This window comes from Podarcis muralis, chromosome 1, assembly GCF_964188315.1.
Source record: "Podarcis muralis chromosome 1, rPodMur119.hap1.1, whole genome shotgun sequence".
In the NCBI taxonomy this organism is placed as follows: Eukaryota; Metazoa; Chordata; class Lepidosauria; order Squamata; family Lacertidae; genus Podarcis; species Podarcis muralis.
In genome coordinates this window covers 93,576,114-93,706,327 of record NC_135655.1, presented here as the reverse complement: position 1 = coordinate 93,706,327, position 130,214 = coordinate 93,576,114, and the positions used below count along the sequence as shown (strand labels likewise).

The following is a 130,214-nucleotide window of genomic DNA, read 5'->3' as shown; positions in this document are numbered from 1 at the left end:
AAGGTAAACAGTTTTACAAGATGTGCCACAAATAGTTCATGCATAGTCTTGGTTAATTATTAGGAAAATCAATAAATAACTCCCCATCTTACAAGCCAAACAGTGCCACCTTATCTATCCATCACATATGATTTATCCAGCTTCATAATTGCTTGGATAATTAGTACAGGATTTAGGTTCATTTGGTATGCCAAACCCTTTGGGAATGGTTGAATAATTACCATTTGTGGAGACGATCAAGTTATGAGTTATTCTTTCCCATACAGAAAGGTGGCTTGGGAACTTAGCAGCATGCCTTTCTTCATTCACTGTCCTAAAAACAAATAGGGGTTTATCCATCATTCCATGTCAAATGCCCTTCAGATGAAATGCATTTTAAGATATATTTTTTTTAAAAAAAATCATGCCATGCTGGCAAATACATTTTTAGATGGGGTACAGAACTAAACAGAGAGAAATGCAGGACTGTGTGTGGCCCATGCCCCTCACATAGTGGTAAGGGGTGGGTGGGTGGGAGGAAGTGAGCACTCTTTATACAGACCATATTTAAATATTGCTTTTCTGTGTTTTCTGAAGATAATGGTCTGTTTTCAAATCCAAACGATCGTCATGCCTCTATGGCGGAGTTTTCGATGCCCACAGCTTGAGAATGAGACTTCCCTTACTGTTGTAATGACAGGTGTAAGATTAACTTTGTTAGGTGTTGAACCACTCATGCAAACTAAATTAAATTAATGGAACAAATTTCTATCATAATTAAGATAAAAATTCATGTCAGCTGTAACCTTGCTGTACACTAATTATGTACAAATGATTTATCATCTGTTTCGCCCAGAATATTAATCCTCACCTCATTGATAACTCCAGCCAGTGTTAAGAGATGAGAGTTGATTAACAATGACAGATTGGGCAACCACACTGCAGAGTGCCTGTACAACCAGGGAAGCCAATAAGATTTAAATGGCACTTCTTATTTAGAAATCCATTCCCATGGAAACAGATGCATACTTAATGAGGGGAATGGAGATGATTTCAATAATGATGGATATTGGAACAGTGGGCAGAGCCAATCAATAACAATTAAGCACTTAGTCTACTAAAGCTATGGTTCTATAAAGCAGGTTATATACACATTAGTTGGACCCCGATTCAAGACATGTTTTATAGAACGTCTTTATGCTTTGCTGTTAATATTATTTGCTATCATAATTGTGGAAGGCACTGCTTGGGTTTCATATGCTACCTAGCCTATTTTCTGTTTCAAAAAGAAAAATGAATATATTAGAATTCTTGGAATGGCCCAGATGTGACATCAAAAATGAATTGCAATGTCAAAGACCTACAAATCTGATTTGCTGTTAGTATTACCATAAATGTACATTTGTCAGTTTGTTGCTTGTTATTGTTGACTACTTACATACATAGCTTCCAAAAATTGGATTCCTTGTCCATATAGAAGTCACACCTCACTAAATTCTGTGCAGGTTTTCTTTTCTTTCTTTCTTTTTAAAAAAATACTTTTATTGAAAGTTTTCAACATAAGATACAATTCTGTGTAGGTTTTCTAACGTATTCCTGTTTGTAACTCTTTGAGAAGCCAATAAAGTGAGCTTTGACTATAATCAGTTTATTTGGATATGCACTACTCAAGTGGGGGGATTCACCAAAACAAGGGTCTTTCTTCACAATGGAAGAACAGAAGTGTCAACTGAATGTTTGATGTAAAATTCTAGATTGCAGAGAAATGATCCTTAGAATAACCAGAAAAACCCATAGTACTCTGGAAGCGGGCAAGCTCATGCTGAAAAAAAGAGCTTGATGTCTTTGAGACACTCAAATAAGAAGATTGTTCTACCTCTCAGGAGCCTTTCAGTACCTACTGTGGATTGATAATAAAGGGACGGAATACAGTATTTTTCATCAGTAATGTCACTATGCTATAAACCCATTATTTTCATTTAGGAACCATTCTCTTAGAGTTCCAGATCACCATTCTAGAACTTTGGTTTTGGATGTTAAAAGGTTGGGCTTCTAACGACAGAAGGTTCCTGTCAAATGTTGAAACAATAGACAATGTTTCAAGGCCCACACCACACCAGACTAGGCTGGGTTTTATTTAGACTAACAAAACAAACCTTGAAACTCAATGGCCAGCCTAGACACTGAGGTTGCAACCCTGACTCCAGTTTTGTAGTCCTTAGCCTTTGACTTCTGAAGGACAATTCAGGCAGGGTTTGGTTATGTGATAGAGATTTCATTCATCGGCCATTGCCTGTCAGTTTTCAGAGTCATCTGCAATCGTTGCCCACCAGCACTGCCTGCTTCCAGGTATGACAGCCAATGTGTATATGTAGCATTTTCATTGACACACCTACCATGTGCTCCCCATGGTAGCTGACTCTGAGCAGCAAGTCATTTGTTTAAGTCTTTGATTGGAAGTTGGCAGTGTTACTGAGAAAGTCTCCTGATACCCGTCGTGCTCCTCTGTTCACATCTTGGTCCCACAAGATGCAATGATGGGCACCAATTTGAATGGCTCGGAAAGAGGATTGAACAAATCCATGAAGGATAGTCCTATCAATGGCCACTAGCCATGGCTGGCTATGTTCTACCTCCACTGCCCTACCTCCACTGGTTCCTGGGAATCACAAGTGGGGAGAATGATGTTTGTGCTCAGGGCTTTCCATAGGTATCTGGTTGGCCACTGTCAGAACAGGATGCTAGACTACATGGGCCTCTGGCCTCATCCAGCAGGGTTTGTCCTGTGTTCTTATACAGTACATGCAGAGGTGTCACCATGAGAAACAACTATAGCAGAGTCTGCATGCTGGCTGTTACCTGTGTACCATACTTTAGCAAGATCTCAGAGAAACAGGGCTCGTGTTGTGAACTCCTGGCAATACACATTATTCAAGCATTTTTCTAATGTTGCCAAGACACCCAGATGCATAGAGGTCTACTCATGCACCCAGCAACAGTCTTATGCACAATTTTGCTGTGCATTAGACTTCAGTTTATTAAATTCCAGCTTCAGCTGAGAGAGAGCAGGTTCTTCGCACTTCTTAGAAAAAGGCACTTCTTTCTCTGCCCTTCTAGCAATTTCAGGGCTAATTGCCTTTGAATGTGTAAATGCAGATAATTAGAAGAATCATATGTAGAAAGGATTAGACAGAGTGTATGCAGAACAAGTCAAGTATTTGATTCTCCAATTTAATTTTGGATCTAATATCAACTTTAAATAACAGAAAGAGCCATAAGATTTATCATCCTCTCCTCTCTAGGGGAAACACATCTGCTTCGAACCTAATCAGCCACGTTCTATCTCCAGTGCTCTGCACACAAATGCTAATGAGGGAACGTTTATGTGGCAGAACAAAAATGGATCATAAACACTGCAAGTCAGATGTGGCAACTAAAAATTGCCCTGCACATTTTCATGAAGATTCAGTGCCTGCCTTATGCAATCTCTGTTACTCCTCCTCCCCGCTTCTCATGAATAAAAATTAGGAAAGGGAGACACATAAAAAAGAAGTGCATTAAAAAACTAAAACCACATTTTCATGTGCATTGCACACCTATACCCTCACAGTCTTGCTCTTGTGTACACACACACACATCTGTATGCAGACAATCCTTGTGGATTAATGTTCTTTGCAAGCTGTGTGGTGTGGCGACTCATTGTTCTGGAAAGTACCATGAACACGTGACGCTGCCTTTTACGGAGTCAGACCATTGGCCTGTCCAGACTAGGACCACCACCCTTGATGGGCAGCAGGCCTCCCAGGTTTCTGGCAGAGGACTTTTCCACTCCTGCTACCTAAGATCCATTTTAAATCAGAGTAGCCAGTGATTGAACGCAAAACATGCACTCTGCCACTGAGATTTTCAGATGGTTGTATGGTTGGTGTGCCAGGCAGACTTGGGTAATATGATGCCCCGAGGACAAAATTTGGTGCCTCCCCTAAATAATTCCTATTTTGACAAAAATCATTTTATCACAATTGCCTTTTCAATGGATCTTCTCAGTAGGTACCCATGTAAATATAGGTTTTAAATTTAAACTTTTTAATTGCTACTTTTTTGCACCCCCTCAGCTTGGCACCCTGTAAGGAGGACCTGTCCTCACTGCCTTAAATCCGCCACTGAGTGTGTATATGCTCATACATCTCCAGGGACCACAGAGCATCCTTAGCCCTGGGTGTGTGACACAGAGAATGGAATATAGCATCATGGTTAAATACAGATGACGATTGACATTTGTAACAATGGGTGCTAATCTGAACTTTTTACATGGTTTATTTCTATGGATCATGCCATCTGCAGATAGCATAAGTTTAATATAAAATATGCTCCTCATGAGCTACCTGTGACCTTGGTACAAGCTCCTATCTTATACACTACCTGGGGAAAAACCCCATAGTTCCAAAAAAGATCAGAGCACTCTGTGTTTGCCAGAAAGACCTGGTCTTTCAAAACTGGTGTTATATGGTCTCGGCAGCCGCTCCCAGTCACCAGTCTAGCTGCTGTATTCTGGATTAGTTGTAGTTTCCGGGTCACCTTCAAAGGTAGCCCCACATAGAGCACATTGCAGTAGTCCAAGCAAGAGATAACTAGAGCATGCACCACTCTGGTGAGACAGTCCGCAGGCAGGTAGGGTCTCAGTCTGCGTACCAGATGGAGCTGATAAACAGCTGCCCTGGACACAGAATTGACCTGTGCCTCCATGGAGAGCTGTGAGTCCATTGGCCACCCTAGCAGCCCCCACCAGGCTAATGTCCACCTCCATCCCATCTACAGCTGGGTAGCAACTTGTTACTGCCAATATCTAAGTTTGGATCAGTTTAGGCTAAGAAAAGGGCTGCACTTCTGCCTGTGTCCCTGTTATCCTCCCACAAAGCTTCTCTGCCAGAGATAATTACATGAGTCAGGCAATGCAAACAAACAGCATTATTTTGGGATGCAATAAGCGACACAGAAGCCATTCTGCACCTTCCGGTAAATAAACATTTTTTATGCAGACATCTTTTAAAAGAGGCAATAGGCCCACAGCACCGCTCAGCTTTAATGAGCATACGAAGGCAGGGTCATAGGTATATTTCCTTCTCTTTCTCTTTCTTTTCCTTCCCCTCCCCCTTCCGACCGCCCTGCTAGCCTAATGAGGAAAGTGACAGACACTGAAACACTTCACACTTGAGTAATTTCCCAGGCATCAACAACTGCAATGTTCATAGAAGGTGCCGAGTGGGGAGAGGTGGTGGGGGGTGGGAGAGAGAAAGCTATACAATAAATGTGGACTGAATGCATTGGCCAGAATAAGTTATCACTAGGATAGAGATCTTGGGGCAAGCTCCCCTAGGAAATTTAAACCAAAAGAGTCAATTTAAGGCATCCCTAGCAGTGCATTCAATTAAAATTAAATTTGAAAAAAAGATTGCGGGAGGTGGGGAGAGGAGAGAGATCAGCTGCTGTTCCACTAGACCACCTGCCCAAAGGAAGAAGGGAAGGGAAGAAAGGGGCGGCAAGGGAGAGATAGACAGGCAGTGACCCTGCCCCATTGGTGTCTGCAAGCTGCTTGCAAATCGCTGAATAATATCTACTTTTCTCAACTGTCCATGCAACAAAGAAAGAAAGAAAGAAAGAAAGAAAGAAAGAAAGAAAGAAAGAAAGAAGTCTTTCCTTACATGTTTAAGACGCTGGCACTCACTTGCAGATGACACCCTCCCTTTGCCCCCTTTTAAAATAGTTCTGTTTTTAAGGCAAGGTTTTATAAACCGATGTACATCAGAAAGGCAACATATGCAGCAAAAAATAAAGTGTACACAGCAATTTAAAAAGCAGACCTTAAAAAAGGATAAAATTGCAAAAGTCCACAGAGCGTAGTATAAAAGGGCTGAGTCACCCTTTGCAAGAGGAAGCTGCCTTAAGAAGATACGCTTTCAAAAGCTGCCTAAAAGCAAAAGTGCTAGCTAGGTGCTTAAACAAAACAAAAACCCAGTGGGGTAGGCAAGAAAAAAAGGCTAATAGAGCCAGTGCGTTTTGGCCTTACTGGTACAAAGAGAAATTCAGAGAACAATGGTTCAAAATGCAGATGTGCAGCCTCCTTAATCTCTTGCACTGCAGACATGGTAGCACACCTGAATTTTGAGTCTGGGTCTGAAGTTCCCTTGCAGTGTGAACTGCATAGAGGGTGAAAGCCTTGTGTGTTGCTATTGGCAAACCTGGAGAGGAATTGGGTTGGGGAGGAGGATAGATGGACTGCAGGAAGATGGAGGAGGGATAGAGAAAAATGAAGTTTAACAATCCTGGGGTGCAGAGCAGGGGGAGTGGGTAATGTAAAGTACAGACACATGTGGACTGTGAAAAAAGGGGCAACAAAGGTGAGGAGTAGAGGTGATGTCAGAGGATTGTGAAGATTGTATAAAAATGATTTTTCCCCCTCCGTGCTCTTCCTCAATATGCTGCTTTCAATCTAGATTGATTATAGAACATGGGTAGGCAAACTAAGGCCTGGGGGCCAAATGTGGCCCAATTGTCTTCTCAATCCGGCCCGCAAACGGTCTGGGAATCAGCGTGTTTTTACATGAGTAGAATGTGCCCTTTTATTTAAAATGCATCTCTGGGTTATTTGTGGGGCATAGGAATTCATTCATCCCCCCCCAAAAAAATATAGTCCGGCCCCCCACAAAGTCTGAGGGACAGTGGATCGGCCCACTGCTGAAAAAATTTGCTAACCCCGGGTCTAGATCCTGCTGTCCCCAAGAGTGGCTGTTGTTCTTTGATCCATGCTGGAATACCCTCCCGTCAGTTAGATTATCTACGTCTTTTCCTCCCTGCAGATGCCTGAGGTGGTCGAACAAGGAAGTGGTTTTGCGATCTTGGTTTATGCTCCCCAATGCATTCACTCCCCATTGCCAGGAGCTCCTTCATCTATTTCCAAATGGACACACTGTGAGGTAATGCAGAATCAATATGCATTGAGTGTACATAAGAAGAGCCTGCAGGATCAGGCCAATGGACCACCTAGTCCAGCATCCTGTTCTCACAGTGGCCAACCAAATGCCTGCAGGGAATATATCTAACACGACCAGGGTCCCCCCCCCCCAGCTGGAACTCACCGGAACTCAGTTCCAGCACCTCTCAGGTGGGCTCCACTGCCATTACAGTGGTACCTAGGGTTACATACACTTCAGGTTACATACGCTTCAGGTTACAGACTCTGCTAACCCAGAAATAGTGCTTCAGGTTAAGAACTTTGCTTCAGAATGAGAACAGAAATCCTGTTCCAGTAGCGCGGCGGCAGCAGGAGGCACCATTAGCTAAAGTGGTGCTTCAGGTTAAGAACAGCTTCGGATTAAGAACAGACCTCTGGAATGAATTAAGTACTTAATCCGAGGTACCACTGTATAAGAGAAGTAGGGAGGAGTTCATTGTGAATCCCAGCACCTCTTTTTCTAGAAAAATAGAACTGAACAAGAAGCCATTTTCAGGGGCAAAAAATACGCAATAGATCTAGGCTGTGAGTGGACTACTTAGAAAAATCACGCGCTTCAGTCTCCATTGATTCTAGAATAAAATGTGTGTACACAGTCCGAATGCATTCCTCTATAGATTACTTAGCAAACATATGAAACCAGCCCCAAGCTGGCACCATTCAGGGTGGACCTGGGTGAAAAACCCATTTAAAATCTCAACGTGATCCCACTCTGCCCCCAACACCCTACCGCGTGAAGTTATCTTGTGCATATCAATAACATTCTTGGGACTGGAAATATATGCGAAAGGTATCACCCAAAGACATATAGAGAAATAACCTCCCCTGTTCGAGCGAAGTCTAATTATTCCTAGCATTTAAAAAATAACAATGAATGAGCAAAATAAAATAAAAAATGTGCCATGTATCTTATGTGAGCATTGTAATTAACATGGAGTCTTTTAAAATTCCTATCTGATGCCCATGCTAGTTACAGCACATCTTTAATATATGCAAGAGCTACATCTTTTCGAGGTTTCTTTTACTTTATTCAAATTACTAATCATTTAGATCCTATCTGAAAGCCTTTCCTCCCTCGCTCCCCATGCATGCTTAACCTAATTAACTATAAATGAGAAAAAATGCTATTCGCATAAAAAGAAAATGTTAACCTATAAATTATCCAGCTCTCCCTACTGTAGCTGGAAACGCCTCCCTTAGAAAAGCTGGAATTTTGGTGCAGTATTCTTGGCATGCAGCGTGGCGAGCATCTCTCAGAACCCTGCCCCTGGCCATTTTATGCAATGAAAGGCAACATTTTGCTTTTATCGAATTCTCTCGGATGTTTCCAGAATCATATCAGGCTCTACAGCCATATTAGCAGTCAGCTCAAAAACACCAGTCAGTTAGGTCATTATGGCTCAGGGCTATCCTTGAGCCACATTTTAGTTTCGGAAACCAATCTCAGCACCAAGGCTTAATTCAACTAACAACAAGGTATTTTTTTGAGCATGTGCAGAGACACATATTTGAAAGTGGGCACAGCTCAGGGGTAGTGCACATGCTATGCACCCAGAACACCTCAGGTTCAACCTCTGGCATAAAGTTGCAAGTCATGGAGAAAACTGCTGTTTGAGACTTCGGCTGCATTCATATCATACAGTGGACGCAGTGGTTGCGAATGTGATCCGTGCGGGAAGCACATTCGCAACCCGCAGCGCCGTGTCTGCGCATGCATGGGTCGCAATTCAGCGCTTCTGTGCTTCTGCACATGCACAAAGCGTGATTTAGTGCTTCTGTGCATGCGCAAGCTCTGAAACCCGGAAGTAACCCATTACGGTACTTCCGGGTTCGGCGCGGTGCACAACCCGAAATTGCGCAAGCTGAAGCGTCTGTAACCCGAGACATGACTGTACATTGAAAGCAGATTTACGTATAAGCTAAACCAGCTATAGCTTCTTGGGGGCCCCCCAAAAAATTAAAGGAAAAACAACAACCTGGATGTACATATGCAAAATATAAGATAAATAACAAATAAAACCTACATACAGCAACAGTGTTTTGTGTTGTTTAGGCTCCTATGATGTAGCTTAATAATTATTTCACTATTAATATACTTCTTCTTAATTGTATTTCAGTTCAACAATTACTTTGATAAAATACATATTTTGTTGTGTGTAAATGGCTTTAGATAGCTATTAGGTCCATAAATTACCATATAGCATATATTCAACACAAAAAACAGCGACAATTTGTTGTTGACAAACTGGACAGCTGGGCATATAAAGGGCCCCATTACCTTCAGTAGCTTAGGGCTTCATCAAACCTAAATCCGGCCCTGATTGAAAGCATCGCTGCCAAAGAGTCCTGAGAACTGTCGTTTGCTAAGACTCCTGGGAACTGTAGCTTCTTGGGAGGGGACGAATGTATTATAAATGTATGGTGTGCTCACCACTGTTAGTAGACAACATTGCACTGCAAGCGCCAGTGGCCTGACTTTGCATAAGACTGCCTTTTATGCCTGATCATCTACCTGCTTGCTGATAAGTGATTCAAATCCAACCCATGGATAGAATAAAGGGGGGGGGGGAGAGAATCACTTCCAAGCTGGTCAAAACATGCACATACTCACCTACTAAATCATTAATTGCAAGTTTCACAATGAGAATTTTCAAATCAGCTCTGACTGCATCCTTGTAGACAATTTAGGGGCAGTAGTATGATTCAGGCGGTGTGCACGAAATGATTTGCCTGGGAATCATTCGTTCTAGTGTGCGGTTTGGTCAAGAGAACTCTTAATTGAAATATACTCAAAATATCACCTTTATTGATATATTGCAACATCTATATTAGTCGGTTAACAAGCTATTTAATTGGCTGAAAGCTAAAGTGTTAATCAGCTGACAACCTTAATTACCGGCGGTGCTGGGTGGTGAATGGGAGCCAGGAATCAGAAGCCAAGAATCACAAACCAGGAGTCAAGAGCTGGGGCTTAGGCACAATAATACTATTATTATCCAAACAAAGGCAGTGTACACAAACACATTTACTCTGCACCCAGCGCGCTACCACTGCCGGTTGGGGTTTGTGCATGCGATGGTAGTCACAATTCATATCTATCCTGCTATCTGTTCTTTAGTTTCTTAGGAAATGCTGTGTTTTATTTGTTATTTATTTATTGCATTTTTATCCTCCCTTCCCCAATAAGGAGCTCAAGGTGGCGAACATGGTTCTGCCCTTCCTCAGTTCATCCCCACAGCAACTCTGTGAGGTAGGTTAGGCTGAGTGGGGATTTGAACCCTGATGCCCCAGGTCCAGCACTCTAAGCACTGCACTGCACTGACTCTCACTGGCTCTGGATGCATTTCCTCCTAACCTGCTTTGATCTGAATTAAGAAAAATGATGTAATTGCATTTGAAGCTGGCAATCCACCTGTAGCTGAAGCCATGATATGAACGGGCAAACAAGCTGGTGTTCTTTCTATTTCTTCCAGATCAGGGGAGGCTATTGGGAAGTCCACTTTAGAACACACTGAACACGCTACAGCCCAGATAACAAATAATAATAATAATAATAATAATAATAATAATAATAATAATAATAATAATTTATTATTTGTACCTGCCCACTCTGGGCGGCTTCCAACAAAGATTAAAAATACATTAAAATGTCACACATTAAAAACTTCCCTGAACAGGGCTGCCTTCAGATGTCTTCTAAAAGTCTGGTAGTTGTTGTTCTCTTTGACATCTGGTGGGAGGGCGTTCCACAGGGAGGGTGCCACTACCGAGAAGGCCCTCTGCCTGGTTCCCTGTAACTTGGCTTCTCGCAGCAAGGGAACCGCCAGAAGGCCCTCGGCGCTGGACCTCTGGGCAGAACGATGAGGGTGGAGACGCTCCTTCAGGTTGTTTAGGGCTTTAAAGGTCAGCACCAACACTTTGAATTGTGCTCGGAAACGTACTCAAGACCTCTAGCCCCAATGGCTTTTAACATAGGGTAACAGAGTATTTGGTTTTTTGAATTTTGGGGTTCCTGGTTCTCGCTCTGATACCTCTTAACAACGACCAAATCCTCAAATCCTAGGTCTCATAGAATCACAGGTGTATAGAGTTGGAATGGGCCCTGAGGGGCATCTATTCCCAACCATTGCAATATAGGAATCACAACTAAAGCACCCCTGGTCATTTTGTTTTGTTTCCCAACTCTGCCTCTTAAACCATAGCTATAATGAGTGATGCCACTGCCTCCGAGGAATGATAAATTAGGGATGTCTCCAGACAACCTGCCTATTGACCATTCATACTGATCTTCTTTTATTTTTTATTTGGCATGGAAATTAGACAATGTTGGCTATGTGGAGAGCATTCATTCCAATCGGTTTGCAATTTTGCAAAAGCACTGAAAAAGCACAATAGTTTCAACATAAGAACATAGGAGGAGCTCTGCTGGACCTGACCCAAGGCCCATCTAGTCTACCATCCTGTGCTCAGAGTGGCCAATCTGATGCCCAGGGAAGGCCTACATGCAGGACATGAGCGCAAAAGCACCCTGTCCAGTTGTGTTCCTTCCATTCTTCCTCTCATGATCTCCAGGCATATTGCCTCTGATACTGAACGCAGTTCACAGACGTCCTGACACGTAGCCATTGACAGCCTTCTCCTCAATGAATTTATCTCTTTTAAAGTCATCCATGCTGGTGACCACCAGCCATCACTACTCCTGTGGCAGAGTATCCCAAATTTTCACTGTGCACTGAAAGAAGTACTTCCTTTTTTAGCTGAAGATGATAGCACATTATCCAGGCTGTTCTCAAATTATTAATTTCTTTACCCCACCCCTGCCTCTTGTTGAATAGGTTGTGCAGGGTTTTGAAGTGCTATTAATAAAGGTAAAGGTACCCCTGCCCGTACGGGCCAGTCTTGACAGACTCTGGGGTTGTGCGCCCATCTCACTCAAGAGGCCGGGGGCCAGCGCTGTCCGGAGACACTTCCGGGTCATGTGGCCAGCGTGACAAAGCTGCATCTGGCGAGCCAGCACAGCACACGGAAACGCCGTTTACCTTCCCGCCAGTAAGCGGTCCCTATTTATCTACTTGCACCCGGGGGTGCTTTCGAACTGCTAGGTTGGCAGGCGCTGGGACCGAGCAGCAGGAGCGCACCCCGCCGCGGGGATTCGAACCGCCGACCTTTCGATCGGCAAGCCCTAGGCGCTGAGGCTTTTACCCACAGCGCCACCCGCGTCCCATTTGAAGTGCTATTAGAAACTTGCAAAACCTGTTCACCAGAGAGGACAGTGGAATAAACGTTGCCACCTTAAGAGTCTATTCCACTTCAGCTTTCTGGTGGTGGTGGTGGGGATACTTACTGTCTTGTCTTCAGCCTGAAATATAACTTATTTTTTGCCTTTTCACAACAGCGGGATACTCTTCCCATACACACTTATCAAAGGGCAAGCCTATGTATCTTGAAGGAATCCCAGCCTTTTGATGATTGGGGTTAAGATGGTTTAGGATAATTTAAATTCTGTAAAAAATATATTTAGAGTTTTAATTTGTCAGCTTTACTGTACTGAGTGTCGGTTGTAGTGCTGTGTTACCTGCCCTGAGCCAGCAGGATAGAAATCCAATTTGCTAAATAAGTAATCTTTTTGTAAGGCTGGTCATTTGCAGTACTTATGACTCTTCATAGTGTTCCTTTTCCTGGAAAGCTGATAGGTCTTATTCACAGACGACACACTCCAGCAGTTTGATAAATACATAACTACTTGAAAAGGAGTTTCTTGGGACACTGTGTGTTATTCATCAGGTCTTATATGGACACACACACACACACACACACACACACACACACACACACAAGGCCCAGATCAGTTCTCAAAGTTGGTTTTTTTTTCATTATTTTCATTATTTGACATTTTGCGCTGACTTCTTTGATCTTCCCCTTTGCCAAGGCACACAAAGAAAAACAGCATCCAAGGACAAGCCAAACTGCACATATGGCGCAGTGAAAAATATGCTTATATATTTTTAGCGTATTATCTCGTAGCCGCTATCTGACAATTGAGGGTGAGGGAATATTGTAAAGTCATATTCTATAGCAGGCATAATGCTTATCAGTTTATTTTCCTTTGACCTTCTGCCTTAGAAAATTAATTCACTTGAGCTCTCCTCACAACTCAGAACATTAGGAGGGGGAAAAAATAATGTTAGCGCTAGTGAATATAATCTCTGCAGGAAAGCTGTGCAATTATTCAATGGCCTAATCTTATCTCTTGTTTCATTTTTTTTTTATGGCAAGTCTCCATTTAAACACATTAGATATACTGGGCTATTGCCCTGCACCTTCAAAGCACAGTAAATAAATGCAGCTAAGTGCCACCAAGAGTGAAAGAGCTTATAATGAGAAGTGTGAATAGACGGGGGTGCCATTCATCATTCTGTTCAGTCCAATATTGGGGCTCTTTTTATCAGCAGTATCCGTAGTAGTGTCATCACCTCTGGTATAAATCTTCTGTCAGTGTCTGTCGTCTCGGCACCCTATTAAACCCATGCTCTCATATAATCACCAAATGACCTTTGGATGTCTTTCATTAACCCCTGACCTAAACCTTGCCAGTGTCTTGTTGGTAGGTAAATCTATGACATGACATTTGCCTATAACCCTACATTTATCTCCATTTATTAATTTGTGCTTTTTCAGTGACTGCTCCCAAGCCGAAACCTGGTAAGGGTTTTAGATAACAGTGGCTTTCGTGGCGTTGAATTGAATAGGCTCTTTAAGCTTATTAAACGTGTACATTTCATTCTTAACGGAATATTCTCGATGACGGTGCTAGTATCCCCTTGCCCCAATAAATCAAGAAGTCTTTTTCTTGGTGGCGAAAGATGCCCAATTACTTCTATTTGTCAAAGTGGAGATTTTCTTTACAAAACAAAAGGCGTCATCTGCTGGAAGTTCTCCCGAGCAACTTGAATTTCAGTGAATGGGAATTGTGCAAGAGCACCACCCAGGGTGTTCAGCTTGGTTCAGCTACAGTTGTGCAGCTGTGACACAGCTCAACCTGGAATGGCAGACTCAAGAAGCACCCATTTGTTTCTTTGCTCCATTTGCTGGTATTTATTTAGTTTTAAGTTTTGATTACAGAAGGGAGGCAGCCTGATCTCATGCAGTGTTAACCTACATTGGTTAACAAGTTGTTGTTGTTGTTAGCTACTTACTCTTCACCAGAAAGTTGCAGGGCAGGCTATAGCAATATAAAATGCAGTATTGAGAAGAGTTTAAAACAAATCGCAGTCACATGTCTCCTAAAAATATCTCTCTCAACTATGAAAGGCCAGGCTAAAGAGGTGCATCTTGAGCACAGAGGGAAGGCTGTAAATGAAGGAATAATAATAATAATAATAATAATAATAATAATAATAATAATAATTTATATGCTGCCCATCTGATTGGGTTGCCCCAAGCACTCTCAATGGCCCCTAACAAAATATTAAAAACACAAGAAACACCACTGTGGGCAGTGAATTCCACAATTTAGGGCTACCAGAAAGAATGTCCTCTCCTAGGTCACCCTGTCCCCAAACCTGAGGGCCCCATTAACACATTTCTTTGTGATTAGGGAGGTGTAGGTCAAGTCAGGTGCATGCTTATTCACAGGGCCAACCCACCTGTGAGGCAAGCTGCCTCAGATGGCAGGAACCACAGGCAGTAGATCCCAATGTAGATCTTTATTCCCCACTAGATCCCAATGTAGATCATTACTCACCCTTTTTTCCCTGATGGGGAGGGGTGCCAAAAATATATTTGGCTGGCTGTGTTTATTCATCAGCTAAACCTGTGTGAATAACCTGCCTATGCTTCCTGATATCTATCTATCTATCTATCTATCTATCTATCATCTATCTATCTATCTATCTATCATCTATCTATCTATATCTATCTATCATCTATCTATCTATCTATCATCTATCTATCTATCTATCTATCTATCTATATCTATCTATCTATCTATCTATCTATCATCTATCTATCTATCATCTATCTATCTATCATCTATCTATCTATCTATCTATCTATCTATCTATCTATCTATCTATCATCTATCATCATCTATCAAAAGGCAGGATATAAGTAGCAAGACAAACTAACAATAAAAATTAATGGGTGTGGATTTGAGAGGATTCCAAATATGAAATTAAACACAGGTTGCATGATCAGAAAAGGGTGAGCTGTGCAAGACTAATGCCTGGCCTACAGATAAACAATGAACTCTAGTCTTTCCAACTGACTATCTGGTAATCTTTCATAAATGATAAAATAAGTCAATGCAACTCAAATTGTGTATTCTGCCTCTATAGCTGGCGATGTGAGCTGATGATTTGATGCTACAGCTGTTTCTTTATCTTTACTCTCTAACATGTCAGCCTCGTTGAAAAACCAATTTTATATGACTTATCTCTTGTAGGCTGCACTCTTGCCGAGTTGCTGGAACTGTTAGCCGTGTGCTGTCTCCCTTTATGCACAACCATGTTCCTACACACTGGACATTACCAGCTTTGATTACAACCCTTTTGCATACGCATTGGAACAGCTATTCTGGTTCTTATAGTTTCCTTTAAGATTTGGCAGCAATTAAAAGGCTGAATGTTTACAAGAGCTGCTTTTAAACAAGCAACACTTGCATTCCTGCCCCCGCCCCCAATGTTGCATGCCAAATTCTGAATATCCAGCAGGAAGGACATATTCAAACTGTGCTATTCAAAGGAACAAGGATAGATATTTTAATAACTGCGTGGCTTTAGAGCATACAGTATATTTAATTATAGGCTAAAAGTAAAAATGTTCAGACTGATACCGCCTTTCGAGGGAGGTTAGACTGACACCTTCATTGGCGATTTCCCCCCAGTGGGGTGGGGTGGAGGTTAACAGTGCAGTTCTATTATACATGTCTATTCAGAAGTGCCAATAAGTTCCATCAGTCCCAGGTAAACATATATTGGATTGTAGCTTATCAGTGCAATCCTCAGTATGTGCATGTGTGAAGTGGCAGGTAGTCACTTCTAAAGCCACATCAGGTCATGGTGGGGAGGCAATGGAAGTGTGTGTGCACTGGGGGGCGGGTGGGGAACTTGCTCCCTTCCCTTTGTACAGCTATCAGTATTTTCTAATGCCCCCCCCCCCCCCGGTTCTAGTAAGGGAAGAAATAGTTGTGCCACTTCTGGACTGTTGTACAGGGGGGAGCCCATTTGCAATAAATGAAAGGGCCTCCACCCCACCCTGGAATGTCCGACATCAGTGGTATCATGAGGCCCATAGAGATATCTGTAGGCATCTGTAGGCATTCTCCTCTGCTGCCAGAGGTGCCTCTGCTCAGTCTTAACCTCCTGCAGCCAGCAGATTGGTGGGGTTAGGACTGTTGTAACCTGCCATTTTTATTCTGCCAAGTGTTTGCTGTATTTTAATTCTTACCTGCATGTGAAGTCATTTTATTGGTTTGCTTTGACGTTTTATGGGTTTTAATTGCAACACTATTCTAATATTGTAAACTGCCTGGGGATCCTTTTTAAGTCTGACTGACACCATACAAATGCTTTTTAGAATTATGATGCAATACCCAATGAAGTATGATGAAGACAAATAGTAGATTTCACATTTTGATTATTCCACAATGCAAATCTAGAGCTAGGTTTCTCCTACTTAAATCTGAGTGCTCTTGTGTCTCATACTGCAGTCTAGTCAACTACATACCTTCATCTTGGGTAGCTAAGAGTCTTGGGCCATTGGGCCAACCCTGTCAGCTGTCTATGCCACTGATTTTCAACCTTAGGTCCTCCTCAGATATTGTTGAACTACAACTCCCATTGTCCCTGGAGTCCCAACAACCTGTGGGAACTCCAAGGCTGAAGAACACTGCTTCACAGATTTTAATTTGAACATGTGGAGGTTGGGAGTGAGGATAGCGCACCCCCTCCCAATTTTGAAACATTGTCTTAGGAGGGCTGAACTGCAGCTAATTTCAATGGCAAATAAGCTGTGAGAGTTTGTACAAATGAAGCTGGCCCTCTCCGAAAGGGACCGACAGGCTGTTGAGGAGGAGTATGCAGGAGGCCCCCAAATGCAATCAAGATACTCTCACACTAATGCCCTTAGAAGCAGAACTCTTGAGGCACTGAAGGCCTCCCACTGTCTTTTAGGCACCACTCTGCTACCAAGGATAATCCCACAGAAAGGTAGAAATCTTGCTACAGCAATCTCATGTAGAGCTGAAGGCAGAACCACTCTTGATGTCCCTGCAAATATATAGTGTGGCACTCATCTTGACTAAAGTTAACCTAACTTTTTGTTATCTTGTTTACCTTACCCAGAAACAAATTTCCCAGGAACAAATCCACTATTGCCTTCATTTTATTTCTTCTGTGGCCTGTGTAAAAAGACTAACTTGTTCTTCTTCTGTGTCAATGTGCTATGCTGTTTCAGTGGAAATGTCACCGTTCCCCCCCAGATCAACACATTGCTATTTTCTGTGCCCACACTCAAACTCAGCTCCCTTGCCCCAAACACTATATTCTGTTATTTCACACAGACTACTTCAAAGGGCCTCAAGTGCACCCCCTTTACCAAAGTCTGTTGCGTAACCAGGAAAACTTTGTTCTTGCAAGCCTTTGGAGGAAATTAGTAAATGTGGTTTAACGTTTTGGGGGTTTTCTGCACTGCTGCATTTTACTAATGATCAGGCTGAAGTAGTCTTACGGTTCTTTTCTGTTAAATAAGATCTGTTTTATGTTGGAAATTGTCGTAAGTTCACTATGTATGGTGGAAGGGCAGTCTAAAAATCTGGCAGTAAATATAAATTTATTATTTTGTCATTGACAGAAAAGTGACCTGCTCAAAATTCAGGTAGCTATGGCTAGGGCACCTTTGCAAGTGTGTCTTGCTTCATGATGACCTGCCCCTGTGTGCCAGAGAGCCCAAACCCCCTAGTTTACTGAAGAATTGAGGGCCATAAAGCCATTGGGGAAGCAGCTAGCACTGAAGTGTTAAAATACTTGCATCGTGCCACAGTGGGCATGTCACTGCAGCAATCTACAGGCCTATGAGGGTGGTTACCATTGCCACCCTACTGTTTTGATGCCTGACTGCTGCTGCAGGCTCTATTGCTATCTCCTGGGTTGACTGTGTTCCTTGAACCTGCTACCTAAACTTGGCTCAGTTTGATCTCCTGACCCTTAGACCTGTTGCATCTCAGCCAATGGCCTGCCCCTCTGATGAATGACACCCAACTGTGCCAAATCTACTCCAGCCACACACTCACAAAAGCTGTTCACACTTGTAAGGCTGTCATCTATTTTACTTGAATAGATGCAACACAGGCAAAATTCACCAAGAGTGTTTTCCAGCAATCCATCACAATCTAGAATAAGTTGCACCTGTTGGTTTCTGCATGTTATGCAGCAAAGAGTTTCATGCAGGGGGAAATATGGCAGCCCTATTTGTCCTGGTGTCTGTGGCAGAATTCACATGTACTTGCTGTGGCAAGAGTCACTTCTTCTTGGTGCAATCCATACAGTGTCCCATCCTTGATACACACTTCCTTCATACACAATTTTGCGGAACTGTGTAAGATCACACCTGGGAAGCGCCGTGAACGGGCTCCGAGACAACTGTTCCACTATAACTCCACTCAGTTAAGCAATCAAATACTGTAGTAGCAGTACCTGGAAAAGGCACACATCTCCTGAATTAAGATTCTGAGGTGTACTTATTACATGTGTGAGAGTCTCTAGCCTCAGGCAGGAGTGATGTGCAAGAAAGCTTATCTTCACCAGAAAAGGTCACTCTACCTTAGGAAAGGAATTCTCTTATCCTGCAATAAATCTACAGACAGGTCAAATGAAATACAGTAGTAGCAAGAACCATAAATAACCAATCTTCACTACTGTAGGCATCTACTGGTAATTGTTTTTGCATGGCAGATTTCTTTAAATGGATTTAATTTGTCAATCAATTAAACCTACAGCCCTAGTTTTTCTTTTAAAAGGGGGAATACAGAACAGTTGTCCTTGGGGTGGGATAATACTGTAAAGAAACTGTAAAATTTCTTTCCATGTGTAAAGAGCTGCACAAGTAATGGAGAACAATTATCCAATTGGTAGTTGCTCTTTATTATTCTGATGAATTTAAAAATACAGCACAATGCAGTTTTGTGGGACATTATACAACTTAACTTTGATTTCTATTTTTATTTTATTGTAAACATTTTAGGGTTGCTATTTTATTTCATTTTTTCAGGCAGGACCCTTAGGAGTTTTAACAACAGCTGGCCAAGCAGCAATTCTGCTTGTGAAGATGCTGATGTGATGAAGGAAAAGCTACCATACTTCTCTCAAGGGGTCTGCCAAGCGGCGGGGGGGGGGGGGGAGAGCTGGCTACAGCACTGCTGTTAGCTTTGGGTGCAATAATCATTCAGTTTTAAATATAAATAACATTGCTAACTTTTACTTTTAGCAAACAATTAATGGTCCAACGATCGACCACTATGGGCAAAGGAGCGAATTCTGTTGCATCCAAATCCAGGTAAATATATACACAGAATAGCAAACATTTAAGTTTGAAAAGAGACGACCAGTTATAAATCTAACCCACTATTTCCCTGCGCAGCAATTTAAATTCGCAGTGTAGGCATGGCTCAGAAAATGCGACAGGACCCAAACGCAGACATAACTCCTCTTTCCTACTTGGTTTGAAGCATATCTGTCTAATAATAATAATAATAATAATAATAATAATAATAATAATAATGATGATGATGATGATGATGATGATGGAAGAGTTGACTGGAACTTCTCTCTCCACACTCAAGCAAGCAAACCAACTCGCAACCCAAATTTATTAGGAAGCGCACAAAGCTCAATCCTCGCATATTGTGAGGTGCCCCCCCCCCCACTTCTCGTCGTCGGTCTGGGAGGCAGCCGGCAGCACCCACCACCCCGCTGCCCGGTCTCCCGGTCCCGGCGGCCTCTCGGGCCCCGGACTTCCCTGCAGCCTCCGCGGCTCAGCGGAAGCGGCTTTGCCCCGAGTCAGGTGTCGTCGTCGTCGTCGGCAAGGCGAGCCCGCTGCCGGGTTAGAGAAGACGCGGGAGGCGGAGACTAGCAGGCAGGCAGGGGAGGGAGAAGATGGCGGAGGCAGAGTGAGTAGAGAGCTCGGCGTGCCTGCGGCGGGGCGGGCGGAGAGGGAGCGGGACTCGGCCGCGGCGGGGCTGCAGCCGGCGAGCGGGGAGGGCGCTTCGGAGGGGATGCAGCAGCAGAGGGGGCGGGGGGGGGGCTACCATATATCTATATGTCTATGTGTATCTATACCTAACAGGCAGCTGTAGAGCCTTCCCCGCGCCCCTCCTGGTTTATGGTGACGGAGCTGAGTGGCTCCTGACGCCTGCCAGTCAGAGGGAGACAGACAGACGGACGGACGGTCAGCCTTAGGGGTGATTCTCATGCCACCCCCCGTCTAGACAGCGCTACTTTCGCGAAAGGGTGCTTGCTGCTCTTTGCCTTCCTGTCAAGCCGGAGAGAACGACACATGTTTTCGTAGAGAGAGTTGTAGGGTTGGGAGGGGGGACCCCCAAGGGTCATCTAGTCCAACCCCCTGCAAGCAGCTGAATCGCCAGGTCGAGAGTCAAGACAAGGCGCAGGGAACCTGTCCTCTTTCCAGACAGACACACACACACACACACACACACTCAACACCTCTTCCTCTAACCAGCCAAACCTGAACTTGGGACAGCCCAAATTGGCTGGTTCAAAGACCATCCGGTTCAGGAAGTAGCTTGTCTACATCGACGCCAGGAATGAAGGTTTCTTCTTGCCTGCTGTTTGTATTTATATCCCACCGTTGCGCATAAAAGGAAGCACAAGGCGAAATTATGTCGTTTTGCCAATCTTCCCCTGCCTGCCCAAATTTCATCCCGTCCCCACCCAGTGAAGCCCATGCCTGAGAGGAGGTTTGAACCTGGTCCTAGCTCAGTGCTCCCAGCTAACCGCAACACAATGTCCACCAGACTGCATCCTGCAGTAGATGTCATCCCTTTAGGACAAGGCACTTCATCAGGTCACTGACTACGTCACAGAAGGCATAAAGGAGTGGATGTAGTGTGGGTTTTAGTATTCAGGCGCTTTCTTTGTTTTCTGGTTTTTGAAAAGGTATCTTCACCCCCTGCCCAAACACACACACTTATTTTGGTGTCATTTCTTCAAGGATTTTGAAAATGTATAATTATATACAAGGTTTATATCAAGCTCTTATCAATTCCATCTAAGAATAAAGTCAGGTGGGGGAGAGTTTGTTCGTTTTTTTTATTAACTCAAGGGATTTAAAAGCAATGTCAATTTGCATCACCAGCGGCAGTAGAAATATCTTCAAGTCCTTTCTGCATGTATGTAGATTGTTCCTGTCTCTGGGTTGGCCTGCAGTGTTAGGCAATTTCTATTTGTCCATCACTATGGCTCTTGCGTTCCAACCATGCCTTACTAGGTGACTATAGATGGAACCGGACGCGGGTGGCGCTGTGGGTAAAAGCCTCAGCGCCTAGGGCTTGCCGATCGAAAGGTCAGCGGTTCGAATCCCCGCAGCGGGGTGCGCTCCCGTTGTTCGGTCCCAGCGCCTGCCAACCTAGCAGTTCGAAAGCACTCCCGGGTGCAAGTAGATAAATAGGGACTGCTTACTAGCGGGAAGGTAAACAGCGTTTCCGTGTGCGGCTCTGGCTCGCCAGAGCAGCGATGTCACGCTGGCCACGTGACCCGGAAGTGTCTCCGGACAGCGCTGGCCCCCGGCCTCTTGAGTGAGGTGGGCGCACAACCCTAGAGTCTGTCAAGACTGGCCCGTACGGGCAGGGGTACCTTTACCTTATAGATGGAACCACGTGAGGTAAGCTACCACATGGCTATGTGTCCTCTCTGGAACTCACCGAACTGAGTTGTACCATCACCAACTTTCTTGAGAGGTTGTAGAAGCATGGTAACGGCAATTTCATTGAAGTGGTTACCTACAGATAGCTGTCCATACAGGTCGATCGGTACATTTTTTTTGAATCTGCTATTGTGTGGTCAATGGCTGTATAAATGGGATCCACTAAATCTGCTTGCAGTGCCCCTGTAATGTACACTGAGAACAAGATTGTCACTAGGCTCCTTCCCAAAGGCCATAGCAAACCTCACCAGGAAGAGAAAACACCTTTCATGGTGCTTCCTGGCATGGCAACCACAAATAATGGTTGAAATAACAAGCCAAACAAAAATAAGCGGACTCATATTTGTGAGTCTAGTTATTGTGGTACTGTACAAAGGAGGTGTGTGTGTTGTTCATACAGAATGCAATTTAAAATCATTTCATTTAAAATCAGTAGGAAATCTGCTATATAGGTATCTTGTTGTTTAGGATATTTGCTCCCCATCGTTTCAGAAAAGGTTTGAATAATTTGTAAACATGTACTATAGTATTCTGCATTCCAGACTGAGTATTTCTTTTGAAAATGCCTTCGTTTTTCAAGGCCACTGATGGTGCAATACCTTCACAAGGGAGCTTTGCAAGAGTTGCTTCAATACCTTACCTTGCTTTATGTGCCACTCAACCATAAATTTGTGTGATACTGGTGCATTGCTCAAGAAGAGTTAATATAGTTAAGTATTGTAATAGTTAATAGTTGAGTTGCCTTTAGTCTCATTTTTGAGAAATTGATTTATAAATTAAAGGTATCTCGGGGTGCAGCTACAATTCAGTTTCTGTGAATTCCAGTGTGAACTGGCCTGATCTGTATTTCCTTGCAGATTGTGGACTAATTATCCTTCGGAGTTTGTATTTCTCCAGATTTTGTGATGTAGTTCTTGGCTCAACAACAACAAACCAAATGATTTATTTTAGGATAAAACATGTTTAGAAATGCACACAGTGAGATAAAATATGTTAAATTAATACAAATACGTCTGGCAGATTGTTTAAAAGCAAGTAGCATTTTAAAGCAGGAATGAGTTTGTGAATGAACATGTGCAAAATTAACCCAGGCAGGAAATAGACGAATTTGTCCTTCCCTGGTCCATAGAACCTTCCATATGCATGCGGAGAGGATCTCTGCAAGTGCATCCAAGCCCTCTTTTCCCTCCTTGCTCTGCACCTTTTACTAGTTGCACTTTCATGGTGCCATATGTGCTGCTGCTTAGCCAGCCATTCTCTGTGATGAGAGCTCTTCCTCTGCATCACATTCCGTTATCTCATGGCCTGCTTTTATATAGGGCCCTGGCATGTAGGCTACTCACACAAAATAGAAGAATACTTCTTGCTGGCATTCTGGAGAGGACCAGATCAGAAGATAACTCTTATGTGAGGGTGATTAAACCTAGCACAGTGTCAAGAAGCCAAGTTGAGAGTTGGTATGGAGGTGGGCATCACAGAAAACAGGACCCCACATGCAGCCACAAAAGGTCTTGTCTGGGCAATAGTCTCCACACAGAAATTGCTTGAACTGTTGTAAATACTTTATTGTGTCCCCTATCCCCTGTCAAATGTAAGACCGTTCCATTTTATATGTAAAAGAACTGAAAAATGACTGACGGCCTTGTCATGTCTGCTTTAGGGGATTTGCAAAAGATTGTTGGTGGGGAATGAACACTTGGCTTAGCTTTCAGTTGAGGAGGAGCAGGCAAAATACATTTTTATTTATACAGGCCTCTGGCCTGCAAGCTGCCTTGCAAACATATTTGAATTGGTTTTAACTGATTTGGTGTTTATTTATTTATTTATTTTTTTACTGATGTTGTAGCTGCCCTTGGATCTTTTAAAAAAACTTTGTATTTTATATCTGTTTTGTGGTATTTTTCTACCTATATTGGGGACAGTGCCATCAGACCAAGGCATTGCCCACTGATTTATGTCATTGACACATGGTCTCAGAACTAGTTAAAGGTAGGTAGCTGTGCTGGTCTGCCGTAGTCGAAACAAAATAAAAAAAATCCTTCCAGTAGCACCTTAGAGACCAACTATGTTTGTTATTGGTATGAGCTTTCGTGTGCATGCACACTTCTTTAGATACAAGAAGTGTACATGCACATGAAAGCTCATACCAATAACAAACGTAGTTGGTCTCTAAGGTGCTACTGGAAAGATTTTTTTTATTCGGTCTCAGAACTGTGCTTGATGTCTTGACTACAAACCCAGAACAAGGTTCTGGACACAGGTTTCAAACATTAGAGGACCTTCCAAAACCCAATAGTAGAGTCTGAAAACTCTATTTCCTGCTTTGTAGCAAAACACTGTAATGTCCCTGCAGTTGCCTATATCAGTAGGCAACTTGACTGTTGAACTGTGAAGAGAACTGCAAATGATAGGGAACTACTGTAGGAAGTCTGCACAGAGATGGCAATTAACCAAAAGTGAGACCTGATGGTCACCAGAGCAAAGAATGTTATGACAAGGTCATTCTGGACCAAAGGAAAGCTTAGGCTGCATAAATTGCAGAGTTGGGAGTGGGGAAATCAGCCTTCAAAACAAAACAAAAACAACCACCCATATGATCACATAACTACGGCATACTTCTATGCCTTCTACATCAAGTACTGTACTCAAGAAAATTCCACACTCCTCACCAGCTCTCCCTACACACCCTCTGGATCAGACTGGCAGAATTCCTTTTTCAGACACCTCTTTTTCCAACCTGTCAATCAAATATCTTGTTCTACATGGATCCGGTCTCACATTCGTGTATAACAAGTATTTTGACTGACAGCTTAGTCACCTGGAACGTTAAAGGGAGGGGAAAACCCTCCCCCAGAAGCGTTGTTTTGCACATTCTGAAGCTGCCAATCGTTTGCATCTTTTGATAGCGCTTATTCATAAGCAAGTGGAGGAGATGTAGCAGCAAGAGACTGCGTGTTTCTTCTACGCCACCTCTTATTCAGCAGATTCTCTGAGCACACAGAACTGCCTGCAGGTGTGGAGTACTGCTGCAGGCCTGCACTTCTGCACCCAACAAATTGCCAACTGAGCATAGTAAAAAATAAAAAATAAGGAAGTTGCAATCACTTTTCACCCCACTTCCACAAAGGTAGTCTAGCAAGGTTCTGTACAGCTTATATGGAATGCTTTGGGATCCCTTTGCACCAGATACGCAGGTGGGAAGCAATAGGTGGTGGTGGATCTTTGCCCACATCTAGTGTGCAGGTTCTGAAAGAATGCATCAATTGTCAACACAGCACCCATGCTTTCAGCGGTCCAGCTTTTGGTAGTAATACTTTGGATTTTGAAGAGTTTGTGGTGAGTTGGATGAAAAGCCTTGAGGGAAGGCAGATGGCTAAGACATTGGGAGCAAAATGTAGAAAAGGGCACAAGAAGAAATGCTTTTTGAAGGCTTAGGTTGTGAGTTCAGAGTAAGAGTTGATTGTGTGGCTCGGCTGAAGCTTCTGTGGGTGACTTCTGCTTTTCCGAGCAAAGCAAACCATTGAATGGAGTTAAGCTTGGAAACTCTGCAAAAACTTGAGAGGTTTGCCTGTACATGCAGCACACCGCACCATGGAGCTAAAGACACCACCTACACAGCAAATTCTGTTTTCTGAATGATGCTATCTAAACAAGGATAACTTAAACATTGAGTCATCCCCTACGTAACCAACTGATCACTGTGTCCTTCCATGGAGGGCATCCTGCAGGTACCACCCTATTAAAGAGGTTCATTTCAGAATCGGGCCAGAATGTTCCCCTTTGGAACATATCTATGTCTGCTACATATCAGAGAGGCAACTCCCCTATTGTCATTCAGTGAGTGCTAAAGACATTCCTGTTTCAGCAAGCCTTCAAAATAGAGATCTTTACCTCTGTATCAGATTTAAAACTTTCACGTGCTGCTGTTGTTTTAAAATATATGTGTTCATTTGTTTTTTATCTATGTAGCTATTTTATATAAGTTTTTATTATACTGTGAATCACTTTGGGATGCCTCGTGGGAAGCGACTCATAGATGAAATAAGCAATAATAACATAATAATTCTGAGCACCAAAGGGTTGGGTTGACTGTTTCGTTCCCTGTCCTTCTTGTCAGCACCTAGCTGGCTCCTGTCGGAAATAGGATGTTAGAATTGATATCTCTTTAGTCTGATCTGGGAAGACAGCTCTCCTATTCCTATGAAGTGCTTCAGGTATACATGCACACTCGCTGAAAGGCTCCCTTTTTCTCTTCTACCACACAGAGCACCAGCTTTGGAGTTACGCAAGTTTGCCCAAAGGGACGCGGGTGGCGCTGTGGGTAAAAGCCTCAGCGCCTAGGGCTTGCCGATCGAAAGGTCGGCGGTTCGAATCCCCGCGGCGGGGTGCGCTCCCGCTGCTCGGTCCCAGCGCCTGCCAACCTAGCAGTTCGAAAGCACCCCCGGGTGCAAGTAGATAAATAGGGACCGCTTACTAGCGGGAAGGTAAACGGCGTTTCCGTGTGGGGCTCTGGCTTGCCAGAGCAGCGATGTCACGCTGGCCACGTGACCCGGAAGTGTCTCCGGACAGCGCTGGCCCCCGGCCTCTTGAGTGAGATGGGCGCACAACCCTAGAGTCTGGCAAGACTGGCCCGTACGGGCAGGGGGTACCTTTAAGTTTGCCCAGCCAGGTTTCTGATTTCAAAGCGTGCCTTAGTCATTTTATCTGCATGTTCTGTTCTTCTGGTGTGGGGCTAAATGTGTGAAGAGCTGTTGCACAAGCACCCCTTGAGCTCACCTGACCCTGTGTGTCTTAATAAAACCTGTTTCAGAAATTGAGAACACCTTTAAAGGTCCCTTTACTGAATGATGTTTTTGTGGGGAGAGGAGAGGCACACAGCAACACCAGAAATGGCTCAGTTGGTAGAGCCTGAGATTCCTAATCTCAGGGTAAGGGGCTTGAGCCCCACATGGGGCAAAAAATTCCTTCATTGCAGGGGTTGGACTAGATGGCCCTCGAGGTCCCCTTCTAACTCTACAATTCTATGAAAAGCACCTCTTCTAGAAATCATAGAACCATGGAATTTCAGAGTTGGAATGGTCCCTGACGATCACCTAGTCCAACCCCAGCAATGCAGGAATATGCAGCTGTCCCATACGGGGATCGAACCTGCAACCATGTAATTACAGTGGTACCTCGGGTTACATACGCTTCAGGTTACATACGCTTCAGGTTACAGATTCCGCTAACCCAGAAATAGTGCTTCAGGTTAAGAACTTTGCTTCAGGATGAGAACTGAAATCGTGCTCCGGCGGCACGGCAGCAGCGGGAGGCCCCATTAACTAAAGTGGTGCTTCAGGTTAAGAACAGTTTCAGGTTAAGAACGGACCTCCGGAACAAATTAAGTACTTAACCTGAGGTACCACTGTATCAGCACCATGCTTTAACCAGCTGAGCTATTCAGGTCTGAATCTTGTAGTAAAGTACACCAGGCCCTGCCTACCAATACTTTCTTCCTATCTCCGGTACTACCTAATAATTCTTGGGTGTGTTTCCAATCTTTTGTTTGCATATTGATCTAACCAAGTCAGTTACTGAAGTTGTCATCATTTGATCATCAGGCACACAAGGATAATTCCATTGACTGCTAAGGAGCCATACTGCTGCGTCTTCTTTCCCCATCAAAGCGACACCCTGGCCATTATACTATCTGTGCAGCTACTCTGATTCTGTTCCTGATAAGTTCAACTTAAAGCTAGGTTGTGGAGTTTATTATGCAATCGCTAATAACTTACTATCACAGCAATTTGTGGAAGCACCTCTTTGGGAGGTTGCCACATCGACTTGGTATGTTTATGTTTGTGGTAACATGATGTGTGCCAGGCTTTGGCTAAAAGGAAAACAAAAAGGAAAACAAAAGAAAAGAAAACAGGCTATGCTACTTTGGTGATTCACCATTACCATAAACCATTCCATGTTTAGTTCTCAGCTTTTGGGGAGACGGGCCTTGAATCTTTCAGCAATAGAGACCAAAAGTCCTTGTATCAGTTTTGTCAAGATTAAATAATTCCTGAAGCAGTGATGATGAACCAGAAAGTTTAGTAAAAATCATTTTATTTCCATTTTGTTTTCTGCAACTTTCTATTCAGATGGTGGTTATGGGTGTTACTCAACTAAGTCTTACATAGAGTAGACCCATTGAAATAAATGAGCATGGGTAAGTTAGGTCCATGGGTGTCAATAGGTCTACTCTGAATAAAACCTGGATGCATACCATCCCAGCTTTTATTCACAAATGAGGAGTAGAATTTTATTGTACTAAAATAAATGAAAGCTGGGAATTCTTGCCAACTACGCTGAATATCTGGGTGTTAATTTTTTCATATAGAAAAGCATCTCTTTATGTGTGTTTTAAGGTGATGCTACATTTATCTTTATATCAGCAACTTTTTTTTTTAGCAGAACCTATATTTTCAGTTGAGCAGTGGGCACCTGTTGACCTATTCCCATGTGAGTGGCCACATTGCCAAAGTGCTCTTTTAACCCAGTCCTCCCCACTGTGAATAGTGACAAAAAAGCCTTTCTTGCTCACACACATTAGTGTGCATTCATTACAGAACCTGATGCCTCTGTATTTTAGTGGGCAGCTGAGACTGTGCTTGTTTTCTGCTCAGAAGCATCTTTGGAATGGGTTGAATCCACCGGCCACTTATTCCCTGTACAGTAGCTCTCCAAAGGCGTACAAGGATTGAAAGCTGCAGAATTTGGCTAGTAGAAGTCCTCGTGAGTTAATGCCATGCTTCCGCAGCCTTCTTCAAAGATTATTTATGAGTGCGTTCCATAATTATATTGTTTGTTTGTTTTGTTTTGCACAGGATTTGGAGTACACCCTGAATTAAGAAAAATAGTATTGCTTCAAGCTTCTTGGTCATCCTCCCTTCTCTCCCAACATATGCGTTGCATTTTGCTGTAAGTACAGGCGGCCATGGCAGATGACGATGATACGCAGCCATCCATCCCAAAGAAGTGCGGTCCGTACATTTCCTCGGTGACCAGCCACAGCCTGAACTTGATGATCCGCGGGATAGTCCTGTTTTTAATTGGTGTCTTTCTTGCCCTAGTATTAAACTTACTACAAATTCAGAGAAACGTCACCTTGTTCCCACCAGATGTGATCACCAGCGTCTTCTCTTCGGCTTGGTGGGTACCACTTTGCTGTGGAACAGCATCAGGTATGTCGGACCAAATGCGGCGGGAGAGAAACCTTATTAGGGGAAACATCATGGGCTTGATTCAGTCCGCAGAAGCACCATTTGGCATTTCCTCCTCCTTTCCTCCAAGACACCTGTGGACGTGAACCAGGCAAGGGTTGTTAAGAGGAACATAAGGTCTAGGTGCACCTTTTGTATCTATGGACTTCCCTGTCTCCTCTGCTCAGCCATGGAGAATGAGGTGGACAGAGAGTCACGGGTGTGGGAGGTGCATCATGTAGCCCTGACTTTCTACATAGGAACCTAATGTGCTGAGAACTCATGCATGCACATTGGAGGATATGCAGATGCTGGATTCATGCAACCGTGCTACCCAGTTACAGCTCCCCCTCTTGCTGCTAGTAGGGTTTAGCTTGCTGGGATGTCTTAGATTCTGGCAGAGGAAAGAGTGCCAGGCATTCTCCATTCGTCATTGCTTCTCATGGGCCAATCTGGGCATGGCATCCCAGTGCCAGATTTACATGTAAGATAAACAAGCTATAGCTTAGGACCCCACTCTGAGCCCCCCAAAGAAATTTAAAGGGGGGAAACTGGATGTACGTTTCCAAAATATAAGATTAAAAACAAATAAAATAAAACCTACATACAGCAACAGTGTTTTGTGTTGTGTAGGCTCCTATGATGTAAGTAATGGGGCCCCGCCTGCTAGCCTGCTCCCTCAAATATCACTGGTTTGCTCATTTCTGTACATATAGGGTGCCTACATTCTGCATGGACTGGTTGCATGGCAACATGCGCAAATGGCTTTAGATACCATTAGGTCCATTAATTACCATATAGCATATATTCAACACAAAAAACAGCGACAATTTGTTGTTGACAAAGGGCAGCTGGACATATAAAGGGTCCTGTTACCTTCAGTAGCTGAAGGCCTCATCAAACCTAAATCCGGCCCTGCATGACTGGCCCTAGGCAGAGAGGGATGCCTAGCTAATCTGGACCAGGGCTGGTGGGAGAGGACGCCAACACTTTACTTCCGCTACAGTCCCAGTCCGGATTGCACCTCCCCTCCCCTGGCTGCAGTTTAGAAAAGAAAAAGCAGTCATAGGCAGACAGTTTGCATTCAGTGATCCAACTTCATTTTTTTATATAAAAAAAATCTGATTTCCATTTCCATTTGGTGGTCCAAATTTATTTATTTTGAAAATCTGATTTATAGTATAAATGTTCTTAAATTTTGCAAGGCAGTAATCGTCTTAAGTAAGTAGCATGGTCTGCTGAATTCTTTTGTAAGCCAGAAGCAAACCAGTGATATTTGAGGGAGCAGGCTAGCAGGCGGGGCCCATTACTTACATCATAAGAGCCTACACAACACAAAACACTGTTGCTGGTGGGGCCTGATGAGAGTTACAGCCCAAAACATCTGGAGAACCCCAGGTTGGGTAAGGCTGCTGTAGTACAATGGCATCTAGATTTCTGTGGCAGGGTAGGGTACATATCTTTCCAGTCTCGCTACCACTGATTCAGCCAATACTTTAATGAATTCAGTTGCTGCATAAGATCTTTTTATCAGCGGAAACCTCTTGGCAGTGGAGTCAGGGGGCAGCACTAGGGGAAGGTTCTATTGTATAATATGCCAATATTTTCCTGAGGTGCTGCTTGTCAGATTCTGATACAGGTCAATAAACCGATCTATTGTCTAGGAAACAGGTTTTTGTTGTTGCTGCTGAAGATAATCTTCAAGGCTACGTATCTTGCATTATCTAATTACTTTCCTTTTGTACCTTTTCATGGAATTAATACACCACAGATTTCACAGAGGATTCAGATTTGAAAGGAATTGTCTGTGTAAATTGTCTGAATGTGTTGGTTTTCTTTTCTCGGGGGTGTGTGTGTGTCTGTGCGCGCTTGGAATATTTTGGTCACAGTTAGAGACTCGTTTTATCTCTAAACTGCCTGCCTGTCATCTTTCCTTTTTATTTATTTATTTATTGCCCATCTGAAATCCTTGAGTATTTTACTGTACCATTTGCTTCATTTTTATTTTACACCTAGATTGGCAATTCTAGACACAAGCATTTGTTTGGCTTGATTGCCTTTTGCCATCCTTCTCCACCCTGGTCCCTCTGGAGGTTTAGAGTACAGCTCCCAGCAACCCGTACTGTTGTTGTTGTTGTTGTTGTTGTTGTTTGCTTTCATTAGCCACTTTTCCCACAAAGGTGACTCGAAGCAACTTGCAAAAATGGTATAAACTTTAAAACCGGATACAGTGGTACCTCGGGTCACAAACACTTCAGGTTACAAACGCTTTGGGTTACAAACTCCACTAACCCAGAAGTAGTTACCTCAGGTTACGAACTTTGCCCCAGGATAAGAACGGAAATCGCGCGCCGGCAGCAGTGGGAGGCCCCATTAGCGAAAGCGCACCTCAGGTTAAGAATGGTTTCAGGTTAAGAACGGACTTCCGGAATGAATTAAGTTCGTAACCCAAGGTACCACTGTATTAGAAAACCCAAACAGAATGAGAACCTAAAAACACATCCATATATAGGTATCAAACACCCCACCCCACTAAAAGAGGACACAGATAGCTGATACTCTCCAAATTAAGGGGCTAAAGCCTGGGTTCAAAGAGATGTTTTTGTCTGGTGCCTGAAAATACATAGCGGTGGTGCCAGGCATGCCTTCTGGGGGAGAGTGTTTCACAAGTAGGATGCCTTCAGTCAAAAGGCTTGCTTTCATGTTTCCACCCTCTGCACCTCTCTCAGTGGGTGCCTATGGAGAAGGGCCTAAGGTGATGAATACAGTCTGACTTGGTTCATGTGGGGACAGGTGGTCCTTGAGAGTGAGCTGCATGAGGCTTCATAGGTCAAAACCAGTACATGGGTTTCCCACATTTCCTGGGGCTAATGGAAGTTCTAGTCCAAAGCATCTGGAGGGCATTCAACAAGGCTGAAGGCAAGGGCAGTGGCAGATATTTTTTTGCTAGCGTGTTTTCATCTGCGGGAAGTTATAAAAAAATACGTCGTTTCGTAAAATTAGCTAGTAATGTAATGAATGGTTACCAGTATGATATCAGCCAATTTAGGGAGTGCCAGCGAATGGCAAATTTGGCAGAAGTCATAATTGTTCCTTTCGCCTTTTGTTGTTGTCATTTACAGCTGTGATTGGGTTATTGTACCCCTGCATGGATCGACACCTGGGAGAGCCACACAAATTTAAGAGGGAATGGTCCAGTGTGATGCGGTGTGTAGCAGTCTTTGTTGGTATAAATCATGCCAGCGCTGTATCCTTCTCTATGGTAATGAAGTTGGCAGCCGCATCCAAACTTTTTTCTAGGAGGTCAAGAGCTAAACAACAGCTGCCCCGCTCACTTCACCGGGATTGCACGCCTGGTGCACTCCCCGACGTGGCAGCGAATTTATTAGTTGCCCTTCCATTGTTAACTCAGGGTGATTTACAACAGTTTCAAGCTACATGTTTAAAATAACTTAATAAACACAATAAAAAATCCAGTGTGGCTGAAGAAAGCTTGGCCATAAAACAGCAGCGAGAAGCAATAAAGTATTAAGAAATAACATTCTGGTGACACAAGAGTTCACACTAATGACAGGGTGCATGTAAACTTTTAGCAAGGTGGCTATCCCAAGGAAGGCACTTTTGCAAGCCAACACGCACTCATGAGTAATTGCATACCTACTAAACAAGCATTTGAAACATCATGCCTTTGGCCTAGTCCTAAGAGTGCTGCGAATGGTCAGCTAGGGATTCTCCAGTTAGATATGATTTTCGGAAAGCTGTTCGGTGTTAGGAAAATCAGAGTTGTGTGATGCTTACCGGCAATCCCTTTGAGGCAAAACCCCAAAACAATTAGTCTGTGTTCCGCTGATCTTCCGAAACTGTTCCTTAACGACGCTCGCAGAAAGTGGATTTTGCCAACAACATCCAGTTGTCCCTCACTCTTGCTGCACTTTCAATTGGGCTGTGGTGGACGTTTGATCGATCTCGAAGTGGCTTCGGCCTGGGAATAGGAATTGCATTTCTTGCCACATTGGTGACTCAGCTTCTCGTCTACAATGGAGTTTATCAGTAAGTGTTTTCTCTTCAGTATGGCGATTGTAATGCTAGGATATTAGAAGAGGTATCAGGGGTTGGTGCCGATGAAATACTAAAAACTCTTCCGACTCCTTGCCCAGCGTGCATCAATCCCATCAGAATGGATGGTGTGCAAGATTGCACCAGAGGTGCGGGGATTTGCATGGGCCTGTCCTTTCGGCTTTGGGACTGTGTGCTTCTACACCTGCCTGCTCTGTTTAAAAAGAAGAAATAGAAGGGGAGAGGTGTTCAAGCAGCATGACCACAAGCAGGACCCCACACTTGGGTTCCCAACCTTGCAGCAGATGTCTGCCCTCTTCCCAGCTTACAAGGTCAAGGGAAAGGCTTAGGGGTGTTTTGGCAGCTGCATTGCCAATGACCTATGAGCAGCTTAGCCAAAGCACCTAGGGCCAAAACAACAACCCTATTGCTACCTTTCCAATCTCAAACTTGGAACTAGGGAAGGAAGCCTGGCGTTACATGGAGGTGCAGCATGGGGTCAGGGGCCTGGCTGCAAGATTTTGCTTGACTTCCAGTGCCCAATTCTGACTTTCTGGGCTGGACTTAAGGTGCCGTGCTGAGTCCAATGGAAGATCTGCCATCAGCTCTGCTGGGCAAGGGCTGGTGTCCCAGCCACTGCAGCACAGTGCTGCTTATGAGTCTTTTTGCAAAGCTTCAATGCACAGTGAGCAGGCTGTGCCTCGTTTTTCAGAAACGGGACTGTGTCGGATGCATTAGTACAAGCTGTTACTTGTACCAGTGCAGTCTTGAGCCCAGGCGACAGCGTCAGAGTGTCGGAGGTTTCCTGTTTCTTTGTGCATTCTTTCATGCCTAACCATGACTCTTTATCTCTCCCTAGATACACATCTCCGGACTTCCTTTATGTGCGTTCCTGGTTACCCTGTATATTTTTTGCTGGTGGAATAACTATGGGGAACATTGGCAGGCAGCTGGCAATGGTAAGTTAGTCTGTCAGTGCTGGGATTATTTGCAGCATACTTGTGAATAATTTTGTCTACCTTTAGATGTGTGAGCCATCCTTTGCAGGCCACATCCAGATAACTGTGCTGCTGTTCAGGAAGCTCAACAAACAGCAGTACTTGTGCTTTCCAACCCTGCCATGTTCTCCACTTAACTACACTCACTATTCAGTTCACAGTGCCTTGTAGGAAAAACCCCAGGATGTAACTGATGTTGTCTGTGCATGAGCAGAACTCCCACTTGCATAATGGGACTTCATCTTCTCAGCTACCCCTGTAAACTTACTCCACAACATGCCCTCTAAACCTGCTCTGGATGGCTGGGAGACCTAGAGAAGTTTGGTAGGGGGTGGGAAAGCTGCAGAGCACATGACAGCATCATGAAGTCCTGCTGTGTGAGTGGAAGTCCGTTCAACACAACGTTGGATTCAACCTGCAGATTGTAGGAATAAGGTGGAAAGCTGGGCTCCCAGAAAAATTACCATGCTGAGCTCCACTCATTTGCATCTCTTGTTCTCAATTTTTACAGTGTATCCTTTATTGTGTGTGTGTGTGTGTGTGTCATTCTTGGAGACACTTACCACTTAATTTATGTGTTTTTATTTTGTAGTATGAATGCAAGGTTATTGCAGAAAAGTCTCATCAGGACTGAAAAAGAGCAAAGCATACCTTTCTCAAGGAGGATGAATGACAGACCTGGAAGAACTGGCACCAAGGAGTACTTTATAGTGTTTTCAAAACAGTCGTCGCCCTCTCTTGTGTCTTCTTCTGCTCTCACTCGCTGTCCCCCTTGGCCTGTTCCACCTGCAAAAGACACTTTTTACTGCAATCTGTGATTGCTACATCTGTAATTCACTTGAAAAATCCCAGCATCTTGGTATCTGATCAGTGTGAAATTCTGCTGGAATGCAACATGCTGGACAAGTTGTTGGTTTTTAGATAGGAGCCTTTACTTTATAAAGTAAGCTAGTCTTGCCATATACCATCCTCTTATTTGCATTATGTTCCTGTGCCAAACCAAACTCTCTCTCTCTCTCTCTCTCTCTCTCTCTCTGTTGCATTCCTTTTTTTACCTTTCCCTGGACAACTTGGGGGATTAAATGTTATTAGAGTGTTTCTATTTTATTATTCATGCCAGAGTGATGTAAAGGTGGCCTGAAAAGGCACTGAGGACAGTAAATCACAAATATAATTCAAGGCTGTGACTTCACTTGTCCCTACCCCACCCCACCCACAAAATCAACAGGTTAGTTGTGTGTCAGGTACAGTTATACACAACCAACTTGTTCCGTGTCATGGGTTGATTGTATATTGGATGTAAAACCAACCCGGACCATTCTGTATACGTACAGGTGTGGCTTCTGCCGCAGTCATGACGTCTGTGCCTGCCATGTTCCTTTGTAAATAGGTGCATTCTGTTGTAGGACTCTTCATGCAACACCAGCAGTAACACTGCTGCGAGTGCAGACATGGCTCAGATGGAGTGATGCTACTGAGACCACCTGAAAATAAGTCATCTGTGGATGATAGATCTGCTGTGGAAATAGGAAAACCCGAACTTCTTTAAATTCAGTGAGATCAGCCTCTGTTTACTTGTTGGAAGTTTCACTCTTGCACTATATGCATAAGCGTGGATTCTCACATGCATTCTGATGATAGAAGACGCAATCTGCTGTGAACTTCTCCTATGCGTGCCCCATTGAAAAGAATGGATGAGTGGATAGTTGTCGTATGCTACAGCAAATGTGAAAGGATCCCAGTAGTTCAGGGATTGGGAGCCCCTTACCCTTCAGGTGTTGTTGGACTCCGGCTTCCATCAGCCCTAGCTAGCGTAGACAGTGGTCAGGGATGATGGAATTATTACCCTGCATTAGATTGTGCTTGGTTAAACAGACTTGAAGAAGGCCAGAGTATGATGCGACCTTGACACACTCTTCTTAGAGGTGTCCATTGAGGTTGGGGGTGTGGCAGAAGGGAGAAATGCCTTACTTGTAATGAAGCCCTAAAGTTGTTGATTCTTAGTAAAAAGAATAAGTTGAATCTGTTCTAAACTTGACCAGTTTCATTCCTTCTATTGTCGTTCATTTAGCTTTAGAGACCTGCTTATATTCTTTTAAAGAACATTTTCTTTTTAAAAGAAATATTCTGTAAAAGGTTTTTTTTTTTAGAAAATGTGTTACAGTGACTCGAAAGGGCTTGGTCCAAAGAACCGATGTGTTTAGACAAAATGTTTTATTTTTCTTTAATAATGTATATTGTTGTGTTCATTAAAAAAAAAAAATGTGGAACAGACAAACCAAGCAGCGTTTTTAAGGCTTGCATGCTAATATATGAAGAATATGCAATGAAAGCTTGGGACAAAAAGATGTCGGAAGGAAAATGTGCAATCAATAAGACTTAAAGAAAAGAAAAAGCAAATAATATGCAAAATAGCAGTAGCTGAGACTTCCCACTTGGTGTTGTAGCTTCCCACTGCAGCACTGAAATGTTTCCAGTGTTGTCCTATGGACTTAACGTTACGGAGAAAGCACTTACGCCTTAGTGTATCTCCTTATATGCCCTTCCCCACACTGAAATGCAAACACTTTGTGTATATTTATATGATTTAATTTTGAAGCATTTTCTTGAATGGTAGAAATGTCACTTGGGATTGTGGAGATACTTTAAAATTAAGTCAACAGAGAGCTTAGTATTCCAGCATAGCTTGCAAGTGCATCTGTGGTCCTGCTGATTAATATTTATGGGTCAACCCAACTGTTTAAAGTGTTCGTTAAAGTTGTGGCATGAGTATATTTTGAAGGCTTAAATCTGGCAATTTGGCCCTTGGAAAACAATAGAGTGACTAAATTAGGCAACAGATGTGTGGAGCTTTTTATGTGAACTGTACAATAGATCTCTTACTTAGAAGTTTCTAGTCATTTGCTTGTATTCTCCAGGGCCTTCCCATAGACAGGTGAGCTTGGAGCATATCAGCAGAGAGCTAGTAGTTATCAAGGAGATCACCTTCTGTTACACATGTATAGTCTAGGGCAACTCTTGTTGGGAGTAGATGGTCTTGGGAGTATAGCAGGTCTCTCATTTCCCACAGTTGTTGCTTTTAAATCTAGTTGACACGAAATGTGAAAAGAATTATGAAGGCACGAAGAGCAATTGTGTGGTACCTCAGTTCACAATATGGCATGCAATAGCTAAAAAAGATGGCTGTTCATGGCTATGTTAATTGAATGTTATGAATACCACTGTATTCTGTAACAGACTCTGCAAACTTTGGAGGACTTAACAGATTTGCCACTTACAAATCTTGCTTGCTTTTGTGTCATGTATTCTTTGCACCCAGCTGTAACGAGGGGATAAAAAACAGTTTTCATCCACCTTGCTGAAGTTCACATGTGGTGTTAAATCTTACATACATCTTCATATATTTATCTCATCCTTTGTATATTAACATGAACATGGAGAATAAAACCTTTTGTATATCGTAACTACTCACCAGGCATCCTTGTATACCAGGCCTTGCACTGTTTGTCAGTCAGTGATAGATAACACATGGTCAGTTTGAAAATGCCACTTGGAATAAGTTCAGTGACTCTTCCATGTCTTTAAGCCAATGATGCAAAGTCACCCCAAAGTCATTCTTGTGGACTACTGCTTTTCTGTTGATGAGTTGCTTTTCATTTAACAAAACATGCGTTGATTTTTATGTACCTACTAGCCAGTACTAGAATTTTGGGAGGAGAGGTTTGTAATGGGAATGCCTTAATTACAGTGGTGGGAAGAAGCAGCTACTGTATAATGTGTAATTATAATATTAGACTGTCTTCAAAATGTTCTGTAGAGGATGACTAAGATATATTTTAGATACAACTTTATAAGCACTATAAACTCTTCACTAGTTGTGAATTGTAAAGGTTGATGATGTTTACTTCAAATTGCTGTTAAAAGCAAAACATGTATTAAATATAATTACAGCCTCGTTGAACCGGTTTCTTTTTCATTTTTTAAGAAGCAATAATTGATAATTATCCTGTTTCAAAGATCAAATTAGAATGCTGGCTGTTGGAGCGCCTTAATGGTTATGGCACACCTGTGGAAATGCTACAAGGAAACAAGCCCGTTAATACACATAAATCAGAAATTGCCATGAGTCAAGATGATTGCAGCACGATTGGCCCCTTTAAGATCCAAACCCTTCCAACTATGGTGAGGGCAGTGGAGGTGAGTGAAGAAACAAAACTAACTAAAAAAAAAGGTACATTGGAAAGGGAAGAATGAAGAGTATCGGGACAATTTCATCTAATAAAATTACTTTCCTCTTCCAAATCCTGACAAACAGAGTCGTAATTAGTTTGTTATGAGATAATTTAATTTCCAGTTATTTTGTTTATTGTAGCGTTGAAGGGCTTCAAATAAGTTATATATGGAATAGCAACACAGTCCTTTCAGATGGGTCAGTGTCGCCACTCCCATGTTGCAGTTCAAATGTGAGGGTGGAGCCTGAGGAGGCAGGCTGGCTCATGAAGTCATGGCTGAGGCAACCTTGAATCGACAGCAATTCTAGTTTGGTGTACCTGTATACAACTCCCATCTTCCCTGACCATTAGCTGTGCTGGTTGAGGCTGATGGGAGCTGGAGTTCCAGCAACATCTGTAGGGCTACAAGTTAGCAGCCCCTGAACTAGAGGCTTATGGGGCCACAGGTCCCACTTTCAGCCATTATGCTATACCAGTGTTGTCTTTCTTCAGCAACTATCCATGAAGTTCTTCGTGTAGTTTAAAACAGCTTTATTGGAAATATGCTGAGACATCACATTTAGTATGGCAACCACTGCAATTGTTTTCGTTTTTTAAAGGTTCTGAGCAATTACTGTGCTAGCAAAGTAGCTAGATAAAAGGATTTGGGTCAGGTTGAATTGTACAAACTTAACATTTTTGTCCTCTTAAACCTGGAGGAAGTCTGTTCTCTCTGTGGTTTGTACTCAACATTTTTTTATGTAGTGGTACCAAGTTGTTAGCAACATATGTGACTGCAGATCCGTCTAGTAAGTATGGGACTGCAGAGCGTGGCATCTGTTGTCCTATGACATTTCCCTATGGGTGGATGCTTGCACAATTTCTCACTAGAAGTGAACTCTCCCTGAGCACTGGCTTTTTTCAAAGCAGGCAAGTTGGATGTGATTTCAGTCAACAGGCAAAGATTTTTGACTCTTCTCACAAGCCCTGCTTCAATCTAGCATTTTCACATAAGGTGGTTTGGATGAAGACTGTAGCTTATATATAGTTTTTTAAAGCTCACATCTCTACCACTGCCTCTCCTACGTGAAAAACCTTGGGCGACATGTGCTACACTAAAAGAATATTCCTAACCTTACCTGTGAAAATGTCCTTAGCCTTTTGACTCCCTTGAAGTACCATAGCTAGAAAGGGGACTATGGTAGAATGGTGTCATGGGAATAGGTCCATTTAAGAATCCAAAAGAATTAAATAGATAGTGAATGGCATATTGCCATCTTTAAAATGTATTCTTCTCGGCAGTATATCCTGGTGACAGGGATACCTAATGCTGCCATAAAGTCAGTGTATTCTCAGGGGTAGTAGCTGTTCATGGTAAAAAGTTTTCCTCATGAAACTTCTGCAGAGTCTGAGACAGTGTGCAATAAATTATGGCGAAGGAAGACAAAACCCTCTTGGGATACAAGGAACGGGCAAGTATCATTGGGCAAAGAAATATTTCTTTTGTGTTACTTAGAGGCACATTCTGTGGTGTTTCTCACGCTGCTATAGGGGGGGGGGGGAAATCCTAAGGACAGTTTCCTTTAAGGCTATACTTCTACAAATGTCTGAAACGGAAGAGAAGATGAACAGAGCAAGTACATCAATAAGCACAAAGTGAGTTGGCCGGTCAGCTAATTGACTCTGGTGCCTTTTTACCCAAAGGCACAGAGAGGAAGAAATTAAAACATTCCAACGCAGCATAAAATAAGAAAGATGCTAATTACAGGTCATAGCTTGTTGTTCACATTCTGGAACTATAAAGGTGTGTAGACCAAATTGCACAAGTTGGGCAATTCCATAATTCATCTTAATTTTTTTATCCTCATTAAAAGTCAGAGGCTGAGGTTAGAGGCAGACCCTTTCCTGCTTTAGCATTGCTCATTTCTTTTTCTCCTTGATTGGAAAAGCAGGTTGATTGAGATGGGGTGCTGTGTAGATAAATTATGTGTGAAAGAATTAAGCATCCCTCTCTCTTGCTGATCCTCTCCCCCAGTGTGCCAAAATCTACCCCCCAATTTCTGAAAAGTTTTATTCCTCTGGGGAGGGGGGGAAATGCCCATTTTTTCTGCCTCAAATACCTGGGCATTTCAGAAATTCTTTAGAATTTAAGTCAATGTGAGATATTGAGTTTACCATACCTTATAGTTATGAGTGTGTGTTTCTTTCTTATAAGTGTTCCTCCAGCATCCTGCCATTTCCTTGGCTGCCAACGCTTCCTGGTCTGAAAAAGAGTCATGGGAGGTGTTGCCTTATAACAGGGGTCAGCAAACTTTTTCAGCAGAGGGCCGGTCCACTGTCCTTCAGAGTTTGTAGGGGGCCGGACTATATATTTTTTGGGGGGGGGGGTGAACGAATTCCTATGCCCCACAAATAACCCAGAGAACCAATTTAAATAAAAGGGCACATTCTACTTATGTAAAAACATGCTGATTCCCAGACCGTTCACAGGACAGATTGAGAAGGCGATTGGGCCGGATCCGGCCCTCGTGCCTCAGTTTGCCTACCCATGCCTTAAAGCACAGACACTTGAGAAAGCTGACCACTGGCGGAATGATCTGTAGAATAAGGTTAAAGGAAACTCACAAACATCTCTTGGCCAACTGAAAAGCAAGGCAAGTACAAAAGTAAGTAAGTAAGTAAGTTTGGCTTTTACTCTTTTAGTTTTATCTCAGTTTTAATGTATGTTTGTAAATCACATTGAACTACTATTTGCAGGAAAGCGACTGATACATTCAGAAAATAATAAACAACCTCCCAAAGTTCTACTACATCCAAGTGAAGGGAAATCATGCAGGTTTGGTTCCCTATTTGACAAACTTTAAAGAAGAGTTTTCAAAGCCATTTTTGTCACAATGCCAAGCCCAGTAACTCTTGCTATTTCAGCTACAGTGGTACCTCGGGTTACAGACACTTCAGGTTACAGATGCTTCAGGTTATAGACGCTTCAGGTTACAGACTCCGCTAACCCAGAAATAGTACCTCAGGTTAAGAACTTTGCTTCAGGATGAGAACAGAAATCATGTGGCAGCGGCACGGCGGCAGCAGAAGGCCCCATTAGCTAAAGTGGTACCTCAGGTTAAGAACAGTTACAGGTTAAGAACGGACCTCCAGAATGAATTAAGGTCTTAACCCGAGGTACCACTGTACTATTAAATAGTGGCTTCTGCCATGTAGGTAATGCTCATTTGAAAACAAGCTTGTATGTACCTTTTCAACTCATACATTCAGGGGAAAAATCCCAGGATTTACAAGATTTTCCCCTTTGTTCATCCAGTACAATTAAAGAAGGTGTTTATTATTATTATTATTCATTATATTAGTCATTATATTATTATATTATATTATATTATATTATATTATATTATATTATATTATATTATTATATTATATTATATTATATTATTATATTATAAATTTCTAAATTCTATTTGGGAAAATAAGCAGTTTTACTTCAGCACTTTGGCCTGGTGCAGTTTGTGCTGGAACAGAAGTTGCCGCAGGTAGGTTGGAAAGTTGCAAAGCTATAAGTAGTCTGATACCGGAGAACCAGCCATTGGAAACGCTTCACCTGTTTGATTTCTGCAGGCACAGTTGCTGATCAAGTTGCAGGTTAGGAACCGAGTCAGTTAAGAAGTTGGCAACAATAAAAAAAGAAAAGAAATTAAAGGCATGTAAGACAAAGGATCTCTGAGATGGTAGATTTCTGCAGCTTCTTTCTGGGGTTAGCAAGGGCCCCATAGCAACCTTTTGCAAAATGTAATGTAGTTAGACAGGGACATGCACAAATTGCAGTAGATAATTGACAGCTGAATTATCAGGGAAATGGCTGCCATTTTTTAAGACGCTGGGGGTTAAGGGCTGCTTTGAACCTTAATAAGCCTTGATTGATTTTGTAAATAAGAATCGCAGTTACTCTGTTTACAGCGAAGGAGCCGTTTTATTGCCGCAGTATCAAAGATTACCCTGCTCTGAGCAGCGATATTGAGAGCGAAGCGCCATCTGTCCTGGAGAATTTCTTCCCTTTATGAACAGGACTTTCTCATGGAAATTAATTGAATAGCAGGAACTGTGCTTATTGTATTTCGCCGCTTTCTTCTGCAAAAAAGGATCTGTTATCTTACAACATGGCCCCTGTCATATCATACCCAAATTCACTCACCATCAATTCTGGTTCCGGTTCACACACACACACAGACTTACCGCCTTATATGAATTTTGTACAGAACGAGAAATGTGGAAAGCAAAACATCCACAATTTACTCATATGTGGAATTATTGCAAAGAAACCATCTGCTGCCTTCTTCATTTGTTTTCTGGAGAAGGGGAAGTCAATGAGCCAGATCCACCTACTTCCATTCAGAGCTTCGGGAGGGGGTGGAGGAGGGGGGCGTTACAATGGACCATCTCTCTCTCTCTCTCTCTCTCTCTCTCTCTCTCTCTCTCTCTCACACACACACACACACACACACACACACACACACACACTGGGTGTGGCCACAAAGGAGCTTCCTACAATACAGGGCCAGCTGAAATTGTGCGCAATGTGGTGCTGTGGTGCCGTGCTTTCCTCTGCCTGTGCAGATGGTATGAGTTGTACCTAAGGCAGGTACAGCCTTAGGTCCCGAGGTCCAGCCATTTTGCTGGAGGTTTCTCATCCCTCTCCTGGGGCAAACATGCAGAGACCAGGCAGGGCTACATATCATAGGTAAGGGTTAGGCTTAGGACAAAATAAGCAGGGTTGTCCAGGGATGTAAAGCAGAGGCACAATTGCACCATGAGACTAGATAAGCAAGAGATGGAAAGAAGATAAAAGTCTCTACCAGAGAAGAATGGCAGATTGAACTGTTGTACCATGCCGAAATGGCACAATTGACCAGGAAGCTCAGAAACCAAGAAGACCGAAACTTCAACAAGGAATGGGGATTTTTAAAAATAATTTATCTTGAGGACCACTGTAAGCAGATGAAAACATTAGCAGGATTGCAATAACACTTGTAATGTAACGAGTACTATGGAGATAATGGAGTTGTTTTTTTAAAAAAATGGATTACTGAAAAAGATGCAGTAGAAAAGGTTTAACAACAGAACCCATGGAGGGGAAGGTGGGAAGTGCAGAGATTCAGAGGAATCTTTTAATTACGGATGTGTGTTGTAGTATGATTATAATTGTATATTTGTAAAACCACATAAAAAACATTTCCACGACACACACACACACACACACACGGGGGGCGGGGAGAGAGAGAGAGAGAGAGAGAATAGATAAACAGGGAAGCCGTTGCTACGATTGCTAAGGTTTGGGTTTTTGGATTTTTCTTTCTTTCAACAACTGGCTAAATTGGTAGATATAAATGTTAATCCTTATACAAGATATACCTTCAAGTGGGGTTGGGATGCTACATGTTCAGGAACCCCATTCCTGCATATATAAAACCTAACGAGAGAAATGCAACCCAGTGGGAGTTATGCTTTTCCAAATGTTGCGTCAGCGCAAACATTTCTGCTTGTCCTATGGAACAATCTCCCCTCTTGCCTCCCCCGCCCTTGTGCACTGGTCTGGGGACTCTTATGAAACCCCTACCCACCCCATCCCAGATCACAGCCAAATTCCATCAGCATGGGGCAAGCACGAAGGTGCGGGGAGAGCCCCATTGTGGTAGTAGAAGTCTACCATGTGGATTCCACTGGGGGAACCCCTTGGTCGTATTTGGCCCAGATGGGGTTTTGCTCCTCCCATAAGTCATAACCATTTCCCCTGCCCTCCTGGACTGTCTTAATTAATTAATTAATTCAGATGGAAATTCCCAGGTGTAAAAAAAAGGCAATTTATGTATGCTACTACTGTGGCCTGTGTTTTGTTAGCCCAAAAATGGAAAACGAGTGAGGTCCCCATTAAAGAAGAATGGCAACTTAATCTGATGGACTACGCACAGCTTTCAGACTTAACTTATGAAATAAGAGAACAAGAATATTATATGTTTAAAGAAGGTTGGAAAATGTGTAATGAATATACGGGTGAAAATTGTGTACATTTGAAAACGTTGGCAGCATTAAGATAAATTCAACAGTGTGAATAAGTTTTAATGGATGTAAAAATAGAATACTAAATTGCTTAGTTGATGTAAAACATGCAGGGATCAATGGAATGCAAATTGAACCATGAAGGAGGAGAAGGAAAGTCAGTATTTTAAGGTTGTTCAAATGAATATTCTAAAATGTAAAATATGAAAACTTAATTAAAAATATACAAAAAAAAACCCAGCAAGAAAAAGACCCCCAAAATCAATCAATCAAATTAATATACACCCTTCACTTGAGGCTCATGGGGCAGTTTATGCGTTTAAAGCACTCTTATCCAACTCTCAACAGTCTCATGCCTTCCTCTAAAATCCTGGGAACTGTAGTTTGTTCAGAGTGCTAGGAATCATAGCTCTGTGAGGAGTAAGCTACAGTTCCCTGAATTCTCTGAGGGGGAAGGTATGGTTGTTAAAGTGGCATTAAATGCCCTTTAAGTGTAGGAGGTGGTGGATGTGACCTGGCTGTCGTCATTTCCATGCAAGGGCAAAGGCAGTTGGTACCCAGTCTCACGCTGGACCCTTCTGTGTGTAGGCATTTCTTGACGAAGCTACTGGCTGGAATCGCTTTCCAGTGGCCCCTGAGTTTGCTATCTGAGAAATGCTGTTTCCCCGAGAGATTAACAAATGCACTTTTTACAAGCGGAAGTACAATAAAAAAAGAGTTAGCGGGGAAGGATACAATTTGATGCCCTGCATTAGGGAACCAACAAAAGCTGGTAGGAGATCTTTCAAAACTGAGCACATTAGTTGAAGGCCTATTCAAATAAATATCAAAACCCAAGCGAATGCCACATCTGGTTCCTTTCAGCTCCCCACACTCTCGTTCTTTCCAGCTGTTAACACCTGCTGTTCTGTCAGATATAATAATGAAACTTCAGGTGCTTTATAATAACATGAAAGCATTATTAATTTTTCATATGCAAAGGCCTTTAGGGGAACATATTTCAGGGGGAAAGATATCTGGGAGTGTTTGCTAGTGATCTTTTTAGAACAGCATGTACTTCATCTTTTCTTTTCCTCCTGACCAAATTTTAGAGCGGTGATTGGAGCTGTTGCAATCCTTCTAGGGCCTAGGCGATATCCAAATATTTGAGGCATCTGGGAAGCACATGCTACTGCTTGTCGGTGTAGCTTTTTATTTTATTTTACTGCTGACATGTAGCCAGAAGCAGTTTTTAACATGGTGCTGGGCTGATACTGTTGCATTGCGCCTGCAAGGTATTCACACCAGAACCGAAATATGGCACACTGATAGCTCCTTTAAGCAGCTAAAATCAGCTGTGCTCTAGGGAAGACTCAGTGCAGCATTTGCAGAACTGTCAGGGTGCGTGAGGATCCTTTAAGCCCTGCTAAAGCATAAGGTCCCAATGCCATCTTGCTGCCATCCATAAACATTAGAGAACTACAGTGCCTGTGAAATCTAGTTGAATAAATGTTTCAAACAGGGTTTTTTTACAAACTTCTGAGTTCACTGACCCCTGGATGAGCTTGCAAAGCTGTTGTTGACACCAACCCAAATTCTTAGGAATGTAAATGAAAGAAAGTCAATAAATACCACTATATAATCATGTTTTAATCCCCAATCAGCATTAATAGGAATCGTAAAACATATAAAAAATAAGGAAGCAAAAATAGTGAAAATGATAACAAAACCATACAGAGGTTTCTTATTGGGAAGGGGGGGGGGTGCACTCTGTACATGCCCATGACCTTTACTTCTGGTGCTCATAGTTCCTAATTAAATTGTTTGCTCTTGTAAACTTCCTTCCCCATCAAGCTCTTTTGGACTCCCTTTGGAACTCCAGGTCTTTATTCACCACCCACTTCATCGTCCCATCAACCACAGAGGATCGATATGGACCACTTTGGGAAACTCAGGTTGAGAGTGTGGATATTGTAGGCTTTCTGGCCATCAACCAACATAGACAATGGTCAGGGATGGTGGACGTTACAGGACTTCCGGGTTGGCGCCATCGCCGAATGGCGGACTCCCTCCGAGCTCCGGAGGGAGCCTGCTCGGCAGGGGCTGGGTCCTACCGCATCGGCGACGCGGGGACCCTTAAAAACCACGGACACGGAGGCCGTGGACATGGAGACTCGGCTGGCACCGTCAGCGCCCTCCCGACTCGTGAAGGAGCCTTTTTAAAGGCTACGGATCGGGTGCCGGGGAGAAGCGTGGTGCTTTGAGTCTTCTGCTATCCCTGCCGAGCGAAGCCGCATGCCATTCGACGGAGAGCGCTGGCTTCTTCCAATTGAAATTCGGACATTTAACAACAACCCGTGAGTAATTGGGTAACCGGGTACAAAAGGAGAAAAAAAAGGAATTTTTTTTTCGGATTCGGCACGAGCGGGGGGGATCTAAAAAGGAAGTCAGTCCCCTCCCGGATTGTAAACATGCTAAAACAAGGACTGAGAAACCAAGATCAATTCAGAAGATTATTGCTGACAAAAATATCAAATTCCACGATGGGATCACTATAAGAATTGTGCTGGAGGAGAAAAGTTGAGGGTGAGAGGGAAAAGGCAACCCCCCCCTGGGAACCGGGGCGATTCGGAGAACCTGGCGGAGAGAGATTGAGAGTTTGACAGCTGTCAAAGTAGCTGTCAAATCTTGAGAATACATAGAGGACTTTGTTACAAGTATCTTGCTGGGTAATTTTGATACAATTGGATATAAACATGGATACAAAATGTCGGGTGGAAAAAGAAACAACAATTTGACTTTTGGATCAGAGGACACAAAGTTATTGCAACCCCCCTAGAGGGGCTTTGGGACATTACAGGCGGCGTATGTGGAAAACTACCCTGGGATGTGTATTGGTCTTAGCTCCTGGGAAAGTAGCAAAACTGAAATATTGTTTTGTCTACAGAGGTGACAACACAATAGAACTTTTCTATTGAAGCAAGCTAGGAACTGGACGTAAGTCTGTGCTCCTGAATAACAAACCTCTGTAGAGATACTAGATTTCAGAATAAGAATGGCTTTGCAGCTGAACAAGACAGAAACCTGAGGAAGCAAGAAACAAAAGAGTATAGGACCAACTACGCCATGGAAAGAACAATGGGAGGAGCAACAATGACCAAGGGAAATTAAAGGCCTCGATTAGACTGGACTTTTGAATTTAACATTATCAAAACAAGCAAATTTAAAGAAAACCGGCAAGATGGATTGAGAAAAATTTGGCTGTGGACTTGAGACCTCCAGGCCGATAACATACAGAATGATGGACATGGGGAATCCAAACCGGGGAAGGGAGGGGGAACTTTAGAATCCAAAGGCTATGTAACCAACTTTTGGAAACTTCTTCTATATTCTATCTTTTATCTTTTTATATAACTTTTTCATTTTGATTTAACACGTTTTAAAGAGGGAATTCGTGGAAGGAAACGGGGCAGATTTTGGGGAAAAAATTTGTTTCATTTTGTTAAAAATGAGGACTGATGTCAAGATTGTAATTTAAATTGGCTAATATATTAGGTTTAAATTGGGAAGGAGAACTTGTGGAACCAACGTAGGGAAAGGGGAATACAGTCGGGAGGGGAAGGAGGGGGTCCCAGAAAGAAGGCTATGAAAATAAGGGTTTAAAAATTGGGGTTCTTTGTCTTTTTTTTCTTTTTCTTTCTGTCTTTTTCTTTATCTTTTCTATCTTTTCTATTCTGTTATTATTGGAAATTTTAATAAATATGATTAAAAAAAAAAAAAAAGGGATGGTGGACGTTACAGTTCAGCAACATCTGGAGAGCCACAAGGTCCCCACTCCAGATACACATATACCTGGCAAAACCCAAAATGGTTCCCTGTGAGTTGTGAGGCTCAGAAAGGAGAGCAAACGTAGGAAGGTGGCCTTATGCAAAAGCCCTATGCTTAAGTGCACCACCTTAAAAACAAAGGTTCTTTTGAGACCATTGAGAGAGAAGTCTTCTCCTTCATAGAGCTACCTGGAGACTGATCTTAACCAAGACTGTAGACTGTGAGGCAGACATCCTACTGGGTGTTGTAATATCCTGCAAGTCTGAGGGAAAGCGCAGTCCCCTTCCACTTGAGCATATTTGTATAATGTTGTGAAATGCCTGCTCATGCTTGGAAATAACTTGTGAAGTCTTCCTTAGCTTTGGTTGCCTATGGGAGCTTTTTATTAACGATAATATTTCAAAAGCAAGCTAGAAGAGAAGTGGGTTTCCCAGCAATGGAAATCCTTTGCAGGGAGGTTTCTGGAAATCCTTTGCAGGGAGGTTTCTGCAAAGAGAAGGGGAAGCTGAACCTTCTCGAATTTTCACCATCACCCCAACTACCGAAAGCAGAAGAGCTCATTCTTCTGCCTTTCTGAAACTTGGCTTTCTTCATTGAGCAAGGAGCACAAAGATCACCCCCATATTTACTTTATATGCTTCATACTTTGCTATGAAAGCTGCTGAATGATGGAAACATAACAAATTATTTTACGGTGACCCTAAATCTCTGTGCCTTTCTCCCAGATGGGTGGAGGCTCAGCTGAGGCTAGGCAAAGAAGCCACCTTACATGCTCTGAAAGGCAACTGAATTGATCGAATAATATGTCAGCTTTGGTTGTCACACAAGGGCCTGCTGATTTTGTGTTCCCAAGGGAGTCACAGTTAGCAATGGTACAAGACAGAGCATTTTCAGTGGTGGCATCCCAGTGGTAGAACGCTCTCCCGAGGAAAGTTTGACTTGCCCCACCTCTGATGGTTCTTAGACAGGCAGCTGCGATATGTTTATCTGGTCAAGATTTTAAGTATTTATAAATGGTTTGTTCATTCTTCTCTTTTGGTGCTGCTTTTATAGTAATGTTTTACAATATCAATTTATGGTTTATTAAACCACCTTGGTTGAATAAGTGAACTGGGAACTGGGAACTGTCGTTTGTTAAGGACGCTGGGACTAGTAGATCTGTGAGGGATAAACTGCAGTTTCCAGAATTCTTTGGGAGAAATAATGTGCATTAAGTGTCCTTTAAATGTATGGTATGTACACAGCCATTAGCATATCCCTTCTCTTCCCTTCCACCCTGCCTTTCCATACATATCATTCCATACTTTACAGCTGTGTCTACATTCCTGATGCAAAAGCAAAACACAAACAAAAAAGAGTATTTAGGTAGGTAGAAAGAAAGAAAGAAAGGAAGGAAGACTCTGAGTGCCTGCAGTTGCATATCATAACACAATCATAAATCAGTTTACCATCATGACTAGAGGAATAAAATGGGTTTTACTTCGGCTGCCCTAGACACCTCCAGGCGGTGTGCACATTCTTGCTTGCTCTGCATCCCATTTGCTTTGCATCCAGTTCATGCCCACTGCTGGTTTGGGAAGTGGTATACACACAGCATTATTTGTCCAGTTGTTTCTTAGGGAATACTGCATTCTGATGTATTCCGCCCACCCCCAACCAGCTTTGATCTTCTTGGAGAAAAAGCACAAGTTAGCAGTGTTTTAAGTTTGCAATGTGTAAATAGGCATATTTGAAAATCAAGGTCATTTTGTTGGCAAAAAGGATAGTAAATTTTTAAGTAAAAATAACAAAGTGAAGTGAGCATGTACATACTTTGCGGCCCTCCCCAACTGTAAAATTAAAAAGAAGAAGAAAGAAAAGTGGGGGGGGGGAATGCTGGTGACTGGCATCAGTTGCCCTGGCACACTTGTGAAGTCTTCCTTAGCTTTGGTTGCCTAAAGGAGCCTTTTATTAACAATCACCTGCCATTCTCTGTGTGGTCATTTAAGGTGTGGGCTAGACTTCAGCCTGGAGGTCCAGCCCTAGCTAAACTACTGATTCTGAAGGTTATGAAGACAACTTAGATGTTCCCCAGTACCTCAGTGTTTTGACTGAGTCCAACTATTTCTTCAATCAGCAAAATGCAATCTAAAAGAAAAATAGAACATTTCTTGTAGTCTGATTCTTAATTTCTGTCTCATAATACCAGATGGGTGAAGATTCACTCTGGCTATTCGGGGGGGGGGGACCCATTTAGCATATGGTGTTCTTTCAGGTACCCGGTTCCAATGTTTTGAAAGCATCTTAGCATTGCAAATAGGTTCTAGAACCGATGCTTTGCAAATCTTTCCTTAAACTGAGCCCGGAGGAGCTCCGAAAGTGGAGGGGAAATCGCTAATTGAATCTGAGATTGCATTTGCCTTCGACTAATAGCTGAGGAATTTGGAATGAATTCTTCCCCGAGAAAAGTGAGATAAATGATGTGGACGTGTCTATCCGGTGAAATATTTGATCACTTACCTTCTTAGTCATCATTGATCTTTAATCACTTATTATGTAACGTTTCACCCCCGATACAGATTGCAAAGGGAGGTTGGAGGGTGGGGAGAGGAAAAAATAACAAGCATGCAGCCTATGGAAGCGAGAAAGTAATTTGTCTGCAACAGGAAGGTTGCTCTTTTCTGCACACTCCGTTTACAGCATCATCTATCATCTGTGAAAATCGCCAGGAGGCTGCGGGAACAAAGATCAGCTCAAGTCGCAGGAGAAAAACTGTCTTATTAAAGTCTCATATAGTGATAGTAGCCAAATCCTCAGAACTGCCCAGGGCAAAGAAAACAGCAGATGCAACGCCACAGCAATAGGGTTGCTGAGGAGGCTTGCAAGACTTCCAGAAACTCTTGGCTGACACTGTGTTCAGATCCACTATTTCCCCTGCTGCTTCTGCTTTTGGAATACCCCAGGCACTACATTCCATCTGTGTTGTCTCTTGCAGCCTCCCATGGGATAAATGTGGCATCTTGAGATAACTGTTTTCATCTAAAATAGTGCTGGGGTTTTTTCCTGACTATACCCACAAGCCTTTGTGCTGTTCCCCATTGCAAATGCTATTAGCACCTCTAGACTGTGGTACTTCTCTTTTCCGAGTTTTCAGCTCATCAAGTTGATTGGTCTTCAATAACAACTTGGCAGGTCAGTCCTCTGCACGTCTACTCAGAAGTATGCTCCACTGAGTTCAATGGGTCTTACTCCCAAGTATTGTAGTTCAAGAGACCAATCATGGCCCCAGAATGGCCTGAAGGCATATGATGTAGCTTAGTCTTCCCCAGGCAGGGATACTTCATATTTCAGAGTATAGTACATCTCCTATCAGCCCTGCCCATTGACTGTGGGAATTGGAGTCCAGGTGAAACCTGCTATGTCTGAATGGCTCTGGGTCTGAAAGGAAGGTCGACTGGAGCCCCCGGTACACTGCCTTGAGTTCTACAATTGAACAAAGATTGAAGAAAGGTGGGATATATAATAAATTTACATTTTATTAAATTTCAAGGATTTCACAGATTTCAAGGATACTTATTTCAGGTGTCCGTTCTTAGGAAGAAGAAGAGTTTAGATTTGATATCCCGCTTTATCACTACCCTAAGGAGTCTCAAAGCGGCTAACAATCTTCTTTCCCTTCCTCCACCACAACAAACACTCTTTGAGGTGAGTGAGGCTGAGAGACTTCAAAGAAGTGTGACTGGTCCAAGGTCACCCAGCAGCTGCATGTGGAGGAGCGGGGACGCGAACCCGGCTCCCCAGATTACGAGTCTACCACTCTTAACCACTACACCACAGGACTCCAGCCATTGTGCATAAATAATATCTAATCCCAATCCTTTTAAAGGTGATCATTAGCTCTGTTTTTCCAGGTGAGGAATGGTGACTGGGAAACACTGTGTTCCCATGAAGTCACATAAGAAGAGCCCTACTGGCTCAGACCAGTGGCCAGCGGTGTATCATGTGGGGCACAGAGGTGGTTGTGCAAAATTGTTAGGGGGTACAAAATTCCGACATCTGGTGCTGCTTTAATACAGCTGTGTGCTTCTCTCGCTGTTGAAAACAGCTTTTCCATGAGAACCAGGAAGTGACCTCTCCAGACAACGGAATGACTCTTCTTTGCTTATCTCTGTGGTTGTGATCTCCTGGGTAATGCAGATGCCGTAAGGCTGTTGAATGCACATGTGTACTCTGTATGTTTCTCTGTATGTTACTCTGCATGGCCCCGGGCATTGGCAACCCATGCTTACACGCCAGTGGCCCATCTAGTCCAGCATCCTGTTCTCACAGTGCCAACCAAATTTATGCGGGAAACTTGCAAGCTGGACCTGAGCACAAGGGCACTCTCCCCTCTGGTGGTTTCCAGCAACTGGCATTCAGAAGCATTACAGCCATCATAGTTACCAGCTGCAGCAGCTGCAGCAATACAGAAATGTCCACACCCTCCTGGATAGCATCATCACTCAGTCGATCAGGGAGCTTAGCTGGGCCAGCTGGGTGCATTGGCTTAACTAAGAGACTGGTTTGACCAGTCCAGCAGTTCCTTCTTGTAGACAGAAAACCACAGGCATGTTTGGGACCCACAGGCACCCTCCAAACCAACACCCTTTCCTAGAACAATAGCTACTAGAGAGCATACTGTCTCCAACATCCAAATAGCAGTCAGTGGGAAGCAACAGCAGAGGAGGGCAACTGCTGAATTCCCCAGTGGTATCAGGTTGGCCACTGTGGAAAACAGAATGCTGGACTAGATAGGCCTTTGGTCATATCCTGCAAGGCTCTTCTTAGGTTCTAAGTGTGTCTTCACCCTCAAAGGTAAAGAAGCCATTCAGGAGGTGGCAACTGTAAGAAACGGAAGAAGCAGGGTCCTTTTTTATTTTGCTCTTTGGTTGTCTTTAACAGCACTCTAAAATGCAGAAATTCAGCTGGTGATTCAGAAAGAGAAGCTGCAATCTCCTCAGTGCCATCTGACAGCACCCTGCACACAGCATTAAGCGCCAAGCATAGGAAAGGCACACTGGAGAACAATGGAAGGTTATATTGCAGGCAGTTTGTGCTTCTCTAATCTGTATTTAAACAGGGTGGGCTGGCAGAGACAAAGTGGAGAAACAGGATAGTTTGAGGTGACTGAGCCTTTTTTCTAGCTACTGTTGAGCAATTGAACAAACGTTCGAAAAGTTATGAAATCCTCTTACCAGACTTCCATTTGGCAGAGACTGTTTGAGGCCTAGTGGTTCTGGCATGCTGAATGAGGATGTGTAAAGTCTCTTTCAACTGTATCTGTGCTTTTACGGCAAGTTCTTAAAGGCAGGTCCTTTTCTGTGAAGCACTGAGGTCTCCCTCAGTTTCAGGAATGCATATAAAATGGCTGGGCTAGACAGTGGGCACCCGCAAAAGCCTTTTCATACATAAAATCCCTCCATTGCACTAGTCATGTAAATATCTGAACATGGTGTTCATGCATGAGAGAAAGCTGAGGGGAGCATTGTGGCTAATGTCTTTTTAATATGTGTATCATGCAGAGGAGCTGAAATAAGACCCATTGTTTTGTCCATGAATGTGACCATCCTATGAACAGCCAACCACCTTTATGCAGCGAAACATGGCAGTGTGTTGGGCAGCCATGTTAATTTGCCTCTCTATTTCAGGTTGCCTTTGAACTAACTGTTTAGCCTGGAATTGATGCCCTTATTTTTTAGGGAGAACCCAGATGATATTGTTGCCAGACCATTGCATTCCAGCGTTTTCTATGTGGAACTTCCTGAACCAAACCAATGAAGCACAATGATGCTTTATTTGCAGTTTGGTATAAATGCACTATTAATTGGGTCAATGACACCTGCAAAAAAGAATACACCTACAAACTCTCCACCACCACCACCAATTTGAAGAGGTCTTTATATCTTTTGTAGGAGCTGCATGCGACTGAGACCACCTGCCTCAATGATCTTCCCCTAACTAGTAGGAGCTCTCCAAGGTGTCAGGCAGCATCTTTGGTTTTGGCACCCTTATCTGAATTTATTGATCTGGAAATTCCAGGGAATGAACCCGAGACCTTATTCATGCAAAGTCTGGTGCTGTATAATTGAGCTATTTCTGACTTCCTGAAGCATTCACAACTGACCTGTTTCCCTGCGCAGCAATTCCAGCCCCACCTTCCAGTGCTAATCCTCAAGCATTCTTATTTTGCACCACAGGCTATCTTGTACCTACATATTCCATAAAACTTTATTATTTGTTGCACGCCTCGAATGATTTCTCCTCCTAAAACCAACTTTTCCCACACTTTGGCGTCTCCATTGTAGTTTGAGGGTGTGTGTTTCAGTTGAAGTGTTATTACATTACACTGGAAGCACATAACAGTCTCTTTAAACACCCACACCAACGCAACCCATATGGATTTCATTGAGCAATGAAACTGGAATAAGAATGAAAGAGTAGAAGCAACTGCTGGGAGATCTAGCTATTGTTCTTGTCAATCATCCTGATTGATTAAATATGGTAGCTCACCATATGATTCAAATGGAATGTTCTTCCTGGAAAGAACACTTAGGCTGAGACGTTTGACCAGCTTTTGTAAATAAGTTAGCAAGGAGACAATATGTTTGTGGAGCAGCAAACGGGAGATGAACAAAAGCACTGAAATGTATTTATTTATTTAGAATAACTTATAAACCACTTAATTGAAGAATAACCAAGTGGTGCACATATAACAATTTAAAATTGTACTTTATAAGTGAGACAGAAGATACTTTTAGTCCACCCACAACTCAAGAATCTCTGTGGAGAGGATACTTGAACTGATAATGCAGAAATAAACATATTGCTTGTGTACTGTGTACTGCATATGAAACTTAATGTACCACTGGACAAGTTACTGTAGTTATATGTTGTTATTGTATTTACATGAAAACCAATACAAATAATTGTGGTTTTAGGAGGAGAAATTGTGATTGTACTTATTACAGGGGAGAAGTTTTAGCTTGCTTTGGTGCATTACAGGTAGGGATGCGAGAAGACATCATTTTCCATTTTGACTTGTATTCGTCACATGAAACACTGTTTCCACTGCACTGCAGTTCATCTTCCACCAAAAACATTATTTGTCTCACTGTCCACTGTGGTGTAATTACATAAATTACATTACATAATTATGTAAATTACATAAGTTATGTTGTCATTAAAGGTAAAGGTAAAGGGACCCCTGACCATTAGGTCCAGTCGTGACTGACTCTGGGGTTGCGGCACTCATCTTGCTTTATTGGCCAAGGGAGCTTCCGGGTCATGTGGCCAGCATGACTAAGCCGCTTCTGGCGAACCAGAGCAGCGCACGGAAATGCCATTTACCTTCCTGCCAGAGCGGTACCTATTTATCTACTTGCACTTCGATGTGCTTTCGAACTGCTAGGTTGGCAGGAGCAGGGACCGAGCAATGGGAGCTCACCCCATCGTGGGGATTCGAACCGCCGACCTTCTGATCGGCAAGTCCTAGGCTCTGTGGTTTAACCCACACCGCCACCCTCGTCCCTTATGTTGTCATTACGTCATCCCAACTCCTTTCATTTTAATGCAACAGAAAACCAATGCAAATTGACCAGTAGGGAGGGGGAAGTAGTCAATTGTATATTGTAAGCAACCTCTCCACCTTCCTGTGCTCTTAGAAAAGCCCATCCAAGGACAGAAAGGTTGCAGAGTGCAGACCACTGGAGAGATGATTTGCAGTAGGAAAGGAAGGAGTCTCACAAATAGCTCTTTAGCCATCCTGAAAGTAAGCATGCTCAAGAAAAGAAAAAAAGCACTCTACTCATAAGAATTTGACCGAACTTTCCCCCTCCCTTTGATCATTTCTGAATGCAATTTATTTTCTCATTAATTGGTGCAGGATGCCATGGGGGCAGGGGACACACAGGAAAATCTTTGACACAGCATCAATAGCAAGTGGTGACCACTTTATTTAGAACGTCTGCATCTAAAGCAACAAATTGTTTTATAACCGTGGCAGGAAACTAGGTACCAGTGGACCTGTTGAATATAAAGGATCACCAATGTGGTGTTCCCTGGATGTTGTTGGACTCCCAGTTTCCATAATCCTCAACCAGCATGGCCAATGCCCAGGGATGGTGGGAGCTGGAGTTCAGCAACATCTGAAGGGCACCATGTTGGCTATGTCTTATATACAGAGAATCATAGAGTTGGCAGGGGTCTTGTAGCCCCTCAATACCTGACATCCAGGGCTAGAGCATCCTCAATAGATGTCCAGCCATTGCTTGAAGGAAGAGTGAGCTGTTCCCCAGTTGAGTGCTTCCATGGCTGAACTCCTCCAACTGTTAAGAAGTGTCTCCTAAAGCCCACCAGAAGTATGCATCTACAAGCAAATGACGCTAACACATGTTGAGTAAAATCACTGGTCTCCTCTGACTGGCAGCTGCTCTCCAGACTCAGGCATCATCTGCTACCTGGTTTTTCAATAGAAGGTGCCCAGGATTGAACCTGGGGCTTTCTGCATCCAAAGCATGTGCCCTGCCAATGAGTTATATTTGGCCTGTGGGCCCTCAATCCATTTACAACTTTGTGCTCGCTGCATGGTGCCTTTATGTTCCCCGACTGAAAGATGGATGGACAGGAAACAGCCAGAAAGCCACAGGCTTTGCCACCTACATTTTTCCTGCAGCTTCTCTTTGGCTGCCAAGGGAAGGCATCCAGCGAAGAGCAAGTCACATAGTTTTTATGAATATGCTGGCAGTGGCTATCAAGTGAGAGGGATGTGGGGGGAAGTGTGCTGTGCCCAAGATTGGCCTAACATCCAATGTAGCTGTCAGCCACTGCTCAACAAGAATAAGAATGGGGAAAGGTCTTTTCTGTCGGTGCAGATTGATGTTTCTATATACATGTCTCCGCAAGATTCACTCCTCCTGCTTCTCTACATAAGCTTCCTCTCGCGGAGATCTTTTTAGAGTTTTGGGAAGTTCTCAAGGTTTTACATGACTTTAAAATGAAAAATGGCTTCACTAATACACACCGCCGGTGTAATAAAATGAATTATGAAAGGCTTTAACTTTGGCTATCAGCACTTTAGAGCTTTCTGACCAGCTTTCGGTGGCTCTGTGGAATGTAATGAATTACAGAGACTTTTAACACTCTGTGTCAGTAACTTTAGTGGTTTGGTGATTGGCTTGCAGTGACAAGTTTCTGGAGTTTGTAAAAGTGGGGTTTGTGCAGCCTGAAAGCTTAGAAAATCCAAGCGTATTTATGGCCAATAAATTCTCTTTGTCTTGCCAAATTTCCACGAACTTCAGTCAAAATGGCAAAATAGTTTACGACAGAAAGAATGATGATCTACATATTTAAAGAAAATAACATTGAGATATAGTGCGTGTGTGAGAGAGAGTTTGGGCTTCGTTTGTTGCAAACATTTATTTAAAGCATAATTTGGGGAGGGTGCAGCACAACTGGCACACAACCAATATCCAGAGGTCTCTTGTGTCGAGCCCAAATTGCAGAGTTGTAGTGGAGAATTAGATCTTTAAACCCTGAAGCATCCTGCAAACAGGGTTGGGAAACAACCAGAGCCAGGTTGATCAGCCCATCAACGGTGGTGGGCTGACAAACTTAAACCTTCTTTCCCCTCCCCACTCCCTGAACAGTAGCTTTGTAACTAGTACAAGGTTGAGGTCAGAATGGAGGGCTTAACTCACTTTTCCTGCTGGGATTCTGAAGTCAAGGTTCTGGCTTTATTATCAATTTGTTGCACTGATTAGTTGTGGCACCCCACTTGTCACTTTTTTCCAGGATGATGAGGAACCATTGCTGAGCACTCTTTGGGTTCACTGAGTCAACCAGCTACAAATCCACCTAACAGTAAACTCGTCCAGCCTACATTTTACTGAGAGCCAGTGTGGTGTAGTGGTTAAGAGCGGTAGTCTCGTAATCTGGGGAACCGGGTTCGCATCTCTGCTCCTCCACATGCAGCTGCTGGGTGACCTTGGTCTAGTCACACTTCTTTGGAGTCTCTCAGCCCCACTCACCTCACAGAGTGTTTGTTGTTGTGGGGGAGGAAGGGAAAGGAGAATGTTAGCCGCTTTGAGACTCCTTCGGGTAATGATAAAGCGGGATATCAAATCCAAACTCCTCTTCTTCTTCTTACCTGTTGAGCTTTCCGACAGCAACCCTGAGACTACAGAGGAGAAAACTGACAGCCAGTGCCACTTCCTGGACTGGCTGCATGTAAGGAAGCAGGCCTTGGCTGAGGTTGGTGGGGCACTGCACCATTTGCCCCAATGGACAGTCTGCACCCATAATGAGGCTTCAGTTGATTTGTAGCAGAATAAATATCACCATGAAAAGGTTTATGGAATTAGGTTTCTACATCACTACATGATTGCAATCAGGTATAGGCAGCTGACATATGCTGATCATTTGAGCCTGGTGAAATTATGCTGCCTCTCTTCCTTAATTTGCCAGCCCTGCCCTTTCCTATAAAATCGGTGCAAGTGACTGCTTTTCTGTGCTCTGAAATTCTAAGCTTGCCTATCAAGTGTCCCCGATTTCTCATGTACCTGCTACAACTGCATTTGGTGGCTGCCAGAGACCATTGTGGAAACCTCCAGATCGCAATGCAATTGGCTTTGCTCAGTTACTTTTCAACTTGGATTAAATAAGGGGAGCCTCACGGGGAAATGTAGTAGCAGCTGCTGCTTCCAAAAAGGATAGCTGTAGCAGAGCAGCTTGAGTGAACGGTGAAGGTTGATACTGAGCCTTCACTTTTTTTATGGGCAGAATCACCTGTTCTCCCACACTGCAAGTTCTCTTCTTCAGCAGGAATCCTGCAATGCAACTCTGCACACCTTCAATCTGGCGTCACCATTATTTTAGGGAATTGGCATGTATCCCCCCCATTTTGAAGCATTCCTGAGTTGCAGGATAGGCTGTGTTGCTTTCTCAAACCAGAGCTCATCCATCGGCAGATCTCTGGATGACCAACAACAACAAAAAAGTCCACCCCACTTATACCTTAAATTGCCGAAGCAAGAATGCTTGGATTTTTACATGCAAGGCCTTGTGAGAACGCCTTTAGTATGGACACAAATTCCCAGGATTTGTATGTGCTCAGAGACACCCCGTTTCTTCGTTCTTTGCATGCTTCTTCCCATCTGAGCCACTATTTTGCACCTGACTCCAGTTGGTGCATCTTATAGTTCTATTAAACACACCCACCCACACCCCTGAATTCTACCTATTTGCAACTGGCCTACAATACCCAAAGGAACAAAGGAGTAAGAAAAGACCACCTAGCTGTCTTTGATGTTTCCAGTTCTATTTTTTAAAATAGGAAGCAAGCACTGACTCTTTATCCTTGATGAATACAGCCCACAGTGTTGTAAAGCAGTCTTCCCCAATGTGGTGCCCCAATTGGTCAGGGATGATGGAGAGCATCAGGTTTGGGAAGGCTGCTCTAAAGTAATATTTGGCATAGAGGTTTATGATTGGCTAGGGTTGCCTGGATTTTTCCGGACACACCCTCTTTTTCAGGCTTGAAATGTCTGCCCAGGAGGATCTTAAAAATTAACCAGGTAATCCTATGAAAGAGAGAAATGTGGCCTTAGGTGCACAAAAACTCTTTCTCTTAACCTTTGCCCCCTGCCCTCATCTTCAAAAGAAGGATCACAATACTGCCATAAGGATTACAGATAATGCACACAATGCACTATGTAAATAAGTGCTAAGCATCATCACCATCAATTGATTTTGCAATTAAAAAGGAAAGTTTTTAAAAATATGAACAGAAGAACCAAACAAAGCTAGCAGGATCTCTTGAAGCACAACGCTTCCTGCAGTGATATTTCTGTCGAAACTAATCTAACTGGATTGAGATATTTTCAGCTGAATCTGGCTGAGGTTTGCTTCTCTTTGTTCACACAGACCTATTTACTTCTTCAGTGAAAGTAAAGAATCTTGCTTTCTTACTCATTTCTGCATGGGCAAGCCTATGCTCTATATACTTAGGAAAAAGTTCAAATAATTATATTTTTATACAGTTATACTTCACTTACTGCAAGGATTCTTCACTCTTGACATGAACAAGAACCTTATCCAATCAGGAGTCCCTGTCACATGGAGCCACCATATGCATGCACAAAAATACCAGCATGACTTGCTGGAGTCATGGCCAGCAGGCAGGATTCCACTACTCCTTCATGTATTTACTAGGGACTTTAAAGACACCTGTGCCTACCCAGAAAGTGGGACTGTACCCTTGAAGGATGCGGCCTCCTAGCCCAGAGAGAGACCCACACAAAACAATGGTGCAGAGGATGAGGTGTCTGCATGCATCACTGCCAAAAGCCTAGTGATGTATCCTCTGCTCTGCTGCCATTTTCCCCCTCTAGACCCCTGAGATTCATTAATTAACTGATGGTACTCACTGCCCCAAAGTGTGGTGATAGCCTCTATCTTAGATTGGTTTTCAAAAACAATTAGACGAATTGATGGAGGATGGGTCTATCAATGGCTATTAGCCAACCCAAGCCACACTAGCTAAAGGAAACCAAGTCCAGAGGCAGTGAAAACAAACCACAAGGTTGTTGTCTGTCGCACCCTGATTGTATGCTCCTCTGATTGGCCACTTTAGGAATCAGAATGCACAACTGGATAGACCTTTGGTCTGATTGGTCAGGATTCTTCTTATGTCCCTGTTACATAGCATTTGCTTGCAACAAAGGACATTTTGGCACATTAGGGATTAGGTATATAATATGATCTTCAATGTTGTGTGTGAGGTGCGGAGGGGGAGGAGAGGACTGGTAGCATCAGAGACTATCCTCCAAAGAAATAATCAATGAAAATTGATTTTGTCTTTTGTTCTCTGTAAACACTAAGCCTACTTCCTGGTAAGAAGAATGTCCTTGAACATTGCAACAGAAGAGCAAAACAGCTGGAGTTTATTGCATCCTATTTACCCAGGCTTCTGAATCTTGAACATCTGTTTGTGCATGTGTCTGATCATTAGGTGAGAATCTAAAGCAAGAAACACCTCATTCATTTTTGTGTGTGTGTGTGTGTGTGTGTGTGTGTGTGTGTGTGAGACACAGCCCCTCAGTTTGCAGACAACATAACTAACCCCCTGGAAACTGCCAAGGAGATAATCCTATAATCCTGGCTATCATGATTGAGCAATATCAGCCACATGGTATATAGAACCACAATGTTTTGGGCTTACTAATTGCTGCTATTAAAAACCTCCGAGAAACACAGATTTATATGTGCTCAGGGCCTCCTTAAAAGTGTATTGCGAACCTCTATAACATCTGTTTCTCCTCTCAGCTTTCTGAAAAGAGATTTGCCTATACCGTTGTATTTTGGAGGAGCTTTTGTTTTTAATTATGTAAAAGATTCTAAGCGTTGATTTATTACGCACGGAACAAATTGTGTCTTTGGAACATGCTGCACTTCAATTACGTGCCTTAGCACCGTCGATACATATGCAGGGCCCAGCAGTCAATTCTGACTCTGAATAGATAATACACCAACGATGTATTACATTTAATGTAGATTAATGTGTGTTGCTTCCCTCTGCATGTATGTACACGGGTACAAATAATTAAGATTAATTTCCACTAGATATAATGGCCTTCACTGTGCATGGTGCCATAAAATTCTTCTTTAATAGCTGTTAATTGGATGTATTTGCTTTCACAGTGAAGTCCTGATTAGTCTTGTTACCTTGCAACCTCTCCAACCAGCACCACCAGCAGGCTTTTGTAGTTAGAGGAAGATTTACAGCAAGGGAGTTGCAGGCTACACTGTTCAGTAGCCAAAAAAATCATTGCAGGTATTTGTTCTTAGTATGCACATGAGTGCCTGAATGTGGCACTCCTTGCCAAGCTATTAAAAAGAAGAAGAAGAAGAAGAAGAAGAAGAGGAGGAGGAGGAGAGGGATTTTATGTTGTTGCCACACAATATTTTCCAGCAGGCAGCCTAGACCTATGGTTTTTAAGCTTGCAGGAGGACAGTTCTTAGCAAGCAGCAGAACCAAGTGACAGGCTGTGACCCCTCCTGGAACTGGGGAAGGGGCAGAGCCCAGTGGCAGAGCCTCTCCTCTATGTGCAGATGGCCTCAGATTTGGTCCCCAATTTCTCCAGACAGACCTTGAGCCAAAAACCCTGGAGAGGCACTGGTAGTCAGGGCAAACCAGTGGCTCCCAAACTGTTCCCCAGCACCCACCCACGCCCACACCCACCCATCCACCCCTTGTAAATTACTGAGGGTCTTGGTGGACCACTAAATGATTTTTCTGCCCGTTGCAACCATTGCAATATGCTGTGCTAGGTGCTGTATGATTTTTAATTGCATTTTATATCTTTTATTTCTCACATCTTCCGTTGCATTGCAATTTGTAATACAGTTGTCATACAATAAAATGCAGTATAGGTGATAAAAGAAGCAATACATAAATACAGTTAAAACCATTTTGAATATTTCATGTGATGGACATGCCATCTCCTGTCTTCAATCACAAATCCACAGACGTGCTGCAGGCCACCTAAGTGAAGTTGATGGACCGTTGGTGGTCCTTAGATCACAACTTGGTAGCTAAGACAGAGCCAGATGGGCCAAGGATCTGATTCAGTAAATGACAGCATCTTATATTTGTCAGAAACTCCCCTCTCCCCTTGCTAATTCTTTCTGCTAACAGCTATGGCAAAGCCTCTCTGCTTAGAGGCACTATACCTGTGAATACCTGATCATGGGGACAAATAGGGGAGGTGTGTTGCTTTCACACCCTGCTTGTAAGTTTTCCAGAAGCATCTGGCTAGCTACTGGGGGTGGGGTGGACTAAATAAGCTCTTGTTCTGATCTAGCCAGCCAGGGTTTTATTGAGCAGGATTGAGAGGATTGGGCAGGGGGAAAGGACATTGAATTATGATCAATCAGAGCTGGCCAAGGACATTATGTCACCTGACACAAAGTAAGAATAATAGTGATGATTTATTATTTATACCCCACCCATCTGGCTGGGTATCCCCAGCCACTCTGGACAGCTCCCAACACAATATTAAAAACACGATAAAACTTCAAATATGAAAAACTTCCCTAAACAGGGCTGCCTTCAGATGTCTTCTAAAGCCAGGTAGTTATTTATTTCCTTGACATCTGATGGGAGGGCATTCCACAGGGCAGGTGCCACTACTGAGAAGGCCCTCTGCCTGGTTCCCCATAACCTCACTTCTCGCAGTGAGGGAACCACCAGAAGGTCCTCAGAGCTGGACCTCAGTGTCCGGGCTGAATGATGGGGGTGGAGACGCTCCTTCAGGTATACTGGGCCAAGGCCAAGATGTGCACCCCAGCCCAGCAGCTGACTTCCACACTAGCAATGGGATAGCTTCTTCCTTCAGCACAGCTGAGGGTAACCAAATAGTCTGAGGGGTGTTAGATGAGCCTGTGGCAAACACAGCTCTGATATCCAACAGAGGAGAATAACAAGGGGGGTCAGAAGGAATGACCGGCAGGCTGCCACTGCTGCTCTCCCCACTAACGTCTACCACCTGAAGCGATTGCCTAATGGTAGGGCTGGCCCTATTCCCAACACACTTAGAAGCTACAGTGGTACCTCGCAAGACGAACGCCTCGCAAGACGGAAAACCCGCTAGACGAAAGGGTTTTCCGTTTTGGAGGCGCTTCGCAAGACGAATTTCCCTATGGGCTTGCTTCGCAAGACGACAGCCCATAGGGAAATATCCGGGACAGCGGGGAAGCGCAGCGCATCTTCCCCACTGTCCTCGGACCTCCTCCGAAGCCTGGCGGCGGGGCGGGAACACCTCCTCCCGCCGCCGCCGGGCTTCGGAAGGCTCCTCCGAAGCCGGGCGGTGGGGCGGGAACACCTCCTCCCGCCGCCGCCCGGCTTCGGAACGATGCTCCGAAGCCCGGCGGCGGGGAGGGAACACCTGCCCCCGCCGCCCGGCTTCGGAACGATGCTCCGAAGCCGGGCGGCGGGGAGGGAACACCTTCTGAAGGCAGGCGGGGGGCGAAAGTCTTTGCGCCCCCCTGCCTGCCTTCCCGGGAGAGCGGAGAAACACGCTGTGTTTCTCCGCTGTCCCGGACGGCTTTTGAAGGCAGGCGGGGGGGGGGGAGCAAAGACTTTCGCCCCCCGCCTGCCTTCAGAAGAGGTCCTGGACCTCTTCTGAAGGCGGGCGGGGGGCGAAAGTCTTTGCTCCCCCCTGCCTGCCTGTCCCGGAGGGCTTTTGAAGGCAGGCGGGGGGGGAGCAAAGACTTTCGCCCCCCCGCCTGCCTTCAGAAGAGGTCCTGGACCTCTTCTGAAGGCGGGCGGGGGGCGAAAGTCTTTGTTCCCCCCTGCCTGCCTTCCCGGGAGAGCGGAGAAACACAGCGTGTTTCTCCGCTGTCCCGGATGGCTTTTGAAGGCAGGCGGGGGGGAGCAAAGACTTTCGCCCCCCGCCCGCCTTCAGAAGAGGTCCAGGACCTCTTCTGAAGGCTGGCGGGGCGCAAAAGTCTTTGTCCCCCCTGCCTGCCTTCCCAGGGGCTTTTAAATCGCCCCGGACAGCGGAGAAGTCTTCCGCTGTCCCGGGGCGATTTTGAAATGCCGCCCGCCAGCATTTTAAGATCGCCCCGGACAGCGGAGAAGTCCTCCGCTGTCCCGGGGTTTTTTAAAATGCTGGGGGTGGGAAGAAAAGCCCTTGTCCCCCCCCCAGCCTTCAGAAGACTTTTGCTGGTCTGAAGGCGGTTTCCCTAGGAACGCATTAATTGATTTTCAATGCATTCCTATGGGAAACCGTGCATGCCTCTTAAGAATAAGTACAGTGGTGCCTCTCAAGACGAAAAACTCGCAAGACGAAGAGACTTGCGGAATGAATTAATTTCGTCTTGCGAGGCACCACTGTACTTATTCTTAAGAGGCATACAACTGTACATGTTATAAGCCAAGCAATTGGGACTTTTTCACCTCTGCCTGACATTCTTATCATCATTGACTGCCTTGGTAAACTAGAGCGTATATCTCTAGAGATAGTTGCACCCAGACACTTGTGTGTTAAACTCTCCCTCAGTGGTCCTGACACTGCTCAGCCCTCACTCCCTGGTGCTGCAATTGTTGTTGTTGTTTAGTCGTGTCCAACGCTTCGTGACCCCATGGACCAGAGCACGCCAGGCACTTCTGTCTTCCACTGCCTCCCTCAGTTTGGTCAAACTCATGCTGGTAGCTTCGAGAACACTATCCAACCATCTTGTCCTCTGTCATCCCCTTCTCCTTGGGCCCTCCATCTTTCCCAACATCAGGGTCTTTTCCAGGGAGTCTTCTCTTCTCATGAGGTGGCCAAAGTATTGGAGCCTCAGCTTCAGGATCTGTCCTTCCAGTGAGCACTCAGGGCTGATTTCCTTAAGAATGGATAGGTTTGTTCTTCTCGCAGTCCATGGGACTCTCAAGAGTCTCCTCCAGCACCATAATTCAAAAGCATCAATTCTTCGGCGATCAGCCTTCTTTATGGTCCATCCCCTTCATGGATCACTGCCTTGCCGTGGCGAAGGGGCCTGAATAACTCAGAGAAGCTATGAACTATGCCGAGCAGGGCACCCAAGATGAACAGGTCATAGTGGAGAGTTTTGACCAAACGTGATCCACCTGGAGGAGGAACCGGCAAGCCACTCCAGTATCCTTGCCAAGAAAACTCCATGGACAAAGACAACAGGTCCTGCAATTACCTTACCACAATAAATGAATGAAGATACATGTTCATCATTTAGTTTGGCCCTATGTCCTACCTACATTAAAAAAAAAAAAGTTCTGAAGCACTTACGGGATACCAAATAGATTTTCCAGAACAGAATGCTGCAAAGTGTGTCTGCGTGGTGGCAAAGATGGGGGGGGGGGGGGGGGCGTGTTCTGGAACTGCTGGGAATATCTTCATTTTGACATAACATAGAAAGAAGAATTGGTCTTGTTGCTGGCACATTTGAACATTTCTCTACCATGACATAGTTCTTAGCTATATACCACCTGCATGTGCCCTCCTTCGTACATGCAAGCAAGAAGCTCAAGGACACTCAAAGTTTAAGGGCACATTTCAGCCAATGACACTCAAGGAGGGTGCAAAGTAGGGCTTGTAAGAGGTGTGGCCTGGGGAGGAGGTGTGGCTTGGGGAAAGTCCCAAGGGCCAGATGGAAAGGCAATGAAGGCCACATTCAGCCTGCTGGCCTGAGGTTCCCCACCTCTGCCATAATTTTCAGATTTGTAAAAAAAAAAAAACAAACAACTTCACAAAAAGTGGCCCACTGGTATGAATTTCTTTTAAAGCAGAAATTCATTAATGAGATATACTCGGTCTTGGATGATTCGGGAGCAACTATTATGAGTTGTGTGGATGATCAAAGGCATATTCCACAAACCCCATTTCCTGGCAATATATTTGTTAAACACTCATGTCAAGCTATTTTCCCTTCTTGGCAAATAAGAAAGAGATATCAAACACATGTTTCACCAACTGCGTGAAGGAATGGGGAGAGCAGGACTTAAGCTGAATGAATGAAAAATGACCTATATGATCCCATCAAGAAGTAATAGTACCAGATGATTTGAAGAAGAGCAGAGGATGAGTATAAAGAAAGTGGATAATGCAACTGGAAGCACTTGGGATGTGTCCTGACAGATACAACTGAAATGCTGACAAGAACTCAGTGTGGAAATCAAGCAAGCCACGGGCTAAATATAACATAACGCAACACAATCCTTTGAAACAGAAGGAACTCACATGCAGATGTAGCACCCTCCTCATTAAACAACTGGGGGTGCTTCAGATGAAATGTCTATGAGAAATGGTTGGGTCAAATTCAATATGGAGACGGTGAAGATGCCCCAAGCAAGAGCTCCCACAACTCTTTTGGACAGTTACTGATGTGATATACTTTGCCGATGAGGAGCCATTTCACACCGCTGAGGGTGAATGTGAATTTCTATATGCAACTGCATAGGTTAGTGGGGGCTGGGTAGCATTTGTGGTGAATCGGCAACACTCTCCATGAATATGGTCGTATTTCCAGCAGCAGTAGTTGTGGAGAGGACTGCTGGGTGCTCACGAGGGCCAGCCTTTTTTGCTGCCTGAGCAGAAAATTGCGCCCCCGCTCCGTCTCCTAAGGTCAAAGTGCAGGGTATCGAAAGCTGGCCAGATTATTTTAGGCTTCTGAGGAAAAATATCCCACAAGTGCATTCCTTCTGCTCCTCCGCTCCATCAGAGAAATTACAATCCTAGTAATAACAAGAGCAGGTTTCGTGACACTTCCAATCAGCTAACTGAGGCAACTGCCTCCCTCTGCCTAATGGCAGGACTTGCCCTGACGCTCACCACATTTGTTGCCTGGTTATGGCTACTCTTTCTGCATGCATTTCGAGAAATTTGGTGGCGTGAAATGGCTCCTGATAAACAATTTGTGTGCCATTTAGTAGGAGGCATACATAAACAGTTTAGTTGTGGTTTTTTTTTGTAATTATGGCTCATCTAAACAGCAGAGTGAAACAGTTCTAAACGCAGCTCCTATTTAACATGCATAGTCACCAGCACTGCAGAGAATGTGTTTGTCTCTGGTATATTGATGGTGCTACAATAAGAATAGTAATGGTGTTAACGCATTAAGCAGGAACAGCTTTATAAAGGCTTGATGGCCATATAATAAGATTTCTGCCCCGCCGACGGAAGATTTAACAGCTGCATGGCAGGCAGAAATCCAGCAGGTATAGCTCTTGTCATCATTGTGGCAAGAGGGACGTTACCATTTTCCAGATAAAGGTGGGCAACTAAGATCATGTACTGAGGATGCCAGCAAAAGAGAGTAACATGTCTGAAAGTGTGGCGGAGGGGACTGCAAGGAGGCAGGATTCGATCAAGTTCACTGGAGGCTGGTCATGAGATTCCAGAAGTCTATAATGTCCCTAATTTAATCACATATTGGATATAGCCATGGAAAGAACCAAGATGGTGACTTGCGTCATGATATATGGAAGAGAGTTTCTCCAGCTTCTAAATGCAGATCATATAGATTAAAATCCCTTTCATTTGTGACCTGGATGGAAATTATTATCCACTGCACCACAATGGCGAGGTAAGCAGATAATGATTGGAATTCTATTTAGGTGCCCTTACAGCTTGTGTGAACGTACAAATTGTTGCAACACTTTCTGCCATTCAGCCAGGCAGAGTAGAATCGTGTACTGGAACCCATTCATTTCCATGGAGGAAGCCCATTTACACATCCGTGACTCTGCATGTGCAGATTTAGACCCTTCTACTGAAATAAATGAGAAAGAGGCAATGGAGCCTTTCCTAAGGCTGGGATTTGTCTTGCCCTTGTAAAATCTCCTTATGGATGCACGTCTAGCAAAGTCTTCAGCTGCTGTCCTCAAATGACTTGCTTCCAAGTGTCCTCACTGAATTAATGACATTGCCCTGCAGTCATTACTGTAGTTTGAGGCTGGCAATCTGCAAGTAAATGTCCTATTTGCTGAAGTAACTTGGAGAATCTCCCATATAGGGTTCAACGTGATTGGGGCTCTCTTTCCAGTGTTGGTCTCCTGAACACTAACAGGGGCTTGCCTGCACTTCCACTTGTCCTGTACCTTGAAAGCATGAGTCCGAGTGGTTTTTCATGTGCCCAGCCACTTTAGAAAGAAAACCCATTTTTTAGCACAGAATCAGAGCAATTAAACATCAATTTGAAGAAAACCCAACTGGTGTTCGCTCCCATTCAGTGGTAAATGTCAGGTTTTCCCAGGGGAAAGTTTCCCAGACAAGCAGAAGTCTGGATGAGACCACAGTGTGTGGTACAGTCACATGTGGCTGTGATTTTCTTTCAAAGAAACCCCTTCCCACACGAGGTTCAGATGGTCTGAATGTAAGGACTATTCTACAGTAATTATTTATGTTTGAACTGGCCTAATGTGTGGTTTCATGAATTAAAGCTTAGCCTTGGCTACAAGAAGTCAGTCCTAGTCTTGCATGCTCCCTCTGCAGCATTAAAAAAAAAGGATTTTCAAAATGTTGCCTGGTCTTTCCTAGCCAAGGACTACGCTCATAATTGGGCAAAATGTTAACATCCATTTTGTTTCAACTGATTTTCAAATCCATATTCTGTTTACTTCTATAAATTAACCTGTCTTGAGCCCTATGGATGGGGAGGGCACAAAATGCAAATCCATGCAGAAATAAATGGCATTTGTATGCTCGCCAGTACAAGATATTCCATGAAAGCAGACAGTAATTATAAGCACACAAAATGCCAAGAGAAACAGACACAAATGCTATCCTGCGCTTTTAGTGCTTAAGGAAAAGCTATCCATAAATCTGTGTAATTGAGCTGACAATTATTTTAATCATTATTTTGATCATTTTGCCATTCCGGGCTTCAGATTCTGCCTCTAGTTCTCGACTGCACATTCCTTCAGCCTCTCTCGGCGCAGGGAGAGTTAAAACCAATATTTGTAGATAAAGAGGTAAACATATTTACATTCAGTTTTTCACACTTTATGCATATGTCATGCAGTGAATAGTTTTAGAGGTATGTTTGTACTATCTCTCCAGAATTTTTACAGTCTGCAGGACACAAAATCTCTATAAAGTGACTTATTGAAATAGAGGCAGATTGGTAAAACCGTTCCTCTCATATGAACTGTGAAGAATGATCCTCTAAATGAAATCAGGAAGGAACTGGACAGAATCTTGTTTAATGGTGTGACAAAATGAATCACTACTATTCCAAGCATCCATCACTGCTAAAAGGGGACCACAAATGATCTGTGAACTACTATATATTGATTACTCATGTACTACAAGTGTCGGATTTAATGTTCACACACCATGGAAAGGCGGCAGGGACAGATGGTGCCTTAACTCTTCTTTGATAGATTTTAATGGTGAAATATTGATTTCTATCTGGCCAAGGCCTGCTGTTAGGGGCCAAAGTCATTTGTTGGGTATAGCTGGACACCCAGTCTGCGAGGGGTAATCAATCATTTTTGGCAAGGCAGGTGAAATTCTGAAAGAGAAGCACCTTGGGCTCCCAAACTGATATCAAGATGCGGCGGAGAGACCAACAGATGCACAGTCCACACACACACACACAGACACACACAAAAAGAGCCTCCCTGAAATTGTGCTTGTAAAGAATTATTAATGATAAGACATGTTTACTGAGGAGAGCCACAGCGAATCAGAGCTGACATGAAATAGGCTGGGAGCCTCGGTGAGAAAATGAGCTTCTCGCTAAAAGGGACTATATTTTATTTAAACATCCGTCTAGGGCTGAAAACGCAGGTAATCTGTTGTGTTACAAGCCAGTGGCTGTTCTTGCCATCCAGAGAGATAACACTGAGGAGCTAATAGGAACACATCAATCACAATCAGCCTGCAATTCCAGCGGTGTCTTCTCTTCCTCGCTCCTTTTTAAGTTCCTTAATAACGATGATAACATAGTTCTGGGCTTGCGAGAGGGTTTCTTCCCTCTGAGGGTCGTATTCATAAAGTGAATAGGCTGCAAAGTCAGCATCTCACTCCTATGGAAAAGGTGGGGAGGTAGTTGGGGGGGGGGGACGGCGAGGACTAAGAAATTGACATAGGTCTATGATTGGTGTGCGTGTCTCTGGGTGTGTACATTCAAGTGTGTGTGTGTGTGTGTGTGTGTTTGTGTTCTTTTAATAAAGCTCTGACATTTCTTTGTTACCCCCCTCCTCTCCCCTGGGAAGAATATGATGCTCGCCGGCCTCTTAAGGCATCCCAGGAAAAGTCTCAATGAATATTCTTACATTCAAGGCGAAGGCGACGAAAGGCCATGTGATCCGATTAGCGAATCCGTGTTTGTTCTTTTCTTTTCCTATAATGACATGGGATAGCGACAGGGCCATGGGTCAGACCATTGGTCGATCTAGTTCAGGAGTGCCTACACTGACTGGCAGCCACTGTCCAGGGTATCAAGCAGAGGCTCCTCTGCAGATGCCAGGAACTGAACCCAGGACTCTCTGCATGGAAAACAGATGTTGCACCACTGAGCCACACTTCCTTCTCCCCCAGTATCAAGGTCAGACATTGGCTCACCTAACACAGCAGTGTGTTTACGCTTCCTGGCAGTGACTTTTCACGATCACAGGTTTTGGTGGTTCTTGGTTTTGCTCCCTGAGATTCCCATTTTAAGTAGGATTTTAATCTGTGACTTTTTGCATGCTAGGTGGCTCCTTGGTAAGTCCTTTGCTATGGAAAGCCTTTCGTCTGTTCCCAGAGTTACTGAATACGGCTGCCATTATGGGAGTGAGGAAAATATATTCTTCATATGCTCAGAGATGTTTTCTAGGATCACTTCACATTTTCACGATGGAACCTAGACTTTGGAAAGAGATCCCGGGCCTCAACCCTGGTTAAAGCACAGGTTAAAATGTCAGAGTGGGACTCAACTCTCAGTCTGTATAACAGGGAGAATAATATAAAGTGCATCTTCCCTGAAGAGGCAGGTAAAGATGAAAGATTGTAGAGCACTTTGCATGGTTAAAGTGCTGTATAAATAACCATAATGCTACCTAGCCATGCAGTCAGCAAGGTGCCCCTAGAAATGGGAATCTGGTCAAGGCTGATTTTTCGTTTAGATTATCTTGCTTATCTAATGATTTTTGCTTCACTGCTCAGCTCGATTGTGTTCACTACGTCGGCAGGCTATTAAAATGTCAAGGCACATTGAATTGTTGTTATCAAGGAGAGAGACCTTTCCAATCAACCTGTGTTCTCTGGGTTGCATAAATGCGTAGCTAGCTAGGCAAGGCCTGGAGGGCTGGAGGGGAAGGGCGGGGGGGGGGGGGGGAGATGGGGAGTCAGATTCTCCCCGAGACAGATTCAGCCTTGTGTGCGCTTGTGCAGGTTAATCCAGTGCAGTAATAAAAATGCCATCTTTTGGAACAGGCATGAGACATTTCGCTCGTTTGCATTTGCAAGAGAGAGGAGGGGTGTGTGTGTGTGTGTGTGTGTGTGTGTGTGTGTGTGTGAGAGAGAGAGAGAGAGAGAGAGAGAGAGAGAGAGGGAGGGAGGGAGGAGTGAGCTGCAACTTATCTCCCTTGTGTGATACACCACCACCATCCTTGTAAAGAAAATAGAGGGAGGAGGAACCCTGGGAGGGAAAATCACTGGCCTCGCATACTAAGGAGCTTGCTGGGCTGAAGGAGAAAAACAAAGGCAAATGTCTTCGCCCTGTCGATGTCTGCCTTAGGGTTTGATAAGAAAATAAGTTCACTGACCTGTAGGGATAAACACTAGAGACACTCCGGTATCATAATATTGAACCAGGCCTGACAGGATGATACAAATTCAGTTTATTTGGAGACACATGCACACGCACACACAAAAATCCCTCACCACTCTCTCCACCACCTTGTTCATATAATTGTGGGACAGTTTATTACACAGAAGTACATCAGATATTGCCAGGAATCGATCTTTACTTTTCTTCCCTCGTAAACTACACAGTACATCATATTGGAGGGAGGGGGGGGGGAAGCAGGTAATTCCCTGGATTTACTTCTTGTTTTTGGTTTTGTTTAAATCATTTCACAAATATTTTGCTTCTTTCTCTGCATGTCTGATTCACTTTCATTTCAAACAGATGGGTTTTTGAGTGTGCGTGTGCATTTATTTAGTGCTTAAATGGTTTGGCGTGCTGCATAACTACATCAGCATCGGGGATCATTGACGTGGCTGAGACATTATTGTTCGTATTAATTGTTCATCTTCGCCACCACGCAGACACACACAGCACACGCACATGTGCGGACACACTTTGGTCTGCAGCACTGCAAATTTGTCCACACTATGCAATGGAGACAGGTACAAGCTGACTCTACACATGTGCTTGTGTCAAAGAAGATATGCTTGTTGATTTTGTAGAGCTCAGCTGCTGTGCGCACAGGTACACACACTGTACACTTGTTGAACTGCATGAAAATAAGTGTACAAGTCTATATCTCAACCATTTTGTGCAGAGGAACAAACATTGCACACTCGCTGAAGGTAATGTGTGAACACTCTTTGCAGGAGACAGGACAGATGCTTGAAGAAAGACATAGTGTTTAGCAAGCCAACATTCAAAGCCCATCATGGTTTCTCTCGCCAACACACCCTCCTTAGCTCTGTTGCCAACCCTACTTCTCTGCTTGCTGTGTGGCATATGTGGAACCCTGGTCAATTACAAGAAACCAGGAGGAGGATAAGGGATGCGGGTGGCGCTGTGGTCTAAACCACAGAGCCTAGGGCTTGCCGATCAGAAGGTCAGCAGTTTGAATCCCTGCAACGGGGTGAGCTCCCATTGCTCAGTCCCAGCTCCTGCCAACCTAGCAGTTCAAAAGCACATCAAGGGCAAGTAGATAAATAGGTACTGCTCCAGCGGGAAGGGAAACGGCGTTTCTGTGTGCTGCTCTGGTTCGCCAAAAGCAGCTTAGTCATGCTGGCCACATGACCCAGAAAAACTGTCTGCGGACAAACACCGGCTCCCTCGGCCTATAGAGTGAGATGAGCGTGCAACCCCAGAGTCGTCTGTGACTGGACTTAACTGTCCCTTTACCTTTACCTAGGAGGAGGATGGATGGTGGGATCAGAAAGGAAAGGAGGATAAACCTTTTGCTGCACAAGTAAAGGTATCTAAATGCTCTCGGAACCTGATATCCCAATCCCTGTAATGAGGTGGCCTGCTGTGTTCTGTAATGGCTGAGGCTTTGTTTGCAGCGAGCTTAGACAACACTGGCTATTTATTGAGCATTCATTCTCATTTGCTTGTGGGGAGTTAATTTGATGTGACACCAAAGAAGCATTATCCCACACTTTCCAGCACATTTCCCCAACTCTTTCCTTGAAGCAACAAGTCTGCTTTTTGTGGGAGGTTTTTGTGGGGCGGGCAGGGGCATGTTTGTTGAACAAGAGCTCCCAATCAACTATAACCAGGCAACCTGAACTTGCCAGCATCATGTGATTGAATCTCACCCGAAAACAGTGGCAGTCTGGAAGCATCCTTCATTAGGGCAACATAGAATAATAGAATGGTACAGTTGGGAGGGAGAACAAGGGTCATCTAGTCCAACCCTCTGCAATGCAGGAACCTGTTGCCCAACATGGGGCTCATGTCTTATTGTATAAGCAAGCAACGCAGGGAAAGTTGTCATTCATTCCTGTTTCTTAGGCCCTGGCTTTACAGGTTGCTGAGCTTCATCAAATTCTGCTATTGACATGCTTTTGGTGGTCTGCCATGCACATTAAGGGGCTTGTTTTTGTTTTAAGATGTAATTTCTTTCCTGAAAAATTTCCAGGTTCAGTGCCAAACTATATGTGACATTAATATCACTAGTGCAATTAATATGATGCAGGGTTTTCTGTTTTCTTTTTAGTAACTAGCAGCTGGGTGTGTGTGAATGAAGCAGTGTGTGGTGGGCTAGACTCACCCTCCAACACTGGTATTGTTACTGTTTCATAGCAGTTGGCAACTCGGAGATTTCATGGTTTTGGAAGATCCTGGACTCAGGATCCCTACCCTTTCTTTGACATACACGTCATCAAACTCATTGGTATGTGTACAGGTGTGTGTGTATGAATGATTCCTTAAAGGTAAAGGTAAAGGGACCCCTGACCTTTAGGTCCAGTCGTGGCCGACTCTGGGGTTGCGGCGCTCATCTCGCTTTATTGGCCGAGGGAGCCGGCATACAGTTTCCGGGTCATGTGGCCAGCATGACTAAGCCGCCTCTGGCAAACCAGAGCAACGCACGGAAATGCCGTTTACCTTCCCGCCAAAGCGGTACCTATTTATCTACTTGCACTTTGAGGTGCTTTCAAACTGCTAGGTTGGCAGGAGCAGGGACCGAGCAATGGGAGCTCACCCCGTCGTGGGGATTCGAACTGCTGACCTCCTGATTGGCAAGTCCTAGGCTCTGTGGTTTAACCCACAGCGTCACCCACATCCCTTTTTGAGTGATTCCTTACGTACCCTAAAATTGTGTAGGTGTATATATTCAGATAGATACTGAGACAGTGAAAAGCAACAAGTGTGATAATCTGGATGCATCCTGAGTCTCCCCAGATCAAGTTTAAAAGAAGTTATAAAAAGATAAGCACTCTGACATGTGTCTGGCATTATAAGATGGCCTGTTTCGTTCAGATATACAATACATTACTAATACTATTGGTTCCATATCCCAGCCAATTCAATTGGAGGGGGTGGGGTTCCAGAAAGGGAACTAACCCCCTAGGTGCTATTTGCCATTCACAAAACGTTGCCTGCCTAATTGGTGATGAAAAAGTTAAAAGCAAAAATGGGTAGGCTAGTGTCCCTCCACCTCCATGCCAAGTCACTTTTCTTTCAATGCCGTTATGTCAAAGAAATGCTTCCCAAAGATGGAAGGAAGATAAGATACCAACAATAGAAGAATGGCAATTGAAAATGATGGACTATGCAGAAATGGCAAAACTTGCAGAAAAGCTCAGAGACAATGCCATTGAGAAATTTAAAAAGGAATGAGAGGCATTTATTGTATATGTATAAAAATATTGTAAACAAGTAGAAACATTTGCAGGCTTTGACTAAACACTTGCAAGCAGTTAAAATAAGATAAAGTTTATGGAAGGAAATTTGAACTGAAACAATAAAAACTGATGGTATGTAATTAAGATAAAATAACAAGGATAAGAAAAAAGAGGTTTAAGTATAATTATGCAGAAAATATATATATTCAATGAACCAGGAAAGGAAATGGAGGGAAGTCAGGAGGTTAAAGAGAACCTCCAAAAATATGTTTTTTATTTTAGTTCTTATATTCCATGTTGGATATTTTGTATTTCTCATTCTTCTTCTTTTTTGATGGAAAATAATTGTTGAATTTGAAATTGTAAAACCAATAAAAATTTATTTACAAAAAAGGGAAAAAATGCTTTTTTAAAAAAGTGAACTCACAAAACAGTCTGGAAGTGCCCTATGGATGGCATAAGTGTGATAAAAATCCAAATTAAATGTAAAAAAAAAAAGACCATGGGCTGGCATTTTGATGAAGACGCTGTGTGAAGGTAAGAATAGCCTTCCTGGATCACAGCAAAGGTCCACCCATTGCAGCATGGTGGCCAAAATGTTTCTTATGGTAAACCTGCAAGCAGGGCCTGAGTTCTCAGCAACTGGTGTTCAAAGGCACACTGCCTTTGACAGTAGAGGTTGAGCACAGCCAACATGGCTAGTAGCCACTGATTGCCCTATCCATGATACTGCAAAAAAAAATTGCATGTGCAAGAAGCACCAATTCCCATCTAGACGCAACCTAAGCCAGGTGCCATCACTACATTTTGATGCAACAAACATTTGCAATATACATTGCAAAAATAAGAACTTCCCTTTGTCTTATTATGAACAGTACTTCCCATCAATCTCAGTTGGTGACCTCAAATGCTACGGAGAGATGGGAAAATAATAAATAATTCTTTACTAACTTCCGCCACACCACCCATTCCTCTATAAACCTCTATTATGTCTTCCTTTAATAGTCTCCCTTTCTTTCCAAATTAAAAAGCAGCAAATGCCCATTTTTTTCATCGGGATGTTGTGTCAGCTCCTTGATCATTTGGGCTGCCCTCTTCACACCTTTCTAGGTAGGCAATATCCTTCTCGAGATGGAGTGACCGAAACTATAAACATAATTCTAAGTGATGCCATGCTATAGATTTATATATGGCATTATGATACTGTCAGTTTTATTTTCAGTCCTTTTGTAATCCTTAACACAGATTTTGCCTGCTTCATCCCTGCTCCACAAAGAGTTGATGTTTTTATTGAGCTATTCCCATGACCCCAAGATCTCTTTCTGGGGTAGCCATAGCAAGTTCACATCTCAGCTGTGAATATTATGGTGCTAACACACACACACACACACACACACACACACACACACACACAGTGAATGAATAATTTTACACTTGCACAGCTTTAAACTCTTTCTGGAGTTGCTCACAGTCTGCTTGAGTTTTCTTCACTGTGAATAATTTGGTTTTTTTGCAGACTTGACTAGTTCACTGCTCCCCATTGATTACAGATAATTTAAGCAGCACTAGTACAAATGGAGATCCCTGAAAAGGTCCCACTCCTTACTTCCCTGCATTTTAAGAACTATCCATTTATTCCTACTCTCTGCTTCCTGTTCTTTAATTAGTTTAAAGAAGCATCAAAGGACACGTCCTCCTATCCCGTGACTGTTAGGTATTCCTGAAAGCCTTTGTTTTGGGATGTCCAAATATTAACAGATGGGCAAGATCACCCACTTCTCCCTTTCACGTTTCCTCTGATTTGGTCCTAGAAAAGCACCAGCTTAATAGCACAACTCTCATGTAATATATCAGGAACATGCCAACTAACATGTTAAAGGGGTAGAGCACTGGAAAAAGACAAGGTGGGTCTGGGGGACCTCGGGGGGGGGGGCACTGTCTTGTTTATGTTCAGGAAACATTGCTTTGGAGGTCAGTTTCCAAAGGGAGTGATGAGGTTAATCATAAATCTTAACCTTTTGCCATATCTTTGCATCTTTACTTGTGCACATGAAATCTAGAAATGTCACACACACAAAAAACAATACAGTGAAGCTATCCATTCGCTTGTATTATGAATCTTCATTGTTTTCCACTGAATTGAGTGTGTGTCTTCTGCCGATTTGATTCAGATCAGTTTGTAGTTCTACTACACACAGTGTAAATCAATGGAGTGAAATGTTGCCACTGACAAGCATTTACAATATGGGCAATTCTTAAGAAATCCTCTCTCTTTGACTAGAGCAGGCTTTATGAGCTACTGAAGCATGGCACACATCACCATCAGCCCATGGCATTGCTTTAATACCATGAAACCTACTGATTATGAGAGATACCTGTGGCACATATTTCTAAGGATTGGAAAAGGGCTGCGGTTAGATTGTTTTGCACACTTTCTCTGCTTCTAGCTGTAGTGTGAATGCGGATATGACACCTCTTTCCTGGTATCAAATTGGCATCAATATGCATGCCTGCCAAAAGTCCTTTGTTCTTATGGCTGCTATTATACTCGGAATGTGTCGACATAAGACTTTCCCAGTGTTGTGTGATGATCTGTTCTGTATTGCTGCAGCTGTTTATGGAGATCAGTAGAGAATATGATATCAAGCAACTACAAGACAGGCTAGAGCAGGAATGAAGAACCATTTTCAGTCTGATGGCTGCATTGCCTTCTGGGCAATCTTCTAAAGGCCACCTGCCCTGCCCGTGGTGGGTGAGGTGAGGCCAGAGCCAAATGTGGGCGGAGCAATGAATGAAAATTTTACCTCTGTACAATAGGCTCTTTGCGTACTCTTCCCTGTCCTCTGTCCACAACAACAGCAAAACACACTTCATAAAACAATCATATGAGAAACATTATTTTAGAAAGAAAAAAGAACCATGATCAAACCTAAACAAAAATAATGTAGCAGTCCATCATCTTAGCTGCTGGATCCCAGAACATCCAAGTCCCAAATAACTAGGTGAACAGTTATGTTTTTAATTGCCATGTGAAGACCATTGAAATGGGGAACAACCACACTTTCGAAGATAGATACACATCTGTGGTGTCACCAACCAGAAACCCCTGTCTTGGGCAACCATCCCACAAATCATTGCTGGTGGTGGACCCACAAACAGGGTCTCCCTCGTTGACTTTAAAGCATGGATCTGTAGTTATTAAGGGCGACACTCAGCAAAGTACTTGTTACCTAAACCTTTAGTAGCAACATTTTGAATTGGTCCTGGTAGGTTACATGTAGCCAGTTCACAGCTTTCAGGATTGGTGAAACTGGTTCCCATCTCACTACCCCACTTAATAGTCAGGCAACCACATTCTGCACTAAAAGAACAGAAGAGAAATGGTTCTATAATTTCTCTCTCTCTCATGTCTTTCAATGAACAATGTTTGCTGAGCTCCCTTCTGTTCCCCCGAAAATCTCCCTTTGGATTTAAAGACTATGCTGAGAGCTGCTAAGCAGCTAAAATGCATGCAATTTGTTATAAAATTGTCCTATGTTTTAAGTGGCTCTTTAAGGTGAAAAGAGACTGTGTGTGGGGGGGGGGGGGAGGAATCCCAGAATTTAATTAGAAAGCTTTCCTATATAGAAAAACTGCTTGTAAAGTAGGTTTATCACCAGTGTGGATTCCAGCTGAGTATTTTACTAGAATCTTTTGGGATTTACTATTTGACAGGAACGGCACAAAAGATTTGTGCACCCAAAGCAAAATTACTAACAAAATGGCCAGCATGTTTTCAGATCAGCAGTGATTGAAAAATGTCTGACATCCCTCACCCCACCCCTGCAATATTTGCAAGAGCAGCAGCACAGTAATTAGACTATGGCTGAATCACGTGTAGAAACCCATGGTGGAACTGAGAGGAATTGTACTGAGAGAGCTTCCAAAATTGAGAGAGCTCCAAAATGGAAGAGTTTGCAGACCATGCCAAATAAATTTGCAGCTTTGCCTGCTTCTTTGACCACAGTGAAGCAGCCACTTCAGGTGGAAGATTCTGGAGAGTGACACTGACATGCTAGAGAACAGAGCTGTGAGTCTTCCTTGCACCATCTAAATTGGATTAGCTTCCCAGTGCACAACGGCGCCAATGTTAACGCCTCCCCCTACCCCGGCCTGGTGACTCCTATTGTCAGCAGTAAAATCTGCTGGGCAAGCCATAGTTCTAGACTCAAGCCGAACCCAAAATGACCTCCTATGTTTCAATTTGTTTAACTGATCTCTGTTGTCAGGATTAGCTTGTCCATCAGTGTGAAATGCACATTCAGTGTTCATCTGGATAGTCTTATAGTACTGGCTACAAGGACCCATCTGAATTATGTTCACTGATGATATTGATGATAATAGCCGCAGCAGCTAATTAAACTATCATTCAACAAAAGTTCCCAGGGCAGTGATAGCGATATCACGTGCTACAATAGAACATAGATTTTCCAGAACCGTGCCTTAGTGCCTGCATCAGCACACACAGTGTCGATTGTGGAAACAAAGAAAACCACAGAAACATCTCATGGATGTGGCAGCAGCTGCTCTGAAGGATCCACCAACCCATTTTTTTTAATTTTAAATGTAGTTAATTTATGGAAAGAGACAGCTCATGATTAGAAGTTACGTGGTGCTGGGTGGACAGTATATATCAGAGGTAGCCTTTCAGATGGTGCTACATTGCTGTCAAAGCTGACCAGGCCGATAGGAGATGGAATCCAAGAATATCTGGAAATCACAGGATAGGCTTCCTGGGGCAAACCCAGCACCATTTAGGAAGAGCCTGTAATGAATTCAGTGATCAATTCAAGTTCTCTTCTGCAAGGACGTTATCATTTGACATAAAACCTAGACACAGCAAAGCACTGTTTTACTTAGAGTCAAATCCAGGCATAGGCAAACTTGGCCCTCCAGATGTTTTGGGACTACAACTCCCATGATCTCTAGCTAACAGAACAAGTGTTCAGGGATGATGGGCATTGTAGTCCCAAAACATCTGGAGGGCCAAGTTTGCCTATGCCTGGTTAAACCCATGCAAAGGAAGAGAGCTGCTAATGTTCCTCTTATATACCAGGGCAGCCACTTTGGTTGGGTAAAATGGTGCTTGTTTGTTTTTATTGGGATCACATGGTACAGTACAGAGAGAGGTGTGGCACTAAGAACCAAATATAGATATAGGCTCGCTTTATTGGTTTGCAGTGTTAGATGGGGTGCCGGTATAAATGACATATCTATTTGCAGATATAGTTTTAATACAAGATATGTCGGTCCTCTGCATATATGGCTTGTACTTCAAAGTGAGAGCATTTCAGAGTCCTGGTAGACTGATAAAATGGTATTTAGTTTCTAAAAAAAAAACCAACCAATGTCCTTTAACTTCAGAGTTTAAATGCCCAAGAGCAAGTAACTGTACAATAAAATTTCTTAATTCTGTACTGCAGCATCAGGTAATAAACATCCCATAAATCATGCATTAACTGGACAACACATGTAAGGTTCAATAAAAACATGGTATGAAAGTATACAAATCATTATCAATTAGTTTCCCAGACCAAATATTAATTACATGGGTTTTAGCTTTAGTTTGCACATCTTATTTTAACATTTCTGGTTTTGGGGGTGGGGGGTTGTTAACCTGTAGTAAATTCAAATAACAAATATTCAAGTTTGTCCTTTATACTTCAGCCATTAGAACCCAGAAATAGAGAAATTGGTTATAATGAAAATGGTGAAAATTAATCTCAACCTTTATGCACATAATGCAGCCTTACCTAACCCATTGCCTTCCAGATGGACTAGAACTCCCATGAACTCCAGCCATCATGGCCAATGGTCAGGAATGCCGAGAGCTATAGCCCCAAACATCTGGATAACACCACATTATGGCACGGGAAAGGGCTTCACACGATTGAAGCTCATAGGCTCATGGGATGCAAAGTCAATCCTTTCCTCACACACTTTTTTCTAATTAGAATTGCCGCCACCTCTCCTAAAGGTGTTATTTGCCTTGATGGGGGAAAACCTGCAGCTACAATATGAAGAAAGGGAAAAAGTATTCAAGAAGTGATTAATAATAATAATAATAATAATAATAATAATAATAATAATTTATTTATACCCCACCCATCTGGCTGGGTTTCCCCAGCCACTCTGGGCAGCTCCCAACCAAATATTAAAAACATAATACAGCATTAAACATTAAAAACTTCCCTAAACAGGGCTGCCTTCAGATTTCTTTTAAAAGTAAGATAGTTGCTTATGTAATTCAGTATTTTAGCTATTAGGATGGTGGTTGTTTTGTTTGGATTTTATTTCCTTGTGTCACAACATATGTAGGGGGAAATTATTTCAGCTTTAGGAATAGCTCTCTGCAAGGTCCAACAAAAACATCTCAAGTATACTGAGCACAAATACTTAGAGAGATACAACATATGCTCTTTCCCTATGCGTACCTAAAAATAGAAGGCTAACAATGTTGACACAATATAATGTTTAATATGGCTGGGTAGGTAGAAAGCAATATGGTTTTATTAACGCATGGATTTTAAGAAACTTGGTTCTCACTGGGCATGCTTAAATGCTAAAGCATAGCCATTTCCCTTTTAGCATGGGATTAGTGTAAACAATTAGTTCTAGAGTAGCTCCAGCTACTATAGTGGGACTAATCTGGATGAAGCAGCTTTAGAATTGCATTCACTTGCGTCTAACCATAATCCTACCATAACTCTGTGTGATTATAACTTACCCCCACTGATCTGTGTATGTGCCTATGCAAGCAATATGAAGCCAGCCACAGTGGAAGAGGTCCTTACTGCAGGCTGAAGGAATAAGATTTATGAAAATTGCAATGTTTATGAGATTTTACATGTTCCAACTAGAAATAATACTCTTAAAAATGGCTTTCATTGTGGGATGGCTGCAAATTCATTTATTTAATTGGACATGTAAGGGCTCTTTCCCTTAGGGTTCAAGGTAGGTAACAGGGTTATTATCCTTCCTTACCCTTGATTTCCAAACACCAGCAATACCACAAACAATTTCTGGAAGTTGCAATGAATTGGTGTTCATTGAGACTCCAGGGGAGCATAAGTCCAAAACCATGAGAAAACCTCTGTGTGCAGATCTTCTACTTTAAAGAAAGGTGACAGCTCAGTGGTAGGGCATCTGCCTGACATGCCCAAGAGCCCAATTTCAATCCCTGGCATCTCCAGGTAGACTCTTTCCTGAAAGCTTGGAGAGCCACTATTTGCTAGTGTAAACGACACTGAGATAGATCATGGACCAATGGTCTGACTCAGTATAAGGCAGCTTCCTATCTTTCTGTGTGGTGGACCACAGGGTGGTTTCAGCTTCTTAGGTATGCTGCGCTCCTGCCATCGAGTGACTGGATATTATGAATCATGTGACTACATTCAGTTCCAATGAAGCCAATGGTAAAATTCAAATATGTCAGCTTGGTTTTGTTAGGTATTTCAGAATGTTTTCATACCTGTCAACTGCCCCATAAAAACCAGGACATCGCATTTCTTTCCCCCATGTACAGCAGCCATTTAGGGTACTTTTCTCTTGCGCGATTTTGGGCCAAGATCTCGTCCTGGACAAAAGTATTTTATCCAGGTCCGCAATCTCACATAGGTTATGTGACTTGTACAGGATTTCGGACCTGGAAGATGGTGTCCTAGATTTGGACCAGGTTGTGTTGGAAAGTATGTACTGTATTTTCCCCACTACAGGATGCACTTGTCCCCCTCCAAAAATGAAGGGGAAATGTGTGTGTGTCCTATGGGGCGAATGCAGGCTTTCGCTGAAGCCTGGAGAGCGAGAAGGCTCGGTGCGCACCGACCCCTCTCGCTCTCCAGGCTTCAGGAAGCTCTCCACAAGCCGTGGGAGAGCTGCGTGACTTCGCACAGCTCTCCCATGGCTTTTGGAGAGCTGCCTGCACCCCGAAACCTGGGGGCGCGCTAAGCTCAGCGCCCCCAGGCTTCGGGCTTCGCGCAGCTCTCCCACGGCTTGTGGAGAGCTGCCTGTTCTGGGGACTGGGGTCGGGGGAAGCTCGGGCTTCCCCCGCCCCAGCCCCGCGCCTGGGGGGGAAATAATTTTTTTTCTTTATTTCCCCCCCCCCCAAAAAAACTAGGTGCACCCTATGGGCTGGTGCGCCCTATGGGCTGAAAAATACGGTTTTTTGTGTATTGAATTAAAAAGGTAAAGGGACCCCTGACCATTAGGTCCAGTTGTGACCGACTCTGGGGTTGTGGCGCTCATCTCGCTTTATTGGCTGAGGGAGCCGGCATACAGCTTCCGGGTCATGTGGCCAGCATGACTAAGCCGCTTCTGGCGAACCAGAGCAGCGCACGGAAACGCCGTTTACCTTCCCGTCTTGCCGGAGGGGTACCTATTCATCTACTTGCACTTTGACGTGCTTTCCTTTTTTTTTAAGTTCCATTTTATTTTATTTATACAACAAGAAAAACAACAACAACAACAACAACAACAAACAAAAATATATATCAATTTACACACAAATTACAAAAATAACCATAGGCACAAAATTTTCTTAGCAATAAGTAATATGAATTTGAAATATGGAATAGATGGGAGGTTGGGTCTTTAGTGTTAAGACCAATAGATGTTTTATTGTTTGCACTTTGACATGCTTTCCAACTGCTAGCTTGGCAGGAGCAGGGACCGAACAACGGGAGCTCAGCCCGTCGCAGGGATTCGAACTGCCAACCTTCTGATCAGCAAGTCCTAGGCTCTGTGATTTAACCCACAGCGCCACCCGAGTCCCATGTGTATTGAATTGCTCAGTCATTATTAATTTGTAATGTTTTAGGCCCTGGAAATCATTAACCAAGGAATTTATTGTGGTTGAGAGACTGATATTGGGGAAGGAGAAAAAGAAAAGGTTTAAACCCATTTCCTGCATGCTGCAGTCCCAATCCAATAGGAATTGTGGAAGGACTGCAGCTCAGTGAGAGAGCTCATACTTTGTATGTAGAAATCGCAGGTCAAATCTCAGGCCTGTTACTTCCATAAGAAGCAACTTTCTATGTGCCTGTCACCCTCAGTTGCTATTTCTTTAAAACAAGAAGACATGGTAAGTGCAATCACGTCACATACTGTGGCCCTTAAGCCATGGAGCTATACCAAAAGCATAAAGCAACAACTGCTTTAGCCTCTCTCTAATCAAGTAATTAAGACTGCAATCCTTTAACCACTCACCTGGGAGTAATTCCCATAGAAGTCGCTGGGATTTAGTCTGAATAAGCATGTATAGCAGCTGTACTTTAACACTTAAAATGGCATCTAGGCTTTTAGTGTATAATTCTGTTTTTAGCAAAGGTGCTGTAGTACTAATGGCCACCCCAGTACGGAACGCAGCGTCAGTTGCCCAGTGGAAAAACAAACACTATCAAAAACAGAACATAAAGACAGGGGGTGGTGTATTGATAAATCAGTTTTGCATCCTTAGAAACATAATGTGTGAAGAATTGCAAGCTACAGAGAGCCAAGTCTTTGCACTGCTAGCCAGATCCCAGCTAAAGCCCTGAATACAATGTGTCATTATGATTAATTGTGGGTAATGAGTGTTTTATGAACCTCAGAAAGAGAAGCATTTGTTTCCTGGGTCTTCCAGCTGCAGTTTCTTGTTTTTGTTTTAAAGCGTTAGCTGAACAAAGCCAAATAGATTATGAACCACCCCAAGATTTGTTCTCTCTTCTGCTGGAGAACAATCCCCATCAGGACTGCTGGATCCATTCCTACTCACGCATGCATCCAATTCAGGAGCTTCTTTGCATGTGTGAGCCAGGAGAGCTGGAGTTGAACCACCATAACACTGAAAATGTTTGTAGTTTCATTTCATTTTTTCCCCAAAGGGGAAATGAATAGTATTCTACTTGCACACAAAAAACAAAGATCTGGTCCTGCCATCCTTTTGGATACTAATGTATACTGCTCCCTCTGCCTCCTCTCAGTGCATCCAGTTGCTTTTCTTTCACATAGTGGGGGCAGAATCGTGACTAATTGTACCACTAGGGCAATAAGTGCTTATTATTCAAGAACAACTATATCTCTGAGCCCCACCTGGATTCCTTTTTATTGGGCATTCATGATGCTATGTCCTCAACAGTACTATTTTTCTAGAAAAAGAGGTGCCGGAATTCACCATACACACTTCTCTCGTTCTATTAGACTGGCAATGGCACCCATCTGAGAGGTGCCAGAACTGAGTTCCTGTGAGTTCCCCCTAAATTATTATTATTATTATTATTGTTATTCATTATACCACCCTATACCTGTAGGTCTCAGGGCAGTTCACAGGATGAAATCAGAATATAAACCTACAAAATACATAATGAAAACCAAAACAACCCCAAAACTCCCCCAACACATTTTAAAAGGACATAGGATATCAACCAACCAAAAGCCTGATTAAATAGGAACATAATCATCATCATCATCATCATCATCATTATTATTGCACCTGCAAAGGTTTTGGGGTAATCACACTGCTTCACTTCCAGTCAGTGCATATCCTCTAACTTCCTCCTGAAATCCTGTAACTTTCTATACCACTAAAGTTCTGGTTTGTTTTAGTCCTGCTTTTGCTGTGTTACTGCCCCTCCGGACAGAAACAAACAAACATGTTAGCACTGGGGAAGCATCACATAACAACCTAAAGCAGATTAATTCCACCACTAATTCACTGTGATTTTGTCAAGAACATGTTGCAGAATAAACCCACAACAAAACACAAAGTCTGGAGGGACAAGCTAGTAATTGTGAAATACTGCGAGAAGATAAGAGTTGCCACAACAAGAGCACTTCCTTTCTGAAGTTTAATCCTGTGGGAAGCAGTGAGGTATTTTTAAATTCACATGTGAATCTGACCCTTCAAAAACTCCAAAGAAGTGGAAATGATCCTTTTTTAATCCTCAAAATAACTTGCGTTGGCATTCTTAAACATGACATTCTAAATCGTCAATGGTCACTTATTGCCCTCACAACAACCTCGAAAGGATAGGCTGAGATAAAGCATTGGCTGAAGGTCATGCAGTGAACATCATGGCAAAAAAAAGAAAAAAGGGGAAAAAAGAAAAGGGACCGATAACTTGAAAATATTATCTAAAGCTTCAGCCACCATACTACACAGGGTCTTATTCTCACAGGGTCTTATTCTAACTCTTGACCCTTATCTTTTTGTCCTCACTTTGCAGAAACCTGAAATGACATTCCTGATCATGAAAAGTCATCAGTTATGTATTTTTAGATTCTGTACTTGTCATGGGGGGGGGGGGGGAGTGCTCTTTAGCTGTTGCTGTGTATCAATATAAATTGAATTAATAAGAACTATAATAATAATAAATATTATACTTCAAAACATGGTGAGCAAGGCCTGCTGTGTTTTGGGCTGCTCCTGTTCACTCTGCTGAGTGGACCTCTGCCCTGATAACACCACTGAAAACACTTCAGGCTCAATATCTCAAATCAAAAGTTAATTTCAGCCAACATTGTTTCCCCACTCGGTTTCCCCTCCCCCTCCCGCCTTTGGCTTATGAATTCATACAAGAGCACCTTGTCCTGAATTTTCAAATTACAATCTGAGAAAGAGAGGGTGTGCAAACTAGATGCTTTTTGCAGAATGAAAGGAAGGCTACTTGACATTCTAAATCAGAAATAGTGCTTTTATTGTTCTTGTTATTATTCTGTTGCTGTTGTTGTAATTGTCAATATTTACAGCTAAGAATAACATTAAAAGATGCCCCTGATCAGGCCTTCATTTGTGCTAAGCTTCACTGGGAATTGGCTTAAACGTTGTTTGTTTAAATATACTGCTTAATATGACAGTTTCTATGCCATGTTCGGTAGAGATACAGGATGGGTACAGCTTAAATTAATTGGTTCAGATTAACCATAACATCATAAATACTTGAAATGCCTGCCAGTTCATTAACAGCAACTCTCCCAAAGACATCAGAGATTGGGCAGGGCTATAAGGTATCAGGCGGTCCTTAAAGCAGCCTGGACCCAAGCTGTTTGGAGTCTTGTACATCAATACAAGCACCTTGAACCTGGCCTGGTAGCATATGGGCAGCCAGTGCAAGCCTTTAAGCACCAGAATTATGTGCTGGTGGCAGTCTGTCCCCATCAACAGTCTCGCTATAGTATTTTGCACCAGCTGGAGTTTCTGGATCAGGCCCAAGGCCCTGTTTGTAGAGCGATGGTCAGTTTCTGAAGCTTGCAAAACAGTAATAGTACCTCTGACCATGTCCGAAGTGCATTTCTTACACCACTGAGCAACCAAAGCCAGCTCCCCACACCTTGGAACAGACAGGTACAGAGAGCCCTAAATGTGGTAAATATTAATATCTTGTACACATGAATTTGATTCCCTACCAGCCGGTGAACAGCAGAGGTGTGTGGCCACTGTGACAGAAAGAGTATCTGTTTCCTGAAAAGAGCAGCACCACTGAAATTTGAGACTCCAAGATCTGCCACTGCCACACGGTGGCAGTCTCCTGTGAAGTGGCCCTCTTCTTCCTGGCTCGTGGTGAATAAAATCAGGCGAGGCATTTAGATACCAAAGTTCAATCAGAGTCGCCTCCTCAAAGTTAAAGCCCAAGCAAAACAATAACACCTCACTGCCACATTTTAAGGTTCAATGTAAGATCTTCTGTTGACTTACATTTGCAAATTCTAGTATGCTTCTAAAAACCATTTTTGCTTTTGGTTCTCTAACTTCTGGGAATGAGCCTGGAGTGGAGCTGAACTCTATTTTGAACCAGCAATTCTGCTCTTGCAAAGTTTGTTCTGCTTGTGTTCATTGCTAGTAATGTTGCATGAGAACCTAAGTAAAGAGCTGAACTTTAAAAAAAAAAAACCTTGACAAACCAGAGCTGAATAATGCTACAGGTTGCTAGATATAAATGGAAAAATACTATATGTGTGTGTGTGTAGAAAGAGAGAGAGAGAGCGTGCACCATCAATGTGCATGGTGTTTTAATTCTGCAAAGTAACAAGGGGACAGGCCTTTTTCCCAGAGAAGGGATGGGGAATCTTTTTTAGGCTGAAGGGGCCACATGCCATTGAAGGGTTGGGCATAAGCAAACATGGACAGAGACACAGATGGGAATTTCACCTTTCTGAAGTAGGCTAGTTTACACACACACACACACACACACACACACACACACACACACACACACTTGCTCATGTTCCATCAAGGCAAGCAAGAAGCATTAACAGACCTCAAGGGCATATTCCAGTGAAAACACTTTAAGTAGGGTGCAAAGGAGGGCCAGTAAGGGGGGGTGTCCTGGGGAGAGTCCCAAGGGTCAGATAGAAGCACCTGGAAGGTTGCATCTGGCCCTGAGGCCTGAGGTTCCCCAGATCTGCCCTAGGAAGCTTACACTTCAAAATTCAGCTGAGAGGGGACAAGAAAAGGGCATAGGAAAATGGAGGCAAGGGAAAAGAGGACATCCAATGCATTCAGCTCTGTTTCAATGGAGGCATCTTCTACACATGTAGCAGAATGAGGTTGTGGAAGATTTGTTGGGAAGCTGTAGAATGGATTGTATGACTTCAAATTTCAGGGAGAGGATGCTGTCTTTAACTGCTGCCTACACTGAGGGCGGGGGGGGGGGGACCCTCCACACAAGCGGAAAACGAGCATGCAGTTCTAAGTTGCACCTTATTGTTTTAAGTCGCTTTGATGATGGTTGCAAATATAACTCGTGCCCACTTCCCAGATCTGGAGAATTTATTCTCCCTTCAGGGAATATTCGGCAGAAGGGTGCTCCCAATTTCACTGCCTTCAGAAATGGTGGATAATTTTTGGGGGCTGTTTTCTCTAATAGGCATGCTAGGAGAAGAAAATAATATAAGGGGAGTCCTGCTGTCTCAGGCCTGTGGACCATTTTGTCCAGCATCCTGTTCTCACAGTGGTTAACTGGATGCCTATGAAGCCTGGAAGCAGGACCTGAGATCAACACTCTCCATTTGTGTTTCCCAGCAACTGACGTTCAGAAACATACGGGGAATATAACATCGGCCTTAGATCTCTAAAAAATTTACCTTGCCGTTTTTTGCTTAAGACGATAACAACACAGCTCCATGTTGAAAAATCAGCTGTAGTAGTATCTCATTGTGCCAGAAGGTGGTGCAAACTCACTGCTCATTTCAAAAGTAGAACCTGCTTGCTTTCGGCTTTCCAATAAGCTTCTCTAGGCCTGAAAAGTGATCTGGGGTGGGTGGTGGGGGCAGACACCAGACATGGCAAGTTTTAACCTTAATAGTTTCCATAACCCCCACAAAAACAGAGCAAATTCCCTGAGAACAAACAGTGAGAGATAAGATAGCTAAACGGAGTGGAAATGTCACAGCTTTAATGATGTTGCTTTAATGCAAGAGAAGAATTCCGAAGTGTAATAACATTTTTTTTAAAGAGCCATTATCTTATTATTATGTTTTGAAGACAGGAAGAGGTTTATTATTAGCACTGAACTGACGGAATATTAACTAACTTAGGTTTTTTTTACTACATTATATCAGTACTTTTGTTCTTTGAAACAAATGCTTTAAAAAGATGTACATAGACAGAATAGGGAAACTTCTGCTGACTATATATCCTGGAAAACTGAAATAGCACACAGTAGAAAAGTAAAATGTCCAAAATAAAAGGTATGAGGTAAACGAGGACAAAATGGAAAGAAATATATTTTAAATCTGTGATCAAGTAATTATAATAGTTCCTGTGAATTGTTTGAAAGAAGAATAAACCATTTTGTAAATTCATACACACACACACATATATTCCTATCAAAAATCTGACAAAGAAATACAGAGCTTTCAAATATAAGAAACCTACTTATTATTACTTTTTTGGAAATAAAAAGTTTCCTTGTTATTTAAATTTTATCTAAACTCAGTTCATCAGTTCTAGCAAGAAGTATTGTAGAATTACCTCAAATTACCTTGAATTGTTTTCAAAGGAAACAAACAAAAACCCTCTTAAGCATTTTTGTTCTCTTTTAAAACTTGTTCACAAAGGGCCTATTTTATCTTTTATTATTTAATGATGAGGGAGATACATCTGGAGTCCAATACACACTGATTAAAGACAATGCCTCTATTGCCAAAAAGTTTATAAACTGCAGTAAATATGAATGAAATGTTAATGAACAATTAGTACTTTAAATTTCTGGCTTGTGGTTTTAATAAGGTTGCAAGGTCTGTGTGCCTTTCATTGCTGAGGAAAGAACATTCTGTAACAATTTGTCAAATAGTTAATACTAACAGTACATTTTATCAGTCTCTAGTTTTGTTTTTCTTCTTTTATCCAACACAGCTTGTCTTATACATTTCATGAATATTTTTCTCCTATGGTTTGCCTTTTGTTGTAAGACAATTGTAACAGGATCTGAAGAGAGTACATAATCTCTTTTGTTTCTAAGCTCATAAAAGCATCACATTATATTAAGTTTATAAAGAATGATATGGAAAGGATGCAGAGATTGCCTATTAAAATATATTATGGTTAAGAACCACCGGGTTCATTTTTGGTTGTTGAATAACATGCATTGGGTATTTTATTTCATAATGTACTTGAGGAGGGGCAGTGAGAGTAGAGAGAAGAAAGAGGAAGTTAAACGCAAAAATCTTACAGAAGTTATCTAAATAGTTGTGGAGACAGTTTTATTACATTTCTGAAATTGCACTTACAGGGGGAGAGCATTGGTTTGGTGAAAAGAAGCACATTTCTTTCACGTTATTAATGTATTACTAATATGCATCATTCTGGATGTGTATTTAGCCTATTATTCTGACTTTTGGCTGAGAATTGCAGAAGAAGAAAACTGCAGTAACGAAAAACTTCTTTAATTCTTATTTCAAAAAGCCATTTGTCTAAAAAGTTATAACTTAAATCTTTTGTAAGCACTCCTAACACCTCTTAAATCAACTGCTGATCTCCTACAAGTGTAGTAAGATCTCACTGTCTTATACCATTTTTTACCTTAAAGATTCCCTTTAGATACTGTCATTACATAGCAACTATTTCTTACTGTAACTTTTTGTTACATTTTTTTTGAGGTAACACCCAGAATATTCCTTACCCCAACACCCTGGCATATTGGATTCTGTATGAATATTTGATCAAACGTTTTTGAAACTCAGTGCTGGAAAGTAAGTAAATGACTGCATAAGAATTTCAACTTGAAAGTTTATTATTAAGAGGAGTTGTGAAGTTCCTGCCCCTCTGTACAACACAAAATAAACATTAAAGTGAAAAAGAAGCAAGATTTGATCCATCTTCTAAGCTGATGCAAAAAAAAAAAGCTGTCTCCCATGGTTTGGAGTCTTTCATCGCATCAAACCAGCATTTACGATAATGCCACATGAAATTTGCTGCTTCTTTTGAGATCAGTAATCCAGTATCCTAAAGCCATTTTCTCTCAATCTTTCGTAAGCAAGATTAATTCAAATTAATTCAAACAATGACAAAACTACTGACCTCTCTCTCTCTCTCTCTCTCTCTCTCTCTCTCTCTTTCTCTCATCTAAATTTCCAAATTCTTACTGCTCAGAGAATACAAAGTTTCCCATCCTATTTACTTCAGCTCGCGTGTCTTTAGATGTTGCACCAAAAACAGAGAGGAAAGCCAACAAACTACATTTTGTGCTTCTCGTAACCACCACTGCTAGAAATCTGTCACTGCTACCAAGAAAAACAAAAGCAAATCTGAAACAGAAAGGCTATTATTTATAGCCATCAAGATACAGTATGGCACCATATGGTGGGATTTATCAAATTCCTTCCCTTTCTCATGCAGGGCAAATAGGGCCGTATACAATTCCCCTCTTTGCTAACCTCTCATTCATTTACACCAGGGGCCAAACCTTGCTCATCTTACCCAAAGATCAGCGCTCCTAACTTCAGCAGGAGTCCTCATGTGTGTGAGGCAAAATAGGTGGAGGTTTTTTTGTAAGCCCTAAGGTCTTTTCCCCACTCTTGCTCAGTCATATACAAGTCAGCATTTCTGCATTCCAATCAGTTCTAAGTAAATGCTAATAATCTGTTTCTGGCTTGGGTGATTCCTTCCTTCGCCTCCACCCCCCCCCCCCAGTTGACACCAAAACATTACTCTAGCCTTTGGAAGCTTTGCGTTCAGATGGTGACATTTACCGGGTGTAAGGTTCTGTAAGGTTAAGAAGCATCAAACCTATAATAAGAGCCTCACTTCCTCTTCATTTTGTTTCCCTTTGTGTTACATAGTAGGGCAAGGAAGGTCTGTCAATCACTATCACTTCTTGTTCTTGTTCTATAAAGACTAGGTAGTCACAGCAACAGTGCTGTGACAGTCTGGTATCCATTCAGAACTCCAGGGGGGTCCTAATAGGATTGAGGCAAAGATCAAGTGAATAGTTCCCTATCTGAGATTTGTAATAACTCTGAACTGCTTGCATATACATGGCAATATACAGTGTTATGAGGTGGCTTTTAAGCGGAGAAAAGATCTGCTTTATGGCGCATGAGGCCATATTTTCGGGAGAGGGGAGGAAGATGCCTTTCCCCCGCCTCTCGTTTGGAAAAGGACAAAACGCCCCAAACCAAACACCCAACTACGATAAATTAAACTCATTTCCGTCTCATGCGCCTGAACACACACAAAATTTGAATGTGTGTCATTTCCTTTCATTAATTCATTTGACCAGATCAAAGTAAATACTCTGTTTATGGAGAACAAAGAGGCCCCCTTTTTGGTATTCTGCTGCACACGCTATCAGATTCAGAAGTTTACTCATCTTTCTGAAATCTGGCAGCGGCGGCACACACTGCCTCGATCCTAGCCAAGCGACTCATGCAAAACGGCCTGATAATTTCCACACAAAACATTTTTTTTTAACATAATAAAGGGAAAGGGGGAGAGTGGTGTTTTATGAATTTGTAGTGGGGGGGGGGTAGAGAAGAGGGGAAGGAATGTTTTGTTTCAGGTTGAACTTGAGAACATGGCTTTGGCAAATTTCCGATGTACATAAATAAAGTAGAGCTCATTAAGAAGAATAAAGGAGAAGGAAATGTATGGAACTAAGTAAAAGAGCTACAAAGAAAATGAACTTATTGCGAAATATAGAAGCCATTTAAGATCATTGTTCTTAAAGCTGTAGGCAAGGCTGCCGGAACCCTTTAACACGCTGATACTAAACAGAGTAATATGTCCCATTGGCCTCTTGGGGGAAGTTTCCTGAAGCACATCTTCAGTGGCTATAGAAAGGAAGGCAAAAGTTTCTTACTCAGAAAAGGATTTTAGAGCTGGCATCAGTTGAGCTGCATGCTTAATCACTACCACTTGGGAGGTTGCATTTTTTTAGTGATTTCCTCCCAATATTCCCCCCCCCCCCGCCGCCCCGTTTTTGGCTCTGGTTGTGGTTTTACTTATGACTGGAAGTCACCCTCATTGTAGGATGAGGTGTGATATAAATATTCTTAATTAAATACTTGGATAGGATGGCTTAGGCATACCTGACAGCATGGGATCAGGCTCCACAAGAACTGCTTTATTTAATTATCTGTTTTAACTGAAAATTTCTACCTCACCTTGTTTTGGAGTGTGTGTGGAGTTGCACCACCGAGGTATTTAAAAATAAGTAAGGAATATCTACACATGACAACCCTCCTGCCCAATGACAGCCCACCTATTAAATGATGTAGTCCCTGTCATTAAAAAGCCAGGCCAAAACAAAACTAACAATTCTTTTGACTGAGCCACAAGCTCAGGTCTTGGCATATTATCATGGAAAAGTAATCCCACAGTCACGGAGCAGGAACCAAGAGCTTCTCTATATATGATCTTTCTGGCACATATAAATTATAGTTCAAAGAACAATGTCTTTGATCATTTGTTTCTTGGAAGAACCGGTATGCTTTCAAGGGCCAGATCTGACTATCTTCTTTATATGATTAGCTTTATTACATCTAAAGCTCAGATGAAATTTATCAGAAGATTCTTTTAGAATTTTCTTTCTTCCCCCTTGGAAAAAGAACGCCACTTTTGCAGAATTTTCTCTGCATTTTCTTCATCATTTCTTCCTTCCTGGAATGTTGCTAGATCTGATGAATTGTAGAAGATGAAAATGGTAGCCATGCAACCCACAAAGTAGTTGTTTCCACTTGTGATTTAAGGGTGAAAAACCAAGGCGGGGGGAAACAACCAGTGCTACTGTCTTGACTAAGGTGAGCCCCACCCCTGAGAAAACTGTTGGAGAATCTACTGTCCTGGGATAAATTCATTTAAATGCCCCACAGCCATTTCCTGAGGGGAGAGAGACTGTGTTGGCCATTAGTCAATGGTTTTTTCACCCGCCTCACCTCACCCTTCAGCCCTAAGAGCCTTCATAAGGGAGCTGTTTCTAGAGGAGAACTGTGAGAGGAGAGAGACTCTGTTTGCCATCAGGAGGCTGATGGTTTTGCCTATACTGATCAACCTCTAGCCTGAGGAACCTTCAGAAAGGAGTTGCTGTCATGGTCATTATGTCCATGTGTATTTTAATGAGCTGAGTGGGGTGAAAGATTGAGTCATGGGAGTGTGTGTATGAATTTAACAGTGCTTAGTTTGTCTTTTGATTGCTATTTTGTTAATGCTGTTCATTTTGTTTTATAGATTATAAATGCTGTATTGATTATAATATGGTATTTGCTTTAATTGTGAGGTTTAGTTTATTTTTTAATCATTGCTTTGTTAACAGTGTTTTATAGATAGTAATTGCTTCATTGTATTTGTGATGCTCTATTATGTTCTATCATGCTATTATTATTTAATGTTTGTAAGCCACTTTGGAATTCATTTGAATGAAAAGCGGTATAAATGGAAAATCAAATCATACAGGATCCTCTCTTTTGAGAGGGTCTGTATGGACCATGAAATATGTTAGCAGATTCTGGTTCTTAGATAGCATCATAGCTGTCAACTTTCAGATTTGAAAATAAGGGATCAGCAGCCTCACCTGTCCCGGAGACAGTCTACCAGATATCTAACAATCCGGGATAGCAGCGGGAAGCAGCGGGAAACGGCGCTAAAATAAGGGAATTTCCCGCAAAAAAATGGGAAGGTTGGCAGCTATGGATAGCATCACAGTGAACTTTTAGGACAAAATAATGGGGACCAACAAACCATTGTACTGGGGGGGAAGGGATGGGACAGAGAAGGACCATTTCTGTCTTGTTTTCCCCCTAGATGAGTGATGGAAGGCTTGTGAGTGAAATTAATCTTGCACATGCTCAGAGTTAAACTTGTCTGTACTGTTACTTCACTCTTTCAACACCAGGTTGACTCTTTGTACTGAAAACAGGGTCCCCTAAGTAGTTCTGGTGACAAACTGAGATATGTTGGCAAAGCAGTTCCTGGATTCCTCCACACTAATTGCCCACACCCAACCACATACCATTTCTCAAACTGACATAGATTTGCTGTGTAACCAACACCCAGCACAGAGTCACTCTCCAGAGTTGTATGGTTGTAATTCTAAACAGTGCTGTTTTTATCAGGTTTTAGGAGAAAAACATACTTTAGTATGTGGGCAATTTCCAGAGATGTAGCCAGTTTAGCCTGTAAGAGCAAAAACAATAAAGAGCTGTGGCTCCATAACGAGTGGAATATTTATTATGGGATGGACTACTTTTGTGGACTACAGTCCAACTCACTATCAGATGCATTAGTGAGCCCTGTTTGGGTTTGGTCTGTCAACAGGATAAATGATGCAAGGACAGAGCTGCAGTCCAAGATAGGAAAATAGGTGATTAATAAAAATAGGGATGTCCTAAGGAAAAGCAGGATATTTCTAGATCAAATCAGAAATGAGGACGGCTTCTCTAAATCAGGGACATCCCTGGAAAATAGGGACACTTGGAGGGTCAGGTCTAGAACTGGCTGCTGATGTGATCCTGTTGCGACCACAACATCACTTCAACCTGTTGAAGTCACTTAAATTTTTTTGCCCTCCCTAATCTGATTTTTGTTTGCCTTTCTTATGACCTGACCACTGGAAAATGTGAAGCAGACTTGGTTCTTTCCCCTAAAATCAGTCCCCCCCCCCATGGTCCTTATAAGCTTGAGGACAATTTGCTAAAACATTATCCACTTTAGGGATTAAATCTATTCAGACTAGAACTGGTGTGTGTGTGTGTGTGTGTGTGAGTGAGAGAGAGAGAGAGAGAGAGAGAGAGAGAGAGAGAGAGATACTCCTTTCTCTCCCTCTAGTCCCATTCCCCCCAGTTAACCATCAAAACCGTGCAGCTGGTGTGAATGGCATATAATGTGTGGTCTGTTAGCTCTGTTGTCTTGTAGCTGCTGATTTGCATTGAATTAACACACTTATATAGTATTGCTTTCTTGCAGTGCATGAAGAGTCTGCCAGCTATACTCAGTGACCACTAGGATGACCAGCTTTTGACTTACAAACTGCTTCTATCTGTGTAGGGCTGGTGAGTGAAACCATGTGGAATAGATTAGACAGAGAAGGGGGGCAGAGAGAGGGAGAGGGAGAGAGAGAGAGCAGTTCTCACAGCTGCTATTGACATGCTGCACTGCCACCCTTAGCCTGGGAGTTGCATGGGAGGCAGAGGGACTAACCACATGCACTTATTATAGTCTTCTATGTGAAAAAGTGCCCGAGGATGGGCATTTCCAAACTATGATATGAGGAACACGAGATTCATTCAAGTACTTCGTAGCATGTTCTCATTAAATGTAGGTGTTGATTTTTAATGCTTATAATTTATTATAATTTGGATTCAATAGACTCACCCAAGTTTCCAAGTGGTGTATGTAAAATTTTTAAAAAGCATACAGTGGATTAAATCAACTAAAATCAATAACAAAAACAGAAACTTTTATTAAAATGCCTGCTGGGATACAATGGTTTTTAGTCACATGCCTGAAGTTCAGCAGGGAGGAAGCCCCTGCCTGATCGCAAATGGCAGGGAGTTCCACATAAATGGGTCTGCAATACTGAATGCACGGCTTCTGGTGTCTATCAGCCATGTGGGACCACTAATGGAGACTCCCCCAAAGATCTCAGTGACGGGGCAGGGATAAAAGGAATCAGGCAGTCCTTATGCTTTCCTGGACTCAAGTTGTTAAGGGCCTTGTAAATTAATGCAAGCACCTTGAACTTCGCCCGGTAACATGGGCAGCCAGTGCAAGCTTTTAAGCACCAGAGTTAATAGCTGGGAAATGTACAGAATTGCAGCCATGCATCAGCAAGGACAAGGGCAGCCTGCTGTTCCAGTTTTTCCATACGGTTTGCAGAACAATGAAACACCAGGTTCAATGGAGATATGAAGAGGAGATCTAAGTCCTAAGTGAATATGAATCCAGTTGGTTATAAATAAACATGCCAGTTATATGGCATGTAATGGAAAGATGTTTTGCTATTTATCAGCTGAACTGAAAGATGGAATTTTCCTGATGAATCCTGCATTAGGGGCAAAAAACCCCAGTTGTCCACCCCCAACAAACCCACTTCCCAAAGGTGCATCTCATCACAAGATGAACAAAGAGCAAAGCTATCACTTGCATGATGGATCCTTGCTAACTTCCTGACCGGAGGGTCTGGCCTTCAGATTTTATAGAAAGAAAGAAAATATGACATTAGAAGTCTTCCTCCTTTCTCTTGCCCAGTTCTTTACTCCTCATGGTGCTTTGGTTATTTTTTGATCTTCATGAAAAAAGTGCCAGAGAGAGTGTTGTGTTTGGTTTGGTTTGGTTTGGTTTGGTTTGGTTAGGTTAGCAGATTAGTATTTCAAAGAAGCAGTAGCATTTTGCTGTTGGAATTCTTACTGAGTTGAATGTCATGGTTCTTAAATGTGTCTCCGTGTTTCTGGCAACTGGGGACCCAGCTCAGGGAGCTTGTAAGGAGTGAAAAGCTAATTATCCCATTCAGCAGTAATGGGGGTTTGAATTAAGGTCATGCCCTCTAGTGCGGGACACTTGACAATCCTATTCTGTCTTCCAGTAGGAATGAGAAAATCTGTCAATTTCGACTTGTCTCAGTTTTCCAATCTTAAATTCAGTTCTCCACATTTTCATATGAGTTTGTGATTATTATTTTTTAGTCCTTATGAAAATTCACCAGCATTTAGTGAAAATTTCTCCTTTTTTTTGGTATGCAATTTTGCCTAATGTGCACATTTTGGCAAATCAAGTTTCCCTAATATAAATAGGGTTGCCCTTCAGTTACTGTATTTTTTCAGGAAGTGTGAGTTAGATAGGTTTGCCTTTAAAGGAAAACTGACATGAATTTCTCTCCATCCCTAACTTCCAGAGGATAATGGGAAAGAAAGAAAAGAAAGGGGGGGGGGGAGAGAGAAAAGAGTGTGCCATCTTTCCTGTGCTTGTTTACGGAGAAGTTAAGTCTCAGGATGCCTACAGACTGCCACTATTTTGCAAGCAGGATTAAGCTGCATACTGGAAAGTTAGATTAACAATCAACCTAGCTTGAAGTTTTCAAAGATAGGAATCAGCCATTGCATCTTTTGTGTGTGTGTGTTTTTTAAGAGGGAATAAAAATTAATTTTAAATGAAATCTTAAAAAATATGGAAGTACAAAATAGAACCATAGAAAGCAAAGCAATGGGTTTTAAGATGCAAAGCCAAGCCAACCATTATTTATGAATTTGTCTCCACATATTCACCACATATGACATTTATGCCTCATTTTCTAACACACCATCTGGAATAATGAACTGGCTCTACTATAAATTCCACAAGAGTGCATATGGAGCAGGTAACATAAGAGCTTGAGACGAGCTGGATCAGGCCAATGGCCCATCTAGTCCATCATCCTATTCTCACAGTGGCCAACCAGATGCCTGTGGCAAGCCTGAAAGCAGAATGTGAGCGCAACAGCATTCTGCACACCAGCAATTCCCAGCAGAGGTGATTCCTCTGAACTGGAGTTCCGAGGCATAACACCTCTGACAGTGGAGGTAGAACATAGCCATCATGGCTGGTAGTTGTTAGCATTGTTCTCTGTGGATTTGTCTAATCCTCTTTTAAATCCATCCAAGTTGGTGGCCATCACTACCTCCTCCTTCAAGAGAGATCCATAGTTTACGTGCTGCGTGAAGAACTTTTTGAAACTCCTCCTGTCTAATGTCAACTGAATAAAATTAAACCATACTGAACAGAACCTGACTTGTTTTATTTGGCCCCTAATCAAGCACACCTTTTGTGTCAGCTTCTTCATCCCAGAATTTTGTGCAGCCTATAGCCTGATGAAGTATTATGTGGAGCCTGACCCTTTCACATTACTTTGCAATCTTTTTGACAGTCCTTTATTAAGGCAATGCTGAACTATAGATATTTAAGTAACTGGAAATACCAGTGCTCTTCATCTCAAGCTCTACAGGAGACATCAGAGTTGTCATTTGAAGAACTGCTGCAAACTTTGCAGGTCCAGGTTCTCTCCATTCCTGCTAGAAGAATGAAAAGTTCTATGTAACTGTGCAGGATCTCAATTTCATATCTAAGCACAGTATTATGCTTTGCTAAAAATGGGAAACAGAGGTAGTGCAGTGCATGTTGCAATGACTTCCCTAATTAAATGGAGAACATTTCACCTTTTTGTATAGAAATAAGACGTATAAAGATGATGACTTTTCACTTTATCTTAAATTATCAAGGGTATTTCAAGGTGGATACTTCAGGCATTTGGGAAGTACTGAGATGTATGCCATGCAAGCTCATCCCATCATTCTAACAATTTTTTGCTGCTGTTGTTTAAGTGAGGTTTGGCAATTAACTGGACAACAAATAATGGTGAGAACTGCTAGAATTATTAATGATTCTGCACACAAATGACTGAATAAACCAAGTGACCACAATCCCATACTCTCTTGAAACAAGTAAACTATGTGAATAAATAAATGCAGACAAAGTATATGAGCAAGTTCAGAAAATGGATGAGGAAAAGCTTACTTTGCATAATATATCTTAAGAGACCTCCACTCTTGCTGAAATAATGTGACTGCCAAACCCTAAGAAATTAGATTTGTGAAAGGCAGTGGATTTAGGAAACTGGTATGACATTGAAGGATAGGACTGAGGTGTGGTATGCGCTTTTTTTTTAATATGAAATATTTTAATCCTGGCCCTCTACACTTTTGAGGTAGGATACAATAAATAAACAGAAAGTTCACAACATTCCAGAAGCTATAAGGACAATGTTCAATAGCAGAGGGAGAAGAAAATCTACCCATCACCTATCATCAAATTGCCAGGGCAGAAATAAAAACATGGGTGCTGGATGGCAGGGGCATTGCATCCTTTTTTCATGCCCTGGGCAATTCCTGTGTCAGGGTGCTGTCAGCGGCTCCTGGCTGGTTGCCCAGGAAAGTATAAAGACAAGGAAAAGTTTCCTTCATTCCTTTTTTATTTCCAACTTTACAGAGAGAGGTTATAGAACCCAGCCTCTTGGATAATGGCATTGTCCCGAGTGAATCTCCACCCCCCCCTTCTCTCCCATTTCCTCATTTGTCATCATCATCTCCTCTATGGCTGCCGCTAAGTGCTCTCTGTCTTTGAGCTCTTTGCTCTCCTACTTTTAAGGCTTGCCAGGTTCTGGGAGATGGTGGGCCTGGTATGCTTTCTAGTGACAACATGTCAGCTGCTGCTCCGGTTCTGCTGCCTCCTCCTCCTCTCCCCTTATTTCCCAACTGTCCCCCTCTTCTGCCGCAAACCATTGTTGTAAATCTATACTGTCTTCCTCTTCCTCCTCCCTGGAAGGGTCAGGCTGGGGAGGCGGTCTCCACCTCCTCTGCCCAGTCCCAGACATGTTGTTACCCCTAACCATGCTGCCTGGGGCTCATGGGAGTTGGTGTCCAACAACATCAGGAGGGCCACAGATCCCCTATCCCTGCTTTAAGATGTTGTGACTGACTGGGCTTCCTTGGTGCACCTTTAAGGTGTGCAGACAGGCAAAACAAAAACAAAGACCAGGCATATTATGATTTGATGCTGAGAGTTACCTGCTCAAGTCTCTCTGCTTGGTAAGTATGTCCACCACACTGCAAGTGTTGATTTAATTAGAAGTTCCAGCGCAGACCTGCATGATACACTTGTTTGCCACAGTTCAACACAGCTCACCATGCCTGGCATCTTTGTGCTGGGTGTGGAGAATGCAGCTGAATGGGGCACAGTTTTGGGCAGCCTGAGGATGTACCATCCATTTTGGTGTACCACCCACCTTGGGCCTGCCCATAAAAAGCCAGCCTAGCGTGAGAGACTAGGGTGATGTTCACTGTTTCCAGGAACTTTTCTTGTTTTGAGACTTTTGTGGGTGGGCTGAGAATTTGTTTGACCCTGAGAGAGAACCTGAAGACTAAAAAGGAGGGTGTGCCAGAAGAAAAATGAATTGATATTGCTTTTTATATATGTTAGTAACTCTGTATTAATGTAACATTTTTATATGTAAGTATGTACTTCTGCAATATTTTGTTTAAGTTGTCTGTTGTTGCTTGAGTTTTTTGTACACTGCTTAGAGATATTTTTTAATATATCAAGTGGTATAGAAATAAAATAATCAAATCCAATAATCAAAAATTAAATAAGACCAAGAGGAAGATTCTCTATGGAGAATATTGAATGACCACAGCAGAATATCAGCTATTATGGAACCAACCCACTTCCTTCAATGCACAGCCATGAGCAGAATATGTGATGATGATGATGATGAACAAAATGGCTGTACTTGAGTGCTGGCTGATCTTCCCACCTGCATGTTGTTTTGTTGATGTCATCTCCATCCTTTATTTGTTAGGGGTTCCCCCCCCCAAAAAAAAAACCTTATTGTGAAATATTTCATGGGATATTTCATTTGAATGGGATTTTTTTTCTCCCCACAATTTATGGCAACCCCATTTGACGACTGGGCAAATGATTCCATTGAGCTCCTGTCTTAATTAGGAAGGATATAGGAGGCATAACCTTGTGCAAATCCTTCCATTGATTGTATGTCTTTGGGGAGAAAGGTCGCATGAGAGGAAGATCTATAACAAGGCCGGGTTCTTGCATGTGCTTTTGTTGAGAGTAACTTTCATACTTCACTACACCAATGGTGAAAATTGTATCCTGATGGCAAAAGGATATAGCTGAAATGATTTGCAAAACCCAGGGATGGGGTGCAGAAAACCCATTCTGAAATGAAGCATTAGAGCATGAGTAGAAAACCTTTTGAGGCTGTGGGCTGCATTGTCCTAGTGGAAAGCTGTCAGGAGCCCATACCAGTAGTGGGTACAGTCGGACCACCACACAATTAAACACCCTTAACACAGACAGCTACATCTGCACACACAATTGCATACAAAGGCCGTTCTCTTTCTCTCCCCCATCCTTCTTATGAGTTGCTTGGCAGAATGCTCCCCCCCCCCTCTCTCTGCACCCTGCCTAAAACTGTTCTCAGGGTTTGTGCACAGGATGCATGTGAGGAGATGGAGTGGGACAGTGCTGTTGTGCAATTAGAACTCCTTGCACTGATGGGACTCAAAAGCTGAACACTGCCCCTAGAATCAAGATGTTGTTGGATTCAAACTCCCATCAGCTCTAAGTAGGATCACCAAATGGCCGGGGATGCTGGGAGTTGCAGTCTAAAAAACATGTGGAAGATCCTGGTCAAGAGGAATGGGAGAAATGGTAACTACATTATTCAGTTGTAATGACCACCCCTTTGCCCGCATACTACTCCTTTGTGTCAGCAGAACATCTCTTGGATGCTAAATTTCATTTCCCCTGCCTAGTCCTTTTTACCTTCTGGTTAGGGAACTAGGTTCTGTGGTGCAGACATCCCTGTGGAAGTTAGAGCACACAAGGGCTTTTGATTACAACTGTACTATTTGCTTTGCACTAGCTATAAATAACCGGTTCTGTAGATAACTTAGGCTGTGCATGACTGTTAGCTGTGATATAGACAGACATTTTCACCCTGAGCAAAATCGAAGGAAAGCTTAACATTATAGTGAGATCCTGGGTTTGGCAGATTGCGTATTTATATACAGGCAATGAGGAAAAAAATATATTTGAACATCTGTGCACATTAAAGGCTACATTGGTAGTTTGTTTTATTACTCAGTAGCTTCTGTTTAAAGAATTATTTTAGAGCATTCCAGGCTCTGCTGAAAATGTTTGGTTTGGGAGCTATTAATAAAACATGCATTCAAGGTTTAACTTCAGCAGTCCTGGGAACAATATCATGTAATACTTCTGAAATGTCAGAAATCTGGCCTGTGTTTCTGCAAAGGAGGAAGCCGAGCTGGAGAAAAGATGGTGTGCTGAAACACAAATACTTTCTGAACGCTCAGATTTTAATCTCCTTGGGCCTCTGCTTCCCATTTGGTACCCTGGAGATGAGAATTGCCCTCCCTCGACCTTGGCATGAGATGTAATTCATTAATGCCTTTGGAGTCCAACTATGAACACCACCGAAAATGCCTTGATATATATACTCCCCTTTGAATTGACAATCCAACAGAGGCACAATTCTGCTCATACCGGAGTTAGTGGCAAAAAAAATAAAAATAAAATCCATTGACTTTCCAACTTGGCGCAGCTGCTTCAAGTGCCTAGAGCACAAACCTGTGCGGGAACATTAGCACACAAGTTACCAACTTTATTGTTTCCTGATTTGAGGCTGGCACAATCCCCAGCTTCCTTACCAGAGAGTTAATCCCACTGAACTCTTGTTTTTAGGATCGAGCTGTACTATTGCAAGGCTGCATGTAGGCTAGGGATGGAAGAATAGGACTGTTTCAGTTTCTCTCAGAGTTACTCATTTATCCAGTCTTAACATAAGTTCTCCACATTTCCATATCAGTTTGGTGTTTTAAAAGTCCTCTTGAAAATTCGCCAGCATTTTAGTGAAAGTTTCTCCTTATATACACTCTTTTAATGCTGATTTTTTACAAATCATATTTTCCGTGATATTTATATATTCCCTAATGCATTTTTGGGTATGCCATTCTCACTAATATATGCATTTTTATGCAAGCTTTTACCTTAGTATGTGCATTTTTGTACACATGACGACTGTAAAACTGCACTGCAAAATTCAGAGAAGTGCGAATCTTGAAGGAGGGCTGTGTGTGGTCTCAAAAAGTGCCAGTTAAGTAGATTTGTCTTTAAATGTGAACTCAGTCAAATTTCTTCCCTGTCCTTAGTGCATCCTACACAAGAATACTTTAAGGGTGCCTCCAGACTATCACTATTATGCAAGAGGAATTCTAATGCACACTAGAAAATTAGGTTTGCACAATTAACTGGAGTTAAACACCCTGTTGCACTAATGCAAGAAATTCACTTAAAAAGAACAAACCAGAATTTTTACAATTAGGAAAGTGATAGGGGAAAGCAGGTTGTGGATAAATGATACCTAAATGGGACTATTGTGGCTGATTATAGCTTGCTGATTTAATAATAATAATAATAATAATAATAATAATAATAATAATAATAATAATAATTTATTTATACCCCGCCTATCTGGCTGGGTTTCCCCAGCCACTCTGGGTGGCTTCCAACAAAATATTAAAATACAATAGTCCTTCAGATATTAAAAGCTTCCCTAAACAGGGCTGCCTTCAGATGTCTTCTAAAAGTCTGGTAGTTGTTTTTTCCTTTGACATATGGTGGGAGGGCGTTCCACAGGGCAGGCACCACTACCAAGAAGGCCCTCTGCCTGCTTCCCTGTATCTTCATTGGTTGGCTTATTTAAATAAAACAAAGAGAGATTTGGATAGTGAGTTATGTCCAGGAACAATGAATTAACTATGTCTCATCTCCTAAAGTACAGCCCAGTTTTCAGCCTTCCTTGTCTTGGTCTAGGAGAAACCCTATGTGTCTGTTTTTAGAGCTCTGTTAGGGAGCTGTGTTTGTATATACAAACCCTTTTTTAAAAAAATCTGTTACACTACCAATGCCTAGGTGGAGCCCAAATGAGTCATGAAAGCTCACGAGATCCAGCACTGGCGAGGATACCAAAACATTGGATAGTGTCCTCTTGGTATTTTCACACTTTCTCTAGCCAAAGAGGTCATTGTTTCTCATCCATCCTATCCTATGATGTACTTTCTTATTGCTTCCTGCCTGGGTGCCATTACAGATAAACATGTCATTATGGAACTTCCAAAATGTGAAAAATGAAAGAACACTCCTGATACGGGCTTGTGGACTTTTATAATGCTGGTAAAGGCATTCTTTATGTGGTTTTGGTGCTGTTTTTTATTATTTGTAGTTGCAAACACATTCTCATAACCTTTGTGTGCTTTCTTTTTCTGCTGGCTGAAACTTCTTTTGTCTGGGCCATTCCTAGCTGGAGAAGAACATTTCCTTTGTAAAGAATGAGCTAAATATGACCAGAATTTCAGCATCCGTTTTATATTTCAGGCCTGTGAGTGGGAATGTTTGAAAGGTGGCAACGCAGAGCTTTAAAGTTATGATTTAATTTGGGATTCTAAAATTAAAATGCAGCTATAAGAGAAACATGAGACAACTATAATAGGCTTTCTGAAAAGAGCAATATATTTTTTGTCCATCCCAACACCAAAATAATTGGGCCTTAAACATATGGTTTCCTTTGCTGTTAGATGAAACAAGCTGTAAATCAGGGGTGGGGAACCTGTGGACCTCCAGATGTTGTTGGACTCCAACTCCCACAATTGCTGGTCATAGGACATGTTGGCTAGGACTGGTGGGAGATGGGAGTTCAACAGCAGCTTGTAGGCCACGGGTTCTCTACCCCTGTCCTAAAGTGTTTGGGTTCAATATACCAAAGGTATCACCTTCTTCTCGGCCAGCCTGCCCCTTACCTAATATGTAGGGGAGAAGACCTCTTTTTTTCATCTATGGTGCAAATTTGTTAGACTATAATGAGAGTGATGGCCTGCTCAGTGGCTGCAACCACCTTGTCCCATGAAGACCTTTCTCCCCATTTTATTTTGGCGAAATTTTGCCTTGCTGAGAAATAGTGAAGATTTTTACCTAAAAGGATTGTGTTATCTGGGTCACCTTCAATTGAATTTTAGTATGTTGCATTGTACATGTAGCTGTATTTTGTCTTGCTATTGGGGTTTTATTGTGAAATTGCGAGCTTTATATTGTAGGCTGCTTTGAGTGATATGCAGAGGTGAGATTTTTTTTTTAGAACAGTGAAATAAAAACTCTTACATAATTACATGAACAAACAGTTCTCAAGACAAGATGACTGAAATTTTGTTGATAAAAGGCGTATGCTAGAGTACCATCAGTGTAGTATGATGGCTGAAAGGCTGGGCAAAGAGATCTAGGTTCAAATCCCTGCTCATCTATGACTGGCTGGCCTTGGGGAAGCCACAGTTTCTTAGACTAGACAAACTCACATGGCTGAGATGAGGCTAAAATATTGACTGTAAGGGGGGGATGCAAACATGAACTTCGAACAAACATGAATGACGTTGCAAACGTAACGTTAGTTGCAAGGAAGTTGAGGTGGAACTCTGCATGCAACTATGCCTTTTAAAAGAAGTACCATTAATTGCCCTAAATTTGGGAGGAGGGTCATGAGAGAAAACTGCATAAAATCAAAGACCCTCCATAACTCTTTAGGTGAAGTCAGCCACATAAATCTCATGGGAGTTATCTGACCCACTAACACTCTTATGAATGAGTTGAATCCCTTGGCAAAGTGCTTGTCACATACTGTCACATTTAAAAGGCAAAGCGTGCATGCCAACTCATCATTCAGCAGGGTCGTAAATTGATGGCTACAAATTCTGCATGTATATAAAGGTGGGAGCACTGAGGGTAAATGTCCTTTAAACTGAACACCAGCTACATGAAGTGCTTACATGTGAATATGTGTTGCCTGTGGCCATGTCAAATTTCAATTGGGGGTTCAGAAGTATGAGTATCTGGGAGGAATTAAGTAAGGTTAGGTGTCAGGCCAACCTATCAGTTCGAAAGCACGTCAAAGTGCAAGTAGATAAATAGGTACCACTCCAGCGGGAAGGTAAACGGCGTTTCCGTGCGCTGCTCTGGTTCGCCAGAAGCTGCTTAGTCCTGCTGGCCACATGACCTGGAAGCTGCATGCCGGCTCCCTCGGCCAATAAAGCGAGATGAGCGCCACAACCCCAGAGTCGGCCACGACTGGACCTAATGGTCAGGGGTCCCTTTACCTTTACCTTTAGGTGTCAGGCAAAATTTACAAACTTTTCAGAATAAATCCCCCCCAAACCCTCTCCGTCCTGAGGATTTACAGTGAAAGGCTTTGTCTTGTCATCCTCACCCATGTTAGTGACCTGCATTTCATAAGACTATATTGAAGATGATGAGCTGAGTCATCACTTATTTTATAGTATCAGCAGGGTGTCCAAGCAGTCTTGGAATAACTTCTTTATTGCATCAGGGTTTCGTCTGACCCAGAGGCTTTAAAACCAGATTAAGGACTATTATTACCATCTTTATAAAACACATTCATAATTATTAACAGCCCTTCTTGAGCAGGAATCTGAAGGGAAAGTCACTTAATTATAAAGTTCCCACTTTAGATTTATTGTCAGTTGCAAAGAACTCGCGAAGAAATGTTTGGTAATAGGCTTGGCTGGTTTTCAGGTTCCTCACGCATCCACTCCCCGCCACCCACTTTTCATATCAAATATTACAGCAACACCACTTGTCTTGCCAAAGTTCAGATCCATCAACATTTCCATGGCAAGGGCCTTCCTTTGAAATTTGCAAGAGCCTTGGGTAGGGGGAGTTTGATTATAATTGTGTCTTGGGCTAAAAGTTGGCCTTTGAAAACTACCTTGATTCTGCAGACATCAAAGCTGTGGAAGTGTACACCCATCATCCCTGTCCACGTGTGTATGTCCACTGCGAGCTGTTAAAAAGTTTCTTCTGCATGTTTATTCATTTCAATGGAGAGAAATGTGCAAGGATGAGGGAGAAATGGACAAAGGACTCCTGGCAAAGGAACTTCATAAATGTTTTGGATTGTGCCCACCTAGAACTGATCCTTAGACCGCAGTGAGTATTATTATTAATATATTATTTAGATTTCTTTCTTTCAGTTTTAAAATTTAAATTATAATCGTTTTATTTTTCCTCCCCCCTTTGTTAAATTGTGCACCCCAATGACAATGACTTTACATATCCCCGTCTTCTGCTAAAAGTACCCTGCATGACATACAATGTAATATAGAAAAACCAAAACAATCATTAAAAGTTACATATATAACAAACAATTTTTTTAAAAAAATAACAACAGAACACAACAAATACTTGAAAAGAACAGCAAGGGTAAATTAGTAACTGATTTATTAAATTTGGCGCCTGTCAGGGGCTCAGGAGCAGAGGGACAGGAGAGGGAGGAATTAGAGACCGAGGGGGAGGAATCCGAGGGGGAAGTGAGCGATGAGAGACTTTAGAGATGAGCAAGAGAAGGTGGGGTTTATCTTGTCCCATTTGCAAGGGGACGCGAAAGCATGGCTGCGCAATCTGTGGAGAGATAAGGATCCAGCGCTCCGAAGCGCAGATGCATTCATTAAAGCAATGGATTCCTGCTTTTTATCAAACATTGACGTGGACATTGCCCGGAAGGACATATTTGGGCTAAGACAAGGGAAAGCCAGCGTAAGGCAGTTTCATTCCCGCTTTTTTGCATTAGTCAACGTCCTGGGTTGGGATAAGGATTCTCCGCCTGTTAGAGACCTCTTTTGGGAGGGGTTGAGCCCGCAGGTCAAGGATGAGATCGCAAGGGGGGAGAGACCCAAAACCACTCAGCAAGTGGTTGAAAGAGCGCTAACAGTGGGTGTGCGGCTGGAAGAACGCCCATGGAGCAAAGAAGAAGGGCGTTGGGGACGCACACCAGCGAGAGGGCCCCCCCTCTTGCCCAGGGATGTCGCGCGTGCGCAGTCCATGCCTCCACAGGGAGGGGGCGAAGAGCCGATGGAGATTGGCGGTGCTAGGGCTCACTCAGCAACCAGAGCCTTAACACCGGGAGCAGTCAAAACGAAGCCGCCTAGAGGGAACAGGAAGTGCTATATCTGCGACAGTGGACAGCACATGGCGAAAGAGTGTCCCCAGAGGCTCCACAAGCACACTGCAGCTTCATTGACAGTAATGGAAGCAAATCAGCAGAGACGACCACAGCAGGGAAACGACGGAGTCTGGCTGGAAACGGAGGCACTGGGGCCCAGCCAGACGAGTCAATGAAGAAGTCCCCAGAGATTTTGCAGCCCACAGACCCCCTCCCGCCCAAACCAGTGGTGCAGCTCACCGCATCGCTCCAGCTGCCCAATGGACTCACTTTAGAAGTGCCTATTACGATTGACTCTGGCAGTAATGCGGACTTTATAGGACTGGAGTTTATTCAGCAACACAACATAGCGCTACTGCCAGCCACGCTGCCCCTGAAGGTGGTCACAGTAGATGGCAGGGAACTGCTGGGGGGGCAGGTGGTACAGCAGACTCCACCTATGGTGATGCAAATTGGGAATCACCGGGAAGTCATCAGCTTCAATGTCACCCAATTGTCGGACACGCCCGTAGTTTTGGGCATGAGTTGGCTGCACAGGCACAGCCCAGCATTGGCTTGGTACCAACGCCAACTGACTTTTGGCTCCTCCTACTGTGCGGAACATTGCATCCTACCCAGCCCAGAAGGGGAAGAGGATGACCCGCAGCTACATTTGGGCACGCTGCAAGCAGTGCCTCTCAAGTATGCGGAATTTTTGGAGGTATTCTGTGAGAAGGAGGCGGACAAGCTACCTCCGCACAGACCCTATGACTGCAAGATTGACCTCCTGCCGGGGGCGACAGTTCATCTCGAACTTCTGGCAGAAGCTGATGGGCATCCTGAACGTCAAGATCAACCTAGCGTCGGCGAGACACCCACAGACCAACGGGCAAGCGGAGAGGGTCAACGCCATCATGCAGCAGTACCTGAGATGTTACGCCAATCAGCAGCCTACGACATGGGTAGACTACCTGCCCCTCGCAGAGTTCGCTTACAACAATACGAAGCACGTGTCGACAGGGGTGACGCCGTTCTTCGCCAACAACGGGAGGCATCCCAGAACCTTCCCGGGTTTAGAGAGAGTGGGGGAGGGGGAGCCACAGGCAGCGGAGCCTTAGCGTCGGAGTTGCAGGAAGTCCACGAACAGCTCAGGAGGCAGTTAGAACTAGCAAAGCACGCATACAAGCTGCAGGCTGACAGACACAGAAGAGTTGGGGAAGACATACAGGTGGGAGACTGGGTCTGGTTAGCAGCGCAAGCAGTGCCGACCAGATCGTTAGCGAAGAAGAAGCTAGGGCATAAGCAGCTAGGGCCTTACCAAGTCCAGGCACAGGTCAATCCAGTGGCCTTCCGGTTGGCACTTCCGGAGGGTTCCAGAATGCATCCGGTGTTCCATAGATCAGTGCTCACGCCCTACAAAGCACCTCATAGATTTCAGGAGCCAGGCACAGCGCCAGACCCGCTAAGAGAAGGGCCCAGAAAGGGAGGGTCGCCAAGAGGGGGGCACATCAACGAGGTCACAGAGATTTTAGACTCGAGATGGGGGGGAGAGGGAGTAGAATATCTCCTAGCCAGAGAGGGTACCCCGGCCAGTGCCAACAGTTGGGTGCCGGACTATGCCTTGGAGCAGTGTTTCCCAACCTTTTTTGGGCAAAGGCACACTTGTTTCATGAAAAAAATCTCGAGGCACACCACCATGCCAGATGGGGAAAGGTCACTTTTTACTTATGTAAAAAAAAAAAAAAAATAGTAACAGCATAGAAGGTAATGGTTAGGCTAGCATCCCTCTTCCAAATATGCTAGGTTTTTATTTGCAGGGACTGTTCTACATGGGAAAGCATTCAGCACTGTCATTCTCCCATCTGCAATCTGAATTGGTACTATTCTGGGTCAACTTACTCTGCTGCATGTGTAGATGAAAATGGCACCAAGTGTGGGGGGTTTTGGCCCTCTCTGAAGTGCTTCTCTGCAAGATATGGTAGGATGTGTTACACAAGTAAACACTTGCAGGGTATGATAAAGAGAGCATTCCAAGAGTGACTTGGGATGCTATGAAGATGCTGCAAAAGTGGGCATGTGATTATTGCACGCCTTAAGCTAATGCTGAATACCCAAGAGTGTACAACTGGACTGCTGAATCCTAACTGGGTGTACTGAAAAGATGCTGGATGAGACCCAGACCAATAGTACCTGCAAAAGCAGCGTTATTAAAAGCAGCTTTCCCTTTGAACATCTCTTTGTTCAAAGTGCATCTGAAAGCCTAATGACCCACTGGTTCCTTAGGAGTGAGCTTTAATGCAAGGATTTTGATGTTAATCCATGGATCAGATGTGTGTGTGTGGATAATCGCATTGTTGGACAGTCCTTTCTGCCTGTTGGCCGTTAGCCAACGACCCCCTCCTCCGCCTGAATGAAATGTGCCCCGTGGGAGCGTTGGGACATCAGAACCACGAGTTATAGTTATCAGGGGCGCCGACTTATAAAAAATATTGGGGGGTCCTGCCGCTGGTTCGCTCGGGTAGCCGGGAGAACGCAGTTCAAGGTGGCGGTGTTGGGGAGAGACCCTCGCTCAGGGCGCCACGAGACTTGGCGGCCGGCGGCCTATCTGGGGGGTTTTGGAGCATATTTCGGCGGAGCGATTGGGGAGGAGGGGGCTTGTTGCCGGATTCTTCAGCTGGGCCGGAGATCCGCTGCTGGGGGTCCCTGGGCCGAGTTGTGAGCACGGCCTGCTGAAGGGAGATCCAGCCGATTGCGCGACGGGGACGGCCGGGGCTCTCCGGCTAGGGCGCGCGGCTGGCTGGCTGGCGAGGGAGCAGGTGGGGAGGAGGCGGGGGTCCTCACTCTCTTAGGAAACACACCCGCGCGCCCGATTGCCACGAAGTCCGAAGGGTGCGTGTGTGGAATTAAAAAGCAAAAACGAGATACGGGCAGGGCAGGCAAAGAGTTTTCCGCAAGAGGATGGAGGGCAGGTTGAAGAGAAAATCACTCAGGATGAGACAGTCAAATCAGCCATGATAAAATGGGCTCAGGATATTGGGTATAACATCATGTTTGAGGACTGGGAAAGGTTATGGACCACCGGAATGAAATTCACGGCATGTAATGCCTTGAAGGAAAATATTATGAAAATGATTTATAGGTGGTACATGACCCCAGTCAAGCTTGCAAAAATATATCACCTGTCTGATAATAAATGTTGGAAATGTAAGGAGGCTGAAGGGAAATTCTTTCACCTCTGGTGGACTTGTCCAAAAGTGAAGGCCTTCTGGGAAATGATCTATAATGAGTTAAAAAAGGTATTTAAGTATACCTTTCCCAAGAAACCAGAGGCCTTCCTCTTGGGCATTGTTGGCCAGAAAGTGTTAAAGAAGGATAGAACTTTCTTTATGTATGCAACTACAGCAGCAAGAATACTTATCGCAAAATATTGGAAGACACAAGATTTGCCCACACTGGAAGAGTGGCAGACGCAATTGATGGACTACATGGAACTGGCTGAAATGACTGGCAGAATCCGAGATTTGGGAGAAGAAACAACGGAAGAGGACTGGAAAAAATTTAAGGACTATTTCCAAAAGCAATATAAGTTGTATGAATGTTAAAAATTTACACGATTCGGAAACTATAGCTTCAGCAATTAGATTTGGGAAACAGGAAATTATATTTTAAGTAAGAAAAGGTCAAAATCTAAGGTAATACTATGTTTAATTTAAGATATAAGTAACTGATGAAAAGTATGTTAAATTTAGAGGTATAGTATTTGAAAAGTACAAAATAAGGTACGAAACAAGGTAATAATTTGCTGATATCTTTATTATAAAGAATGCAGGGTAAGGGAGATGCGAGGAAGTCCAGTTAGTTATATAAAAAATGTGTTGAATGGTTGGTTTTCTTTTCTTCTTTTTCTTTTTCTTGTTCTTTTACTTTTTTCTTCAGTGTATGTTTCTAACTTTGTATTTGAAAACTTAATAAAATATTTATATATAAAAAAAGGGGAAATCCTTTCGCTTTTCTGGGGTGCAGGGAAGTCTCAGAGCCGGAGGTTGGGGAAGGGACCCCCTTTGCTCTGCCCTCTTCTCCCGTCTTAGATTCGCATGGGGGTCCCCACCCGAGCTTGCCTGGCCACCGGGCCACACAAGGGCCGCGCTCTACGCGGCGCACCTTGCTAGCCGCGCAGCTGTCCTCCGCGGCTGCGGAGCGGCCCTGCGCCGGTGCCCAGCCCCTCTGGGCGCCCGCTGCGCTGCCAATGACAAGCGGGCGACGTCGCGGGCAGGGAAGGCGTCGCTTTCTTTCCCGATCCTTCATCCTCCCAGTCTTCCAGCCCTTTTTTGGGTTGGAAGCTCGTCTCGTTCGCCCTTCTCCTTTCTTCACCCTGCGTGCAATTTTCCTCCCTCGTCTCCCTCCCCATTTCTCCTTCCTTCCTTCCTTCCTGACGGGCTCGGGCTTCGGCTCGGGCTCGGGCAGCCACAGCGTCGGCGGTGTTGGCGATCGGTGGCGCGGGGGGATGGCCCTCCCGGGGGAGCCGGCGCTGCTCAATGGGGTTGCCAAGGAGACAGGCCGGCCGCCCCCCTCCCCCAGCCCGGCGCCCCCCGCCGCGCCGGTGCCCGTTATCGAGCTGGTGCGCGCCGGGCGCCCTATAAAAGCCGCGGACGCGCCAAGCTCCCTCTCCCGCCGCGCAGGAGCGATGCCTCTCTCTGGCTCTCCCTCCGCGCAGGCTGAGGGAGGGAGGGAGTGGCGCGTGTGACCCGTCTCTGCTGGGAGACCAAACCCAGCGAGGCAGAGTCGCGCGGAGGCGCCCAGGCAGCGCTGCCGGCTGCGAGGAGGAGCGCCAGGCAGCAGCAGGAGGCGCGGCCTCTCCTCACCGCCGCCGCCCCGCCTCTCGCCGCCGACTCGCCCGCCTCCCTCCAGGCAACATCTCGCGGCACACTAAGCAACGTCTGGCGGCACACTAGTGTGCCGCGGAACACCGGTTGGGAAACACTGCCTTGGAGGAGCCTCTGCTCAAGGAAGAATTTCATGCCCTCTTCCCACACAGGCCCATGCCAGCCGAGTATTTCGACGACTGGCTCTTCACACCCACACTTTCAGCCAGCACGTTCCAGGGGTTCGCCTCGGACGAGGAACCGGCACCAGACACACGCTCCCCGGAGGGCTCACCCTCGGGGTCTGCCTCAGACCGCTCTTATTGGTGGGACGATCGACCAGAGGAGCAGTGGCGCAGGAAGTGGCTGGGGGGTCCTTGGCAGACATCACCCTCAGAGGGGAACGGGGGCGAGACGGACATGGACGTGTGGGGGGAGGACGTGGGGTTCGAACACGAAGGCAGAGACATGGAAGCAGAGGAGATCGACGTCAACGAGTGCACGGAGAACGAGCCGGACCTAGCCGGTTTGATGTACAACACGGGGGACGAACTGTATCCGGCACTCACCCCCGCTACGACGGAGCACCCAGTACCCACACCGGAAGGAGGGGAGGGGGGAAGGGGGGGCTTCGAGGGGGGGATGGATGTCAGGGGCTCAGGAGCAGAGGGACAGGAGAGGGAGGAATTAGAGACCGAGGGGGAGGAATCCGAGGGGGAAGTGAGCGATGAGAGCCGCCCGAGGTCTCTAAGTCTCTCCAGCGAATCGGAGGATTCACAGAAAGGGGCTCCCGTGGTCAGAGCTAGGGGGTTGCCAGAGGGAACACCTCAGGAAGGAGGGGCCAGAGGGGACTCAGAGAGCAGCAGCTGGAAATCGGGACCAGCTTCCCCACCGGAGAGCAGTAGGGGGGAGGAGTCCCAGGCATCGGCATCAGGCAGCTTTCTGTCAGCGGAAGGACATGAGTCAGGGTTAGCCACGCCTGCATCAGAGAGCGAGGAAACGGTCAAAAGGAAGGTCGGAGGCAGCGCGCGCGCGCCAAGTTCAAATGTACAAGAGGGTGGCGCAATGAGCAGCCCGGATAGGGAGCCAGGTCCTAAAGCCCGCCGAAGGGAGGGGGAAGAGTCCGAGGGGTCCGCCTCCGAAGCGTCCAGGAAGGAAGGGACCCCGGGGGGTGGTAGGACCCAGAGGCGGAAGGAGAGACGGAAAAGGTGGAGTAAGGCTAGAGTCTTAAGCTGGTGTACAGGGGGCGGAGACTCAAACGGAGCTTCGCCGGTCTAGTGTCTAGACGTAGAGACGCACGCTAGGGTTTGAAAATGGATAATGTACTTTAATAAAGACTTTTGTATATTACCGCTGGCTAGCGTTGGTCCTCTGTGAGCTGGGACCTGGAGGCAGTCTCTGACAGCGCCCATAAAATGAAAAGTCTATCAAAGCAAAAATGTCTTCAAATTCTGATACGAATGAAGAGGGAGACAGATGGATTTCAGTTGTGTGAGTGTGTTGGGGCATCCCAGAGCTGTAGCGCTTCCAAAGTAAAGGCCACATCTCTCACACTCAGTCGCTGAATCTCCCAAGATGGCACTGAATGAAAACTACAGTTGATCTCAGTTCCCAAGGCAGGAATATATGGGAATGGGGTCCCCCAGGCACCCGTTTCTGTGTCACTTAGGGATTTAAAGACTAGAATCAACCTTTTCAATTGAGCTCAAACAGGAAGCAAACAAAGCTGATGTCAGATGGGAGTTAAATGTTCTGACCTGCAAATGCCAGCCAAAAGTCTAGTAACCACATTTTAGGCTGATTGAAGCTTCTGGACTGCTTTTTCTTTTTAAAATAGCCAACCTTACCTAGAGTACACACAATAATCCACTCTGGAGGTAACTGAAGCCAAATCTACCTTCTCTTGGAAAGACCACAGCTGGTATATCAGCTGAAGCTGGTAAAAGGCCCTGCTAGCAACTGCTAACTCCTGAGCACTCAGGGAGAGTGATGGATGGCATACCCCCCAAATTATCAAGAGAGTGCAACTGCATTCTGCGCTGATTTACACTGCTCAGGGGGACTTGCTCCAGCTAACTGTCCATGGGATTGTTGCTGAAGATGCTCTTGTGTAGAAGAAATTTGGGGACCAGACTTCCATTATGAATGGCTATCTGCCGGGAGCCAAGAGTAGATCTTGAAAATATTTGGCATTCTTTTTGGGTGGTATGTTGGAAACATAATCATGGGACTTCTATCTAAGGCTAGCTGCATGTGAAAATATGTATGGGATATCTTAAAGAGCCTGGCTCCTGGAGGCAGAAGAAGCCGTGGTTTGCCCTTTGGTGTGAAATAAGCACCAACCAGCCAAGGATGAAGGAGGGTGCTCCATGAATGGCGTTATGACCCTTAGAGACAGAGACAGTGCTCTCCTTGACATCAGTTCAAAGAGCAAAACTAAGGGAAGAAAAGGAGTTTCACCACAGGGGAGTTCAGGGTAGGGCTGGTTAGATCATTTATAATTCTAGCAAATGTATGTCTTAGTGGGGGAATGTTACAGACAGTAAGTGTGAATGAGGACTTGGTCACGTCTTTACAACATAGGGCAAAAAATAAGGGCAAAGTAAGTACATCGTGTAATTCCTGAAGTCTGGATACCATGTAACTCAATCTCATTATTGGAGCATATTAAGGAACTAAGTACATTCAGAAATTTTCCATGGAATGTTTGTGGAAGGGGACACAGAGCCCATATATGCTGCTCTGAGCCCCTCAATAATTATGTGAGCGTTAGGCAGAAAGGTTGATCTGGCTTAGTATTATGTTCACTTTTATGTCTGACACACTCCACATTTCTGGAGCGATTCAGGACAGATTTGGATTTGAGATACTGCCATGGAGCGAGCTTTAGGTTGCAAGCAGCATGAGGAGCAAGAAGGGCATGGTTGTATTTTCATAAAGATCATCCCAGGATGCTGGTAAAGCCAGTGACATACGGTGTTATTAGTTGGGCAAATGCCAATGCTGCAATTTAAAACTCTGCAGGGCACAAATCTCTCTCCCCTTCCCAGATTTCCTATGCACACTGTTGCTGAATTCATGCCACTTAATAACTCAATCCCCATATTTCAGTCATTTGCATTCCCTGTCTCATTGTGCAGGTTCACACACATTCCCTCTTCTCCAAACACCCTGCTGCATACCAGAGGGTGTAACCTTATCCACTGGCGGATGTCCAGGTGGCTGGACACTGATTCTGCATACATTAGATGGGAAAGCTCCATTCTTCTTTTGCAATCCCCCCAAATTGCACATAATTAAATTTATAGGCTGTAAAGCCAGGAAGAAGTAAGTAAGAGATATCATATCACATATCCTTCTAGATTTGTACTGGGCTATATATTTTGCAAGAACTCTCATGAACAAGAAAACTGAAGAATGGACTCCGGAACTCACCTGCTTCTTCTTCTCCAACACATTTGCTCTAGCATCTGCTCCTCAGCCTGAATTCTGGGATTAGAAATTCAGAAAACAGGTCAAAAGAGAAGATTAATTCTTTCATTTTTAGAGTTGTACAAGTGTTTTTAAAACGTTTGCATGTCTGCAAATTAAATACTATCCCCACCAGATCTCCACCAGATAGTGGGGACATGGTTAGTAAACTGGTTTCTTCCCTACCCGTGGGGAAACCTCGATCAGATAGATGGTGGCTTGCATTTCCTTTATGGACAACCAGCTTGGAGCCACTTGCTAACTGTGGCCAGGATCCGAGTCAAAATAGGAAGAGCCATGGGGCATCCAAGCCCAAAGTTTACCTTTATCTTTCCTAATACAGTGGTACCTCAGTTTTCGAACGAAATCTGTTCCAGAAGACGGTTTGACTTCCGAAACATTCAAAAACCAAGACGCAAAGGGCTGGCTGCAAGTTCAATTGAGAAAACTGAAAAACATGCAGCGGAATCCGCTCGACTTCCGACGTGCGTTTAAAAAATGGAAGCATTTACTTCCGGGTTTTCGGCATTCAAAAACCGAAACGTTCGGCTTCTGAGACGCTCAAAAACCGAGGTGCCACTGTAGTTCTTTATATTTAACCACAAGAAGGAAAAGCAGGATCCCACCAACAGAAGACTGACAGCAGATTGATCAGGCACATGCCACCTCGTCACAGTCCTCCCCAGCATGGTGAGATTTTTGTACATCAGTTTAAATGATAGCAAGTATTTCTATATTTCCATCTATACATACATACTTTTAAAACAACAAATAAAGCTGTGTCTTCTATGGTGGTGCATAATGGTCTGTAGAAGCGCAACAGAGAAGCAGAGATTAGAACATGATGCTGGTCAAGGTGGACCATTGTTCTGGTTCAGAGGACTCTTATGTGCGGAGCCCTCCAGATGCTTCTGAACTACAACTCCCATCAGCCCCAGCAAGTATGGCCAATGGCCAGGGACGATGGGAGTTGCAGTTCAGTGACCTACGGAGGTACAAAGCTTCCCCACACCCATCCTAACAAATGTGATACAGGACTAATAGGTCCATTCTCGGCAAGGCTTTACCTCTGTGCCAGTTACATCAATAGCAGCTAATATTTTAAAAGCAATTAATAGAATCAACAAAACAGTCCCAGTGCATGTAATGAGGAAAGGTTTATCAGAGTACATAAGGACCTTTTTAAAAACTAATTTTCTGATGTCGGGAAAGGGGAGAGAAATTGAATCAGGGAATTCCATCCATTTGCAAAATAAAAGCAAGGGGCTTTGCATAAAAAGTATAGTAGCACAACATATAACCCTATTACAAGAAGATATAAAACAAAGAAACTGAAGCTAAGGTTATGACATATTATCTATTAGATGTGTTCTTTATATATACAGTATATATATTTAAAACTCATAAAGTTAAAAAATTAACCCAAGGATTTTAGTTATACCTATTGCTTTAAAAATGTTAATGTTGATCTCGCCCTCATTTTTAACATAATGAAGAGTGGTGACATAATAACAGCCCAATCTATGAGCTTTGTAATGAATAATAAAGTGTTTAACCTCTTTAGGGACTTAACACCACATTAATCCTTTAATCCCTAGAAAAACCAATTTTGTTGACATGTAAAGGGGATATTTAACTTCATCCAATTAATTTTCTACTTTAGAGATAACCATGATTATGAAGATCAGATTGAATAGATTCATTAGAACTCCCTTATTGTGCGCAAAGTGATAGCTTTGCCACTAGTCGCCCGATATTTGTATCAGAAAAGAAATTTACATCTTGCAATTATGTTTCATTCCCTCCTTCCTTATGTTTAAGAAAGGAAATGCCAGAACTTTGAAATCCTGAATGCTTTCCCACTCACTACTTCTGGAATAGTTGAGATACCATAGAGCTATTAAATACAACTAGCACCGCTGCCATAATTTGGTTTAATTAGCATTGTTCTTGTGACATGTTTTAACTATGTGCTTCTGAAATATTTCCTTAAGGCAAAACGTGTTAGTATGAATTGAACTGATAAACATAAAGGTCTGCCTGAAATAAAGGCTCTTTCAGAAAGCAAGTGGGATCTGGCTATAGAAGATTGCAGGAGAGAAGCTGCAGTCTCTTGGCATCTGCATGTGCAGCTTGGAAATGTTACCTAAGCCAGAGGAAGCCAAAAGTACAAAAGAAACTTGGGGCTGAATTTCTTTTTGCTTTGATCCCTCCGTGTCCCAAAAACATTTCCTTCCCGTGCTACATTTGCCGCTTCATCCTTGTGAGGTTGGATGCTGGAATGTCTAAATCCTCCTAAATCTCGATCTTGTCTATTTACTCGCATTAAAAAATCCAGTAGATTTTGTGCATTTGTTTTGAAAAAGCTGCGGTTTGTGAACTGCAAGCTAGGATTGTGAACCACAAGATGGAACCATGAGACGGCCGGGTTGAGTATCTGTTAGAGTGGTTTAGTGAACAGGACACAGAGATTCAATAGTGCATTTTTAGCATTTTAGATGACTCTAATAATGAAGGAGGTGGAATTGGTGGTTTTCAAAAATCCAGATCCTAGATCAGTTTAGGTCAGGCTTCCTCAGACTCGGCCCTCCAGATGTTTTGAGACTACCATTCCCATCATCCCTGACAACTGGTCCTGCTAGCTAGGGATCATGGGAGTTGTAGTCCAAAAACATCTGGAGGGCCGAGTTTGAGGAAGCCTGGTTTAGGTTGATACCCATTTCACTGGTCTGCCTTGACTGTCACACACAGGATTATACATTAGCATGGTTTCACACAAAATGGTTTGCAGGATTGGCACAGGAAGACTGACCTATGTCAAGGGAATCGTGGCAATTCGAACTACCCTTTTCCAAAATGGGAAATACATCTTCAAGGAAGTGCTTCATGTTGTGCTTGCTTAATTTTCACTTCACATTCCTCAATCTGTAGTGGTACACTTCTCCTTACCCTTAATGAGTATGCAGGAAAGCTCAAAATCAAGCTTCCCAGTACTTCAATGTACTGGAAGCTTGGCCTTGACCTTTCTTGCCGAAAATTATAGCACAAAACACCTGCGATTTTCTGGGTTAGTGGGGTTGCAAATGAATCCCCCCCCAAAGCAATTAACACAGAAATGAGCACTAATCTTCTACTCGATTATGCTAGATTTCTAGAAGTGACTTTTACATCATCTGAAAAGATTGCATAAAACATGGAAATTACAGTGGTATCTCAGGTTGCAGATGCTTCAGGTTACAGACGCTTCAGGTTACAGACTCCGCTAACCCAGAAATTGTACCTCGGGTTAAGAACTTTGTTTCAGGATGAGAACAGAAATCGCGTGGCGGTGGCACGGTGGGGAAGTGGGAGGCCCCATTAGCTAAAGCAGTACCTCGAGTTAAGAATGGTTTCAGGTTAAGAACGGACCTCCAGAACAAATCAAGTTCTTAACCCGAGGTACCACTGTATCAAGTAAGGAAATGTTGGGGAAATGGAATGCACCGCTGTCTGAATGCAGCCCAGTAGTGGTAAGGGAGAAGGATCCTGCTCACTCAACCCAGCCTGCTGGCTCAGCCTGTCTGGCACCTACACATCAGCCATGACACTCAAGCAGGGTGTGCCATGGAGGTTTCATTGTGTGCAGGCCTGATCTGCACAATTCCTAATTCCTAATTTTGACCTGTAATAATTGAATGGGTGAAACCTTCACATCTGTGTGCAATGGCTCTACTTTAGCATTGCAGAGGAAATTCTGATTTCAGGAGGCTTGAAATGTGGAACCGTATACTCAAAGTAGGGGTGATCTTGCTTCGCATCACACTTAAAGCATTGTGCAAACTGGATTTATGTATTAGAGGCTAAAGACTAGGTGTTTTAATAACCTTACACTAATACATCTTTTCTGCTGAGATCAGCACCCCAGATGATGTTTCCTTTCCTCTGCTTTCTCCTGGCATGTGCAGGCTTCCTAAAAATACTACTAACACATGGCAACATTTAGAGGATAGTGAATATAACACATAATCACCTAAAATTGCATAAAATACAGTTTCATGCTTCTGCCCATCTGTGATGCTGATTACTCTTAAACACTTACTTTTTCTGTTGGCATTGATAGAGAGAAACAGTTTTGCTCTTGTTAAAGGAAACTGCGCTGTAAAATAGTTGGTCCCTGATGTAAGACTTGATAGCTGAGTGAGAGATTAGATATATTTAGGAAAGAAAGAAATATTATGCCCCTGTCTGAATGTTGTTAAATCTGATATCTGAATGAACCAAAACCACTTATCCCTTGCCATTGAAGTGATAGATATACAATTTGTTCTTTAAAACGGAGAAATCAGCATTGAACTAAATTTTCATCAGACAGTACCAGTATTTAAGATGGAGTCCTCATTTCACTAAATGCAAAGGGGAAACAACAATTTGTTTAGAATGGGTCAAAAATTCTTTCTTATTCCATACTGAATTGTGGCACTCACAGAAGAGATGGGCCAACACAAGCCCTCTCAAATCTTCAGAAACCCCTACCCTTCACTTAATTACTTAATTACTTCTGGGGGACATACTATCACTTGTCTTGTGATGCAGTAATGTACTATATAGCACACTGTTTGGCCTAGGAGAATTTATGCAACTTTATTGGTTATTGTAGATAACATGCCCTATTTCCTCAACTGAGAATCCGTCACATTGGATTTGCCTGCTCCCCTCAAAATATGAGTGTCATCCAACCATTAAAAAAAAATTAAATACATTTCTCCAAAGGTAAATTAATCTTTTCTCTACTGACTCCTCTTTCCTGAATGTGTATTTTGTACCAGGAACAACTAACCAATCTGTTACCCTGTAATTAAATTGGATTACAGAATAATCACAACCTTGCTTGCTTTCTTCAGATTACATGGCAATTAAGTTTGGTCTTACCATGAAAAAACCAAGAATTTCTAATGATATCATTACATGGTTATTTGTACAATACAATGCAATCATTTAATTATACATGCAGCATTTTTTCCTTCAATGGGAAAAATGATTAAAATAATGCAAATGCTCTGATGTCTTGAATAAATGCCAGCATATTTTACAACTTTCAGAATATCAGTATATATTTTGATGGGCCTGAGATTTCCTGTGCAGTACAAAGCTTCTCAGAGTTTATGAGATTGCCTCCTTTCTTACTTACAAGTTGTTTTGCAATCCCATTCCCAAATGACACTGGACATATCTTCTTGGCACCCAGCCCATCCCCTTACACTACACATCGCTTCTCAGTTTCTATATTGTCTCTGAATTGCTTCATCCACCCAACCCAACTCCTCATTCCCCACCTGTGTCCATTTGCTCCCATCAGTGGTCCAACTGATGGCAACATCTCTATCTAAGGCATCCCCCAGGGACCAAAGTGAATGGGACCACCCACTTGCCAATCACCAGACATCACTATGACTCCAGATGACCCATTTTTGCCAATACAATTTGAAATCAAATCTGTGCAGACAATAGCACGCAGCACTATATAAACCCATGATGATCTTAAACCTCAAAGTTCAAAGGAGGAAGTCTTGCTAATTTATAAAATTGACTGTTGATACTGGGGGATGAATGCTGTATTTTCTTCATGCAAAGCACATGTTTTATCATTGAGCTGTGGCAGTTCCAGGTCTCCTTTTCAGCTTGTGCTATTTAATCTCTCTGTTGAATGAAGGGAAACTTCCAAGTCACTGTCTGAAGGCACATGTTGCAGTGGCCTTGCCGTAGCTGAGCAGGTCTAGTGCCTGGATAGGAAATGGATTGGGAGCCTCAGGGACGCCTGCTTGAGTTCAGTGATGGAAGTAAGGCAGGATATAAGTGTCAGTGATCTTCTTTGGGTTGTGACACTTCAGTCTGAGAAACACTGCTGAGGGTGGCTAATCGTTCCCTCATAGGGAAGGCAGGCCCGTTTTGGAGCTGTGAGAAAGAGGGGATGGATTGCCCAACCCACCTCTCATGGATGTGGATGCTCTGAGTTCTCCTGCCCATAATGGCTACGTATATGTCAGCTGTAGAGACATACAAGTGCTAACAACAACAACAACAACAACAACAACAACAACAACAACAACAATTTATTATTTATACCCCTCCCATCTGGCTGGGCTTCCCCAGCCACTCTGGGCGGCTTCCAAAAATATATATTAAAATACTGTAATACATCAAACATTAAAAGCTTCCCTAAACAGGGCTGCCTTCAGATGTCTTCTAAAAGTCTGGTAGTTGTTGTTCTCTTTGACATCTGGTGGGAGGGCATTCCACAGGGCGGGCGCCACTACCGAGAAGGCCCTCTGCCTGGTTCCCTGTAACTTGGCTTCTCGCAGTGAGGGAACCGCCAGAAGGCCCTCGGCGCTGGACCTCAGGGTCCGGGTAGAATGATGGTGGTGGAGACACTCGTTCAGATATACTGGACCGAGGCCATAAAATTATATTTTATGTACAGACAAATGGGACTTTTAAGTTCTCAAATGCAACCCTATTCTCATGCTTCTCATACAGTTGCTTTAGGGCGCAGATGTATATTCATAGTGGAAAGAAGCACATCATAAATGTGCTCTAGGAAGGCAGTAGTGATGATTAGACAAAGTAGTGAGGAGAGGCAATGATGATGACATTTCTTTACATGAATTTCTTTTCTCAAGATGCTGCCACACAGCCTGGAATCCAGGAATCTCTCTAGGAGTCTTTGCAGTGACGGAGGAGCGGGGGAAAGCAGCTCAAAATCTGTCTGCTTTTAGAACCATTATGCACCCTGCTTAAACATTTTGTTACTTTGATGTTGACAGACACACCATATTCCAGGTAACTACCGTATTTTTCCGTGTATAAGACTAGGTTTCCCCCCTAAAAATATTGTCAAAAATTAGGGGGCGTCTTATACTCTGGGCCAGCTCCCCGCATTTTCTTAAATCTGAGTCTCCAAAAATAGGGGGTGTCTTATACATGGGGGCGTCTTATAGGCTGAAAAATATGGTATATCTAGTAAATACAATGTAGCTTTAGCCTATGTGTGGAAATATAGTTGTTAAGCTTCTCTAATGAGTGGGGAAAGGAACAATTATTTGCTGTCATTATGCACTGTTTGCTAATTATGCTCATCAGGTGATAAAAATGAATAAGTTAATTTAGGATTCTAATTATTCTTTTGAAAAACCTGTTGAGAATCTTAGGAATACATACGTACAGATATATATTGTTGCATGTCACCCTAATCTTTGAGTGGTGCAGGATTCCAGGGGTTCCTATTTTCCTTGGAATGAGGGACAGTGGAGACTGTGGTTAGAATATATGGTTTCTTTACCACACACACACACACACACACAATCTGAGCATATGATGGAGGGGCTCACAGCATTAACACCTCAAGAAGACCTTGCTTATCCCATTGCCACAGCCTTGGATTTCAGAAGAGATCAGGCATAGCTCTGTCTGCTGGCTGCCCAGCCTGCTTCCAACTTTTAGCTCACACACCTTGACTCTGGCCTTTGTCTTTCTAACTATCAGACATTTGAGGGAGGGGAGTGTACCCATTTGCCCTTTGGCACAGAGTCACTCCCTTTGTTACCTTATAATGACCTATGCTTAGGGGGCCATTACTGAGAAACGTGTCTGGCTATTCCAGCAATTGGATCTGTGTTGGGTCCAGAAATCAAAAGGAACTCAGGCATACAAACTACACCCCCCCACACACAAACTCACAACTATATATTCTCTGCCTCACCTTTTACAAGACTTGAGGCTCCTGAACTGGGATCACAAATTCCATTTCTGGGTAATACTAATGATGCAAGTTATATGTGCACACGCACACACACATAGAGTCAATGAATAAATCAGGAGGTCTTAGTCAGCTGATCAGTAAAACATAACACACAAAGTACAGGCGAAAGAAATTCACAGACATATACACAGGCAAACACAAGCCAGACAACAATGTGCTGCAGAGATCATGGCACCCACTGGTGCATTTGTGGTTGCAAAGGGAAGCCCAGGACAGTAACTGGTGGGAGTTATGTAAGGGGCACTTGGATTAAGCACCCACTTCTCCAACTCTGCCCAACACAGTGGTTCTCCAACTTTTTTCTCTGGGCCACACTTTGCTTGCGCCACACTGAATCTTTAATTGATCAGAAATACATTGGAAAACAAAAAGAATCTATCCACATATTGTTGACAAACTTTCTTTTTTTTGAAGTTTGCTTGGGCCTGCTACTGGCGTCAAATTAAACAAGCCTTCTCCAATCACACACAGCAAAACAGGCAAAATATCATGACTGTTGTAATTACAAATAAAAATAGTAGCATGATACCACATAATGCTTAGAATTTGTCCACTTTATTAAGTGGTTTAAGTATCAATTGTCAGTTTTCCTTATCCCCGTTGATTTTGGAGGAAGGAGCAAAGAATAACATTGTTTATTCATTCATTCATTCATTCTTACCATATATATCTTCAGGTTCTCTCAAGGTATTTTCATAGCAAAATTTTCTCATAGAAAACTAGTGTTTTGACTGGCAGACTCTTCCATTTTCTTTGCCAGTAGCATATTACAATGCTTCAGTTTTAAATTGCCAGTTCAAACCGAGGCAATTTTATTTTGTACTTCTCCTTTTTGTTAACTGATCTCCCATTTTGTGGGTGATACACATATATCTATGGGTTAAAAATCTATAATTCCAAGAACCGATAGACAATTCCAAAGGCTTAGCAGTCTTCATGCCTGGTTTGCTATTGAAACTGTATAGCTGGAGGAAAACGAACATATTGACCTTCAAAAAGACTTTACAGTTATTTGAAATAAGGCTATTGCTTAAAAGCCTAAGGATAATCTAATTTTTGATCATTAAAGTTAAGGCACAAATCCTATGTGTGTCTGACTCCTGAAAGCTTGAGTATAAATACCTCAAATTATCTATATCTAAAGATTACTCCCATGTGAGTTACAAAGAAAGTTACAGTATTTAAAGTATGAATAAAGAAAGTTATCCCTTCAGTGGAATATAATGCTTCTCAGTTTCCAAGTAGCGGGAGTTTAGCGACAGGAAGTCAAAGGGAAAGCTGCAGGTTCTGTCTCAATTGTTTATAAGGGAATTGGGTGCCATAAGTGCTTTAAGCTGGTGCTTTTCTTCAAGAGGCAGAATAAAATCTGGAAAAAAGCTTTAATCAGAGCTCTGTAATAAACACAGGAAACCCTTAATAGCAGGTTTATGTGGTGTCCCCCCCATTACAAGTCAGAGAATGCATTTTCTTCCAAAGGGTACAGTAGGCCCAGGGGCCACATGTGGCTCTCTGGGCTTTCACATTTCTCTGATGAAAACAGGGACATCCTATTCCATGATGATGAGGAGGAGGATGCTAATTTTATTATATATACCCCACCCATCTGACTAGGTTTCCCCAGCCACTCTGAGAAGCTTCCAACACATATAAAAACATAACAAAACATTAAACATTTAAAAACTTCCCTATACAGATCTGCCTTCAGATGTCTTCTAAAGATTGGATGGTTACTTATCTCATTGGCTCAGAAATCGCCTAACTCCATTCCCTCCAACACTTCTCCAATAAAAATAGGGACATCCTAAAGAAAAACAGGATGTTCCAGGATCAACTCAGAAACCGGGAGGGCTCCTCTAAATCTGGGACTGTCCCTGGCCAATAGGGACATTTGGAGGAACTGGGCTTCTCTATCTGACCCCCAGGACTTTCACAGGCCATGAACCTTTCACTCCCTGGCTATGTCACTCAGAGGCCCTGCTCTGCACTCTCCTCAAGTGCTTTTTGCATGGCTGAATTGTGCTCTTGATTATGCCTTTTGCTTGCGTGGATGGAGAGATGAGCATGAGTAGAAACCTCTGATTTCTGTAGGGTGAGAATGTGGTCTACTGTACAAAGGTGAGGGTCTCCTCTGTTTCTGTGCCCATTTTTGTCTCTCACACCCCACCTTTTGCAAGTGGCCCCTGGAAGGCTGCCCATGAGGGAGTGTGGCCCTAGTGTGGAAAGTAGAGTTCTTAGGAAAAGAGAGCCACAGGTATAAGAAGAATTTCCCCAAAGACAGTTCAAGACAAGTGGCACATGTAAACACACAGAAGAGTAATAACGGGGTTATTTGAAGCTTAACACCTTTCATTTTGTTTAGGCTGAGAACAAGCTAACTTCTTCTGCACACTTAAGTTTCATCTCCAGCTGTTATTAGATCCTAAGACGCCACGAGCAAAGTCAGAATTATTGATGACATTTCTCTCCCTTTGTTTTAATGAAAAATGCTTTGAGCCCTAACACTCAGTTTCTAGAGAAATTAAAACTTCGTTCCATTGAGCTTTGCCAGTTTTTGACTAATGCCTACCTGGACTGTTTGACCAGATGACTATAGGAAACTCACTGAAACTGCACCACTTTAGCGACTGCTCTTTAAATCCTTAGCGACTGCTATTCAGATATTCTTACGATGGGAGGAAATGTTGTCAAGATAGCCAGAGATAGCCATGTAACCATGTAATATAGGTTACATGGCCCATGAATTTCGTCATGCAGAAAGGGGCACTGAATTCCAGCTTACTTGAATCAGGGACTCTCCTCTCATTGATAGAAATACTTTTGCAAGGCTTAATAATATGCCACCATTAGGGATGGTGTGAGTTTCAGTTTCTCGCAGTTTATCCTTTTTCCAATCATAAGTTCAGTTCTTCCCATTTCTACATCGGTTTTCAATTCTCTCTCCCCTCTGTATATTATCTATCTATCATCTATCATCTATCTATCTATCTATCTATCTATCTATCTATCTATCTATCTATCTATCTATCTATCATCTATCTATCTATCTATCTATCTCTATCTATCATCTATCTATCTATCTATCTATCTATCTATCTATCTATCTATCTATCTATCTATCTATCATCTATCTATCTATCTATCATCTATCTATCATCTATCTATCTATCTATCTATCTATCTATCTATCTATCTATCTATCTATCTATCATCTATCTATCATCTATCTAGATCTATCTATCTAGATCTATCTAGATCTATCATCTAGATCTATCTATATCTATCTATATCTATCATCTATATCTATCTATATCTATCTATCTACCATTCTCATGAAAATTCATCAGCGTTTTACTGTGAATTTCTCCTAAATACACACAATTTTGCCTGCAATTTCCCCTAATGTATACATTTTTGCAAGCAGCTTCCCTTAATATAATGTTTGGGGGTTCTGTATGTTAGCTTCACTTACTTGTGTCTTCTTATGCATTCTTTACCCTAGTATATGCATTTTGTACATATACTTGGCTGGAGAATGGCATTGCAAAATTCAGATAATTGTGAATTTCAAAGGGTGGTTGTGGTTCTGTTTGCGTATTGTTTCAGAAAGTGAAAATTAGGCAAGTCCACATTTAAATATGAACTGAAAATAATCCTTCCCCATCCCTAATCACCATAGCATTGCAGGATATACTTTTACAAAGTTTTTTTTTTTAATGGGGAAAATGTGGTTTATGGAACGTTAATTTCCTCTAGCTACTTCCACAATACTCAAGCACCCTGCAACTGTTGCAGACATTGCCATAAGTAAATAAATGATTGCATTCATTTCTTTATGGTACATTTATGGTACTTTTATAGGAGCTTGAATGCTACAGGATACTAGAAATAACATCCTGTTATTACTGCTGATTGATCCTGAAATGGTTTGATTAGGCTGCCAGTGCTGAAATACATGTTTGGTGAAAATTTGAATATTTAGACATTTTTGCTTACTCCTAACAAAGATTAATGAGAATAAATTAAGAATAGGTGATATCATGCTAGAGTTTGGAAACACTCCCCACCCACTCCATTAAACTTCATTCACACATTGCATATGCATGTTTCTCATTATCACATCATTCAGTGACTAATTACTCTCTGATTTGATGCTGAAGATATAAAATAGGTGGACTATCTTAG

At 43.2% G+C, this 130,214-nt stretch overlaps 1 protein-coding gene and 1 long non-coding RNA gene across 2 annotated transcripts; one reads left to right on the top strand and one right to left on the bottom strand.

The window, feature by feature from the left end:
- Positions 1-28,004: 28,004 nt before the first annotated feature.
- On the bottom strand, positions 28,005-92,878 carry LOC114604324 (uncharacterized). Its single transcript, XR_013394456.1, has 3 exons — positions 92,777-92,878; positions 32,956-40,685; positions 28,005-29,252 (listed from the first exon to the last, which is right to left on the bottom strand). It is a non-coding gene; the product is annotated as an uncharacterized LOC114604324 (long non-coding RNA).
- On the top strand, positions 28,893-38,172 carry INSIG2 (insulin induced gene 2). Its single transcript, XM_028744330.2, has 5 exons — positions 28,893-29,139; positions 32,280-32,404; positions 33,041-33,207; positions 34,073-34,172; positions 34,804-38,172. The coding sequence occupies exons 1-5, from the start codon at positions 28,893-28,895 to the stop codon at positions 34,843-34,845; spliced, it is 681 nt and encodes a 226-aa protein (XP_028600163.1). The 3' UTR covers positions 34,846-38,172.
- Positions 92,879-130,214: the final 37,336 nt, after the last annotated feature.

Bases quoted from the DNA above. Each gene is read 5' to 3' on its own strand.
- INSIG2 (XM_028744330.2), top strand. From the start codon at position 28,893: ATGGCAGATGACGATGATACGCAGCCATCCATCCCAAAGAAGTGCGGT. The intron at 33,208-34,072 runs GTAAGTGTTTTC...ATCTCTCCCTAG, and splicing joins GTCTACAATGGAGTTTATCA to ATACACATCTCCGGACTTCC. The intron at 34,173-34,803 runs GTAAGTTAGTCT...TTTATTTTGTAG, and splicing joins TTGGCAGGCAGCTGGCAATG to TATGAATGCAAGGTTATTGC.